The sequence below is a fragment of the Cimex lectularius genome, unplaced genomic scaffold, assembly GCF_000648675.2.
Source record: "Cimex lectularius strain Harlan isolate CLEC.00 unplaced genomic scaffold, Clec_2.1 scaffold408, whole genome shotgun sequence".
NCBI lineage: Eukaryota > Metazoa > Arthropoda > Insecta > Hemiptera > Cimicidae > Cimex > Cimex lectularius.
Genome location: NW_019393055.1, coordinates 191,967 through 314,004, shown reverse-complemented (window position 1 = coordinate 314,004; position 122,038 = coordinate 191,967). Strand labels below are relative to the sequence as shown.

At 33.0% G+C, this 122,038-nt stretch overlaps 11 protein-coding genes across 17 annotated transcripts; 6 read left to right on the top strand and 5 right to left on the bottom strand.

Annotated features, from left to right (window-relative positions):
- Positions 1 to 560: 560 nt before the first annotated feature.
- Positions 561 to 3,489, bottom strand: LOC106671052 (peroxisome biogenesis factor 2). Of its 2 annotated transcripts, none has more exons than XM_014401819.2 (7): positions 3,309 to 3,489; positions 2,971 to 3,048; positions 2,844 to 2,906; positions 2,604 to 2,783; positions 2,340 to 2,540; positions 1,085 to 1,291; positions 561 to 1,019 (listed from the first exon to the last, which is right to left on the bottom strand). In XM_014401819.2, exons 1-7 carry the CDS (start codon positions 3,354 to 3,356, stop codon positions 912 to 914), a joined length of 885 nt encoding a protein of 294 aa, XP_014257305.1. In that variant the 5' UTR covers positions 3,357 to 3,489; the 3' UTR covers positions 561 to 911. The 2 variants fall into 2 exon arrangements, with proteins under 2 accessions (XP_014257305.1, XP_014257306.1); XM_014401820.2 differs by having other exon boundaries at positions 2,340 to 2,522; positions 3,309 to 3,484.
- A 2,539-nt stretch (positions 3,490 to 6,028) lies between these two features.
- On the top strand, positions 6,029 to 10,411 carry LOC106671053 (chromatin modification-related protein MEAF6). The gene is made up of 4 exons (XM_014401821.2): positions 6,029 to 6,232; positions 6,309 to 6,512; positions 7,413 to 7,446; positions 9,993 to 10,411. Exons 1-4 carry the CDS (start codon positions 6,158 to 6,160, stop codon positions 10,223 to 10,225), a joined length of 546 nt encoding a protein of 181 aa, XP_014257307.1. The 5' UTR covers positions 6,029 to 6,157; the 3' UTR covers positions 10,226 to 10,411.
- Positions 10,412 to 11,007: 596 nt separating this feature from the next.
- On the bottom strand, positions 11,008 to 12,265 carry LOC106671054 (40S ribosomal protein S19-like). Its single transcript, XM_014401822.2, has 4 exons — positions 12,097 to 12,265; positions 11,895 to 11,965; positions 11,370 to 11,539; positions 11,008 to 11,307 (listed from the first exon to the last, which is right to left on the bottom strand). Exons 1-4 carry the CDS (start codon positions 12,109 to 12,111, stop codon positions 11,045 to 11,047), a joined length of 519 nt encoding a protein of 172 aa, XP_014257308.1. The 5' UTR covers positions 12,112 to 12,265; the 3' UTR covers positions 11,008 to 11,044.
- Positions 12,266 to 15,343: 3,078 nt separating this feature from the next.
- On the top strand, positions 15,344 to 21,338 carry LOC106671050 (acid phosphatase type 7-like). Of its 2 annotated transcripts, XM_014401814.2 has the most exons (11): positions 15,344 to 15,777; positions 15,929 to 16,065; positions 16,396 to 16,531; positions 16,594 to 16,788; positions 16,846 to 17,054; positions 17,138 to 17,235; positions 18,855 to 19,032; positions 19,086 to 19,228; positions 19,289 to 19,460; positions 19,520 to 19,657; positions 21,180 to 21,338. In XM_014401814.2, exons 3-11 carry the CDS (start codon positions 16,405 to 16,407, stop codon positions 21,240 to 21,242), a joined length of 1,323 nt encoding a protein of 440 aa, XP_014257300.1. In that variant the 5' UTR covers positions 15,344 to 15,777; positions 15,929 to 16,065; positions 16,396 to 16,404; the 3' UTR covers positions 21,243 to 21,338. The 2 variants fall into 2 exon arrangements, with proteins under 2 accessions (XP_014257300.1, XP_014257303.1); XM_014401817.2 differs by lacking the exon at positions 15,929 to 16,065 and having other exon boundaries at positions 15,363 to 15,777; positions 16,577 to 16,788.
- Positions 21,339 to 21,416: 78 nt separating this feature from the next.
- LOC106671051 (beta-1,3-galactosyltransferase 5) lies at positions 21,417 to 22,895 on the bottom strand. Its single transcript, XM_014401818.2, has one exon. It carries the CDS (start codon positions 22,507 to 22,509, stop codon positions 21,418 to 21,420), a length of 1,092 nt encoding a protein of 363 aa, XP_014257304.1. The 5' UTR covers positions 22,510 to 22,895; the 3' UTR covers position 21,417.
- Positions 22,896 to 26,386: 3,491 nt separating this feature from the next.
- LOC106671076 (probable 39S ribosomal protein L49, mitochondrial) lies at positions 26,387 to 27,300 on the bottom strand. The gene is made up of 3 exons (XM_014401883.1): positions 27,103 to 27,300; positions 26,795 to 26,975; positions 26,387 to 26,721 (listed from the first exon to the last, which is right to left on the bottom strand). Exons 1-3 carry the CDS (start codon positions 27,199 to 27,201, stop codon positions 26,447 to 26,449), a joined length of 555 nt encoding a protein of 184 aa, XP_014257369.1. The 5' UTR covers positions 27,202 to 27,300; the 3' UTR covers positions 26,387 to 26,446.
- A 2,935-nt stretch (positions 27,301 to 30,235) lies between these two features.
- On the top strand, positions 30,236 to 32,234 carry LOC106671034 (acid phosphatase type 7-like). Its single transcript, XM_014401794.2, has 9 exons — positions 30,236 to 30,493; positions 30,548 to 30,742; positions 30,839 to 31,047; positions 31,107 to 31,204; positions 31,264 to 31,441; positions 31,511 to 31,653; positions 31,704 to 31,875; positions 31,933 to 32,070; positions 32,136 to 32,234. The coding sequence occupies exons 1-9, from the start codon at positions 30,379 to 30,381 to the stop codon at positions 32,232 to 32,234; spliced, it is 1,347 nt and encodes a 448-aa protein (XP_014257280.1). The 5' UTR covers positions 30,236 to 30,378.
- A 4,602-nt stretch (positions 32,235 to 36,836) lies between these two features.
- Positions 36,837 to 40,246, top strand: LOC106671075 (acid phosphatase type 7-like). The gene is made up of 9 exons (XM_014401882.2): positions 36,837 to 37,001; positions 37,065 to 37,259; positions 38,648 to 38,856; positions 38,920 to 39,017; positions 39,181 to 39,358; positions 39,429 to 39,571; positions 39,639 to 39,810; positions 39,886 to 40,023; positions 40,087 to 40,246. The coding sequence occupies exons 1-9, from the start codon at positions 36,905 to 36,907 to the stop codon at positions 40,162 to 40,164; spliced, it is 1,308 nt and encodes a 435-aa protein (XP_014257368.1). The 5' UTR covers positions 36,837 to 36,904; the 3' UTR covers positions 40,165 to 40,246.
- A 4,125-nt stretch (positions 40,247 to 44,371) lies between these two features.
- On the top strand, positions 44,372 to 70,848 carry LOC106671046 (zinc finger matrin-type protein CG9776-like). Its single transcript, XM_014401806.2, has 11 exons — positions 44,372 to 45,157; positions 52,721 to 52,841; positions 52,915 to 53,037; positions 62,435 to 62,546; positions 62,964 to 63,026; positions 63,562 to 63,740; positions 63,814 to 63,942; positions 64,206 to 64,427; positions 64,527 to 64,626; positions 65,571 to 65,689; positions 68,156 to 70,848. Exons 1-11 carry the CDS (start codon positions 44,835 to 44,837, stop codon positions 70,667 to 70,669), a joined length of 4,005 nt encoding a protein of 1,334 aa, XP_014257292.1. The 5' UTR covers positions 44,372 to 44,834; the 3' UTR covers positions 70,670 to 70,848.
- Positions 70,849 to 72,680: 1,832 nt separating this feature from the next.
- On the bottom strand, positions 72,681 to 78,189 carry LOC106671061 (protein FAM177A1). 5 transcript variants are annotated; one of them, XM_014401854.2, is made up of 7 exons: positions 77,276 to 77,454; positions 77,089 to 77,178; positions 74,720 to 74,896; positions 74,247 to 74,411; positions 73,856 to 73,950; positions 73,032 to 73,091; positions 72,681 to 72,711 (listed from the first exon to the last, which is right to left on the bottom strand). In XM_014401854.2, exons 1-7 carry the CDS (start codon positions 77,318 to 77,320, stop codon positions 72,696 to 72,698), a joined length of 648 nt encoding a protein of 215 aa, XP_014257340.1. In that variant the 5' UTR covers positions 77,321 to 77,454; the 3' UTR covers positions 72,681 to 72,695. The 5 variants fall into 5 exon arrangements, with proteins under 5 accessions (XP_014257340.1, XP_014257339.1, XP_014257342.1 ...); XM_014401853.2 differs by having other exon boundaries at positions 77,264 to 77,347; XM_014401856.2 differs by lacking the exons at positions 77,089 to 77,178; positions 77,276 to 77,454 and adding an exon at positions 77,930 to 78,189.
- LOC106671060 (actin-related protein 10) lies at positions 77,454 to 83,215 on the top strand. The gene is made up of 8 exons (XM_014401852.2): positions 77,454 to 77,700; positions 77,764 to 77,916; positions 80,800 to 80,908; positions 80,973 to 81,148; positions 82,326 to 82,444; positions 82,510 to 82,721; positions 82,790 to 82,991; positions 83,046 to 83,215. The coding sequence occupies exons 1-8, from the start codon at positions 77,630 to 77,632 to the stop codon at positions 83,177 to 83,179; spliced, it is 1,176 nt and encodes a 391-aa protein (XP_014257338.1). The 5' UTR covers positions 77,454 to 77,629; the 3' UTR covers positions 83,180 to 83,215.
- Positions 83,216 to 122,038: the final 38,823 nt, after the last annotated feature.

Genomic DNA, 122,038 nt, shown 5'->3' with positions numbered 1-122,038 from the left:
ATCTTATATATATACATAAAACTATGGGGAGGGCGGTGTTGTGTTCCTCTTTACTAGATGATCATTGTACTAAGTCGAGTCGCTGCATGTTTTGAGCAATGTGTGTCTTGTTTTATGTGAGCGCTCAGCATCGGCCTAAAGCCAATAATGTCTAATCTTTTGTTTGTCAATATATATCCAAGTTTGCCTTAGTCAGTCTGTACGAGACATAACAGTTGTCTAATTGGAAAAAGTAACAAATCCATCTGATTCAAGTAAGATATTTTTCAGAAATGTGATATTATCTATTAGTCACTAGAAAATTGTTATAACTTATGCTTCGGTTATCAATTTTGCTGAAACAAAACATTAGATTCATTTATGATTGAATTTATAGATTAATATAGTTACGCTAAAAACTAAATTATATTTGATTTCCTAAAAAAATATCAATTATGCATAATTATATTTCAAATTGTAGCTCACACGAGTTTGGATCCAAAATTCTTAATGTATAAGCTATTTATTATTTAAACTTATGTTGCTGTGTAAACATACAGATTTAAATTAATGAAAAGTCATTATAAACAATTCCATATATTTCATATTTATCACAATATCACCACATATTAAATTGATTATAACAAAAACCTATTTGAGGGACATTGTTGCCTGCAATGGTTAAGACACATGGGCTCATCTCTGTAAAGGTCCCAGGTTCAAATCATTTTATTTTTCACAAATTTTTATTACTTATGCAATATCCATTTCATTTCATCGTTTAAGATGCTTTTAAATGTATATTTTGTGTCCCAAGATAAAAAACAAATTTGGACAATGTTATTTACTACATAGGTCAATGGTTGATTATGATTATGATTGATGCTACATTATCAATCTAGTAAGAAACAATATAATATTATTTACATTATTTACATAACATCATATGCTGCTGGTTTAACTTCAGTCATCAATGTCGAAGGTGGTGCTACAAACCCACAAGTCGGGCATTCAAAGTCTGGATCTGCCAGCCTATGTGCCTAAACCCTCAACAAATGAAATATACATTACATTTAAAAAATTACATATATATGAATAAACTTACACCAAGGCAATAATAACAGAAAATATGAGGACAACCTATAACATAAGGAAGGATGGGGAATAGTTCGCAAACAGGACATCTTGTGTCTTTTGTCAAGATGTATTGATGACTCTGAAGCTTTTTAGGCTTTGCCCCTCCCATTATTTTTCTAATAATTCGCTTCATGGAATGATAGTTCAAAAATGGCAACACAAGCATAAGCAATTCCTAAAAAATAAACTCATTTTAAAATCATTAAACTCTCTAATATCAATCAATATTCCTTGTGAGTTTTTATAAAAGACAAGGCCTTTTATTTTTAAACTACTTTATTGTAAAGCTAAATATGATTCCAAGGCTAATGTTTTATATAGAATCTGCTGGTGCTATTAGAATTTCAATAACTTTGCACATTAAGTAGACCTGGTGATCAACTTTTTTTTTAATTAATGCCCTTTTTACAAGGATTTTTTAAGTCCTTTCCACTCTAAAAAATGATACCAGAAACCAGTTAAACCATGTGGTTAAACAGGAGACAATTGAAAATTTAATTGAATAAAATATAAAAATTTAATTTGTATTGATTTCCATTTTTATACTTTATTCAATTAGATTTACAATGTTCTCTTTTTTTAACCAGTTTCTGATTAAATTGAAATTATTGAGTTCTGAAGGAAAACTTCTGATCTCCACAACAAATCAATAAATTTTTAAGTTTCTGATATATTTTTTATAATGGAAAGGCCTTTCAAAATGTGTGAAAATAATTGTACTAATTTATAAATTAATTAAAATTTATATTTAAAATTATTTTTTAAAAATTAAACCAAAAACTTGAAAATTTATCAATTCTTGTGCAGTTATGGGAGTTTTCTTCCAGAACTAAATAATTTAAATTTATCCTGTAAGTGGTTAAAAAAGGAAAAAATTGTAAATTTAATTGAATAAAATATAAACATTTAATTTGTGTTGATTTAAATCTTCATGTTTTAATAGATTAAAATTGCAATTTTCTCCTTTGTTTAACCAGTTGCATTAGTTTTTGGTATTGTTTTTCTGCAATGGCAAGTACATTGAAAATATGTGAAAAAACAGGGCATTACATTTTTTTTAACTTGAGCTTAACATACAAACTTATTAAAATTCTAACAGCATCAGCCGATTCTGCGAGAAAAATTACGTTTGTAACCCATAATTAGTTTTACAATAAAATAAGCAACATAAAAATAAAAGGCCATGTCTTTTATAAAAATTCACAAGGTATGTTTCATCTTACAATCAAGCCGTGCCAAAGAAGCTCTCTAATCATAAATGAATAACCGACACTTCTGTCTGAAGGCCTCAAAGTCGACACTGGATTTAATCTTAAGAGCCTCTCTAAAAATGTCATAGGTCCTCCTCCTCTTAAGAAAAAAACGAACGATATAATGTTGAGAATGTTAAGAGCCATCTCTATCCTCTTGATGATTAGACAACACTTAAATGTAAATATAAAAAAACTAATGCAATATTTACAATAAAATTTAATGTAAACCCTTACAGTTGAACCGACATCAGAACAGTTTAGCCAGTTCAAAATTGAAGACAATCTGTCTTTAATATAAGCAGAGCCAATTTTCAGTATTCCCAAAAGGCGGAGCCTTCCAATAGGAGTATGTTTATCATATTTCAAATGTAGCATACGCTGACCAAAAGTAGCAAATGTCTTTTCCACAGAGAGCTGTCAAAAAAGAAACTGTCAAATAAAATGAATTTTCTTTATTGATTTCTTCAATCATACCATCCACAAGGCGCTTTTTATAATAGCATTTATTTCAGGCTCAAATCTTGTTATTAATCCTGCCTGAAAAGGTTCGAAAATGAGTTTTTTTATAATCAATCATTTCAGAGGACAAAAGCAATCTTACAGGTAAATAGCTTATGACAGTTTGAACTTGTGCTTTCAATACATCGTAAATCCCTTTGTCCAGCTCATTAGCATCCCACTGAAAAATACAATTAGGGGTGAATCTTACTGAAAACTTGTCAGTCTTCTTAGAAGAGAAAAACAAACAAAAATCTGCTTTTTGTGTTTAAAATTTGTTATCAAGCTACAAAAGTAATTAAAAACATGCAAGTAATGACATTTACGTCATTGAGCCATTGTAAAATTAAAACAAAACAACGTTATTCCAGTTCTATATTCAATACATAGATACTTATTTTTAAAATGTTTCCAATCCAAAGAAATTAAAATTGAAATTACCACAGAAACTCTGGAAGGAGTCATTTCTTCTGGAACTTGAGTATTCATGGTCAAAGATAAACTGACCACCAGATGAAAATAAATAAAACGAACAATCAAAGAGTAAATTAAATCATAAACTAAAAAATTATTTAATAAATTTTAAATCTTGTGTTTGTTTGTTTCAAATCGAACGGTCTACAACGTTGTCAGGTTACTTGAATACGTTCTGCAATACGCAATAAGCAAGAGCAAGCAATGACGTACTAATAGACTAAAGTTGTGTAGTTTTCTTTAAAAAATAAATTAATTTTATTAAATCATATAAAAACAATTTTTAAATCACATTAACTAATACATATTTTAATATATGTTGTGTGTAGTTTTAGCGCAGGTCATCCCTCTTCTTTTTTTGCTGATCTCTTCGTTTTCTTCGAGAGTTTGATTCCTCCAAATTCATTTTTCTGATTCTGCAGCCAAGTTATGTTCACGTCCATCAGGCTTTGCGGTTATTATAAATGATATGATAAGCGCACAAACTGTGCACAAGGTATGCACTTAAAAGCAGGTTAGTATTCCTACTGCCCCAGATTACCCGATATTCCTCAGGGTAAAGGAGCTTCACCATTCGCGCTAATATATTACATTTACCACCAGACTTCATTAACACTGCCCCAGAGTATTCGACATTCCTTGAGGTAATTGAAAAAGGAGTCCCATAATTTACGCTAATAAATTACATACGACCCAGACATCTTTCATTCTACAGATTACTCGATATTCCTTGAGGCAATAGAAAAGGAGCCCTATTATTCACGCTAATGAGTTACATTCCACAACAGACTTCATTTATTTTGCCCAGGATTACTCGATATTCCTCGAGGTAATTGAAAAAGGAGCCCTATTATTCACTCTAATAAATGACATTCCACACCAGACTTCATTCAGTCTAACCCATAGTACAATTAATTACGGTTTTTAGTTGAGATAAAAAAGTCAATGGCACGAGCGGGATTTGAACCCACGATCTTCGGCTAGATATGCCGCTGCTCTACCACTTGAGCTATCGTGACCTCGATCCACTAACTTCCCATCTCAACCCCACCTTTTGAATTTTCCCTCCTTTTTGCCATTTTTCAAATGTCGTGTAATCGGATTGGATTCTCGACGACAAATGAAATGGCCACGGAGAGCTTTAGTGAAGTATACTTCATTTTAAATCATTAAATTCACTAATTTCGTGGTCCGCTTGACCAATTAATATATTACAATTAATTAAGGTTTTTAGTTGAGATAAAAAAGTCAATGACACGAGCGGGATTCGAACCCACGATCTTCGGCTAGATACGCCGCTGCTCTACCACTCGAGCTATTGTGACCTCGATCCACTCGGACACTAACTTCCCATCAATTACTTTCAGGAATATTAAATAGTATGGGTTAGATTCACTCGAAATTTCGTTTATGCGTAATATTTTTATTTAATCACTTTAGCACTTATGCAAACGTACATAATACTTAGCAAGTACAGTATTAAGCGAATTGTAAAAAAAATTCCTCATAAAGTCTACCTTTGTCTGTTTCTATTTATTATAGTTCTAATGGAGAAACGTACCTACTATTGAACTACATGTGAATCATGCTTCTGCGAGCTATATACGCTAGACCCACAGCGATAGTACTCCACTCAATATATTGCTTTCTATAATATTTTTAAAAAAATTAAACTACCTCAAGTATTGGATATTTTTTGAAGTCTCTACTTTTACAATAATAAATTACATACACTCGGAACATTGTGCAATTAAGAGCTGTTTCTCATTCATTGAAAATAGAAGAGGGCCTAAGGTGGACACCTGTAAAACTCCAGAATTAATGAAACTAACGTCACATCTTTTGAAGTTGAAATTGACAATTTGTGAGAGACGACTCAAACATGAAATAACAAAATTAACAATAGGTACAGCTGACATTAAATTTTTGGGAAAGCTTGCTTATCAAGAGACTATAATGACAATAAATACAATTTGAAAATGTTAGGACGGATGTCTTTTGTTTCTCTTCAGTAATGCTGTCAAACAACCAGATCTAAAGACTGTTTTGTAGTGGCTGAATAAGTTATTTACATATACAATGAAGTAATAGTTAACTTTATACAAATAAATGTAAAAATTATCCCCAATATCATTATGTATTATTCCATATTTGCTTAGAGCGGTTTTCGAACCCAAAATTTAAAAAAGTATTTGAAAATGTGGTAAAAAGAACAAAAATTTGAACGGTTGTACGTTGAGATGAGGGGATAGTGTACGGGGGTATGGAAGTCATGATAGCTCTAGTGGTTAGAGCAGCGGCGTATAAGCCAAAGGTCGTGGGTTCGAATCCCGCACGTGACACTAATTTTTCCTCTCAATCAAAAACCTTAGATAAAAAGAATAATTAATTGGAATAATTATGTATATTATTTGTTATAAATTTATTTAATTATTAAAAATTAATAATAGTAGGAAGTATGTAAATTTTGTAGAAGTTATATAAATTGCAATGTTGGCGAAACAAAAAATTAAGCTAAGTAAGATTATGTTAAGAATGTTAAGCAAACGTAATATTAAAATAGTTGGCTTGTTTAATATTTATATTTAATAATTTAAAGTTTGTAATTGTTACCTACTAGGCTATTGCGAGTTAGAGTAATTGGCAGGCAATACGTACTACGCTACTCGCTTGAACAGTAGAACGACCTCTACAGTCTACACCGAAAGCTAGTGTAACCTGACAACTGACTGTTACGACAAAAACAATTTTATTGTTAGACTTCAAGCAGAAAGACGTTGAGCATGAAAAAACGTTTTTGACTTTTAATCTGCACCATGTCTGGACAGGGGCCGACCATTGACACTAGGCAGGAGCTAGCCGAGCTTGTTAAAAGAAAGGCCGAAATAGCCGTAAGTCGGGCAAAAGACCTTAGGCAAATCTGCCCGCTTATTCCCTACAGTAAATTGTTTTTTTCCTTTTTAACAGGAAACCCTCGCCAACTTGGAAAGGCAGATCTATGCATTCGAAGGTAGCTACCTCGAAGACACTCAGCTCTATGGGAATATAATCAGGGGCTGGGACAGATACCTGGCTAGCAACAAGATACAGAACAGCAAGTCGGATAAGAAAAATCTCAAGTTCAAAGAAGCCGAAAGGCTCTTTTCAAAATCCTCAATTACCTCAATGGCTGTAAGCATTTTTTAATGTACATTAAAACACTTATTTGTTGGCTACAAATGCATAACAATTGGAATAATGTCAGTGACCTCTATGTAGATTATTGTTTTTTTGACAACTCATTCGATTTCATCGTAGGTATCTAAACTTAAATATTTTACTAATTATCTAATCATTAAACTATGAATCTTTTCCATGTTGTTTATAGGGTGGTGAAGCTATCATTTTGTCGTTACTGATCATTTTTGGCCTGCCTATCTTCAGTGACACAACACTGAATATGGCAAAATGAAACATGTCTGACATCAAACCAACAAGGATAAGTTGACCAAAAATGATCAGTAGTGGTAGTCTTGGTTTTTGGATTTGGATTTATATAAAACGAAATCCACACATGTACATACATACAAACAGGTGCCCAGTTGAGTCTGTTGGCTTCTTGTAGTCCCCGGGCAATTCCAGAATACCCTCCCTGGTGTTGGCAGTCTGGGGGCATAGCTCAGTCTTATTCGTCCTGCCACCGCGGTTGGGCTTCTGGTGCTATCAACAGCTAGGTCAATTCAGCACCAGTACTGTGAGTAGGAACTATCTTTTTCAAAAGGATTGGACACCACTCACTCCACCATTCATCATTTCTATTTGTACTCGCATTTATTCATAAATACATTCACTCCTATTTACATACCATTCATTCAATTAGGGTGATGTGAGTACTCGATATTCCTCCATCGACCGTTTACACATAACAACTAACCTAATTAAGGGTCGACAGGGTACTCAATATTCTGCCATTGATAGTCTAACTTCAAAACATGCAGAGACCATATAATATAAAGTTATTCTATTTATAATATAAAGTTTGAATCATTCTAAGTTTAGAAATTTATTAAATTAATATTTTTTATGTTTCAGGCTGTAAGTGGACTTGTTGATAATCAAGACAAAGGTGAGATGAACAATAAATAGATGGCTCTTTGGATATTTGTAGTATTTTTGTAAATGTGTTCTTATATTTTGTAATAAATATTTATTTTATAAGCATATTTTATTTTTATATTTTTATTTTCCACATTTTTTTACTATTTTGATTTTGCTTCGTAGAATTCACCTCCTGCAGTTTTTACTGTATCACTGAGTTGGCTTATTTGTATACCTTAAACCATTCCAAAGCATGCATTCAGATCAGATGTATTCAGTGTTATTTTTTTGTTTTTTCGTTTACTTACAATGAGAGAAGAATATAAGCACAACAATTTATTCTATTGGTTGTTTAAAGCAAAGGATACAAAAAAGTAAAATTACGGAATAAAGTTAAACTTTAGTCATTGTTTTGTGTAGATGATGTTTTATCATGTTAGCATGCATTTTCACAGTTAGTTATATTGAAAAGTAGCAAAGTGATCAGTATGATAAGAGAAAAATATAAAAATTCTCCAAAGAATTTTTTTCAAATTATAAGTTATTTTGCTAACAAGAAATTTTTTAATATCTACTGTATAAGGGAAAACTATTAAATATAGAAAATTGCTATTTTTGCAATAAGTATTGTTCTTAGAAAAACAGTTAACATTTTCTTGATCACCATGTAATAAAGACTTTTTATACTTTTATCTAAAATTCATCCTAAAAGAATTTTGTATGGATAGCATGAGCATAACAATATAAAACAGTTAAAATTTTCTTAATCACCATGTAATAAAGACTTTTTATACTTTAAATTCACTAATTTTGTGGTCCGCTTGACCAATTAAATCATTACAAATAATTAAGGTTTTTAGTTGAGATGAAAAAAAGTTAATGGCACGAGCGGGATTCAAACCCACGATCTTAAGCTAGATACGCCGCTGCTCTACCACTTGAGCTATCGTGACCTCGATCCACTCGGACATCAACTTCCTATCTCAACCTCATCTATCTATCTAGCCGAAGATCATGGGTTCGAATCCTGCTTGTGCCATTAACTTTTTTTCATCTCAACTAAAAAAGACTTTTAATACTTTCATCTAAAATTCATCCTTAAAAAATTTTGTATGGATAGCATGAGCATAACAATATAAACCAACAGTAAGGCTCAATTTTTACAAGAAACAAAGATTTAATTCTGAAAAACAAAAATTTTCCTATTTCTAACTTAACATAAAATAAAATTTAATAAGCCACTAGTCGAAATTTTTACAATGTTCATGCAGAAGTGTTTAAAAAAAAAATAATGTAACAAACAATGTGAAAGTTACATTATTATTGATAATAAATAATTATAAATGCATTACAATATTATAATTTTGTTGAATCGATATTATTAATTATTAGAAAAAAATTATCATTAAATAAAAAAAAATTATGCACATGCTTGATACTCAATACTGAGCTCTTAAGCTGTAATGTTAACTGATCGTTTTTCTTCCTTGCCCAACTCAACAACAATGAACAAAAAATTATTAAACATTATTACATGACAAATTTGCACTGACTTAAAATTTAACATTAATAATATAATTAACAGAGAAAATTGCAGTAATTTCAGATGAGGTAGAAATTACTTTTATTATTATTATTTATTAGAATAAAATTCAATGAAGCACATTTATTCACATCTACACATACTACTGCTTATTTTTAAATTTGAAAAGTTACATTGTCCACAAATACTTACAAAGAAAAAGAACAATTACAAGTTCTAGAATGATTTTTAAGAAACAAACAGAACTTGAAGGAAGAATTTAATTTCTTTATGCCTAAACAAAATTATTATTATTCTGGGGTAAATATAAAATTTTATTTTCCTCATTAGATATAAATCCATTAGAGTTATAATTATTTTTGCATTTACATACTATATTTTAGTAATTTTTGTTGTTTGTCTATGATATGTGTAGAACATGCAATTTAATGGATAATTCAGTTCTAAAACGCTATATATGAAAGAAAAGCTCTAGAAAATATTTTTAAAAATCTATTTGCTTACTATGACAAATGTAGAAGAAAAACTAGTAAGTTCTACTCTCTATTAAAACAAAGATTAAAAAACCAGGAAAAAAAAAGCTTTTTGTAGTTGATAATTTGATATGTAATAATTTAATGTTTAATATTTCAATGTTATCTACAATCATAAAAATCCGTCTACAGAAGAATTTAATATCAGAAGCTAAGTTATAAGTTTTAGAAAATTGCTGTTTAATTGCAACAAATAAAAGCTGAAAAAAAATCCTTAGACTGCTTGAAAGTTTATTAGTACTCTATCAGTATTCCGTTATTTGTAATGCAGATTCATTCGGGAAAGAAAATTATTTTTTTGATTAATATAATGTTGGTCATACATTAAATTTCAAGAAAACTAACAACAAATTGATTTTATATTAATACCATGCATTTTTTAATACATGATATTACATCAAACTTTAATGTAACAATACACTATATTGAACTGCCGCGATTAATAATAATTAGAAAAACCAAAACTGTCATTTGATCAAAACAAATTCAAAATTTTAGGCGAATTTAACAGCGAAAGCGAATCTCAGACTGGGAACAGTGGTAGCGAAGACAACGTTACGCTCACCGTCAAAGAGTCTGGCAAAAACCTATCATCGCACAACGGCATGAGTTACAACTACACGAACCACAATGGCGGGATAGACCGCCCGATTTCACCAAGCAAAGAGGTCAAATTGAACCGGCTCACAACATTTAAAAAACACCTAAGCAAGAAGATGAAGCAGCGATAGCAGTCGATTACAATCTCTGGCAGCATACTTTTTGAAACTATGATCTCAATCACTTTGTGTACAAATTCAATGAACTTGAAAATAAGTAATATAATTTTTCCCTCCTGTTTTCACGTAATACACAAATCCTGCTTTTTTTACATACATTGAAAAATTGATTTTTTAACATTTGAATTAACAGATGATAACAGATTAACCTTTTCTATTTAATTCAGATTATTGCTTTTTGTGCATAACAATTCTAAATATAAATTAACCTTTCAAAATTTACTGCAAAACTGATGTATTTTAATTATGATTACTGTATGTTTATATTTGTTTTTTTTAATAATATTCTAAGGAAAATTTTGTTATATTTATTAACTCCTAAAAATATAATTTATTTTCTTTAGTTTAGTAGTTTTTTTAACGAGGGTTCGCAACAGCAGAGGTGTCATATAAACCCTCAGGGTGCCAGTGTCCCCAAAAGCCCATTTGTAAGTATGTCAGGTTCGAATGCAGAACTGGAACCCGGTAACTTTATCTTAAGTGTTAAGCGCTGTGTCAACGACTAAACTGTTGCAAACACCGATGACCAATTTATTGCTCTTTAAACCTCACAAACGTGCATGATCCAAGTGGTTAATAACTTTCAAATTCTTAATAAGACTTCACAAAACTACTTTGATTATTGATTTAGAGAACATTAAAAGTTTTTTAATTATGCTTATTGTTACAGGGAATAAAAATATAGTAATTAATACAAAAAAAAGGAAAAATATTATTTAAAAAATAAAGACAAATAAGTTTTTTTGGAATTTTTATTTAAAGTAAAAATATTCAAGCTGAAGCCACAGTGGGCAATACAACAGTGCCACTTCCTGCTGCAGTGAGGCCAAGGTCGAGCATCTTCTCCTTCTTCTTTCGCTTGACTTGGGCAGCGATTCTATCGACATCTCTACGACCGTGGGAAGTTATCTTCCTACCTTCATCGCCAACTCTCTCGATGAGTTTCAAATCTTCAAGGGACTGAAGAGCTTTCCTGGCCACACTGCCGGAACTTCTGCAGTAATGAGAAGGGCAAACACCATTACGCTTACGGCCTGAAAAAAAAATCAGCAATTGAATGAACATATATCATTTCATACAAATGATTTAAACATACCGCCGAAGATTTTCGTGACAGCGCCAACTCCCACTGGTGAACGGATGTAAATATGGCGAAGGAGGGCCGAGCATCTCACGTAATACCAGTCACGGTCGTAAGGAGCAAGTTCCTTATGTTTGCCATTTTTGACAAGATCGACCCATTCGGGAACTTTCAACTTGCCAGATCTATCGACAAAATTAATAAAGAATGTAAATTAAAGCGTCAAAAAAAATATATATAGCATAATATTTAAAAAGAGAATATGACAGAATCAAGTCCAACTTTGAAGAACTCATGAAAAAAATTATGTTTTAAAATTATCTGCGAAATTGTGTACTTAGGTGCGATTTCGGTCAAAAGTTGAACTTTTTTCTGGTCATTTTTGTCAGCTTTTAGGCTAAAAGAAAAAATGCTTCTCACGCCGAGTGCCCTTCAAACTTACCCAAACAATTTTATAAAAACCTACTAAAAAGGCACAAAACATAACAGGTCAAAAACATTTAAAAAAATATATATTCTATAAAAACATCAAAAACTCACTTTTTAAGAAACTTGGCGAACTCCTTGACAAACTTATGTTGGTCAACGTCTTTCAACGTCACAGACGATCTCTACAAAGACAATTTTTTATAAAAACAATCAACTATCAAAAACAAACAATGCTTAAAATGATTAACAGACATTTAAAACAAACTAAATATTTGAAAAAAACAAAAGATAAGTGAAAAATATTCGGGCTAACCTTTACTGTCGACATCGTGTAGACGAAACGTGCACGGTAAAAGGAAACCTGACAACTCCCCGCCGTGCCTGACAACCTATGAGCACGGCCTGAACAATTAGTACGTACTAATCTTTTTGTTCCCTCGTCAATGCATTCAATATTTATTTACATTCCAACCTACATAAATAAATAGACAACAAATCTAAATTAGTGTAATTAAATTATTGGTAAATATGTTGAGTCGACATTGTATGTATTATTATGTAGGCCGTAAGAATTCATATCCAGTCTGCCTCGGGAGAATTTTAAATATTATGAAAGGATTTTGTTTTAACTTTAAACCACTATTTTTACAAATGAGATCAAAAATTCAAGAGTTTTAATAAAAATTATTTAATTATGATGGTTTGGAAGAAAATTCACTAAAACAACGATTAATCATTTAGTGATAGAGTAAAATTTAACAAACCATTTATTATATCACTAAATGATTTTCAAGTGTTTTTTAAGTTTCTTTCAAACCATTCTAATTAAATAATTGTCAATAAATCTCATCAAATTCTAATCTCATTTAATTTGGTTTACATTAAAATAAGTATGATGTAATTAATATAAGGATAAAAATCCATATATATATAAATAGTTACTTAAATTTTAATCTATCACTAAATGATTTTCCAGTGTTTTAGAGAATTTTCTTTCAAGCCATCATAATTAAATAATTTTCACTAAAATTCGTGAATTTCTAATGTCGTTTAATTCGATTTACATTAAAATAAGTATGTTGTAATTAATATAACAATAAAAATACATTAGTCAGTGCAATTTTGTCTTACTTTATTCCATTAAATTTTGTATCAACTAGTATTATTATTATTAATTATTGTTATTAATATTTTACTTTTAATTACTTCAACTAGCAAATTAATAGAAATAATAAAAGTGAGGTGAGTATATTGATTCACTTTTTTAAAATTATGGTTCTACTCACAGAATTAATTAAATCTGAACCATCATTTACAAAACGTCTAATTACTTCTCTTGTTATTATCACTATAAGTGGTATTTTGGTAATCATATAGTTAGCAACATAGCAATTATTATTAATATTGTAATTTATTTTAAAACTACTATGTTCACAATATAGAAGTATTTATTTGTAATTAAATATTTAAAAGACTAAATATTGTAAATTACTAATATTATATGTACTATTAAACACTAAAACAGATGTAAAACTTAAATTTTAAAAAATAAAAAATATTATATTTAGTAATAGTGTTTAGTATTTAATCAAAGTCATTCAAACTTGAATCAAAATTGTTGTTGACTTGTTGATAATAAAGACAAAAGTGAGATGAACAATTGGCTGGATAATATGACTCTGAAAATTTGTAGTATTTTTGTAAGTATATACTTGTAATAAATATTTGTTATTTATTTTTTATTTACACATGTTTGACTATTTTGCTTTTGCATTTTTGTTACCTAAGAAATGTGACTTTGAGTGAAGTACCTCCTACTGTTGTCGAGACAAGTCAGAGGGCACTTCCTACAAAGTCTCAATGGACTATAAAGAAGAGAAAGAACACAGGAGAGCATCAGATGCAATGATATGGTATACAGATGGCTCCAAAACAAACGAAGGAACCGGATCAGGCGTTTTCTGTATAAGCCCAAAACATGAGCAATCAAACTCATTAGGGAAGTACACTTCGGTCTTTCAAGCGGAAATACATGCCATCAATGCTTGTGCCTTGAAAAATCTTAAAAGATGTTACACTGACAAAAAAATCCTCATAAGATCAGATAGCCAAGCAGCTATTAAAGCATTAGCATGTAAAAGAATCACATTAGCCAGTGAATGCATCCAAAATCTCCAAACCCTGGAAAACACAACAACCTGATGATATCTTGGGTGCCAGGGAACAGGGGAATTTTGGGTAATGATAAAGCATACAGTCTGGCCAGAGGAGGATCTGCAAGACAATACATAGGCCCCAAAACTATACTTGGGATAACCAAAACAAATATAGAATCCTCCATCGCAGAATGGATCCAAACAAAACAAAAGGAGAAGTGGATAAACTCTAGTGGTGCTAGACATACTAAACTTATGATGAAACAACCTTCACCAAGACTGGCAAAAGCATTGCTGCAATTGGAGAGGGCCACACTCAGAGGAGTGGTTGGACTGCTAACCGGTCACTGGCATCTGAGAAAACATCTACAAAACATGGGTATATACAGCGATGATCCCATTTGCAGATTATGTAATGAGGAGGAGGAAACAGCCACTCATATCATCTTTGAAAACAAAGCAACAGCTCAACGGACAGTCAACATAACATACGAAAAAACTTAGGGAATGAACTTGTAGCAGCGACTCTCAATGACCTGATACTTCTAAGGAGAAGGATAGAGTCTATTGCACTGAACTAAGGAACTAGGAAGGTACAATAAACCAGAAGGCTGCAGTGCCTAGTATCCTTTTTATCATACCGTACCATACCATACTCATTTTATGGCTTCTATGTACTCTACTGGATCCAGATTTTAAAGGAACTGATTGCAAGAGAATGCCTATAGATTTCTCATTAGTCGAAACTCTCCACCCCATTCCACTCAATACCATGTGTCTTTTCACATTTTCCCTCAATTTTCTTTCACAATTTAAGTTTAGATAGTAAAATATAGGGAAGCGGTATTAACAGTGGTTTTGCAAAATTTGCATACTTTGTCTAAACACAAATATTCATGCAATGAATTTGAAATTTTTCAAAAATTTCCCATTTTAACATTGCTAAATATTTTCATTATTTTTTTTAATATAAAATAGAAGAACCTGGTACGATATGTCTATTTAAAAGAAAAATAAATAAATAAAAACAAAAATATCACCCTTATTATTGAGAATCAGGCAGAGGTCAAGAGATAATTTTTTATTGCATTTTTGGTGTGGAAAATTTTTCTTTCTGAGATTTGACACGTTATTCTTGAACTTTTTTGTTATTAGAAAATATTTGTTTACTTATCCTACAAAAGCAACAACCAGTACATTTACATCACAGTAGTAACCAGTGTCAAGTTGTCCCATGCTCTCACGAGGTACAATTTAATTTTGCATTTAAAAAATCTGTATATAATGGTTTTTTATATTTGTAACATAGTGTTATAGAATTTAGTTTGTTTTTTATGTTATGTATGTTTTTGGCTGATAGTCTTGAAAGAGGGTACAAGTATTGGATCTGAAATGCATATTGAAAAGAAAAAGTTAGGAAAAAAACTCGTGGGTCTGGGCGCAAGGCGCTCGGACAGTGACAACGTATCCTGACAAGGAACACTCAGCACAGAATAAAGCCGATCATGCTTATATCATGCACGATAGCCAGAGCGTAATACAGCGACGAAACAGTCATGCCTCTAAGCACGCTCGGCTTTAATCGGTTACTCTCGGCTCGAGCGTAACAGGACACCGATCGTAACGGGACAATGAGTCATACTTTTTTGCGAATGCCTCCTAGTGTTACCGATTTATAAGACGTTGTCACGTCAAAAAGGTTGAGCAGTTCATAAAGATTACAAAAGAATAAAAAGTCCTGGAAGAAAAAGGCTTATTCCACCACTGCAAGATGGTGAATGTGTAGCGGATGGTCAGGGAATATGTAGCAATAGTTACAATTCTAACTTGATTTTAAGGTAAAATAATATCATGTACATTTTTTTACTTTTAAGCAGAATAAGATGGTTAAATATTAATAAAAAGAAAAAAAGATATTTATTTATTAATCTTGACGTCATGATGACTCGTGAATGACTATTTTCTTGATAGATCTATTTTAAAACGCAGAATACTGGCATTACTGATATGGATATCTCTTATCGTGCAAAACAAAATCAGAATGTGTCCATAGCATTATCACATTTCCAGTTCATGTGTCGCAATTTTAAACATAAAAGAAGAAGGAATTTCTTTAAATTTTCTGGGTAAGCTATTTATAATTGTCGTGTAAAAAATGTTAAATATTTACCTTGGCTTTCAAATTTAAAAACAGTCTCTTAAAAAGTTATCTTTTTAAAATTATCTTTATTGTTTTATTTTATTGTAAAAAGGGGTTAGAGTCATTTAAAATTGATTGAAATAAAACAGTTATATTTGTATAGTTGAACGTGAATATATATATATATATATATTGGGTTGTCCGGAAAATAATGCAGGATTTTAAGTTTTCATTAAAAAAAATCTATATAAAATATTCTGTTTACGTTTACAGGATTACTCATTTGTATNATATATATTTTTTTTTTCAATTTCAGGCCTCAACTATGGGATTGAAAAGATTTTTCAAGTTACTTTACCTGGCTTCCTTCTTCGAAGAAATATTGTGCAAAGTTGTCAATTATCAGCCTATTTTATACTACGAACCTGAACAAGTTCACATCTCATTCGGAAGTACAAACAATCTTAAACATTTCTTTTATTCGATCTGTTTTAAAGAATTGTTTGCCCAACAGACAATATAGAAGACATTGTTGTAACATGGTCTACATTTACTGCCACTCCAGAATCTGTTGTGCAGTATGGCATTGGCGGTTTTACTAACCGTGCAGTTGGCTACTCTAGAAAATTTGTTGATGGAGGGCCGATGAAACATACTCAGTATATCCATCGTGTCACCCTGCCTGGGTTGATGCCGAAAACCAAATATTGTAATTTTTCAAGAATTTTTTGTTGATTAGAAGATTGCCTAATCAGATTTTTTACAGCGTATTATTGCGGAAGCAACTTGGGCTGGTCAGATGAGTTTTGGTTCATTACAGTTGACAATTCGACAAATTGGTCACCACATTTGGCTGTTTTTGGAGATATGGGCAATGTGAATGCAAGATCGCTTCCATATTTGCAAAAAGACACACACAATAATGTTTACGATGCTCTACTTCATGTTGGAGATTTTGCTTATGATATGAAATTTGTATGTCATCAACAAATTGGATAATTGAAATATATTTTACTTTAGAAATTGTATAAATAATTGATACCAAAATTAATTTGTAGGATGATGGGCAAGTAGGAGATGAATTTATGAAGCAGATTGAGCCAATAGCAGCATATCTACCATACATGGTCGCCCCTGGAAATCACGAAGAATCATAGTAATTTAATTTTTTCCTTTATGGTGCTACCGACAATAGAGTCATATCAGCCCTCAATGCTGTGTGTTTCACTCACTTATTCACACAAACAAACAACTATGTATATACAGAAATCGTGAGATGCGGTCTGGTGTGATGTAAGTTTCAGAAAAACATTTTCCTTATCGTGCCAACGTTTCGATCTTCATTGAGATCATCTTCGAGGTCAAAGTGTTTGTTTTCTGTAGGCACTCTCAACACGACACACAAGAATGGCACAATTACACAGAAAACAAACACTTTGACCTCGAAGATGATCTCAATAAAGATCGAAACGTTGGCACGATAAGGAAAATGTTTTTCTGAAACCTACATCACACTAGACTAGACCGCATCTCATGATTTCTGAATAATTATCGACTAACGGTCACTACTCACCACACATATATACATACAAACTACACAATAATTATATACAATAAATACAGACTAAAGATTAGAAAACAACCCCATTTCCCTTAAAAATAGGAATAGGGAGCCCAATAACCTATTCTCATGCCCAAGTGGTATCAATAACCTACTCCTCCCTATAAAGGGTCAAGGTCTGGCACTCCTGATGTGGGGTTCACCCTGAAATGATATGTCCTATACCTTAAATGGGTATGAACCTTTCCTTCCGTTCCAGACTATTGAAGGGCCATCGCTCAGTCGTGCTCTTGACATGCAAGTGCTTTTTAGATGATTTGACCCATTGATGTTGCCAATGTTCTTTTATTACATATTTCATGGTAGTTCAATCAGGAAAGCGAGAAATTCCAGCTTAAAGGCTGTCTGCATGTATATTTCCCTCCAGCCTGACATGTTCAGGTGTCCAGATGACTACCACCGTTTTTCTGAGCTCAAGAGCATGACAAAAGGGTCTGCTGAGAATTTGTCATTAATAGCCAAAATTATGCTCACGGAATCAGTACAGACTAGATAGGCTGAGCATTCTATATCTTGAATCATTGCAAGCACATGTCAGATCATACACTGTACACACTGCAGTACCGCTGAAGGCATAAGCCACGCCCTCATAGTTCTAGAGTTGTCTGTTTAGACGAGACGAATATTGACAAATCTTGACCTGAGTTCTAGGAACACAGCTCGGTAGATGTGCAGCAGTGTACATATTAGTCTGTAGTTTGATTGTCTCTAATCATCCTGGATTGCCAGACTAAAATTGTAATGATTCAAAGTCTAAGTCATTTCTAGACTCCAGATACTCTGAAAAGTAAGCCCATAAGGCATAAAAAATGCATTAAATGTGAAGCTATAAGAACCCAGTTGTTTTTGTTATCCATCAAAACATACAGTTATAGCTTTTTATTCTGAGTCCAGTGAGAATGTAACTACTATGTTTTTCATATTTTAATTGTTCTTGTAGTGTCTGCCTGAATCATGTTGGCAAATTCTGAAAGGAGATCTGTTTATATTTTCCTTATAACTTAATTAAGGCCAAACTTCTGAAAACAATTTATTAAATCGTATTCACAATCTTATACTTACTCAAAATAAATTTACAATAATAAATATGGAAATAATATATATTGATTAGCAGTTAATTTGGCAAGTTTCTTACATAAAAAAATTTATTCCAGCAATTTCAGCCATTATCGAGAAAGATTTTCCATGCCTGGTCCAAATGAGAATCTGTTTTACAGCTTTGATCTCGGTCCTGCCCATTTCATAAGTTTAAACACTGAGGCTTACTATTTTATTTATTACGGTATAAAAATCCCAATCAAACAGTATTTGTGGCTTCTTGAGGATTTGAAGGTACCTTCCTTGATTTTAGGTAGTATTTAGGTTTTTTAAGAATTAAATTTTAGAATGCGACAAAACCAGAAAACCGTGCAAAACGTCCTTGGATTATTACATACGGGCACCGTCCTATGTATTGCTCTGATGATGATAATGATGATTGCACAAAACATAGTTCAATGGTCCGTACCGGTTTCCCAATACTTAACTGGTAAAAAAATTGTCTGCAAGAGTTTTTAAATTTTTTAAAAATAATATGTTATTAAAATAGGTTTGGCTTGGAAGAAATGTTTTATAACTATACTGTTGATGTTGAGATATGGGCACATGAACATTCGTATGAACGCCTTTGGCCAGTGTACAATCATGAGGTGAAAAATGGCAGTTACAAAGAGCCTTACAAAAACCCTAAAGCCCCTGTCCACATCATCACAGGATCTGCAGTAATTACTACATTTATTATACTCATTTAATTTTCATTTATTTATTGGTTAATTTCCAGGGTTGCCAGGAAAATACCGACAAGTTTGTTAAAAACCCAATGCACTGGTCTGCATTTAGATCGAGTGACTATGGGTTCACAAGGTTGAAAATTTACAATAGAACGCATTTGCACATTCAACAAATCTCTGTGGATAAGGTAAGGGCTCCCTTTCGCACATATTTTTATTAACAAGCTGTAGTTGCAAATTTCAAATTTATTAAATCAAATAATAGGTTTTTTGCAAAACATTTTGTAAAAAACCAGTTGAACATCTGAGATGGTCAAAACTTTCAGTCAGAAAATGCTGTTATAAAATATACACTCAAAGACGGGGAAAAATGGAGTCACTCGTATTTTGCTGTTTATTTCAAACTATATTTTTATTGTTATATTGATTACAACATCCTTATTTTAATGTAAACCAATTAAACAGATCAAAAATTCATTATTTTCAATTAAAATTATTTTATTTTGATGGTTAATTCCATTCTTCAACAAGAGCTGTTTGAAGCTGTTCAATGCTTGTTACCGATGGTGAACAATGTGTAACCCATTTCTTTATCATGTCCCATAAGTGTTCTATAGGATTCATGTCAGGAGAATGGATTGGCCAATTCAGTGTGCTATCCTTCCTACCTCAAAGAAATGGGTGACAACTCGAACTACATGCAGTTGAACATTATCCCCACCAAGTCCTCACCAAATGGGAGCTCAATGTGCCTCAATGTGTCAAAGATGATAATCAGTTCAATATAGGCATGGAAGTTGATTCCACCCATACCACAACTGACTGTCTTGAAAAGGCTGTGACTCATTCATGGCACATGAGAAACATAACATTTTCCATGTCTTCTCCACACATGGTCCCGGTCATCTGATTTCCACAAACCAAATCAGCAATCATCTGTGAAGAGATCCCCCCATTGTTCAAGTGTCCAAACATTACGCTGATTTGCCAATAGTCGCCTTTCTACTTAATGCCACCTCTAGTAGTAGAGAACCTGATGCTAAAGACCAGGTTGTTCTTATGAAGGCTTCTGGTGACTGTTTTAGAGCTTGCCCATACATTACGGATTATTTGGAGTTACCTACCTATCAAGGGAGCTGTTAAATGATGGTTCTGTACTGTGGTAGAAGCAATAATTGATCATAATTAGCCGTCATACATCACAGTTGATCACTACCTCATCCGTACATCCACCACTTTGACACTTCCAGTGACCCTAAACCACTGCAGACCATCATGGATGGTAGAGCATGGCATCTTGGGTTAGTTAACAGACACTATGCTCGTTGTTGGGCAAAGCAACTGCCCACATGGGTTCTTCTAGACTTATAACTGCTTAAAAAAAATTGATAATTAATTTTTTATTCAAATTTAATGTTTTATCAAAGAAAACAATTAACTCACTTGGCAAGTTGGCTCTGGAAAGGATGAAATTGAACTTATTTTATTTATTTGTAATCTGAAGAGTGTAAAATACACTATATAAAGGTAAATAAGTTATTTAACAAGTAGTAACAACTATTAAGCTATATATCTAGTTATTATGTAAAACAAACAAATAAATAAAAGTTCGGTTTTTTGTCTTTGAGTGTATATATACTTACAATAAAATAGTCATATATTAGATTGTAAATCAATATGTGCTTTCATTAGTTTTTTTTTAATTTTCAGAATGGAGATGTGATTGATGATATTTGGATTATTAAAGATAGTCACGATCCTTATGAAAAATAATGAAAGTTCCTAGAAGAAATAAAATCACTCTAAAATGATATTATCTCACTAAAAAGTATCTTTTGTTTTGTAAATCAATGTGCATAGTAGGTAATTGCTGAACAACCAAAAATGTCATATAAGCTATATTTATTTAATTTAAAAAATATATAACATATTTATATTAAACATCTGTTTAAATTTGTACTTTTGTGTAAAACGGAATACCCTTTTGCAAAGGCATTCCATACTTCCTTTTAGCGACACACGTTTTTTCTATCCTTTTCTCCTCAGGAAGTTCCTGACAGTCTGTGTAGTAGCATTTTTTAGAATGTTCTTGAAATCTGACTTGTAACATGTTGTCTCCACCTGTGGGCGCAACGACAAATTCACACTTAACACCATGTCGTATACAACACTCAATCAGCTCCGGATGTGTTGTGAAGTATTTACTAATGTCGACAAACTTGTTTTCAAGCTCATTCGCTATAATCCCAGTAATGAATAAGTCATCGATCCAAAAATAAGGAATTTGATGGGCCATGAATACCAAACCCATCGCCGACTGTGGAGTTGTAACATACAACCAACCCGATAAAAACGAAGGGTACTGATCCCCTGAGTATTCTTCTTTAGTCACGTACCACTTGTTCGCTTTTATCCTAATAGGTCTCATCCCTTTGAGTAAATAACCCATGAGATCAGTCGAAGTTTGAAAATTGTCTTTTATTATGTTAACTAGTTCGTACATGTTCACCAGAATATCATCATCCATTTTAATTATGTATTTTTTCGCAGTGCAGTACATCACAGCCCATTTCAGTCCCATTATGTGTTTATACGTAAGATTTCTATAAGATTCATAAAAATTTCCTTGCAGCAAGTCGCCATATCTATCATTTTCATTTATTAGAGCCATTTGCGACACATCAGTCTGGTATTGCTTTAACTTACCTAGCAAAAACACTCGGACAATTCCCAATTTTTCCAGTTCCTCTTGTGGATACGCTCTTCTTAGTGCACTTCTTGTTTCAACATTGGCTGCAAATGAAGTGACAATCTGTACAATATGTGTTTTATCATTTTCACATATTAGTCTGTTATTGATTATGTAGTTGAAGCCCTTCAAGTCCAACAGTTTATCATCCTTCCATAAATTTAACGTTTCATTGAATGTTAAAGCGTGCAAGAGTGTACCAGTCGGCAAGGTATCGAACTCAAAGTTTTGGAAGACAATAAATAAAACAGTAAGAAATAATGAAATCCAAAGGTACTTTATGTAACTCATCTCTACGAAATTTCATGTTGCAGTGGGGTAAGTATTTTTGTTCAAATAACTAACACAAATTGTTGAATCATATCACCCAACACCAGTGTAATAAACTGTTTTATAAGCACTTAAGCAGTGACTTTCTATTACAAAATAGGAAAGGTGGGGATGGCCCATAAACCCGGCCAACAACCTTTCTCCATCTTTGTAAAAGTGGGAGTGACTTTAATGCCCTACCACATCCCAACTCCCATTTTCAAGCTTGATTCATTTCAATAAACATGGTGACTAATAAATCAATATTTCTGTGCTGTTTTTGTCTTTACGGCACACAAGGCACAAACTGAAAACAATTGTGAAACTTATCTGCTTTTGAAACTACAGAAGATAGGACATGTATTGGAAAGAAAAACTCATAAGAAATTAAAATTTAAAAACAAACATGAAATATCATTTTACAAATTCAAAGAGGACTTAACACTAGAAAAAATATTTATCATTTCAACTTTATTTGATGTTTTTCTTAATAAGAAATATACAATGATTTTGATGTCATGTTTTATACTTAGTGTGTTTATGTATAATTCCCTTTTTTACTTTTTAGACTAAACAAAAGTTCATACAAAAGAATTTAAAGAATGGTGGTGAACAGGGGTGTCAGTTGTCACCACTTCTTTTTGTGTACAATATGTATGGCGGAAGGTGGAGTCATTGCTGGTAGAAAGATTGGATGTATTGTTGATAGTATTGTTTTATTAGCGGACCCAAGAATCTTACAAAGAGATATTAAATAAGTCGGTTACATACGCTGAATTGTAGAACTTAACAATTAATCAATTGAAATATAAAATAATGATCCCGAAATGGGAAATTAAGCAGAAAAGAGTTTTGGATCATGAATTTTTTTTTATATATTTATTTTATTTATTGCTATCTGTACATAATATACATTGAGCAAATAGTTAGTTATAAACTAGTCCGACAGACCTGTCAGACCAGAAGGCAGTGAGGAGAGAAACTAACTTTTATTTAATTGGGGGGGGGGGGAGTAAAAGTTAATTTGGTGGGTTAGATAGAAGGTCACGAGGCCATCGTCGTTTTAAACGGCGTGGAGGATTGTAAGGGTGAGATGTTGAGGAAAGAGTTAGGGCTAAAGGGTTAGGATGGAGGGAGAGTTTAGAGTGAAAAGTGAAGAAGCGTGTATGGATAAGATCTTTCACGAAAGGGATTTTAAGATCTTTATGGATCGTTTGATTTGTGACGTAGAAGGGAGCATTGAGGATACGGCGGAGAACTTTAGATTGAAAAGACTGAATTCGTTGGATATTGGATGATTTGGCCGAGCCCCACAGCTCGATTCCGTAGGTCTAAATAGGTCTGATGAGTGTTTTGTAAGCGGTTAGTTTGTTATGTATGCTTAGTTTTGATTTTGGTCCAAGAAGGTGTCTGAGTAGTCCATATCTTTTGTTAAGTTCTTGCCGTTTTAATCGTGTATGTGGATTCCAAGTAAGTCTACTATCTAAGTAAAGCCCAAGGATCATCATCATGAATAAAGTAAAAAATTGACATTTAACATCCTATAAATATTTGGGAATCATCTTAACATCACAGCTGTCATTAAAACATTTTGAGAAAAAACAGTATGGCAAAATTTGCTATCCATTCAACAATTTTACCCACTCATTGGAAGTAATGCCATCCCACTGTCTGCAAAGTTTCGTGTGCTTGGTTCTGTCATGCGCTCTATCATGTGCTATGTGGCACAAGTATGGGGTTTCATTAGAGTTGATGAAGTGGAAACATTTAATAAATTATTGATTAAAATGTTGTTTTCACTGTCCAAAAATACATCTTACATAGATACAGAGAACATATACATAGAAAACTTACATAGAATTGTTAGTTTTGTTTACATTAAAATTACATCTAAGGTACGTTTAAAAGGGCTTATGTTTTCCTGAAAGACACTACCCAAAATTTTGGCTAATGAAATTGTTAAACAAAATAAAGCTGGGGTGGTTTCAATAAAAAAATATTGTAGAAAAATACTTGTAAAAAAAATTATAATTTGTGTTTGCATTGGAAGAACCCCAAAATTCCAGTCCAGGAAAGTCAGGTTTTAAGATTCTATTATACAAGAGTGTAACAAACATGAACTGGACTCATTTAAAAAAGAAATTCTAACTTTATTTTTTTTTAAAGTAAATAAATACATTATTTTTCTATATATTCTACTGACCTAAAAATATATTTTTCTCATCGGATTGGAAATTTTTTTATTGCATCATCATAAAAATTCTTGGGTCGTTCTCAGTCATTGGAGCACAAATGGTTCCATCCCTTCGTTATCATGTCAAAATGCTAGCCTTCAAGGGCTTCTAACAAGAGGAAAGTCAGGACTATAGTGTGGATGTTCTAACATTTCACATCCTATTACATCCAATTTTTGTCTCATGGCATTAGCTATATGGGATCTGGCATTGTTCTGCAGACGAATGACACTTCTGGCTGACTGATTCTTCCTTTTTCTTAGAAATGACAATTATACAGCATCCAATAATTCACAATAATTTTGCATATTTACTGTGCATTGATCATGGATAAAGTCGACATGATCATAGATCTCAATCCTGACCTTTTTACACGTTTCACAAAATTTTTTGCGCCAAGCAAAGATACAGGTTCTTGACAGGGTATTGTCCTCGTACCTTGCCTTTAATTGCCCCAAAATTTCGGTTGGGTTCACCCCTTTGGTCAAAAACTTGATAATAATCTGTTGCTCCATGGAGACATGCCCTTTTTATCTCATGGTTTCTATTGAATTAAAGGGACTGGGGAGAGTTGCGGTTGGTTCAGCCAGTCCCCAATGGTACAATGTTCAAGCCCATCAACCCCTTTCAGGTCTACACCCCTTTGACATTTTTAAGAAAATCAGTCCCATTTATATTTGATACACCATTGTAATTATGGTGTGGTACCCTCCCATATGATGTATGGTGTTAATTCTTCTTCTAATGGTTCCATGTAAATCAGACGCCACTGCGATACCCAACCTTACATTTTTACAAACAAAAGTTTAAAATTCTTCTTAAATTTTAAGCTAAATGGGATTGATGATATATATACATACAGACAGTACATCTTACATGTACATACGTACAGAACAATACAACATAATTGAGCTTATGGCTTCTTGCTACAAGACACAAGTCACCCACTTCGGGTTTTGGGCATCTAGGGTCAGACATTGGTCATAGGTTATTTCAGCACCCAATGCAGTTTTTAATCCTAGATAGATAGATATATTCTTAAATTTCCAACCCTAACCGTTCAAGTAGGGCTTTTTAAATGAAGCTAATATGTAATATGTATATATTACATATATGTCCTTTTATTGTCACCCACATCGTGTAGGTTTTGCCAAAAATATAGAATGAAAGAATGATATTTCCTCCAAAAAGCAGAATAGTGATGTCAATGCCTGCTTCTTTTATGAGATATTTTAGTAATTGAATGTACCTTTCTCCTTTTTCTGCCATTATTTCAATGCTAATGAAACATACCACAAAAAAATTCCCAACAAAATTTGGAAAAATGTGTAAAACACAATATGTAAAAAGAGCTAGTAATTGTCATTGTCTTCATTTTGAATTGAACCACACTCTATATAGCTCAAAGGTATATCATGTGACATATTAAACCACCTTTTCCGCATTCTTTAATCATTATAAATTTATTATTAAATTAACTTGATACTTTTAACATGTACACAATTAAAAAACAAAATCACCTGGAAGGTTAAGTGAAAACTAAATTTTTACGACATGTATAAAATAATCACCAACAATGTAAAATCATACAGGCAATACAGATTATATTAAAATAAAAGGCAATGCAAAAGTTAAGACAAAAATTTATTTAAAATAACTACCAATTATATCCACAATTAAACCATTTAAAATCCTTTCTCAGATAACCAATTCTTGATATTGTTTACATGGTCTCCTCTGATCACAAGTTTACCCCCAACTTCATCGACCCTTATACCAATCTTATACTTTCTGAGCGAGGTTAAATAATTCCTTAGTTCCTTTTCTAAGAGCCAAATGTCACCTGCAATATGATGAATGTGTGTCAATCTTCTTGTGTTCCTATGTGAAAAGTGAAGATAAACGGGTATCATGTGATTCTTCGACCTCCTGATGTAGTAGGGAAATTTCATTGCTGATTCTAACACAGAAGTTATTTTGATTAAGATCAAAAGTTAAATTGAATAACCTGAACAACGGATAAAATTCATTACCGCTCTGCGGCTTCCAGCCTGATGGGTAGGCGTCTTTCTTCACCACCTCTGGAATAAATTTTAAAGGCAGAGCTCGAACGACATACTTCCACTCGTTTTCATCCTTGCTTACTTCATAATCGATGGTCTTGCTTGGATCGTAATCTCTCTCGGGTTTTATGACAGCAATGTTACGAGAAAGCTGAAACAATTATATCCTTCAATAAAGTATACATTTTTTTCTGGGCAGTTTACTTAAATTCTATAACATGGTATAAAGTAATGGAATATGTATTTTTTTAATATGTAAAGAATAATATAAAACTCACCACTAGTGGTTTGCTGGAGACTTTGTCTGCATTTAAAATGTATTTATGAGCATTGAAAATATTGTTAATTATTGGATTTAATCTACTCCTGAGAGCCATTTTAATGTTTTTCTAATTATATTAGTATTAAAACAAACACATCCTCCGGTAGACAACGTTCTAAATCAACGCGATAACCAGAAAATAAATAGACTAAAACCTCTTTGGGAAGAACTGAGGTCTTGTGTTGAACAAAACCGCCCAATTTTAAAAATAAAGTCGAACAAATTATTTTTGGTCCTCCTTGTCTAACTATTGTAACAATCAAAGTCTTGATCATATTTCTCAGCAGAAAGAAGTTTTTATTAATTTTATTTAGTGTGGTTTATATAATTTAAAAACCAGTTGATGGCCTGTAGCAATCTAAAATAATACCACATCTAACACTTTACAAATGAACTAGGAGACATCTAACAAATATTGTGAATATCTCTGATATTAATTTTAAAAAAATGTGACACATACAAAGAGCACATACAGAAAATATACATCATACTCAGACTCAAATAAACACATAAACCTGTCAAAAAAAATTGGTTAAAGTCATGAGGAGCGGTAAAGAATAAAGTATTTTAGAAAACCACCTTTTTTATTTTTTTGCCAATGTTTCTATTTCTATTCAGGCCATCATCAGGGTATGGGATGCAATACCACCCTGTCACAATCCTTTAAAAACAGCAGAATACAAATTCACATTTCACAACAATTTCACACAAAACCAATATGACACCCACAACAATAGAACCACACTTTATGTGAGGATGAAATACTTGGTTCAAAATTTATATTTACATCAATATTGTATTTTCCCCCCTTGAATATATGTTTTGTAATTCATCCAGGCCCTGAAGATGACCCAAATAAAGGTTGAAACGCATCAAAAAATTAAAAAGGTTTCTTTTCAAAAATACTTCATTCTTGACCGCTCCTCACATCTTTAAGAAACTATCAAATAATTTATAAATAAACACATATTTAAATAAATAAAAGATACTAAAAAACACATTCTCTTGAAATGTACATATACATCCAGACAAAAGAACAAATAGATGTTTAATTGAAAAAGGAGAAATATAATTAAATTTAGTTTCTATTTATATGGATTTTTTAAATTTTAGGTTTTGATTGATACAATCAATCTTTTTACAATTTTGTGTATTGTGACCATTATTGTTCTATTGTACAATCTCCCTGATTGTCTAGCGCCCTCCATTAAGCTTGAGTCTTTTTACCAGATCCCAAAGATTTGTTAAGGGCTTCCATGTATACCCATCAAGCCATAGCTTTTCTTCTACCAGGACTAGGAATCTCAACCTGCATAATTCTTATAGCATAGATACTAATAATTATTAATAAAAAGATACTAAAAGAAGAGACAATATTAAAGACTAATCATATTCACAATACTTAAAAAAATAACAAATATACCCTAAACGAATAAATATATTCCAAGAACACAAATATTCTGCAGTAAACTCGTACTTCTGAAATATACATATACATACATACAAAATAAAAATAGGTGTTTATTTAAATCATGCTAAAAAATATAAATATAATCCGTGTACATATTAGAGTCATAATTGACTGTATTATTTTAATTAGTTCTACTTTTTACTTGAGGTCTTGATTGTAATAATTATAAAATTAATTAAGATAAATATAATTAAATTTGATTTCTATTTGTGGATACTTTTAATAATCGTGGTCCACTTGACCAAATAAATTGTTTTCAATTAATTAAGGTTTTGGTTGAGATAAAAGTCAGGGTCACAAGCGGGATTCGAACCCACGACCTTCAGCCAAATACGCCACTGCTATTTAAGTTTTATTTTAGGTTTTGGTAGTCAGCCTCTTTACAATCTTGTGCTCAGCGACCATTATTGGTATAATTCTGCAATTTCCATCATTGTCTTTTGTTCTTCATTAAGTTTAAGGCTTTTTAGCAGTTAGCAAAGCTTCATTTAGGGCTTCTGTGCATTTCCTCTCTTAGGAGTAATAATCTCAGCTTGCAAAAACCTTCATACCAACAGAGCACATGTTCTACATTTTCTCCTCCTTTGCAATATCTGCATAAGCTTGTTTTTGCTGCTCTAAGTCTATAAAAATTCTTCTGGAGTCTAGAGTGTTCGGTTAGATGTCATACTGTCATTCTGGTCCTAACACATTCTAGGTTTAAGAGGGGAACCCACAAGAAGGGACGCTGCCACCCTCACCAAGTGCCTCTGATTATTGCTCTAAGAGGAGCCTCTTTACAAAAATTTACCAACGTAGTCCAATCCTAGCCAATAATGCACTCTAAAAAAAACCTGCTAGACACACCTTCTATCCTCTTACAGCAGCAATTGCCGAGCAAGTCACCAAGAAATGAAACAAATCCTCACCAACAAACACTCCATGCAAAGTTCACAGTTAATGTCCTGCTTTTTGAAGTGTTTATAATTAAGTTTAACATCTCTATACATCATTAAGTAGACAAAAAATGTAAAATAAAAATATTGTGGCACAGTCGCTGAAAAATAGCCTTTCATAAAGTAGTGAGAGTGTTAATATAATATCTAAATAAGTCAACAAATATTAATAAAAATAAACTTTTATTCAGTAAAAAATGGAATTTCTGTGTTAACATTCTAAGAATAATTTAAAAAAAAATTAATTTTCCTTAAAATTTAAAGAAATTAGTTGGTTGAGGTTTTCAATACACCATTGAGCTAAATGATTATTTTTTAAAAGACTGACTTAATAATTTATTGTTTTAACAATATTTTGAATAATAATTTAAGTTTATGTCGGCATTATTAAATAAATCAATAAATAAAATTGAAAATCATTTTTGTTTTCATAATATTTGCATGAAATTTTTTATCTTCAATTATTTTTTGCCATTACTTGGTAAAAGAAACTTTCAGTATTGTATTATTCCAAATACAATTAAGTGTGTTATTTCTTTGACTCATTCATAGTTTTTTAAATTATTTATTTTATATGTTTACATTTTCATAAATACTTTTCATTTCGATACCAGTATATTGGTACATCCAACTTCTAGAATCATTGAAAATAAATAAGTTATATAAAGGAAATGGAGGTTTTAAGATAGGAAATATTCAAAGATAAAAGCTATCAATTAAATCAAGTTTCAAACTTTCTCTGTTTGCTATTGATATGTCCTATATATCTACAATTTGTTGAATATTCCACTTCAATAGTCTATAGTGAAACTGTCTCAAGCCAAATATGAAATATTTTCTTCTTGTTTTAATGCAACTTTTGTTCTTAAATGTTAATTGCATACATCGTGCTGGTCATATTCGTTACCATCAACCTGAACAGATTCATATTGCTTTTGGAGGTAATACTGTATATTTCAGAACATATATGATATACATTGTTTTGTCTGTTTTAGATAGTGTTTCGGAAATACTGATCACTTGGTCAACAATCACTTCGACACCAAACTCGATAGTGGAATATGGCGTAAATGATCTTAATGAGAGAGCAGAAGGTTCGGCAAAACGTTTTGTTGATGGAGGACCAGAAGCAAGGGCCCAGTATATTCATAGAGTTAAATTAACAAACCTTAGACCTTTAACAAAGTACCGTAAGTAAAATTTCACATGACTACACAATTTAAAAATAAATAATGCACCATTAATATTGAAAATTTCATTGTAATTTTCTGCATTTTTGTTTTCAGTATATCATTGTGGGAGCCATTATGGCTGGTCAGAAGAATTTTGGTTTAAGACCGTTGATAATGAGACAAATTGGAGTCCTCGCCTTGCTGTTTATGGAGATATGGGAAATATCAATGCCAGGTCTCTACCACGCCTTCAAGAAGAAACACAGCACAATAAGTACGATGCTATAATCCACGTTGGCGATCTTGCTTATGATATGAGAGACGTATGACCAGAGATGTTTGTTACATTGCTGTATGACATGTTCATTTTTTTAAATATCAGGATAATGGAAGAATGGGTGACCAATTCATGAGACAGCTCCAGCCGATTGCTGCTTATGTTCCTTATATGGTGTGCCCTGGCAATCATGAAGAAGCTTAGTTAATAATTCAAAAAAAAAAAAAATTAAATGATATTTATTAAAAATAAATCATTTCAGCAATTTCAGCCACTTCAGAGAAAGGTTTTCTATGCCTGGTCAAAATGATAATTTATATTATAGTTTCAACTTAGGACCTATACACTTTATAAGCCTGACCACTGAGACGTATTACTACATTGAGTATGGTTTGAGAACACTTGTTAATCAATATCAGTGGCTGTTAAATGATTTAAAGGTCTTAAAATTCCGTTTCCATTAATTAATTGTTTTAAATAATATTATTGTCTTTTTTTATTTCTTACAGGAAGCCAATCTGCCAGAAAATAGAGCTAAAAGACCTTGGATTATTACATATGGTCACAAACCGATGTATTGTTCTGACAGAGTAGTTGATGATTGTAAAGAGAAGGACAATCGAGTCAGAAAAGGAATTCCACTTACTAAATGGTATGTTAAATCTTAAAAAAAAAAAAAAAAATGTACATAATTTTTTATAGGTTTGGACTTGAAAATTTATTTTATAAATACGGCGTTGATCTTCATTTCTCTGGGCATCGTCATTCTTATGAAAGGATGTACCCAGTTTATGATTACATAGTAAAAAAAGGTTCAAAGAAAAAACCATATTACAATCCAGAAGCTCCTGTACATATTATAACTGGTTCTGCGGTAATAAGTTATTCTAATAATCTTTATTTGACAAACTAAGTTATTATTATTTTACAGGGGTGTCAAGAAAGCATGTCAAATTTCACAGACGTGCCACCTCCATGGTCAGCATTCAGAAGTTCAAATTACGGATTTACGGTTCTTGAAGTATATAATTCTTCACACCTACATGTACAACAGATAGCTGTAGATTTTGTATGTTATAAATAATTAATATTGACTAATGTTTATCTTGTTCTAATTTCATAATTTTTTTCTAGGGAGATTATGGAGAAGTTATTGATGATGTTTGGATTGTAAAAACAAAACACCAATATAATAAAAATTATACACCAAATAAAACAATAATGTTCCAGTAGATTTAATATGAATTTAATATTTGGAATATAAAATAATAAATGAAGATGTATTATACAATATTATGATAATTTCCAACCTTATGCCGAGCTGTAAACATAATTATACTCTAAAATACTAACTTTTGGCAAAAAATAAATTATTAAGCATAAAAATTCATATAAGAAAGAATTTTAACTTGTTTTTAAGAAAACTTGTAAGACAAAGTGCAAAAAAGTTTATCTGAGATATGATATCTGACATATTTAAACAACATTTAATCTTTTCTATCTGCAAATAGTAATAAAACAGACCTTTCAACTTTCTCAGATACATTACAATCTTGGGGAGATACTGGAAGTTAAGCAGACAGCACATGTGTATATCACAAAGCAATAAAGAAAATACAAGAGCATAATTTTAAAGAAAATGAAAATGTTGAAGACTAGGAAAACTGAAAACAATACCCCAGCAGTAATCCCATCACTTCTTCTGGTGAGACTGAAAGTAAATGCACTCCTTGATCATCAGATCGAAGATATTTTTGAATTTCAAAACCGAACACCCTGGAAAATCCCCAATCAGAGAACTGAATTTGTACAATAGTTCAAAAGATAACTTTTGCATCAAATTATAAACGTTGGGTTTGCCATTCGCCAAAACAAGGAATGCTCTTTCTTGAACATGAGCTGCTACAAAATGCAAGACTAAGTTAACTTGCCGATTCTTACAAGTCTACATCATCATTTTTCTCGATAACAGGATTAACAAAAAGATTGTGAATACCCCTACAGTTTCCAAACCTGTCTACAAAAATGTGTACTGAATTTACATGTAAGAGAAAGCAGAAATAGATAAAATTAAACACAAAATGTGCTGATTCTGCAAAACAAGTAGAAGAAATCATGAAATGTTTTCTATAAAACTTTGGAGCAACATTCAACCACAAAATAAAATATTTTGGTACTTACAAAATAGTCATGGAGGAAATAACATGCCGGAAAAAACTAAATAGATAAATGAGGAATTACTGGTATGACATAAGTACTAAACGACACATTATCTGCAAAGGAATGAAGAAATGGCTGAAATATTATTTCTTTGGCAACATAGAAAATCATTCTGGTTCTTTAAATAAAATCACTGTAGTGAAATCTTAAGAGTTTTACAAGGGGGCATCCATCGGTGGCAGCAACGATTAAGGTATGGCTATGGTATCCATCACTGTAAGATAAGGGCTCAGGTTCATATTCAACAGACCTGAATTCAAACCCAACATTCTTACAAATGGGCTTTTCTCAAAAGCTACCTCAATGGTTCATATAACCTCATAATTGAAATATCCAGTGATTAGAATACATAGTAATTCAGTTATTTTAAGAAGTTGATATTTGAGTTTTAAGAAATATTGATAAAAAATAAATAAACTGGCACAAATGATTGTGTACATTGTTTTTTGAAATGCTGTGATGTTCTATCCTCTGTTATTTAAAAATTTGTTTTTCTTCTGCTTGTCAAAAAAACTTTTTTTTCTCTATTTACTTCAGTTTAGAGGCCATGGTGTAAAATTACTGACTAATTTGTATGTTAAAATCATTTGACCTCATCTACTCTTCCTCAGTGGTCACATCATATGTAACATCATCACATTTTTAATTTTCTTTAAATTAAGTTATTAAAAATAAGAAGAAGCATTCCATATCACAAAATATTAATATTTTCTTTACAAATCTTATACTTCAGTTTAGTTTTTAAAAAGTCAGCTAAAACAAGTAACTTATGATTCTTCCAATACAAGAGCATTTTTATGCTTTATTGTTGCTTTACAAAGCTAACTACTACCAAAGTCTATACAAATAATATTTTTAAAAAAAACATAGGTTAAAATAGCTTGTAATTATCTTGGAGATCATTGCGATAAAAGAAATACGCTGAGATAAAACATCAAGGATACATGCAGTTTAAACAATCTGTTTATATTAAAATCAATAAACATCATGATTCTTTCTTAAATTAGTGGTCATTTACAATTAGAAATTTCAGTGTAATAGCTCGGACTTTAGAGAGAAATAAATTTGCGAGGAGGAGGTCTGTAAAGCTTCAACAATGCATTAAATTTTCAAATGCATAAGAGCCTGGCTATTATTATTCAAACTAAAACCCTAACACAGAATATGTCTTTTTTAATTAGTTTACTTTTCTTCTAAAGATGAAAAATGGAACTGCTTATTTGGTTTATCAATTTGTATTTTATTTGTACTCTAATCTCCGTTCCAATAGATAAATAGAGCAATCAATTCTCGGGTATATCTAATCATTCACATTTGAATACTGTTATCAATTTTTTTTCAAACTTGATTTTTTGTGTGGGAATTTTTTGTCTTTGAAACGAAAACTTCATATTTAAAAGTTATATTTAAATGTTCTATTTAATCAAGAATTTTATTTATAAAGTATTAAAAAATCATGTTTATTATAAAATTCTGTCCACATTCAGGCTGGCAGAGCATTGTGTTGTTGATTTTATTACTTAACTTTAATTTAATCTAATTGAAAGTTGAACTCAAAAGAATCACTTTTGTTAAGTTTATAGTTAGGAGCATTCAAGTAAGCCAAAGACAAAAGGGGCACGACCAAAAGACAAAATCTATAATGGTTCAGGATAAGCAGAATATCTGAAGTGAACAAATCAATGAGGTCACCAGAAAAACATAAATAAGGATCAGCAAGAGTAGGTACTCTCTACAACTTGCTAAGAAAGAAATCTATTCTTGTTCAATAATAAATGAAACCTAATTTTATTTTTATTATTTAAATCTATTTCGTGTGTTGGAATTCTTGTAAGTATTCCGAATTGCACCTTTTAAGAGATTTTCATCACCAGAACTTTAAATGTCTCATTTTAAAATTATCGGGTTGTCCGGAAAATAATGCAGGATTTTAAGTTTTCATTAAAAAAAATCTATATAAAATATTCTGTTTACGTTTACAGGATTACTCATTTGTATGAATGTCAACACTTATTAATCCTCTTCCAAATGATATTGTTTGTTTACCTCTGTAGCATTCCGCTACTTGGAAATAATTCAGTCATCCTTATAATGTCAAAGCGAGAATTTCGTACGATTTTCTTTTACGAGTTTAAACTCGGCCGAAGCGGAGCCCAAACGGCTAGAAACATTAACCAAGTCTGGGGCGAGGGTTGTGTTAATGAGTGCACTGTGCAAAGGTGGTTTAAAAAATTTCGGGAGGGAGATTTCAGCCTTGAAGATGAAGAAGGTCGTGGAAGGCCTTCCTCTCTTAATGATGATGTTCTGCGATCAGTGGTGGAAGAAAACCCCAAAACAACTGTTCGAGAACTTGCAGAGCAACTCAAAGTCAGTAAAACGACCGTCGCTGACCACCTCAAGGCGATTGGAAAAGTGAAAAAACTCGAAAATTGGGTTCCACACTCATTAAACGATCGCCAAAAAAATCAGCGCTTTGATGTTTGTGCATCACTTCTTTGTCGAAACAAAAATGACCCATTTCTGGCCAGAATTGTTACATGTGACGAAAAGTGGATTCTCTACGATAACACTAGACGTTCTGGACAGTGGCTCGACAAAGGAGAAGCTCCAATACATTTTCCAAAGCCCCCAACTCATCAAAAAAAGGTAATGGTTACGGTATGGTGGGCTTCATTTGGTTTAATACACTACAGCTTCTTTCTTAAATCCTGGCGAAACCATCAATGCTGAATCATACTGTAACCAAATTAATACCATGCATCAGAAATTGGCAGTAATGAAGCCCTCTTTGGTCAATCGGAAAGGGCCCATTTTGTTGCATGACAACGCTCGACCACATGTGTCACGTGTAACGTCACAAAAATTATTGGAGCTTGGCTATGAAACTTTGCCTCACCCACCCTACTCTCCGGACCTCTCGCCTACTGACTACCATTTTTTTAGACACCTGGACCACTACTTACAACACATAATATTCAAAAATCAAACGGAACTGGAAAATGCATTTATTGACTTTATCAATTCTAAAAATTCTGAATTCTACTCAGACGGAATTAATAAGTTACCAACACGTTGGGAGAAATGTATTGAGAGTATGGGAAATTATTTTGATTAAAGAACATTGCTTTAAAGTAACTAGTTTCTTTTTTTTTTGTTTAATACCAAAATCCTGCATTATTTTCCGGACAACCCAATAATATATAAAATGGTTTTTAATTATGTGTATCACCATAAAAACCAAAGCTCATTGTTATTTCCAAACAAATAAAATTAAACCCAAATAAATTGCTAAAGCTTAAGTCGTGAGATTTCCTCATACCAAATTTGTAATTTGTCATAACCAATCATTGTAGTCTGACAGACCAAATCAAGCAATAATAGGCAGACTAAAATGTTCAGTAACATATACATTTGCTACCCTCAAATACTTATAAATTTAAAAAGTAAAAAGAATTTTACATTTGTTTCAAAATAATAAAACAAGTGTAAGACTTGATAAAAAAATAAAGTATTAAAATTATTTGTTTATTGTTTTTTTATTGATTGATTGAATTAAGTTGTCAAGATAATTTATCTCTTAAAATATAAATCATTCTTCAAGAACCTTGAGTTTACTCTAGATTTGTTCTTTGCCAAGATTATTTAAACAATTAATTCATTGTGGAGTCTTGTTGCAGTTAAAAATGAAAATGATTTATTTCATTTTATTGCAACTGTTTCTGTTTGTCAACTGCAATCACCCTCATTATCAGCCTGAGCAAATACATATTGCATATGGGGGTAATTGGTGATAAGATCTAGAATTTTAATTATTTTTATATAAAATATTTTTTTATAACAAAGAAACCCCCCTGGAAATACTGATCACCTGGTCGACATTCACGCCAACACCAAATTCAGTTGTCGAATATGGTGTCCTTGATCTTACGGAAAGTGCCAAAGGATCAGCAAAACGGTTTGTGGATGGAGGTCATGAAGCAAGGGTCCAGTACATACATAGAGTTAGATTGACAAATCTCAGACCTAGAAGTAGATATAGTAAGTATAATTTCATGTAGTTGTATAATTCTATAAAAAATATATTATAGAATATTAAAACGACATTATATTTATTATAGCACAAATTAGCTACAGCTATTACAATGCAATATAATATAATTACCCAAGAAAAATATACTTTTTATTTTATTTAATATTCTTTTTTTAATTGAATTTTTTAAAATTTAAGTATTACATAATTTTTGTTTATTATCATATATCATACAATATAAGAATAATGTACATGCCTTATACTTTGCTTTTGAATTTGTTAATTTGGTGCTTAAATGTTCATAATAATTACTCAGTGGCCCCTCTCATCCTGCTTTTATTATAAAGACATGCTTAGTTATTAGACATGAGTTGGAGTGGTAGGGGTGCATGGATACATTGGGCTGAAGGGCAACAAACATGCAGATGAGGCAGCAAAAGCTGGGATGTCTTGCCCTCCAGACAGAACCACTGAAATATGACCTGTTGACACTGCATGACCAGTAAAAATTCATTGAAAGAACATTGGCAGCTTCTATGGGCTGGATCGGATTGTCTGAGAAGCTCTTGTGTGTCAGGAGCATGATTGAGTGATGGCCTACTGAAATCAGGAAAATGAAATCTGAAATGCAAGGAAGGAATCGTGCTCACTCGTTTGAGGATAGGTCAAGTCACTGATTGTCTCATGGACTCCTGCTTTTGGGGCAGACATTGCGCAGGTGTTGCTCAATATCTCAAAAACTTGAATTTCATTAATGTGAGAATGGTGCTGAATTGTTAAACCAAGCTGAACATGTTAGGTGCTCAAAAAGAAAATCTCTCTGTACAGGGACCCAGCACAAAAAGTAGAGGAAAATGAAAAAGTCGATGTCCTTGCAATTGAAGAAGAATAATTTTGTGGTACAGGGATCTATATAATCAACGAGCATCTTAGAAACAAAGAAGCGAAAGTGAGAAAACAGTGGAAGTACGTAATGAACTATTCAAAAACCTCCTGACAAGATTTGGAGAGAAAGAAACTACAGAATACATCAAAGGAACTAAGAAGAGAATCCAAATCCTAATAATATTCTTAGCAAAGCAGTGTGGATTCAGCTCATGAGAAAGATTGGCATGAACCAATAGCGTACGTGGCAAAGAGTCAGAGGAGACCTCCATTGCACCAGATGTAGTATCACACTTATTTGCAGGAAAAAAAAAATGCTTTGAGACAATGTAACTACAGAAAAAATAAAACTGTTAAATTCTTTGATTCATTATTGTACAGTAAGTACATGAGAAAGGATACAATAGCCCTCAAAGGGTGCAGTATTCAAAATTCCGCTGAATTTACATCTGCAGCTATGTTTTCTTACATTTTTAAAATGATTTAGTATTGCCAATGGGTTTTGTTACAGTGTATCATTGTGGAAGTGATTATGGGTGGTCTGAAATGTTCTGGTTTTGGACTGTTAGCAACGAGTCTGATTGGATCCCTCGTCTGGCCATCTATGGTGACATGGGCAATATCAATGCCAGGTCACTTCCTATACTTCAAGAAGAGATCCAGCGAAACATGTACGATGCTGTAATTCATGTTGGAGATATGGCCTATGATATGAATGATGTATGTAAAGTCTTGATTTTTTCTGTTACAAATCTTTATCATATAATTTGACTGTTGATGCAGAACAATGGAAGGGTGGGGGATGAATTTATGAGACAGCTACAGCCGATTGCGTCTTATGTACCTTACATGGTCTGCCCTGGTAATCATGAAGAGGCTTAGTAAGTATACAAATTTTTTTTGTAATTTGGCCATATCTGATCATTTTGGACGGCTTATCCTTGCTGGAATGGTCTGTCAGATATATATATAACTTCATAGAAGGCCACAGACCACAGGAGGAAATACTGGAAAAAACTTGATTTCTTTTTGTTTGGAATTCAGCAATTTCAGCCACTTCAGAGAACGTTTCTCTATGCCTGGTCAAAGTGAAAATTTGTACTACAGTTTTAATTTGGGTCCAATCCATTTTGTTAGTTTAAACACTGAGGCTTATTACTTTGTAAAATATGGAATGAAACTTCTTGTTAAACAATATGAGTGGCTAGTGAATGACTTAAAGGTACTCCTGTATTTCTTTTGTAGCAATTTTGCTTAAATATATTTTATATTTATTTTTTATTTAAAAATAGGAAGCTAATCTACCAGAAAATAGAAATAAACGACCATGGATTATTGCATATGGACATAAACCAATGTACTGTTCAGACAATGTGGTTGATGATTGCAAAAATAAGAATAATCGTGTAAGAACAGGTCTTCCTATCTCTAAATGGTACATTCTCGACATAAAAAATTAAACATTTAATAACAATACACTAACACTATTAATTTTTTCAAAGGTTTGGTCTTGAAGATTTATTATATGAAAATAATGTTGATGTTGCATTCTGGGGGCATTTACACTCATATGAAAGGCTTTATCCTCTATATAATTACACTGTGAGAAAGGGTCCTAAGAAGAACCCGTATCACAATCCTGAAGCCCCTATTCACATAATTACTGGCTCTGCTGTAAAATTAACTTTTTAAAATTTATATTGAATGTTTATGTACTGCTAGTTTCTACTGGAAAAAAATGAATTACAGGGCTGCCAGGAAAACACAGTTAACTTTACGCAAGTACCACCGCCATGGTCAGCATTTAGGAGTTCCGACTATGGGTTCACAATCTTGGACGTTTTTAACACATCCCATCTCCATTTACAGCAAATATCAGTGGAGAAAGTAAGACAGTAATTATAGCCATTTGTGTTTTCAATTTGTTTAATTTTCTTGCTTGATTTTTAGGGAAAAGATAGAAGTGTCATTGATGATATTTGGATTGTAAAAGAAAAACATAATTTTCATCAAAATTATAATAATTAAATTGATGGCTCAAATTTTCAATATTTTTGAAGAGTGATATTTTTTATTATCTGGCCTTTAAATAAAATTACTGATGAGTATTATTTTCATTTCATTTAATACTGACACATTTGTTAAACTATAATGGAAAAACATTACCAAAATTTTATCATGGCTTTTGTAAAACTTGAGATTGTAATATTTAAATTTGTACTATCTGACCAACTAGTCAAAAAAGGGGCAGCCCTCTCACCCATAGGACCAGAACCACAGCTAGGTGCACCGAGTGAGTGCATGCTTAAATTGGTACTGGAAAAATGGCTTGAAAAAGAAAAACTCAACCACTGGTTTGAGGAAATGGTATAGTATGGTAATGAGGATACTGCCCTCTTAACTAACATCTGCACAGGATTGATGGAGCAGAGACAGAAACATGCCCACTTTGATGAACCAGTCATAGGCAAATATCCTTTGTGAACGTGAAGCATTAGCTTAGTTACGGTACATCCTCTTTGGTAGGGCAAGTCTCACACCAAAAGAGGTATGCAAACAGGCCTCAAGGAAAGTGCTTAGTTTTAAAGAAAAAGCACACTTTCCAAGGCTATAATTTAACAGGTTTCACAAGCTCTACTTAGGTCGCAGAGGAGGAAATGATTGTCATTTAGGAGTTATTAACAGCAATTAAAAAAAGATCTAGAGTGTATTAAATCTAAATATTTCTGTATAAAAACTATCTATTAAAATTGAATCAAACTAAACTTCAAAACTGAGGATACCACTTAATCCTCACTGGAAAAAATAAATGTCAAAATCAGAGAAATATCAAATTAATTATGTTTTTAATGTTTGAACAACTTTCAGAAGCAGAAAGGTTAATGAGTTAACAAACAAAAATAGATTCTATAAATCTAGAAATATATTCCATTTTTGATTGTGATAATTCTGTTGTAAGTCTCAGGATAAGTAAAAAGGCCTGAAGGAAAGCTTCTACTTATTCTGCAAGCAGAAAGGTTAATGAATGTAGAGTATTGAAATTAGCTATCTTTGAAATTATAATTTTTTTGCAAAGTAAGATAAATAATTTAGGAAAAAATCTAAAAGAAATATCAAACAGGCAATCAAACTCTATAAGGTGTTGTCTCTTTACTGTATTTGTTTTATTATTATTTTTTTTTTAATTACAGGGGCATTCGATAGCTAGGTCATTTCAGCCCCGAGCACATGTGAAATATAACAATACACATTTCGTCTAATAACATCATTAGCAGTAAATTTTTAGATATTAAATATTTAAATTATTTTTATTGTTTTTTACCCGTAAGTAAATAACATCAAAATTGGGTAATTAACATTATTGGAGCACATGTTGCAATGCTTTCTCTTGCTGTGTCTATCTACAAACACAAATTTTTGTGCCACTTCATTTAGGGATTCATGTAAATTTCATAAAATGATTTTTTTGTTTTATTATTTTGTTAATTATTAGCTCAATTTTATAGTAATTAATATTAACAATTGTGTTACAAATTAAACAAACAACAATACAAATTACTATAATTTGTGTACAAGTTGAAATGGTCATTTGCCGGGCTCATCTTCACTCACTGATTTATATGTCACATGCATTTGGCCTTGGGTCAGGGGGAATTTTTAACAATAATGTATTATTTTAAACTATCATTAAAAATTTAAGTTTGGGTGATAAGATCTTTAGAGGTCACACAGAGAAAAAAAAACAACTTTTTGGGCTGTGCCAAGCTTTGGTGGTTTATTTCACCATCATCAGGGCCTATTTATTAAAAAACCTAATTTAACACAAGTACATAAAAATAATTGAAGAATATGTCTGTATTATAAGGAAATAAATGAGACAGAAAAATCTGTCACTCAGAAAATCATATAATTTAAAATATTATATAAATAACTAATCTTAATTCATCTAAAATAAAATTTACAATAAAGTACATTTCAGTTATTTTCTGTAAAACTACAGTGTTTATTGCTCAACAAATAATTGTATTTCTAAACAGATTTTTTAGTCAAATAATGATGCAAGCATAGTTGTAGGAACTTGGAATAACTGGATCAACAACTTTATTGTTTCTATTGAAGATTTCATTAATTTATCTCTTCATTAAGGAAGGAAAAATCAAACTTTTTTTCTAGGTTGAAAATATGAAAGAGGGCAACTGATTATTGTTGTAAGCAAATGTAAGAGGAAAAGTAAAGAATGAAAGAAAGAAGTATGAACAATGAATTTGGTGGCCCAATTTATTTTTATTTTTTAAGTAATCAAAAATATTTCAAATTTTCAATAATCATCAAATATGCAAGAACTGAATAAAATTTGAACCATTGTACCATGACAGTATGATTGGTATACATATCTGATTGCAATGGTCATAAAAGCTAGCAATAAGAATATGCAATTTCATACAAATCCGGTCTCTACATGTAAAACATTTAAATTAAAGAATTGTATGTCAAAAGTTCAAGTTGTTTGCAACTTGTTTGCCAAGGAACATTTGGTTTGTAGCCTTGCTGATTACTGAATACTAATTTATATAAGACCAACTTGGCACATGGATGTACATACATATGCACGAATGCAGAGCTGAGTCTATCACTGCTCATAATCATTTTCTGCATTTCCAGCTTTTGTAATTTACAATAAATTTGAGAATCATTCACCCTGGGTATTGGCAGTCCGAGGTCAGACCTTGGTCTTATCTGTCCAGCCACCGAGAGTGGTGTCCAGGGTAGCCCAACAATTAGGTCATTTCAGCCTCCAATGCAATCAGTTCCTAAATCCATTCACACTCTCACTCACTCTAAAATACATTCTTACTTATTTGCATACCATTCACTCAGTTAGGGTGGTGGGAGTACTTGATATTCCTCGATCTCCATCTACACATATTACATCATTAATCTAAATGATGGTCTATGAGACCAATATTCTTCCATCAGCCCTCTCATACTAATAAATACATTCAGTCTCAACATAAAAACACAAGATGAGATATCTATAAAGTATTAATTAAGTATAAAGCCCTGTTTTCTCTAAAAATTGGAATAGGGGACCCAGATAAGATAATCACCGCCATGGTCAAGCATAATTTTCACATTGGGCGGCATTACTACATACTCTTTATATAAAGCCAATTCAATTAAGTAGAACACATCGAGCAACCTTTCTCCACATGTCAGACACTTACCTAGGCTTTGGCCCAAAAGTAAGTGTCCCTGTGTCAACCTCGCATGGCCTATTGTTAATCAGGTGATGATGACCTCTCTTCTACAAGTCAGATCCTTTGAGGGCTATTGTCAGTGATCTTGATATATGAGAGATTCTCTGCCATGTTTTATTGCATTTTTAGCATCAGAGGACTGAATTGCGTTCCAAGGGTGAAGACATCCTGGCCTTAGCTGCCTTTCCATTACCCTCCATGGTCTGTACAATGTATGTACTGTTTTGCTGAGTTGTCCAGTTTATTGTTTTGTAGCAGTCCGGTGGAACACTGATGCTAAGTGTTCTTTGTGTGAGGTGTGAAATATATAAAATAAAAAAGACCATCCCTAAAAAAGACTCAGTGTAGTACAATCATTTGTACCTGTTTGGGTATACGGAAGCTTGTCAACACCCTAGGTACCGATGGTGCAACATCCATTCATAATTAATGTAAACTGTCTTCCTTTTCATTTTTGTATAATAGTTTGTAAGCAGCTATATAATAAAGGATGGTAGTTTGTTTTTAATCTTAATAATTCACAATAATTATGAATGGATGTTGCAACATCGGTACCTTTGTCTTTGTGCTTTCTTCAGTGAGCTATGAATATATATACATTTTTACAATGATTTTTTTTATATTAATTTTTGTCAATAGCACAATTTTATGCTAATTAATTTAGTGTTATTATCGGTGCAATGAATTTGAGTATTATTAAAATTACATATATATCTTTATTTGAACAAGCAAATTTCGAAATTTTTCGGAAGGGCGCCTTCAAAAATTTTTATTTGTATTTATTGTTTCTACTGTCATTTTTCACCTTTTGGCACTTGATCCTTTTTGTCAAATCGATAGTGGTGAATTTTTAATTATTTTAAAATATTAATTAAAGAATTATTTTAAAACATAGTCATCATAATTCTTATGTTTTTAGAAATTATGTAATATCGAAATGGCAGTAGAGAATTTCAAAAAAATTACAAGGCTTATTTATAAAGTAACCGGTTATTTATAAAGTAATCCATTTTAGTACCGTTTAACGAGATATAACTGTTGTTTTAATATAGCCGTCAGTGATCGTGAGATTATTTTTTATAATAGCTTGCGGCTTTTAGACGAGTAAGAGCAATTTCAGACTGTTTCGCCAAATCGCCATATTTTTGTTTTCTGAGCAACACTGTCGACGGCCTGAACGTGATCGAGTCGGTGGGTACTGTTCTTAGAGTAAGTCTCACCCGAAGTTTCAAACTCGTAAAAACGAAGTAAAAGTCGAGAAGTGTTGTTTAAGTCTGTAAGAGTCGAGAAGGAAGTACGTCAGCCATTTAGTTTCCGCCGTCACGCCGTTGATACGTTCTCACATTCCAGTCCGTCCGCCCCGGTCGGCGCCATTTACGCGTTGTCCGTCAAATCATGTGAAAACGTTTCCCCTCTTGGATCGAATATTCGACGAAGGACATGATCGAGCCGAACGAACGATTCGAGCCCCCTTCGAGGGCCGGCTGGGAGAACAGCAGGAAGTTCAGGTACAGCCCCGGCTCGGCGGAAGACGAGAAGGAAAATGACTCGACCTATGCTAAGGAGAACCGGTCCGAAGGAGTTGAAAACTCAGCAGACGGCGAATACGCGAGAGATAAGAAGCGGAGGCGGAGCAGATCTTCTTCCAACGACAGCCGATCTTCGTCCTCAAGCTCAAGGAGCAGCTCCGGCTCCTCCAACTCCAGCTCCTCCAGAGGAAGGAGGCGCTCCAAGAGCCGTTCAAACTCCAGAGACTACACTAGGTAAATTTTTACTTTTTTTTAAATTAACAACAATTTCCCCACAGGTTCAGATTAAAAAAACAATCAACTAATATAATTATTAACATATCTATTTATATTCTCAAGTACATACACGGGCAGGCAAAAAATTCCACCCACTTGTAATATAACTTGATTTGTATATATTTTTATAAATTAATCAGTTTCACATTTTTTAATGTTTAATAATTGTGTCTTTGTGTAAAAAAGGAAAAAAATGCTAAGGAAAATAAAAAAAAAGATAAAATTTGCTTAATTTGCTTATTACATTTTTAATTAACATTCCAATATTGCGTATTTCTTCCTCTTGCCTTAATTATATCTCGAAGACGCCTCGGCATATTTTCTACCACTCTGGAGGTTAGCCCATTCTTCACGAAGAAACCATTCAAGATTGTGGAGTGTATCAGGAAGTGATGGACTTGCCCTTATTCGTCTTTTGAGGTTATCCCATAAATGTTTGATGGGTTTCAAGTCTGGAGAACGGGCTGGCCAGGCTAACACACTGATGTTATGCTGTTGTTGTTGTGTGTGTATGTTTGTACTATGCGAGTGACAAGTGGATGGGCATTATCGTGCATTAGAATAGGATTGTCGCCGATTTCATTGAGGATAGGCAACACATGTTCCAAAAAAATTCATCCACATAGCGAGTGGCCATCAAAAACACTCCATGAACAACAACTAAAGCATGGACCTCACATGACCGCACTTGACCTGCACCGCGTGACGTCCAACAGTCGGCTGACTTGCGGTGACGGTGATGGAGGACCCACTTGTCCGTACCGTGTTGGACAACACTCAGTAGTTTAGTAGCTTAAAAGCTACATCATTCAAAGCTCACATTGTTTCGTTGAGAAAAAAGTTAAGCAGTTTTAAAAATATTGAATTAGGGATGATAGCACTTGTTTTTCCTATATAGGGCACTCTCAACAAGACACGCAAGAATGCACAATTACGCAGAAAACAAACAACACTTTGAGCCTTGAAGATGATCTCAATAAAGATCGAAACGTTGGCACGATAAAGAAACTGTTTTTCTGAAACTTAAGACACACCATCTCACGATTTCTGAATAATAATCTGTGTGTTCTGGTCAATTCAGGTCCTCTTAGGGGGCCATCAGACCATACTGATTTAATCTTCGAGTGTCAGAAACTTGGACACCTCGAATGTCTTGGAGCTGATGAATCACTTGAACAACGGTATGCGCTGGTTGTGGTTCTGTTACCCTAGAGCGTCTAGAACCTATGGTAGGACCAGTTTCTCAAAAACGTCTTAACACCATCTCGCAGTTTTTCATAGAGAACTCCGATGTTAATGGCCGCACAACTGATGAACGTCCATCATCAATAAGTGCCACTCCACACGCAACATCCTTAGCACTAAGTGGCATTTTTAAGTTTAAAAATTGAAATTTAGGGATTTGTCTTTATTGTATATATTGTAACATATAAAATTGAGGGATGTCGCTATGAAAACAAACATTACATTGACATACTTAACAAATTCTTGCTTTTTCAGCATTATGTTAGGATGTAAAAGATTTCATCATTTAATTCACTTTTCCATATGAGCCTGGGAACCCAGGCAACTATTAACTTTTTAATTTTCCTAATAGGATAAAATGAGTCCTTAGAGTACTTCTTTTAAATGGTGTTACTGTTTGATTGTCTGTGTGAGTTCTGTTTTCAATGATTAGTCTAATGTCTTATATTAATCCTCTAAAAAAATAAATGTCTGTATTTTAATACTTTTTCCAAAATTCAAAATAGTGGGACAAAACTCATCTCTTGCTTTCATTATTTATTTTAACTTGCTTCAACATGGTCAGATTGTCACATTTCACTTATTTTGATGGCTGAAAATGTTAATGAAATTAGAAATGGTGATAAACAAGCTTTTTTATGGCTTGATTCTTTATTTTTAGACTGTTGATTTGAGCTGACACATGAGGGAACTGTTCTTGTCGAATTGTCGTTTGTTCCATCATATTGTTTATAACTGTCTTTGATCTGTGTATTCTTAACTCTGTTTAGTCTGTCAAGCAATATATACAGTAGTAGTTGGTTAAATACAAAAGTAAACTAACATATTACAAATCCAAAATAATTTTTGCCGTAACTCATTTTATATTTTTAATACTGAATAATAAATATTTTAAAAAGTTCAAATAATGCATCAATAGTTGATAAATACAGAATGTGTCCAACTCATATCTTTGAAAAATTGAGATTTTACTATAGTAAATTCATGAAATCACAGATTTTCTGCCTTCTACTGAAAACTCTTTGTTTATAAAATGGCACATGGTTATTAATGATCTAATTATATTGTTCTTGTCTTTATTTTTGTCATCCTTCTTTTTTTATGGATTGTGTAATTTTTGTTATTTATAACTAATTTTATTATTAAATTAATCCATATTTGCTTAATGGTCATAATTAACCATATTAATTATTTCAATTCATTATTATTTTGACGCAAGTTCACTAGTTTTCGTGATCCACTTGACCAATTAATAACTTTCAATTATTAAGGTTTTTAGTTGAGATAAAAAAAATCATTGTCACGAGCGGGATTCGAATCCACGTCCTTCGGTTGGATACGCCGCTACTCTACCACTTGAGCTATCATGACTTTGATCCACTCGGACACTAATTTCCCATCTCAACTCCACCTTTGAATTTTCCCTCCTTTTTGCCATTTTTCAAATGTCGTTTAATCTATTTGATTCTTGGCAACAAATGAAATGGCCACGGAGAGCTTTAGTGAAGTAATCCTTAAATAGTTATCACAGGATGTTGATAGATGTGTGATATGATTTGATTTGAATTCTCTTCCAAATTATTATTGTTTTATTTTTACGAATTTTGTAAGTTTTCAAAGGGTTATTTATGAATGAAATTTCGTTATTACCTGCATCTAAAATCAAGTCTGTGTGAGTCATGAAATTATACCCCAGAAGCATAGGGATTGGCATGTCTCCTATAATTTGGAATTTTATTGGCCAGGATAAATTTTTAAATTTAATTTTAATTGTGCCTTGGTTTTGTATTGTAAGTGCAGTCCCTGCAATTGAAACTTATTTTTGTCATCAGCCAAGCTCAAGGTTTTAATTAATTTCCTGCCGAGAAGTTTTGCGCATTTTTGGGAAATGGCATTGAGCTGCCGGAATCTAATAGGGCTGGAAGCTCAACTCTTCCGACTTTGACTATAATAAATGGCAATCTTATGGCATGATGTGGGATTGCTTCATCTTGAGGAACTGCGTTGGCTATTAGTTTTTTAAAATTTTGTGCGGGGGGGGAAGCGGTTTATGTGTATTTTCCGGATGATTGGTGGTGATAATTTGTTGAAGTTTTACTATATTTTCATTCAGTGTCGGAAAAGCCTGCTTGTCAAATTGTACAAATTTTTTATTTTTATTGTTTTGATAATTTAGATTTCTTGTACAGCTTTCCTTTCTATTGAGATTTCCAAAGTTGGGATTTCTTCGATTATCCCTTTGGCTATGGTTATAACTTTTCGAGTTTCCGTTTATACGTTTCCGTTACGCTTGTTTGAAAAGGTGGTGAGTGGTTGATGAATTTTTTTTTTTTTTAAACGAGGGTTTGCAACAGCAGAGGTTATATCAACCCTCAGAGTGCCGGTGTTTTTGAAAAAAGCCCATTTGTAAGTATGTCAGGTTCGAGTGCAGGGCCGCTGGATTCGAACCCGGGACCTTTCCTTTACAGTGATGAGCGCCGTGTCAACGCCTAAACTGTTGTGGCCACCGACGCCCCCCTAGGTGTATAGTGTGCGTGATATGTATAAGGTCGTGGCCAAATTTGGAAATTTCTGTTAGTAAATTATGGTTTGTTGGGCTGAAAATGTTGTGACATGTGAAAATTTGGCACATTGTTTACAGTATGCATGTTTTGTGCAATTGAGAGCGAATTTTCATTTAGTCTTATTTCGACTTCTTTCACCTTGTTGTGTAATTGGACGTATGTATTAATATTATCAAGGTATCCTAGTAACAATAAATATTTTGGATGAATAGATGTTTTTAAATTTTGAATATTTGCATGTTCATTGTATTCCCCAAATAGTTTCAACATGATTATTTGCCTGTCTATGTATTCATGCTAATTTTCATTTAATTTCTGTGGATAGAAAAGATAGTCCATCTTAGTTTTTAAATATTGTTTTTGAGACATGCCATAGTTGAGCAACGACAGTGGCGAACATGTCAAAACTAATCTTCGGATGTGACAGCGCATTGTAAAAAAAATTAGCACAAGTAGGATTTATTTCTTTTTCCGCTAAAATTAATAAAATGGATTGGAATTGGGGGGAGGGATTGTGTACCTATTATAGAGTCACTATGAGAAAAGGTTTTTTGTCTGTGTTTCTCTACAATTTGTGTTAACAATTCATGGTGCTGCTCATTCATGATGTCGGATAAACCTTTTTTAACATAAAAAACAAGGGATTCCAAGATGTGGAGAAAATGATCCATGAGGATGTTCTGATGGCTGCGTCCATTTCCAACTGCTCAATTTTTTTGTGACAGACTTAAGTTCTTTCGTTGGATTTTTGTCATTTTCAAATAGATTTAAAAATGAAAATGATTAGACACAACCACAGTTTATGTAACACAATTAAACACAATTTAATTTTTGAAAGAGAATTTTTTTATATTTTATTTATCTGCCCTTTTATTGATTAATTGACCCAGCATGCATTAACAAATATCGGAAAAATCAGGATAATAGGAAATACAAGTTGGAAGGAATATTTAAGTTGAGATTTGGGATGGAAATGAAAGAACCTGCTCATTCGTGTAGAAATGGATCCAATTTTAATTTATTATCTTTTACACTGTCGTTATTAAGAGGTCAATTTTAAATTGATCAACTATTGAGTACGTGGTTCGCTCTGCTACCAATTTTAACTAAATCATTTTAACTTATTAAATTCATAGTTTTCGTGGTCCACTTGACCAATTAATAACTTTCAATTAATTAAGGTTTTTAGTTGAGTTAAAAGTCACGACGTCTCAAGTGGTAGAGCAGCGGTGTATCTAGCCGAAGGTCGTGGGTTCGAGTCTTGATGATTGGCGAAACATGGTTGAGTTTCAGCTTGTCTAATCCCAATTTTTTAATGTTAATTGAGAATTTTGGCTGTTGATTCTTGCTTAATCCGAGCTTAATGTTACTAATAATTGTCGGATGCCCAGAAGTTTTAGAAGAGTGGTACACTTTACTGCCGTTGATGTTCAGTAGAAATATTCCTTTCTGTCATTTTACTGCAGTCCCATCCTGGCGGCTTATGTTAATAAATTCTTCAGTAGGAAATACAGTCAAATACTGGTTAAGCTCAGGTATCCAAGTCAGGTGATTGTCGGTTACGACGAGTTCTGTGTATGTACAGTTCGAGGATCACAAGAATGAAGTGAGGCCTTGTTGCACAGGTTGTCCTTATGGTTGATTTTTGGTATGAACATAGATATTTCAATTTAGTTTGTTTACAATTATTATTTAAACATGATATCTATATTATGAATATACATTTTGGGTTTAAGAAAATAGTTAACATTAGGTATAATAGTTATGAATTTAGATTCATGTTGCCTAGGTACTGATAGTAATTTGTAAAGATTATAATCGTTGTTAGTGACCAAAGGCAGACGTAATAAAATTTTGTTCATAATGAACTTCGCAAATAACTTTTATTAAATAATATATTTTCTACTTTTGGTTTAAACGGTAGTCTATTATAAAATTTAGTGATTTCCTGAATTTCAGTTAACAATTCTTGAGAAGATATAATGCTGGGGTGAAGTTTTTGTAGCTTGCAAAATATTATGGAGTTTTCTAAATCTTGTACAACATTCAGCAACATTTGATATGTAAGTTGTAATTGAATAATAGAATCGCTTAGTTTTTCTAATTCGACAAAATCACTTAACTTGTCGTTTATTGTTAAAATTTTAGTTTTTAATTCGATAGTTTTCATTTATTATTATTCATTGTTTTGTTAAATTCGTCTATAATTTTTACATTAAATGAGTAGTGTGATTCTATCTGGTTCTTAATGTTTTCTTGGTATTTTCATAAATGTTCTAACTTTTCACTGTTTAAAGCATCAAGATTACCAGTTAACATTTTTAAAATAGATCCTACACCATTAAATAAACCTCTTTTTATTCTAGCATTATTCTTATTTTTTACAAAAACTGTTTCTAACTTTTCTGCAATTACATGTTTAGTATGATTAATTAATTTTAAAGTATTTACAATATGTCTTGTTTTACTACTATTAACAGTTATATAATCTACATTTTTACTATTTAACAAAATATTATTGGAATAGATAATCTTAGATACATGGTTATAAAATTCTTCTACATAGTCTAATTGATTAAACAATTCTCTAAAACTAAAATAGTGAATAAAAGTATGTTCTGAAATTTCCAATTTTGCCAAACCAAAGTTTACAGGAATTATACCAATGCCGTTTGTAATATCAACTATGTTGATTTTCCTCTGGTTGTGGTCCAGAAGAGGAGTGGGAAGAACCTGTTTACCATCATTAGAATCTTTATCAACTAGGTTTTTATCGCAATGTAGATTATTTACTGCACTAAGATACATATCATCAATATAATTTAATTTAAGTAAATTTTTATCAATCTTAAANTATCCTTATGTTTTGAGAAATATTATTTGTTTTGTTTCACTCATTCAGGGTCTTGGGAATGTTTTGTAGCCAACTTATAACATCAGTTTGCTTTTTGTGTCATGTTAATATAAAAATCTGAGAATAACCAATTGATAATTCTTGATGTTAGGGAGAAGTTTTGTTTTTAGTCAATGTTTTGCTCAGTAAACATTAAATTTGACACTTCATGATAAGGACTTCTAGGCGATGAGCTGGTAATTTGATGGTCTGTTCTATTTTCACTAGTTCTATCTGGACCGATAAAAAAAAAAAAGATTATGGGCAGAAAAAAGTGAAGGAGGTAATCAAGCCATTATACAATTTTTATTACTTTATGTTGTTGTTATTTAAATAAAAAAAGAGGGAAAACTACATAAATTAAAATTTAAATAAACAAATATTCAAGATAACTTAATTCAAGAAAACTTGCGAACCTATCACAAAACTTGTGCACTATCTAGATTTTTTTTTAAATATAGGACAGACATCTCATCCTTTGATGAGACCAAAAAAACAACATTACATAAATTTTGATATTTGTCTGTAGCAAAGCTATCGCCTTGAACATATGGTCTCAAAATGACAATTAATTAAACATTCAAAATTTTTTGACCCAAAATTCTCAGTTATATCCTCAATCTTCCCTTATAGCATAATGTCCTATTCTCATTGTATCCTACTAATGTAGTTTGTCATTTATTATCATCAACCCTTCCTGATAATTGTTTATGATTGTTGAAGTGAAAGTGGGCAAAAGTCATTGTTTTATGTTTTACTATTAGGTTTTTGTTTTGTTGAATTTTATCAATTTTATTGATTTTCTTTTTTTGTTTATAGAAAACAAGATACTTCAGAATACACAGACAGTAGGAATGTCAGTCAGCAAGGCGGCTGGTACACCCAACAAGGTTTTCAGCAAGCAGACCAACAGGTTGCGTACCCGATGCAATATTCAGATGTAAGAAATGCTTATATTTTCCTTTTTTTTATATTTCAAATTGATTGTAATGGAATTTCCACAATTTCAATAGACGTCCTACCCTCAGAATTACAATTCCCAGGGCTTCAGAGGGCCCTACAATCCATACCAAGGGTATGATCAATCAAACTATTACCAGGAGCAAAATTTCCAGCAGCCTCCACCGATGACTCATGTAAGAGCAAAACATCCTTTAAAATATAAGCTGATAATTTTGGAATTGATACAAGATATTCTTCTAAATTAATTGAATCTGTTTTTTATAGTTCAGTGTAGGCCAGTTAAAATTACAACCAATTAATATTATTAACCTTATTAATTTGAAAGATAATTAAAATCAATTGACACTGCTATAATAACAGATTTTTAGTATAATTAATTTACAATTTACTGTTAACAGCAGTATGCTGCTGAAGGTAAGGAGAATAATTTTTTTGCCATTTTTCTTGTGCATTAATTCATCATTGGAGCTGCAACTTATTTTAAACGAAAATATGCCAACACAGAAGAACCCCTGTTCTTCCTTTTAATTATATACCTCCAAATATTATATTTGACTCATTCTGTTGTGCATATTGGTAGAATTGCTTTTACAATTTGTGTTTCTTACAATAATTGTTCCAATACATCGCAATTTTATCCCGTTAGAGATTGTCACACAATTGTAACAGATATATTTTCACATGTTTTCTATCTGAGGATAGGGATTTGTGTTTTTACTGGTATTTTAATTCTTCTAGACTCGATGACTGTGACACTCAACAGGTTGTTGGATGTTAAGCCCTCCTTTTAAATAGGAATGACTTACAAAATAATTACTTAATTATGAGAACATGTGGCTCATAGGAACAGATTTGAGGAAAATTATAAGTTTTTGTAAGGGTTTTTGGTTCACCCTAAGTGTTGGTGGGAGGGGCTTAACAGCAATTATTAGCATACCTCCCAATCCGTTTCCAGAAATTTGAATGTAAGGGTTCTTTACTTAAAGATGAATTGAAGGAGTTAATTTAGTAAAAAAAAAATTATGAACAATCAATAGTATAATTGTACTTGTACATGAAATTGTGGTGTTACATTTACAATTAAATTCTTAAACATAAACAATTGGCTAGGGGAATATTAAACTTAACAAAGTAAATTAAACACAATATTATTAAAAGCTAAAACAGTAGTTTTTTTTAATGTTTACTCAGCTGATGTTTTGAGGTAGGTAGCAAATCTTCATTTATTCGAATGGTTCAGATCGATGTAACCATTTGGTGGTCATCAGATGGTCGGAGATCAAGTGATGTGCGTGATGCCTTAGCTGAGGTTGTCAATTTTTTCTAATAGGTCTTCACTTCACGACAGATGGTTGGTTAATAGGTTAGGGAACAGAACGAAAACAGCGTACGTGCGCACAGTTCAATTGTTCAATTAACACTGGCACTGCCTACAATAGAAAAAACGGGCCTACTTGATATTGTTTGGCTGAAGGGCCAACCGTATTTTAATGCCAGTTATATTAATTTTATGATTGTTTTAACATATGTTAAAAATAAATATATAAACAAAACGGAATAAAATAATAATTACATTTAAATAAATCTAATATTAACAAGTACATTTTTTAGTTTTTAAAACTATTTATTCCGGTGTAAACATACCGCCCACCAAATTTTGACTCGTCAAAATTTCTCCTCTTCAAATGGTAACAAGAGTTATACCACGCACCTACCCATATTCTAAATCAATGGCAGTTCCTTACCAAATTTAATTACCGGTACTTTGGTTTTACTTCATGATCCCACCATAGCGCCGATGTTTTGGCCTGTAGGACAGGTATAGGATGTTTTCCCAGTGAAGGATCAGATTGGGTGAGTTGCAAAGATAAAAACCAGTGATGGCGAATATCTCCAACCATTATCTCGATCGTCACCGGTAATTAAATTTGGTGTTCGTTTTTTCCATTTTCCTCGTTGTTGTAAACGATTGAGATAATCTAACCTCCATCGTTTCCAAATATTTATACATTTTTGCAGGAACTGCCATCGATTTAGAATATGGGTAGGTGCGTGGTATAACTCGCTGTGGAATGGAAATGACAGGGGCCCCTATTAGAAAATGGCCCTGTGTAAACATGTCGAAACTGTCTAGATCGGAGGACATAGGGTAAAGCGGATGAGAATTCAAGATGGCTTCGGCTTGAGAGGTTAAGGTGGTCAGCTCTTCAAATGTCAAGGAATGCCCATTTAATACTCGAGTGATGTGGTACTTTTAAGACTTCACTCCATCTTCCCAAACGCAAATAGGTCAGTACAATTACTGGTCCATTTGCACAATTTGAAACCACCTCGTTTTAATAATTCAATGAGTTCACGCTGTAATTTTTTAGCAGCAACAATTGTATCTGCTTCAGTTAAGGCATCGTCTATATACATGCCATACCGAAGAGTATTCACAGCATTGGGAAATTCAGCACCTTTGTCAACAGCGAGCTGCTTGAGAACTCGCAGGGCAAGAAATGGTGCAGATGACAAACCAAAAGGCAAGCGATTTAATTCATATTCCGTTACTGCTCGTTAGGGTCGGCTCTATATAGAAAATGTTGGAAAGTACGATCATGTGGAGACCTTACAATCTGTAGGTACATCTGCGTGATATCAGCAGTCACTGCGATCTGGAATGTGCGAAAATGAAGTAGTATATTTTTTACATCATGTTGTAATTTCGGGCCAGTCAATAACTTGTCGTTTAAATACAAATGGCTGGTAGAAAAAGAAGCATCGAATACTATGTGAAGCTTGGTCGATGTGCTGTCCTTGATCACTCCATGATGTGGGAGAAAATATTAGCCTGGCAGCGATGCATGAGAGATAGTAGCCTTTTGACAAATATTCTCGCATTACAGTATCGTAATTTTCTTTTAAGCTAGGCTCCTTTCCGAATTGATGTTCTAATTTGTGAAAACGGACAAGAGCACCCTGCTTTGATTCGCCTAATATCACTGGGTTTTCCTTGAAGGGCAAAGATACAACATATCTCCCAGAATCATCCCTCGTATGGGTCTTCGCAAAAAGATCTTCACATTGTAATTCGAGAGGATTGGCATGAAAAGTTGAATCTACTTCCTCGATCTCCCAGAAGGTCCGCAAATGAATTCTACTTGTCTCCTTCACTAACAAGGAACATGCAGTGTTTGACGACACTTCACAAATTCTTCCCATTAAAACTATCCTAAAAATAGTGTTAAGGGCTGTCGGGAATCCACCAGGTAAATTCATGGAATTACGACAACATCTCTCCGAATAGATCGGCCCCAAGAAGAAATTCAATTGGACCGGGTTCGTAGAACTTAGGGTCGGCGAGGTTAAATCCAAGGTGTTGCTGCACAACTTTAGGTAAATGGCAAGATGGCAGTTGATCAGTGATTTTATCTAAAACGATAGCAGTTACGCAAAGTCAAGGTGCATCGTTCTTACTCGGTGCTGAAATGCATTTTAAGGCCAAATTGCCTCCTGCGATTGACTGCTCACCCAGCCCGACTAATCGTTGAGGATTCGGTTTAGTTGGCAAACACAGCCAACGGGCACACTCGGTTGTTAAAAATGACGGTTGTGATCCACATTCAATGAGTATATGTATTGGCTGCAAATTTCCTTTGCCATCCTGTATACGAGCAACAGTGGTCCCAAAAATAACACTTGGCTCTCCAGTTGTTGCCGATAGGACCGGTGTTTGATCGTCAAAGCGTGAAACATCCACAGTAGGGTTTAATTGGTTGGTATGAAGGGCTCCAACGGCAGGATGCGAAAAATGTATACTTGGTGGCTCAGGTTTGTGGCATTTTCAGCATTCGACAAGTGTAAAAGAAGGGAATGATGTTTTTTGCCACAATGCCGACAAGAGTATGTGGACTGACATTTTATTCAAGAATGACCGGTAGAAAAACAATTTAAACAGCGATTTAATGTCTTTATTCGCTTGAAACGATCCGAAGGGCTAATTGCACGAAACTGGTTACACTCAAAGATTTTGTGGTTTTCTTGACAAATAGGGCATGCCTTCAAATTAGAGGATACTCCCAGGGGCAGCAGGACACGTTTAGGGTGTGATGTTGGTTTCACGGATTGATTCGGTATTAGTGAGGTTAATGCATTTGTTTGAAGTTGCAGAATTTGTTGTTGAATAAATTTAGAGAAACTATTGAAATATAGGATTACTTCTTTTGGTCCAAAATCTGCTTCAAAATGCTCTTTGGATTTGGTATCAGTAGTCTAAGTGAAAATGTGAAAAGTATAAAGCCTGCTGGGTCTTCCAGGTTAAGTAAAATTGCTAAAGGCTTGAGCTGATTGTAGAACGGTGGAGGAAAATCTCTCAAGAGACGTTTGATCATGTTGCACCAATGGTGGAAAGTTAAAAATTTTAACTTAATAATTTGTTGCCAGTATCCTTTCATTGTCAAATATTTTAGTTAAGCTGTTCCAAGCTTGATGATATTCTGAAGCAATTAATGGAATTGACGATATGGCTTGGAAGGCAGATCCAGATAGGGATGATTTTAAATAATGAAACTGTCTAATGTCATCTATGTCAAAGTTAAGTATTAGTGAAAGAAATGTATCTCTGAAGGAAGGCCAACAGTTTATATCACCATTGAAATTGGGAAGCTTTATCGTGGGTAGTTTTGTTTCGTTAGAAGTTGTTCTCTCTTAATACCTTTCTCTGGTGTCCTTCTTTAATTGATCCAACTCGGCTATTTCTAATCCCAAATATTTTCTTATCTTCTGGGCTTTAGACATCATATTGAGGAACCGTTCAAAAGTGGTATCAATCATAGATATGCGATCCTTGTTTGCCTAAACGCTTGTCTGATGTCTTCCTCGACGACAAAGAAAGCCTTTCGGTTTCCGTGATGTTCCTCAGACAAATCACATAATTCGTTAGTATGGCATTCAAAATCTATCTGCAGGGTTTCGGTTTTTAACATTTTTATTTTTAAAAGGATTGAACTCCACACTCACCCCACCATTTATAATTTATTTTTATTTTTATGGTAATGGATGAAAAGGTAAATAGAAAATCTCTCCTAACTTAATTTATTTTATTTTTTTATTTTTTAATTTTTTAATGAGGGTTCGCAATAGCAGAGGTCATATAAACCCTCAGGGTGCCAGTGTTTTTTAAATTATTTTTTATTTTTTAAAAAATTTTTTTGTTTATTTCTGCTGGATTCCAACCCGGGACCTCACCTTACAGTGATGAGCGCCGTGTCAACGCCCAAACTGTTGCGGCCACCGACGCCCACAAACTTAATCATGAAAGAAAATAAAACTGGAGGACCAAAATAAATAGGTAGCTGGTTCAAATCCAGCCCGTGTGGACCAAAAATGTTGGGGGGGGGGGAGGGGCTTTACGGCAATTATTAGCATACCTCCCTATACATTTCCAGAAGTATGAATGTAAGGGTGTTTTACTTGAAGGTGAATTGGAGGAGATAATTTAGTAAAAAAAAAATTATGATCAACCAATACTATAATTGTACTTGTTCATGAAATTGTGGTGTTGTTACATTTACAATTAAATTCTTAAACATAAACAATTGGCCAGGGAAATATTAAACTTAACAAAGTAAATTAAACACAATATTATTAAAAGCTAAAACAGAAGTTTTTTTAATGTTTACTCAGCTGATGTTTTGAAGTAGGAAGCAAATCTTCATTTATTCGAACTGGTTCAGATTGAGGTAGCCACTCAGTGGTTATCAGGTGGTCGGGGATCAAGTGATGTGCGTGATGCCTTCACTGAGGTTGTCAATTTTTTCTAATAGGTCTTTACTTCGCGACAGATGGTTAATAGGTTAGGGAACGGAACGAAAACATCGTATGTGTTCACAGTTCAAATGTCCAATAAACACTGCCACTGCCTCCAAGCGAAAAAAACGGGCCTACTTGATATTATTTGTCTGTAGGGCCAACCGTATTTTAATGCCAGTTATATTAATTTTATGATTATTTTAATATATGTTGAAAATAAATATATAAACAAAACGGAATAAAGTAATAATTACATTTAAATAAATCTAATATTAAACAAGTACATTTTTTAGTTCTTAAAACTATTTATTCTGGCGCAAACACCAAGTTGGAACTATTCTAACTGTGATAACTACACTACTGTAAAATAATTATAAACATACAATTTCGAGAAGGAATATGATCATAAATAGTAAATTCCAAGAGAAAAGATGGGATTGTAAGGCGTGACTAATTTTCAAGACCGAGTGGCTAAGGATGAAGCGCCAAAACACTTCGTGAAACCAAATCTGCACCCAAAAATGGTTATGGTGATTATTTGGTGGTGTACTGCTGGTTGTTCACTATAATTTCCTGAATTATGGTGAAACTCACATCAGAGAAATATTGCCAAGAAATAGACAAAATTTATAGGAAACTGCAACATCAGTCCATTGGTAAACTATCGGGTTGTCCGGAAAATAATGCAGGATTTTAAGTTTTCATTAAAAAAAATCTATATAAAATATTCTGTTTACGTTTACAGGATTACTCATTTGTANTATTTTGATTAAAGAACATTGCTTTAAAGTAACTAGTTTCTTTTTTTTTGTTTAATACCAAAATCCTGCATTATTTTCCGGACAACCCAATATAAGGGGCCGATTCTTCTTCACGATAAAGCCAGGCCACATGTCACAATGCCAACCTTGTGGAAACTTAAGGATTTAGGATATGGAACCTTACCACACCATCCATATTCACTTGACTACAGCCTTCCATTTTTTTACTCATTTTGATAACTTCTTAAGGGATAAAATTTTTAGAGAACACAGTGAAGCGGAAAATGCCTTCTAAGACTTTATAGGGTTGAAATAAAGATTTTTATGTCAGCAGAATAAAAGCACTTATATACGTTGGGAAAGATAGAAAGGTTGTGATAAAAAAATGTTGAATTTTCTTTATTTTATAAAAATTAAAAATAGTTTTGTCAACCTTTTCAAAACCTGCATTATTTTGCAGTAGTCCAATATTATTTAAATTTATTTCAATTTAATTTATTTATTATTTAAAATTATTGAATCAGTTCAGTCATTAGAAAAATGATGTTAAAATTTAATTCACAAAATCTGTTTATTACTGTAATTTTTTTCTCGTTTTCTTTTGTATTTAATCAGTGAAGGTTGTAATTATTGAACTGATATGACAGATCAATTTATTTTCATTGTAGCATCTGTAACCAATGGAGTACATGGCGCTGAATATGTAGCTGGCCAGAGCTTCAGAAGTGCTACAATGATAAATAATTTTAAAGTTGTAAGAGTTCTATAATTACAACCATACATTGATGAAATTCTCTTAATTTTTTATTTTGATTATTTTGAGTAGCTTTCTTTGATAAATTAAAACAAAAATTATCAATTTATTTATGTTGATATTTCATATGAAGAAAGAACAAAACACCACTTCAGCCTAATATACACTTCTTAACCCACACTGAAAACCTACGATGTGAGTTTAAGAAAGTATATCGCTTGTTATGCTATAGATAATACGTATTGGTAAACAATCTGAGAGACTTGTCTAGATAATGTGACTTGTAAAAAGTATTCCAAACTTCTTTTCAAAAGAGATTACACAGCAAAAACTCTTCTTATTGATTCACTTAGTTATATTTTAAAAACCAAACAAAATGTTTATGAAGAAACAGTAGGAAGGGGACGTTTTATTTAGTGTAAAATTGATCATTAATACCTATTTTTTTATTTATATTTATTAGTTCCATTTAATTATTTTCATTTAGCTCCAGACAAATACTTTCATTACATTGAAAAACATGCGATTAAATATTTAAAATATTAAAATATGATATTAATTATTACTGCAAAAATCTGAGTCTTTTGACAACCGGCTGCATAATTATTTCTGACAAAGTTGCAACAAAAATCCGCATTTTATTTATGCTTAAATAAATTTAAACATAACGAACAAATACCTTTATTCCTCAAAATATGGGTCGTTGTTTTCAATAACCTTAAGACATCTTTGTACTAATTTAAAAGTGAAAAACTTGGGTGGCCACAATTGTTAAGGTGTTGACACACTCATCCCTTCATCCCTGCAAGGTTAAGGCCGCTGGATTTGAAGGCTTACTAACAGATCCCCCCCCCCAAAAAAAAAAAAAAAAAAAAAAAACCTGGCTTCCTGAGGGTCCATATACCTCGTAGCTAAAATACTCTTGTTAAAAATAAATAAATAACAAAAACTTTGAAGTATTGAGTTGTTTTGCCTTGTAACAAGTGGGCCATACACAGAATTAAAGTGGTAACCTGGAGGAGTGAGATATGGGTTGTAAGCTACACGTGGGAAAAATCTTTACATTCCAGAATTCTGGTTTGGTTTAATTATTGTAGTTGTCTTTGATGTGTTCGGTTTACATGATGAGAATATTTTTTCAGTTTACTAAAATAACAGCTTCAACCTTCTCAAATCTAATCTTAAAAGTTAGAATTAATCAATATAAATCGTTAGATCAACATGCTCAAGGGCATGAATGGTTTATCTAGGCTTAACTCATAACTTGATGTTAAGATTGTTGAATTGATATAATTTTAATCATTCAATGGCAATTATTTGGAAAAAACTGTATCCTTCTGAGGCATTGATTTGTGAGGAATGTTTTGTGCAGGTGTGTCTGTCTAAAGTACTTCTAATTCCTGGAAGTTTCTTGCAATCTTGATGTTTTTGTCTGATGATCAGCTTGCCTGGCTGCTGTCCAAACATCAGTTTATTTTATTTACGCATTTCCAATATGACATGAATTTTCACTCATTTTTCAAAATGTTTGTATAAAAAAGCTACTTGTCATCTTTCAATACCCATTTATTAAAAAAGATAAAAATGTTTAATAACGCGGGCTTAAAAGTAAATATTTACTTCTAATCTACACCTTTAAATAGATGTCTAATTAAAGCTGCATTGAGTACATATTTACAAATTGTAAGATGGATGAACCGAGTGTATTCGTTCCAATTGTTCTTATCCATGACTTTTATTATAATTGGTATTAATTTTATTGAGATAATATTGATATTGAATTCAGTATATTTGTATGGAGACTTTTTTAAATTTATAAAATTATTTTATAACCTCGAAATTTTCCTACTTGAAAAGATAAGTTATTTTTAGCTAACATGCTTAAAATTCCTTGAGTATGGTATATCGGCGAATTCTATTAAAAATGAATGCAGTATTACAAAACTATTAGTCCAAGCAAATTAAATGTTTCTTTAGATTCCTCTCCCTATCCCCTAAAAAAAACCCCCAAAAAAAACCAGTTCTGAAACTTATTTCAAGTGCCTTTTGTGTGTATCCGATCTCACACGTCCTTAGAAGCCCAACTAATGTTTACACATGTGTGTATTCCTCATACAGTGTCAACAGGACTCGGATATTGGGGGTTTCTATGTTGAATCGATGCAGTAAGTTTTTTATTAATTTCTCTCCAGATTAATAATAGAGTTGTTAGATTTTCAGAAATCTGGGTTAAAATATTTTCTTTTGTGTTATTCTCTTTAGGAGTACACCATGGGTGGTCCTGCAATACAAGGAGCCAGCTGGGATAGCAATGTGGTCTACCCAGACATGACACAGCCACCACCCCTCAGTGTCATGCCTACATCAACTACAGGTAAAATTAAAATGATTCCTTATCTCTCCTCAAGCCTCCTTGCTTTAGTCATTTTTCGAAATATTAGTCAATCCCTTTTGAACATAATGGAATGTCCATTTTTGAGAGGTAAAAAGCCATTTTAGCACATTTACATCTTTACTCGTTTTCTTTAACAGTGAGCAATCCGATTCTGTACTTAAGAAGATGCTATGTTTAGTTCATATTTTGGACAAAAAATTGATTAAGGTAAGAACATACGGATGGTTTTGAAGCTCCTGTTTGAACAGAACATAGTTCACCTTCTGTATGTCGCTTAAACGAAGAATTGCCCTTGACGACTCATCAAAATTGGGGAAAAAACCATCAATTTTTCTAAATTAGGTTTATGTTGATGTCAATTCATTTAATATATATTCCTTTTTTTGTTTTATCAAGCGTCTTCAGACCATCTTCCTTCTGCCCATGGGGACAAAAAGACTGAAGAAGCTAAAAAAGAAGGTAATTATATTATGTTTCATTTGTCTCTTTGAAAGAAGTTGAAGAACAAATTTTAAACCTTTGTCGATGCTTATCTCAAGTTTGTAATAATAAAGATATATGCTATCTGATAGATTACCAGACATCTTTGTTCAAATTAAAAAAAAAAGCTTGGCTCTTTTCAACAATTTACACTCCAACTTGTTAATTGAGCAGTTCACTCAATAAAGTCAGTCATTTTTATATTTTCAAACCCAAGATTAATTTTGCGATTTAAACAATTTTAAATATAAAGTCTCCATCATATTTGCCATGCTTGCAGTTCTGGGTTTAAATCCCAGCGAGCCCATGGCTTTTTAATTGATTGTAATGTGAAAAATGTATTGTAAAGTAGTTTCACCCTTCATCCGCGACACCAGACCGGCATTTGGATGTTAAGCCTTTCTAAAGAAAAAAATGTTACACCTTTAAATTAATTATAAAGAGAGTACATGGATTTTTTTCAATTAAAATTTGTATGTTAATACTATAATTTACTTCTTTTTCCCTTCTGCAGCTGTTGAGCAAGAACTGATTCAACAGAAACGGACATTGGCCAAGCAAAGAGAAGAATACATTAGAAAGAAGGTATCACTCACTAGAGAGTTGAGCAGATTAAAGGATCAAAAGCGAGAGCTTATTCAGGAAAACTCCAAAGACAACGAAAGAATCCTGAGAGAAAATGCTAAGCTCAGGGTAAGAATTTTTAATTTTTTTACCTTTTTTGTTGTCAGTTGTTTTTAATCAACTTGTTTCTTTGTGTTTAAAGGGTGAAATTCAGACTAAGCTCAAGTCAATTGATAGTGTTATCGAAATGCTGTCAGGCATTATTGGTGACAAAGGAAATCTCTCTGAAGTTGTTGCTGATATGTTTAAGAAGGAAAAGAAATCCGAGAAGGTAAGCTGAAATTTGTTTCCTTTAAAAAGCTAGGATATTAGCAATGCCTTTCCAAGTAAACGTTGTTGAGACACTTAATTAAATAGAAATTTTAGCATATAATAAATACAAAAAATGTAAAAATATTTATTACACTGACAACCTCAGTGCTCACCATGAAGAAAGTATAAAAAAAAAAAAAGTCGGCAGGTATAATAAAACTATCTCTCCGAATGCGAAGGGAGTTATGTATTCAATTCGAAAATGCCCCGTTTGTTTTATAGAAGAAACGTGGCGAAACGCCTCCTCCGGCTCCAAAGTACAAAGATCAAGAAAAGGAAAAATTACAGTCGACATCGCCGACACCCAACGACAAGTTGGACAGCTATAATTTGGTCCACTACGATCCTGAGTTACACTGGTGTTCAGAATGCAATGTATTTCCACGCACGGTCATTGATTATTTAAATCATTTACATTCCGAAGAACACAAACTTGCAAGAAGTGTAAGTGAAATTCTTACTTTAAGTAATAATGTACATAAATATACTAAATTTTTAAATTAATAAATTTTAATGTTAAATTATCAATTTTTTTTCTACCAGAAAATCAAGGTGGAGGACATGCCATGGCATGTGGACTATCCTAGAGAACCAACACCGCTGTTTATAAAGGATGTACCATATAAAAGGATACCCATAAGAGGTAAAGAACTAAAAGTGCATGTTTAAAATGAGTAAGTTCGTTTTAAATTTTATTAAATACATTTGCTTTGTATCATCTCGGGTAAAATTTATTAATTGCAATATTAACAAAACCGTAGGGGCGCGGGGGGCCTAACAGGCTCATCACTGTAAGGTAAAGGTCCACCTCGGGTTCAAATCTAGCAATCCTGAATTTGAACCCTATATACTTACAAATGTGCTTTTTCAAAAACACTGACAGCCCAGAGGTTCATATAACCTGTTGTGCAAACCTTCATATTAAAAAAAACAACTTTGAGTTGATTTCAAAGTATGTATTTAATATTACTTAATTTTTTTAATGGAAATTTGTTGCGTACATGTTCATAACTAACAAATTTTGATCTACTGATCTATTTACAAAGTAAGTATTTGACGTGTTTCCATATTTTATGTACATTAGAAAAAAAAAAAAAAATAAAACAGGTTGGTATTAAAATTACTTAAATTGAAATCTGTGAATTTTATGCATATATTTCAAACAATTATCTTTTTATACCCTTTTAGCAAGGTTCAGATTTTATTTTAAGTATGGCTTTCAGCAGAGCAAGAAGGAGGATGTGAAGATTGCATTGAATCCCATCAAAATATTATTTTAATTGATTTTGTTATATACCTCTGTTTGTTATTTTGAAAATATGTACATTGTAATAGTTTGTAGACAAAACCATTTTATCTCATAAATTTTACAAAATGTAAAACCTGTCAGTTATTTTATTTCAAGATAAAAACAAAAACAAAAACAATCAATATCTTTTCTCATTAACAAATGTATACTTTTTTTCATACCTTGTATAAATATCCTTTGTAAACGTTTAAAATCACAATCTTGGTAAATATGATGATGAGGTACTATTTTCCTTTAGGTTATAAGTATTACATTATTACGTTTTTATTTTTTTACAGGTGTGCAGTTCCTTGTCCCTTCAAGTGCTTGGTACTGTTCTCTGTGTAAGGAGTGGCTTGGAGATATGATCCTTGCTACAAAGCATCTGAAAACAAGTGTTCATGCTAAAAAGTATGGTGTAAGTATTTTTTTTCTTCAATATTATTACATTTATCGCATGTGAGTCAGTGTTGTCTGCGGGGTGATGAACCAGAAATTCGGTCGTTAAAAATCATGAAAATGTACAAACCCAACACATTTAATAACTAAACCATTTAATACTAACAAAAACTCATGAACACAAATAAACAACAGTTCTATTTACACCATTCAAAACATTACAAATTAAAAAATAATGACTGACTAGATCAGTTGAAAAAACCTAAGCTTAAAGCCAGAAACATACTTACCCGATGCTACCCGACGCAAATCCAAACTCCGATTTTCCATAAGGTTGCATTACCCCCGTGCACATCTACCCGATGCTACCCGACGCAAATCCAAACTCCGATTTTCCATAAGGTTGCATTATCCCTGTGCACAGCTACCCGATGCTATGCCACGCTAACCTACCCGACGCTCTGCGATCCCCACTGTCCAGATTTTCGTCGGGTCACATCGAGTACAGTCGAAGACAAAAGAACCAGACACTCATATTTTTATTCAAACTACATGTATTATTGTCGTTATAGTAATTACAACATACTTATTTTCATATAAACCAAATTAACTGTGATTAAAAATTAATTAGTTTTTAATTAAAAAAATAATTTTAATGGTTTGGTAGAAAATTAATCAAAACACCGGAATACGATTTTTTGATATAATGAATTTTACTAACAATTTATTGTATTCGCTTAGGCGGTACATATACTAAAATTGGAACAATTTATTACACGGTTTTGCTCATAAACTATAATTAACAATTTATTTCATAGTTTTGCTTGTAAAATTACACCATTTTGTAATGTCGGGTAGCATCAGAACAGGACACTCATATTTTCTGTAGTTTAATTCAAACTAAGTACATGCAATTTTGTCGTTATATTAATGACATGTTATTTTAATGTAAACCAAATTAAACGAGATCAAAAATGCATAAGTTTTTATAAACATTGTTTAATTATGATGGTTAGGAGTAACTTTATTTAAAACAATTAATAGTTATTCAGATATCGTGAGATGCGGTCGGGTGTGATGTAGGTTTCAGAAAAAACATTTTCTTTATCGTGCCAACGTTTCGATCTTTTATTGAGATCATCTTCAGGGCCTGGGATTTACAAACAATGTTTACATTTAACAAANCCAGGCCCTGAAGATGATCTCAATAAAAGATCGAAGCGTTGGCACGATAAAGAAAATGTTTTTCTGAAACCTACATCACACCCGACCGCATCTCACGATATCTGAATAACTATTGTTTTAAATAAAGTTAAATAAAGTCTAATCTCTACATAAAACAATTAAGTTTAACAAACAATTTATTAGATGGTTGTGCTCATAAAATTTAACTAACAATTTATTACATGGTTGCACGTTTTGCTCAAAATAGTGCATTAAGAACAAAAGATGCGTTGCGATTGTGGTAGTGATTATTGTGATAAACACTGTGGACTGTACGCGATGTATGCTTGCGTCGGATAGATGTGCACACCCCACCAAAACGTGACAAGGCGTCGGGTAGCATCGGGTAGCGTCGCATGGCGTAGTATCGGGTAAGTGTGTTCCCGGCTTAAAGCTGGGAAATCACCTGATGCTTCTCATTTTGGTAGGGTGTGCAGCACATCTGCCCCACAAGCATATGCCACAGACGTCAGTCACAGGAATCAGCGTGTATTATAATCACAATGCCTCTTTTGTGCTTAATTGCATTATTATGAACAAAGCCATGTAATAAATGGTAAGTTAAATTTTATAAGCAAAACCATGTAATAAATTGTTAGTTAATTCATTCTATCCATAAATGATATTCCTGTGTTTTGAAAAATTTTCTGCCTAACCATCATAAGTAAATCATTTTTATAAAAACTCATGAATTTTTTATCTTGTTTCATTTGATTTACATTAAAATAAGCATGTTGTAATTAATATAACGACAAAAATATATATAGTTTGGAATAAACTGCAAAATATGTGAGTATCCGGTTCTTTTGTCTTCGGTTGTACTCGTCCCTACCTGACAAAAACAGGACAGTTGGGAACTGGTTGAATTGCATTCCAAAGAGTAGAGCAATGTTGTGTGGTTGGGCAGATTTGCATGGGGATAATACAATCCAATGGAGAATTGGATGTTCGATTTGTGTTGTGTGGTTTCAAGTCATTGTGATGCGTTGGGTGTGTTCCAAAATGACAAACAAAGAAAATATCCCTACTTCTGCTACCTTATGACATAAATTCAACTTCACAGGAATTATACACACTGAAAAGAAATAAAATGATCATAACAGCCAAACAGGTTCATTTTTTTAGAAACCTAAGATTTATATTGCTATAATTACATGTTCTTATAATATATAATATTATTGCAAGCAATTGTCAAATAGTTAAGACAAATATTTTACTTTAAAACACTTGTTTAATTGTTATCATTTATTTTTACTTTTAGGAGTTCACATCCCAAAATCCACATTGGGAAGTGGATTGGTTAACTGAACGTACAAGGTCGTATGAAAGAAGTTCTGATGAGAAGACTCGCAACAGAGAAGACACAGGCAAAATTGAACCACAACAGCAACAACTACAACAACCACAGCCTCCTTTAAATATGGCCTCATTGGGCAACCAGTTATTGGCAATACTGGCTCAGAATTCAAAATTTGGACCTCCTCCACCGCCGCCGCCACCACCTCCACCTTTAATTGAAAACAACAAAAAGAATTCGTCCTCAGGCTCGTCAGTCGATTCTGAAGAAGAAAAGCTGCACAAGGAAAAGAAAAAGAAGAAAAAATCAAAAAAGAAGAAAAAATCAGACAAATCTCCCAAGACAAAGAGCAAAAGCAAAAGTTACTCCCCTGGTGTTAATAAAAGGGTTGATGCTGCACTGCAAGAGTATAGCACAGGTCTCTATGATGATATGGAAATTTCCAGTGATCATTCAAAATTAAATAAAGAAGATCGAACCAAAGGGAATTCTATAGGGTATTATTACAATGATTTCCAAGTTCCTAATGATAAAGCTGATGTAGTTGAAAGGGCTAGACATGATCAAGATGACAAAAGACAGTTCAAGGCTAAAAATTACTCTGAAGAAGATGATACTGCTGAATATAAATTTATTGATAGTGATTCTGAAAACGCCAAGAATCAGAGAATGAATCAAATAGATCCAGATCAAATTAAACGAGCGTTTCAAGAGACAAAAATTATATTGAATACAGACCTTCCTTTTGAATACAAGGAAGTGCCTAAAACTCGCATGAAGGAAGAAGTCCTAGAAGAAAAATCGCCAGTAAGGACTTCCAAATTTCAACAGGACTCAGATTCTGAGTCTCAGGATAAAAACTTGGAACAAAAAAGGTCACCGCCAGAAACAAAATACAGCAAAAAAGAAAGAAAAAAAGAATCCAAAAGGGATCGTTATGAAAGCAAAGGTTATAAAGAGAAAGATTATAAAAGAGACAAGGATAAATATGAAAAATCCAGAGATAGAGATAGGGAACGTGATAGAGATCGAGAAAGAGATCGTGATCGTGAACGTGATAGAGAACGTGACCGTGATCGTGAATCTCGGGAACGGAAGTCGAAAGAAAAACGAAGTGAGAGGGAAAGGGAAAAAGATGTTAAAAGGCCACCACCAAGAAGAACCCCTGAGAAAAGGAAAAGGAAAGAGGATGAAGATAATTCAGAGACAACTTTTGAAAAACGGACAGCTGAAAGTGCTGCTAAGAAAAAAGACGGCAAGAAGACTTCTTTCACTATTCCTAAGACTAAATTACCTTTTATTGGAAGGATGCCCATCCTTAAGAAAAAGCCTGAGCCAAAACCTGAAGAGCCAGAGGAAAAGAAAGAAAGATCTCCAACAGCTGAAGAAATAAAGAAAAAGAAACAACAAGAGCAAATAATGGCACGTGTTCAAAAACTGCAAGATCAACAACAGCTGCAGCAACAACAGGCATATCAGATGATGTACCAGTTAGCTGGTCAAGCCTATGCTTTGCAGGCCTTAGATTCTGGTGAATATTACGAAGAAATGTATGGACCAGCGTTGCCCCCTACTTCACTCATAGTAAAACAGCCCCAGCTTGTTATTCAACCCACCCAGGTAGTAGTGCCGTCATCTCAGCCTGAAATAGTAGGTAAGGAGATCCTTTTCAAACCAAAAACTGGCGATGACAACTTATTAGAACAGGATATGGAAATCGAAGAGGAGCATCCTCCGAAAGACGAACTCCACAAAGATTTCAAAGATGCTTTGGATCTACTTTTCCCTGAAAATGGGAAACAGAGAGAAATCAAACCTCCTAAGGTTGAAGTTAAAGAACCCGAACCACCTCCAGGCACAGTACCATACGATGTAGCTGTAATGGCGGGCAATATGGGCTATGATATTTCTATGTACACAGAACAAGGTCAACAACAGCAATACCAACAAATGGCTTATTACATGCAGCAACAAGCTGCCGCTTACATGGCTCAAATGGGATATGATCCAAACACTCAGAGTTATGTCATCGATCCTGCTTATTTGCAGCAGGCGACATCTGCAGAAGTAGGGTCTATACCAACACTTGAAGGAGTTCCACCTCCTTCAAAACAGGATGAACCTTTGGAAATCGATGTAACCAAGTTACCACCGTCAGCACAAGAGATACAGAAGAAGAAAAACCCACCATCTCAGAGGATGAGACGCCATCTGAAAAAGCTCGCAATGAAAAGAGCTCAAGAGGGTGGTGAACAAGGTGAGGATGAAAGTCAGGACAAAGACGAAGACTACGATGATGATAACGATAATGAAGATGGCGAAGAAGAAGATAACACCAAAGATCAAGAAGATGGTAAAGAGAAAGAAGGTAATGATAATAAAAAAGATGAAAAGAAACAGTTTGTACCCCAAGAAATGTCAGACCTCGCCCTGCTTGGAATCGAAGAAGGCGACACAGGAGCCCAGAGTTTTGGATGAATCAAAGACACTATTGTAAAGTAAATTTTGTATAAAATTTGTTTTAATTTTCTGTTTTGCCATGTGTTGTGCACTGATTTAAATGCTAAAAATATAATAAAAAATAATAAATAAATAAACCGCAGGATGTTATATCTGTATAGATGATTAAAATGAGTATTAAATGTATTTTACTTTTATGTTGTCCAGAGTTCATATTAGTTTAATTGAAATGTGAGATAAATAATTAGAATTGTGATATTGTCATTTTATCTGTTCGACTGTAATGGTTTGCACGAATGTAGAATGTATGTAATGTACAGTGGTACAATGAAAAACGTGATTTCACCTGACAGTTCATAATTCCCAGTTCTATTCTTACAAAAGTTAATGTAAACATTTTTTTTTTGTGTCATGTCATAGTGTAGCATTTTATATGGCACTAGTTTTTTAAAATATTACAAACATTGAAATATTATTATTTACATAAGATAGAACTCTATTTGAAATATATAAATAATTGTTAATTTAAAGTGTTATGTTACCGCGTTTTTAAAACAATTTTTTTTTTGCAGTTCTTGTACCTTAATTGTTAAATACAAATTTCCAGTTTCTTTAGTAAGTAATTATTAATAAAAGTCTGATGTGAGAAAAAAAGAGAATTGGAGAAATTATGCAAGTTTTAATAGTTTTCTGATATTTTTTAATTTTGGTTTTGGATGGGGTACAAAAAAATAAATAAATAAAACACTTAAGAATTTGTTTTTATTTTATTCATAATTAATAAGTTACCCCTTTTCACAACCCCCACATTAACATAGAAGCAAGTACAATATAAATTATCTATGAGTACAGCAGATGTATCTTTGCTATTTGTAAATTGACACAATTTAGGCTGAAGAATCCCTGAGAGAAAATTTTCAAAATGTGTATATCTTAGAAATGAGTAAAGTTTAAATAACAATTACAAAATTAAAACATTCTACAATAAATTGATTATTAATTATCCAATTATGTATAAAAACCAGGAAATTACATTTTTTAATACAACCAGAGAGGCGCCTGTTCACCATATTAATCTTCCCTCGTTGGTCAACAAAATAATGGAAGAAAAAACTTCGAAAATTGGAGACAATTAAGCTACATGTCTATCATGTGAATCCCTTATCCCACAATTTAAAAAAATGTTACAATGAAAAATCCTTTTCCATCATTAGCCCAGAGAACAATGTTTTATTTACTTCCAAATCTTGCTCTATTTTTTAAAGCATTTTTTTAATCACATACATCATACACTTTATTATTAAATTGTTTTTAGAATGTATTTTTACCCTTAAAACAATACAAAAATTGCATTAAAAAAGTATTTACACAAACATTTAGTTTTAAAAGTTTATTGCTTAAACTTTCAGAGGTAGATTAAACAAAATCATGTTAAATGGGTTTAATAGTAAAATTGTTTTTTCACTTGTATTTAGACCTTATTTAACCATTTTTAAAAATGGTGTACCTTTAAAACAATTGTTTAAATTTGGGAAAAACATATTCAAATCTTATACATTGTGTTTTAACAATTAATTACGGTTGTTAGTTGAGATAAAAAAGTCAGTGTCACGAGTGGGATTCGAACCCAAGATCTTCGGCTAGATACGCCGCTGCTCGACCACTTGAGCCATCGTGACTTCGATCCTCTTGGACACTAACTCTCCATTCTTATCTCAACCAAGAACTTACACGTTAAGAATAATTAATTGAAAGATGTAACTTTGTCAATTGACCACTAAAACGTAATTGAATGAATTTTATAAGTAAAAAGAAGTATCACTTCACTAAACAGCTCCCCATGGCCACTTCATAGGTTACTGAGAATCCAATCTGATTACACGACATTTGAAAATGGCAAAAAGAGGGAAGGTTCGAACAGTTGTAGGTTGAGATGGAGAGCTAGTGTCTGTGAGGATTGACGTCACAATAGCTCAAGTGGTAGAGTAGCGGCGTATTTAGCTGAAGGTTGTAGGTTCGAATCCCGCTCGTGACACTGACTTTTTTATCTCAACCAAGACCTTACATGGAAAGAAAAATTGAAAGATGTAACTTGGTCAATTGACCACTAAAACATAAATGAATTATTATTTTATTAAAATGTTTGTTTTAATAAATGATAAATTCAGCAAAAGCATACACAGCCTATAAGAAATACAGAAAATAAAGTTCAAAAGAGATGCTGGCATTAATAAAAAAAAAAAATAATAATAAAAAAAATAAAAAATAAAGTACATGTAAAAAAAGGGATTTACAATTTTTACAAGCCTAATTAAGTTTAACAATGTATAAAGTGTAGATGAACTGTTTATACAACCTAATACATTTTTTCTTAACTTACACTTTGCACGACTTTTTAATGTCATGCGACCATCTAGAAACAGGACACTCTGAGGGTGATCTAAAAAAAAAGGCAAATAAATAACACGTTAAAATAGTTATATTTATTGCTATACAAAATTGCACAAAAGTGTTTAAGAAACGTGCGGCAAATAAATAAAATTATCCAATATGCACTTTATGATGACAAAATAAACGCAAAATGGTAATATACTTAAGAAATACAGGTAGAATAAATTAAAGTGAATAATTGGTAAATTATAATTACAAATTGAGGTAAGTAGAATTAAATAGGATTTAAAAGAAAAAGTTTACATTACAGGTAAAAATAATATAAGAAGCTCCTTTTTCTTGGTCAAATGAAAAGAAAGAAAGCCTTAATGAATGCTCACTGCCTGACATTTCAGCATGATCAGATCAAACAACTCCTGCACTAACTGCTATGAAAATAAAAGATAAATAAATAAAAAAGTATTTGAGTTGGTCTTGTTTTGTATCACAGTTTTGTGTACTATCTGCTCACTGTCTTTTTTACTTTGTTTTTATTTTCATTCTTTATTTCATTATGAATAATTCTTATTGTCATTTTTAAGGCCTTTTTTAGAAGGTTGTTTTATCATTTGACATCAAACAATCTACCTTCTAAAGTGGTCTAAAAAGACATAATACAGACAATCATTAAAAAAAAAAAGTTTTATCATTTTTTGTTAATATTAGTATAAATTAATCAGTTTTATCTCAGTACAGGCCGAATAAATAGTGCTAAGTTTGATCTTTGATTGTATGGCAACAAAATGTTTATTTGTTTTGTCAGGTTGTCAGTACCTTTCAGCTGAGCGAAATTGTTCAGAAGAAATAACATTGGTGTCCTGTTGAATCCATCCTCCTAATTCTAAATCGTCCTTCTTTTTCTCATTTTCCTATAAGAGAGAGAGAGAAAGATTATTTATGTATATATAAAAGTGAATGTTTGTACGTGTGTTAATCGTAAAAATGCAAATTACTGAATTGATTTTGATGAAACTTTTACAGTTTGTTTTTATTAGTGCTGGGTGAGTCGATAGACTATAAAATGGGAATATCACAAATAATGAGCTTCAGAATTGATAAAAAAGAGAACATTTTTCATAAATTCATTTCATTTTATCTCCTTGGGTAACATCAGGTTATAAAGCTAGTCGAAAATAAAGTAAAAAATATTGATTTATACACTCACCTCAGCTTGCATTCTTTTAAAATGCTCGATTTCGTATTCATACTTTGGCGATGTGATTCCAAAAAAGCTTGCCAGGTACTCGCCGACAAAGTCACACATCGCAAGGGTTTTATTGCCAACGAAGACTGTCTGGTAGATAAACCATGGCATCCATGTCAATGTGGCCTGAAATAAAAGTGCAAAGTTACTTTGACAAGATCTACTTTTTTATGAAAACTCTGAATGCATTATATATATTGAACACAAGAGGTTTTGGTATAACTTTCATGTAGGATATCTTATTTACAGACAAAAAGCAATATTTATTTACATTTTAGAATTGAAGAATTAATTAAAACGCCTTACATCAACAATAATTTAGTTATTATTTAAAATATTTGTATGGAACTGATTGGAAAATATTAATCAGACAACCCATCCTAGTACGAGGGAGAGTAAACAATAGCAATCAATTGTTTAAGTAATTTACTAACAGGATTGACTGATGAGACTTGGCTCCCTGACTTCTTCTGACTGCAGGGCTCAACATCGTCTTCCTCATCAGTGCTAAACTCCTCAAGGGTACCGTCGCTGAAGTGCAACACACGCTTTGGCTGTTTTCTCCCCGGTTGAAACTCTGCTCCTTGTTCAAGTGGGGTATTATTTAGAGGCTGAAAAATTAATAAATTAAGTAATTATAAAAATAAACAAAATACAAACATGTTCTAAGGATAATACACTACTCAAAATTTGAAACATACCACCTACAAAATAATCACGACTACCCCAGGATTTTTTAGGTATTTTATTCAATTACCAGAAGGTTTGTTAGTTAGGACAGAGGTGATTTGAAATAATGTAATCGATATATTGTTTATTAAATAATTAAATGAATACAAGTAACAAAAGAAAGAAAAATGAGCTTTTTAGGTTGAATTGATTAATAATTGTTAGATTAAAAATCTGCCTTCTGTAGTCCATAAATTTGATTCTGATAAAACTGTTTAACTGTTCAAATAATAAAGTTCAGAACCATTTGGCCCAACTTTAAAAATCTATGCTGCTCTATCAGGGCTTCAGTTTTTTAAGTCATACAGCCCCACAAACTATTGTTAATAATAATCAAGTGAAAATTTTGCTTTTAAATATAAGGACTAGTTGGAACAATATTCACTTTTGGTCATAAGATTATAATATCTATAAATATCTATTATAGCTGTATCACTAAGAAGAATGCAATATCCACTCCTTCATTACAAAAAAGTTAAGGACTGATGGAACAGCTATTGAATTGAAATACACTAAAGTTGCAAACAAGAAAGTTTTTTTCTTGGGGGAGGGGGGAGTGCCTAGTACCCATGTCTCTAGTATTGGAACAGTGATACCATTACCAGCAGTACAGAACTGAAACCTGGGAAACGAGTATAGCTTAAACCAGGGGAAGTAAAATTAACAACTGTAATAAAAATAATACATATTAATGTATGATTAATCCAAAAATATTTAACAGTAAACAAATAAAAAATACTCATTACTGACTTAAGCTATTTCTGCCGGTACCTCCTGCTGAAAAATGTTATTATTGAATATTATGTTATAAAAATGGATGAAATGTAAAAAAAATGTATTTAAAGAAAACACACCACAAATACAATCACCAAACAACATACACACATTCACACACATATACACTAATCAAATCTGTCACAAACAATTACATCACACACCCACATACACACACAATCGTTTATTGATGTGCAATTGGCTTGTTAATAATAATAATAATGTGATAAATATATTTAAAATTAAATTTAATTAAAAAATTCAATTAATAATTCTTTTATGTAAGGTCTTGGTTGAGATGAAAAAGTTAGTGTCACAAGCGGGATTTGAACCCTTGAACTTCGGCTCAATACGCCACTGCCCTAACCACTTGAGCCACTGTGACTTCGATCCACCAACGCCTCATCTGAACCTACAACCTTTTGAAAAAGATGTAAAATATAAATGATTGTAGGTTGAGATCTTACATAAAAGGATAATTAATTGAAATAATTAATGTGAACAATTATACCACAAAACATAAATGGGTTATGTATAGAGATTAGTGACCGTTAATCGATAGTTATTCAGATATCGCGAGATGCGGTCGGGACTGCATCTCACGATATCTGAATAACTATAAATGGGTTAATTAAAAAAATGAACAAAACTATTATTTATTAATATTCCTTACTATTCATTTATTATTACGATTCAACCAGACTTTTATAATAACTTTAAAATGTTTGAACCAATTGGAATTGAGATAAATTATTTTTTTTAAAGCTTTTATTTGCATGATTTTATTATCCAAAGTATCACATAGTTTTACAGAGTCCATTTCCCTCTTCTTATACTGTCCAAATTTACGAGACAAGGCTATGCATCCTCTTTAGCGGCAAAGGACATTTGTAATAATAAATAAATATTTTGTTGAACGACTGGACAAAGGCTCTCCATTGCAGCTTTGACTTGCAACATGCAAATCAGTAGATTGCATTGTTTAGTGTACGCACTGCTAGTTGACCTAGTGTGTGCAGCTGCAGCCAAACCTGACTAAACTATAGCCCATATAATTTAGTCTGACAGTTTGGTCTGTAATGTGTGTAGTGTAATGGCATTGTCAGCAGCGTACTAGACAAACACAATAAAGAAAAACAAACACAACGAAATAAAACTCACCTACACTGGGTCTGCATATTATCACCATTTTTACAGATAAGAACAAACTTTCAGGGTATTTTTCTGAATTAAAATAAATTTTGGATGTCTACAGCTACAATCTGTCACAAGTATTATTGTTTAAATAGTGAACAATTACCATTGATGTGGGTGGACCAACGTCCTTCGTCGACGTCTCGGAAGGGCTTACTACGTTCATTTTAGAAAAAAGCCCCTTAGGCTTTTTCAACTGGAAAAAGCTGAACTTCAGTTTTGCTCTTGAAGAATCGAGTTTGAGCCAATATGCTAAACTTAACGAAATGAGGTTTGTTTACCTTTGCACGTACCTGACAACCTGACCTAAATATCAGAGGTGAAGAATGACTCACCATAACCGTTCTCACAAAGAAGAAGGGGAGGGAGTTCGAGTGTTTGATTTCTTTATAAAGTTCGATAAAAAAATTAATTATACTTGATTGTATTGCTGCAGAAAAAAATATTTTTGTTTGTTTAGTACAGTTGAATCGAAAAGAAAATTGTGGATGGTGAAATGTTGACTTTGGTCGAATTCCGCGCGGTGGTTCTTCGTATCATATCTAACCTTCCTCTTGATTGTCGTGGATTTAAAGTTAGAGACTAGACAGTAGATTCATACTTCACTCATCCAGATTCCAGTGTTCTCCAGACTCTATTCTCCTCAGATGGCCATGTACGAAGGTTACTCATCCGATAAACCGGCCGTCGTTTTAGACATCGGAGCACGATACACAAAGTCCGTTTAACTATTATTTTTTTATAAAATAAAAATAATTCATTGTGTCTTTCATATTGCCAGGTGCGGTTTTGTCGGCGAGTTCACCCCTCGAAGTATCATCCCGACGGAGGTGAAGTGTCCGACGACAGGTCTAGTCCGGAAGGTGGACGATTACAAGGACGAAGCCGACCTCTACGCTCTTTTGGTGGCTTTTATACACAAAATTTATTTCAGGTATTGGTCTCACCTGGTATTCGTGCCCGTGCATAGCAGTCGGTCGTCACACTCCACTTGAAGCCAAGGACACAATCGTCCTATTGGGCGAATAGTGCTAATTGCTGCCTTCCACATAGCACAAATTGAACTTAAACAGAGAGAAAAAAAACGCGATATTAATTTGTGTTGGCTGATAAGAAGTGAATTTCCTGGTAAAAACCAAAGTGGTTCTTGGGAAGATTCATTGACAACACAAACTCAATCAAACATTGGCGTTCAGCAAAGTTTTTCTGTTTGCAAAAAAAAAAAAAAAATTCAATTAAATGATTACATTATGTCACATGAGTTTTTATGTTTAACTCGAGTACCAGAGGCTCTATCACCTCACTTTCACGTATTCTCTACTAAAATTTGGAATTTATCCAAAAAGTTTTTCACCTTTAGAAAGACAAGTCAATTAAGTGATTAAAATATATCATGCGAATATCTTAAAATAATAAGGCAGTCAATTAGAGTAAAAATGGTTTATGTTTAACTTGAGCACCAGAAGCTCTGTCGCCTCACTTTCACATACTCTCTGCTAAAAATTGAAATTTATCCACAAAGTTTTTCTCCTTTAGAAAGACAAGTCAATTAATTGATTGAAATATATCATGCTAATATCTTAAATAATAAGGCAATCAATTAGAGTAAAAATGGTTTATGTTTAACTCAAGCACCAGAGGCTCTATCGCCTCACTTTCATGTACTCTGCTGAAAATTGGAATGTATCCAAAAAGTTTTTCTCCTATTAGAATGAAAAGTCAATTAATTGATTCAAATTTATCATGTGAATATCTTCAATAATAAGGCAGTCAATTAGAGTAAAAACGGTTTTTGTTTTAACTTGAGTACCAGATGCTCACTTTCATATACTCTCGGTTAAAAATTGGAATTTATCCAAACATTTCATTATATTTAGTGGCCTATTGACCAAATTACTTCTTTCACTTAATTAATCTTTTTATGTAAGGTTTTGGTTGAAATGAAAAAGCTAGTGTCACGAGCAGGATTCGAACCCACGACCTTCGGCTCAATACGCTGCTGCTCCAACCACTTGAGCTATCGTGACTTCGATCCACTCGGACACCAACTCCCCTTCTCAACCTACAACCATTATTCATGTGAATATCTTAGATAATAAGGCAGTCAATTAGGGTAAAAACAGTCCATGTTTAACTCGAGCACCAGAGGCTCTATAGCCTCACTTTCACGTATTCTCTGCTAAAAATTGGAATTTATCCAATTTTTTTTCTCTTTTTTGAAAGAAAAGTCAATTAATTGATTAAAATATTTCATGTGAATATCTTAGGCCTGGTTCACACACAGGTGAAAGGTATGAGAGGTGCACATGCGATAATGGTGTGAGATACAAAACAAAAAGTATCGAGGGTACTCTCCTGGTGACTAGATTTAGTCACTCCCCTCTATTTCTTCTCGATCCTCTCCTAAGTGGTTTAAAGGCCTAGATATTTGATTGTGTCATATTTTTATAATGGCCGAGTTAGAAGCTGTAGCTCTTTGGCATTTAATTAGATGAAAAACAAGTAAAAGTAGAGTAATGTGGGTTCACTCATATTTCGCCACGCATTTTCTTTTTTAACTTTATCCACATAATTGTGATAACTGTTGTGCCAAAGCATGGGATATGTTTGAACTAATAAATTTTTTTGTTGATATCAAAAATGTCACTTCTTTTTTAAAAGTTAAAAAAAGACGTATGAAAACAAGAGTCGGATGAAGTGGTCTGTTTGATACAGTATGAACCGTGTGAATGACATGCTGCGCAATGTCCCAATGCCTTCATACAAAAAAATTATCAAATAACCAAACATCCCAAGTGAAATCAGTATCTCATACCGGTCGTCTGCCAGTCTCCCTGTCTGAATGTCTGTATTTGTCCCTAAGTTACATCAGTCTCATTGATAACAATCTCTCATACCAATTACCTCTGGGTGAACTGGACCTTAGATACTTAGACACTCATAGCAAAAACAGTTTATGTTTAACTCGAGCACCAGAGGCTCGGGGGTGACATTTCTTCATGCTTTCTGTATGGAGCCAAGGAATTGCATCCTTCAATTAGTTAGGACAAATCATACACCCATTCTCTGCATGCTGGACCCATAACAGGCTTTGGCCCAAAAGGAAGAACCTTGCAATGTTTATATCCTAGTTCAAACAGAGCAAATGCCCCTCTTATGCAGAGGTGAAACAAGTTCTTTGTGGCAGCCTTAAATTTTCTTGAATTGTTCCAACATTGGCTAATCACAAACGTTATTTGGAATTATAAATAACTACAAAAGTCTTTACATTACCCAGTATTTTTTAAAACTTGATTCAGATTCTTCTCTGACAAGATAATGTACCAGGCTGGGAAATTCTGTATGTGAGAGGTCACTAACTTGTACATCATCTACCAAATATAACTTTTTGTTTGCTCTGTCAGATTTCATTAGTTTTGTTTATGTTGTTATGACTATGATGCAACAAAAACTATTTAAAATAAATTTTTACCACAATACTGTCATTTTAGAACAATGACTGGTAATGAAATCCTTGGATAACATTTCTTAGATATGGTCTCTAAGACATCTTCAAAATTAAATTAACACATTTTAATATGTATGTATAAGTCAGTAATGGCTGTGCACAAATAAATTTATTCTAAAATTGTCTAATGTTTAAATTTCAATTAACACATTTTTTAAAATTAATAAAATGTTTTCTCTTGGCCATAGTGCAATAATAAACTAATTATTAACCCACTATCTCTGGGATAAAATAGCACAGGGCAAATAGCCACAGTTTTGAATATTTAGTAAATAAATTAATTTTCAGCTTTATTTTAATTTTTTTCAGAAATCTTCTTGGAACTCCAAAAGATCGTCATGTTGTTATTGTAGAATCTCTTTTAACACCAACCATATTCAGAGACACGTTAGCAAAAGTTCTTTTCTGTCACTATGAGGTGTGTTGAAATCGCCATACAAAATATATAACCTTTTCCACCAATCTTTTTTTTGTCTATGCAGGTCGCATCTGTTCTATTTGTTCCTTCTCATTTAGTAGTTTTATGCAGCTTAGGGGTAAGAACTGCACTTGTTGTAGATGTAGGATACAAGGAAGCGCAAGTGATTCCTGTCTATGAAGGCGTCTTGGTACTGTCAGCTTGGGAAGCACAGCCGTTAGGGGCACAATCTGTAGAAAAGTAGGTTTGAAAATACATATAAAATATTAGTATTTAAAATAGTTTTATGATTACTCTAGATGTCTGTGGCGTTATGAATCTGTAGTTTGGTCATTTCCGAACATTATAGTGCCTAGCCTAACTATTTTCTTTATTAGAAATATTGACAACTTTTTCACTCACGAACACTCTAGATCAAGGTATGGTCTTAAAGAAGAAAGTGAATTCAGTTGTTCCTGTCAAGCTTTCAACCTATTTTAATGCCATCATTGGGCAAAACAATATTTAAGGTTTTTACAGGTGATCTCAAATTTCCTTGAAGACCTACTCACTCCTTACAGTAACATTGTTATAGTCCTTGGCAATGTTGGGACTAAGTTAGTCTTCAAGGAAATTTGAGATCACCTGTAAAAACCTTAAATGTGTCAATTTACAGTCATATTTAATATTGTTTTGCCGTGGTGATGACTTAAAAATAGGTCGAAAGCTTGGCAGTAACAACTGAATTAGCTTCGCTATGTTAGTCCTCAAGCATTTCGTTTTATAATGAAATAAATCAGAACTGAACAAAAAAATTACACAAACCCTACATTGAAGATGATGAAATGCCAAAGTGCATCTCATAGACCAACACAGCAAGAAATAGACCAGACTGATCAGAAATGACCAATTTAAATTTAAAAAAATATTCATAATGTATTTTAATATAAAAATTATATTTGTTGTTACGCCTGCAATAGTGCTTAAATGTTTTGGTGAAAAAATCATGTAGTTGGGATGTTACCGTCATGTTTACCAATGAGGATTTGTCCAAAATCATTGGTAAAACCAATCTACAGGTTCATCACCCCACAGACCATGCACCCACCATCAATCATGTTTTATATATTTTATATACATAAAAAATAAAACATTAAACATCAAAACATTTTTGCCTTAAAATCGTGCTATAATTGGATTTCAATTCATGCCCTAAATATGTTTAATTCTAAAAAGCATTTGTCCAATATATTTTTTTATTGGCTTCATATTGTTAATCCATTTTATGTTTTTCTATTTCTTATTAAACAGTTTTAACATTATCTATCTATTTTTGGTCTATTGATTGAGGATCAAAACTGCTTTATAATTTTTGAGGCATAATAATTTTTTAAATATATTGTTAACTCACTCTTTAAGAAATTTTTATCATTGTTAGGAGGCTTAGACATAATTTGCTTGAGGCTCATAAAGAAATTAAAAATGCATCAGGTGATGCAAGCAAGTCAAATGAAGACATTTACAATCTGCCAGAAAGTGTAATTGAAGATATCAAAGGTAAAAATTTGTTTTTACAAAATCTACAAAACAGAAGAACATTGTGTTATTTGTTTTCTATGCAGTTCGAGGATGTTTTGCCACGACTTATGAAAGGGGTGAGATGTTTAGGGATGGAGTCACCCCAAAACAGCCTCCATGCCTTGATTACCGTCTTGGAGGCAATCAAGTTTTAAAAGTACCTGGTTGGGTGCGAGAATCTGCTTTTGAAGTCATTTTCGAAAAAGACAACGACCAATCGTCATTACCTAACCTTATACTAGATGCTATACTCAAAGTATTACATTTTACATTTGTACTTTGTACACAGTTACGATCATTGCTTATTTATTGTTTGTATTGTAGTGCAGCCTGGATTGTCGAAAACCGCTGGCTGAAAATATCTTTCTTGTCGGTGGTACTGTGATGGCACCTGGTTTCAAATCGAGACTTCTCCGAGAACTAAAAGAATTACTTAAGTCGCCATTGTACAACACACGGTTGGCCCTCATCAAGTTTAAAATTCACACAGGTCTCGCCCAAGAGAATTATGCCTGCTGGCTCGGAGGTGTGTTTATGTATTTATAAGTATATTCAAATGTCAAATTCATTTTCTTTGAAGGTGCCTTGTTTGGAGCAACTGACATGATTTCACTGCGAGGATTTACCAAAGCTAATTACCACAAGTTAAAAACTGTACCGGACTGGTCAAATCTTTCAACCAACACATTGTTTCTTTCTAAGCTAACAATATAACACAATTGAAAATTAAAGGACTATATATGTACTATATTATTTTGTATTTATTTAACATTTTCTAACTAACAAAAACAGTAAAAATAATAAAAGTTTTTATTGCATATTTATTTTGTGTTAAATATTTAGTAAAATCTCTAGTTAAATATTTATTTCTACTGCCTCCTACCACGCCAGAAACCCTAACACCTATCGCTCCAGAAACGCTAACGCCGCCTACCAGTAGATGAAACTTAAAAATCCGATAAGAATACATACTTTTTCCAGATTTTTGGGACTTTTAATATTTCGTTAGGCAAAGAAAGGATTTATACATATTTTGATCAATTTTGGATCCGATTGGTAAACGAGATCAAGTAGAACTAGTTGAATGTTTTCCCCATTCCCCAAATCGAGTTGAAACTCGAAAAACTGGTAAAATTACATACTTTTTCGACATTTACTTTTGACATCCAAGTTATGTAATCCGTTATAATAAAAGTCCAAAAAAAAACTTTATTTATAATAACGAATACAATTTTATACAACAAGTATACCGGCCAACAACTAGCATAACACTGCGTCTAGCATAAGACTAAGAGTAAGACTTAATAGAAGACTAACGGAAGACTGTCGGCCCTAGCGCCTGAGCCCTATTTATATGGAAGTGAAGTTTGCTGACTCAGATGCTGTGGATTCTGGAAGACGGTACCATAACTCCTCCATCCTTATGTTCGAAGCTCCTGCGAGATCAGACAAGAGAGTCCGGGGTAGACACTTGTTTGGTCCTCTTGAGTTGTCTGGGTCTCTGCTCCAGGTCGATGAAGAGTTCTCTTGCGAAGACAACGGAGGTACATAAGCAGGAATAGAACCAAAAGGAGAGCGCCACTCACGAAGTAGTAGTATTTCTCAAGAGAAGTGGAAGGGACGTCCTCTAGGTACTCCAGCGGTTTCATTGCTATATTGAATTTGTGCAGATCTTCAAAAGATATGTTTAGGTCTGAGTGAGCAAATACTTGTGCGCTAAGACTCATGACTTTGGAGTTTTTATACATAGGAATTACTTTATTATCCAAAATGGTTTCATTCTCATCTAAATTAATTAAGCTAGTGTTGGCTAAAAATACAGTATCATTACAGTTATGTTTATTTACCACTATTTTGTTAACCTTAAAAGTTAAATAATAATCTACGAAAGGTATATATTTTATAAAAGGTAAACTAGAAGTGTATACTGCCTTACAGTCTATTAGATTAACATTATTAACAATTTGCAAAATACACTTGTCACTAACAAGAGTCTTATTATGGCAGTACAGGTAGTCCTTGATTTCCTCGCATGTAACTGTAAATAACTCATCGTTCACTCTAAGGATTAAAGGAGGGTGCGCATAAATTGTTGAGACCAGATTATCTCTTTCTATAGGATAGGACAGAAGGAAATATGTTTCAGGAGAATAACTATGTAAAGGAACATTAATGAAGTAATATATATTATTGTCTTTGATTGAACAATGTACTTTACTTAGTTGCCAAAGTGCTGTAAGGTCTGAGGTCAAAAAAGTTACGTTTCTATTTGTTTGAAGTGATTCCAGATCATTATGAGTTAAGATACTTGAATGCAATATATTTATTTTACAATATTTGATAGAAGTCTCCACATCTCTGATTTTGTTTGCTATGAGTACTAAGTTAAGAAATATTGAATTGAGTTGGTTGATTTCGATCTGATTAACAACTGGGCTGGATAAAAATTGTTTCATTTTTTTATTGTTTGATTGTATTATTAATATGTCATGATTAAATTCTTCTATTAATTTTTTATTTAATGCCAATTGGTTTTCGACATTATGTTCTAAATGAAATGCGTTTCTTTCGATACCATTTATGATTTTATCGTACTTTTCTTTATCGTCAGAATCCATATTTCCTGTTAGCCAGGATATGGCCTTACCTAGACCGTTAATGAGACCTCGTTTGACTCTAATTCTATGATGGTTAGTAATTATATGGTCTAATTTATTACGACTATAGAGATAATATTTGTGTAAAGATTTCACTGAACTGGTTTGGTTTAGTTTATAAGAGACGTTTATAATGTTATGAAGATTTTGTAATTCTGAATCTAATAATTCTAGATTGGTAATATGAATGAACGTATAGTATTTATCTACAACAAGCGTCTTAGTGATTTTAAAAGATGTTATGCCAGGTCCTTGGGTCATGTCATTAATTTGAATAGGGCTGACTGGACTCGCCAGTGTAAAAATTACTATGCTGACTAGGCTCACCACCGGGGTCAGGAGGGAAGTTTTTTGTGATGCCTCTCTCATCTGAAACAGGCAGAGTATTAGTTGTATTTTTCCTAGGCCTTTTTATCAAACTAGGGTGTATTTTAAAAGATTTTTTATTAACTGTAGCTAGTTTTGTTAATTTTGAGTAATTTCCTCTTTTATATTTGGGTTTGGCTTTCCCGAATTGTTTATCGCGTATATATATTTCGCCTTCTGGGATATCAACAGTTTCTCTATTTCTATTTAATTTATTTGTTCGATCTTCTTTTTCTTTTTCAATAATTCTTTTGATGGCCCGAGACAGTAGTTCCTTATCATCATGATATTCTTTTACCCGTTGTTCTAGAATCAAATCGTCTGAAGGGCTATTATTCGACTGAACCCCAAAAGTTATTTCGTTAGGTGTCATTTGTAAATTTGACATTAATGAATTGTTAAAAGCTATTAAGGAAAGTCGGAGGATTTTAGGTGTTGGATAATTTTTGTCTCGTTTTATGACGTTCATTATCTCAGTGAGCGTAGAATGTGCCCTGTTGATAAGTCCGTTGGAGTCAGAATGGTTCGGGGTGGTGAAATGGGTGTTTATATTATTGTATTTCAAAAAGTTTTCGACTAGCCTGTTTTTAAATTCCGTACCGTTGTCGAACTGTATTATTTTAGGGCAAGGGAATAGGCTGAGATAATCTTCAAGGGATCCTATTATTTCGTTTGCTGTCGATACTTTAATTATGTTGGCATAAAGTTTTTTCGAAAAACAGTCTATAAGGGTAAAAATTAGTTTCCCATCAAAATGAAATATGTCTCCTTGAAGTTTTTCGAAGGGTTTAGATGGAGTTGGAGTGATTTCGTAGACCTGCCGTATTGGTCTACGATCGTACTTAACTTCTTGACAGAGAGAACAATTATTAATAATTCCAGTTATACTCTCTAGCATTTTTGGCCAATAGTAGCGCTTAGACAGGCTTCTATACGTTTCATGAATGCGTCGGTGAGCGGTTTTGCCTATGTGCCAGTTAAGTGTAATTTCTTCTTGCTCCGAAGGGTCGATTACATCAAGTTTTTTTGTAAAATATCGTTTTATTTTAACAGAAGGAAATGTTTCTCTTATAATGTTGGACAAGTGGTTGAATATTTGATCATAAATTTGTATGTCAATAGAATTATCTATCTGAGGTGAGCTGAGGATTCCGTATGTTCGATTAGGTTGTAGATATTCAAGGCAGTTTTCTTCTAAGTCTTTTGAATATGGGTATCTAGTGTACCAGTTGTACCTAGTCTTGTTGAAAGGTCTTTCAATGGGAACTTTAGAATCAGGATTTCCACGAGTTATTGTAATTTGGTATTTCTCTACATTGACACCTTTACTCTTATCCTCAATGATTATAATTTGACTATTTGAGGATTCTTGTGAATGTTGTGTCGCTAGACTTGCATTGTCATCTTCTTCGGGGATATGAAATTCTCTGGCTAAATCTTCTATCATATCACTATTATTTTCTGGTGAGGGTCTGGATAAGAATTCGTCAATTATTTCATCGTTTTCGCTGATAGCATAGCAGTCTAGGTGATTTGGTGGGTTACGGGATAAGGCATCCGCTACGTAATTAGTTTTGCCTTGGACATACTTTATTTCATATTCAAAGTCACATAGTAGACACTTCCAGCGAATATTTTGCGTTCGGCTCTTTCATATTGTGAGGCCATTGTAGGGGCTTGTGGTCGGTTTGTATTTATTCGGATGGATTTTCGATTTATCCAAATTGAAGTCTCGGTTGCGAGTTAGCGACATTGGCCTATTGCTACTTCAAACTGATTCCCTGTATCAACCTTCATAAAATTTGGTCCAAATATCCAGAAACAATTTATGAATCTAAGGAAATATCAAAGTAAAAAAAAAATTTGATAAGTGTATTTTTTTTTTGATTTATCCAAATTGAAGCCTCGGTTGCGAGTTAGCGACATTGGCCTATTGCTACTTCAAACAGATTCCCTGTATGAAACTTCATAAAAATTGGTTAAAATATCCAGAAACATTTCATAAAACTAAGGAAATATCAATAGTATAAAAAAACATTTGAAAAGTATATTTATTTTCGATTTATCCCAATTGAAGCCTCGGTTGGGAGTTAGCGACTTTGGCCTGTTGTTACTTCCAATTGATTCCCTGTATCAATCTTCATCAAATTTGTTCAAAATATCCACAAAGAATTTATGAAACTAATGAAATATGAAAAGTCTAAAAAAACATGGGAAAAGTATTTTATTTTCCAATTTATCTCAATTGAAGCCTCGGTTGCGAGTTAGCGACTTTGGCCTGTTATTACTTCCAATTGATTCCCTGTATCAATCTTCATAAAATTTGTTCAAAATATCCACAAAGAATTTATGAAACTAATGAAATATCAAAAATCTAAAACAACATTTGAAAAGTATATTTATTTTCGATTTAACCGAATTGAAGCCTCGGTTGCGAGTTAGCGACAATGGCCAATTGCTACTTCAAACTGATTACCTGTATCAACCTTCATTCGGGACAAATGGTCACGATTTATGAATTTTAGCCCTTCGCGGTCCCTGTTCGGGCGCCAGTTATGTAATCCGTTATAATAAAAGTCCAAAAAAAAAACTTTATTTATAATAACGAATACAATTTTATACAACAAGTATACCGGCCAACAACTAGCATAACACTGCGTCTAGCATAAGACTAAGAGTAAGACAATAGAAGACTAACGGAAGACTGTCGGCCCTAGCGCCTGAGCCCTATTTATATGGAAGTGAAGTTTGCTGACTCAGATGCTGTGGATTCTGGAAGACGGTACCATAACTTCGATATTTGATTAATCTCGGTTGATGTAAACCATTTCTAAAAAGTTACGTTTATGTTTGTTTTGTTCTTTGTGTAATATTTTTGGATTGTTGAAGTCGAAATTGTGTTTGTGTTCAAAATGGTGGGTAGCGAGTGCTGTAGGATTTTGCTTGGGTTTTTTGCAATCAGAGATATGTTGCTTTACCCTCTTATCCAGATATTGGGATGTAAGACCGATGTAAGTTGCCGGACATTTAAACAATTGATTTTGTAGATTACGTCAGATCTATTTGTTATTGGTGTGGGATTTTTAATTTTGGAAAAAAGTGTTTGAATTGTTTTATAATTTTTGAAAGCTCTTTTAAAGTTATCGGACTAGAGAAATGTGTTTAATTTATGTGATAGGCCGTGAATGAATGGCGTGGAGATATATGTGGGTTTGTTTGTATTTGATAGATTTGATGTAGCATTATTAGTACTAGTGGATGGTGTTAGTGTTGAGTTGTAGTTGTTGATTATTCTGTTGATTATGTGTTTAGGGTAGTGATTGTGGACGAATCGACCGTCGAGATATCAGCAATTTGTTGGGGATTAGGGATGCGATCACAAAGAAGTGTGTATTGTAACTTCTACGCGTAGAGCTAGTTTACAAAAAGATATTTCAGATATTTGTGGCCTCCATTTCTGGGCCTTCGTCCCCCGGTATAGTATACGTTTCCTGCGTCTTTCAAATTCCGGTTTGGAGGCGGTAACGGTCAATAGACGCAAAAACTACGCTAACTCTTTATATTTGCAAAAATTACTGAATCGGTTATAGTTGTAAGACTCCCAATACATTATAGTCGGGAAAACTACAGAATTGATTTTTCTGATGTAAAGGTATGAAGATACAAAATTCGCCGTTGTATAGAAAAGTGCTCCAAGTGAACTTTTATTTAGTGTACAAAGATAACTATAAAAACCGATTTTGTTTTACAGGTATGGGTACATAAAAATTATAAATTATGAAAAATATTAATTGTCGGCCCTTTTTCGGGATTGGATCGGATAAAAACCGTAAAGACTTTTTCGTTTTAACACACTCTTTATTTCCAGTACATAAGCATTTTACACATATTATAACCTCTCTAAAAGTGACCAACGGATTTAAAAACGTCACAGTCGACGTACCCTTGGCGCAACATTCAAATTTATTCTCCTACACAAACATTGTTTTATCGAACTCAGTCAGTTTAAATTAAATGGTTAAGTATTTAATGGTTCACGGTTAACTAGTGTACAAAGAAGACTGTAAAAACCGATTTTGTTTTATAGGTATGTATACATGAACAATTATAAATGTAAAATATTAATAAACATTGTTTTATTGTACTCTGCCATTTAAATTAAGTGGTTAGGGTAAATTATGACTGCTAAATATATATGGGTTAATATAATAATTAAAGAAGTAATTATTTCGTTAACAGCTCCTCGTTGCTGCTTCATAAGTCGCTGAGAATCGAATGCTGATTATGTAACATTTGAAATTATTGCAAAAAAAGAGAAAAATCAAGGATGTAGGTTGAGATGAGGAGTTGGTGTCTGATTGGATCAAATATACAACAGCTCAAGTGGTCAGAACAGCGGTGTATACTAACTTTTTCATCTCAACCAAGACCTTCGACATAAAGTATTCATCGATATTCTTACTAAACCCAATTAATTATAAATTTTTTTTAAAGTCCTACTGATATCATTGCTATGTCATCTGCAAACATTGCAATTTTTACTACATCTATTTTTGGAAAACCACTGGTGTGTAATAAGTAAATCAGTGGACCTAATATGCTACCTTGTGGCACTCCTGCATATATTTTTTTAAATTCTGACTATTGATCTTATTGTTTGACTCTAAAATGTTGGTCAGTTAGTTTGGAACTGATATTATCTACACACTGCTTTAGCAGTATCAGTCCTTCATGCCAGTCCTTGTCAAAAGTTTGTGAGACATCAAGGAAGTTAGCAGAAGAAATTTGTTTTTCAGTTAATTTGTTCTATTGTTGAATCTCTTTTACGGAATCCAAATTGGTGGTCAGTGATGATTTGCTTTTTTTCTAAAATGGGTTCTTTTTAGTTAAAACTTTTCGAAAAGTTAGAGAATGTTGGTAGTGGTGATATTGGCGTGCACAATTTGACCTTGATTGCCACTTTTTGTTTTTTTAATTATAATTACTTCTGCAAATTTCTAGATGCTGGGGACATATTTCAGTCTGATTGCAGCATTAAATAGGTATATTTGTTTAACTATCCCCTTTTCAGCAATTTTTTTTAATATTACTCCAGTGCTAAGGTCATATCCTGGAGTCTTTTTAGCAGGTAAATTTTTAATATATTGTGGCATTTCTTTAGGTGTAACTAGCTTTATATTTTCTTCTTGTGGAGTGGTAGTTACTTCAAGTAAGCTGCCATTGATGTTTTCATTTGGTTTGAAAATTCTAGCAAATTGTCATGTACTTATTTTTAAACTTTCTTTTTGGACCATATTGTTAAGAATGTTTTTGCCTGCTTGGGGTCTCTTGATTGTTGCCATTTTTCTTTTCTGATTCACCAGTTATTTAATTTCCTTCAGGTAGTTGAAGCTTATTGTTCCATGCGTAGTGTGTCTAGTATTACACTATGCTGCAGTCTGAATGATGAAGGTGAAAACTTTTTCAGAATACTATATTTAATAGGAAATTAGATCTAATAAATTAATAAGACTAACCTGGCCTAATAGAAAGATTTAACAACAGACCCTTACTGAAAAATGCAAACAAACCAAAACAGTGAAGATAGGCAGTCAAAAAAGAAAAAAAATCTACTGTGTAAATTTTCTTTTGGGCTTGAACATAGGTACTACTGTAATGAATGATTATCTAGAATCTAGAACAATAGAAGCATTTAATAACAAACCTTTTACTGAACAAAAGCTTGAGCTTTATTGGACTTTATTGCAAAAATCACTAAGCCACTTTTTGGTTCTGCCATGATCAGGCTAATTTTTTTTGTTTTCTATTTAATAGAAAAGTAGATCCATTAGATTAATTCTTTTGGGCTTGAACATAGGTACTCCTGTAATGAATGATTATCCTTATTGTGCATATGATCCAAGCCAATTATTATGAACGTGTAATTACCCATTAAAAAACAGTTCCAATTTTATAGGACTTTATTGAAAGAATCATTCAAACCATGTACTTTTTATTTTTGTCATAATCCAGATATTTTATAGAGAAGTAGATCTAATAGATGAATCTAGAACAATAGAAACATTTAATAACAAACCTTTTACTGAACGAAAGCTTGAGCTTTATTGGACTTTATTGCAAAAATCACTAAGCCACTTTTTGGTTCTGCTATGATCAGGCTAATTTTTGTTTGTTTTCTATTTAATAGAGAAGTAGATCCATTAGATTAATAAACTAATCCAGGATGATTGATGGTATGGCTAGTATATGGTATGATGCTGAACAGCATCTGACAAACCAAATCAGGAATCCCCAAAGCGACTAAAAAATGATGCACCATGTAACTTTTCTTTCTCTGATAATTGAGCTGAAATACATGGACTGTAATGAAAAGATTATCCTTATTGCACATGAGACTTAAGGAAATTATCATGAAGATAATAGTTTAAGCTTTATTTTGAAACAAAAAAAAATCAGGAGAGAGTAGGCTAGTATGAGTCATATTAAGACTCATAAGCTGAAAGCGGAAATAAGTCGATTTTTTTGTATCTCCCACGGGAGAATCTCGATGGGGGAAAGATATTTACGCCAAGTTTACGGAAGTAAACCGAGTGGGCGAATAAATAATTAAAAAGAGGATGAATCTTGGCAGTCGGAGCTCGGTCCGGATTGAACCTGGGACTCAAGAGATAGCGTTGTAGTCGTTTTAGGTCTCCCTCCTTGCTTTTTCGGTTCAGTCTTGAACCAGTTCTGGTCTGTCGAAGAACTGCCCAGAAGAGGCAGCTCTCACCAAAGCCCAGTACAGCAGTGTTTTCGTTGTTTTTGTTCCAATGTGTTGTGATTTTTCTTTTGAACAATTATAACAAAAAGAAATAAGTGTTCTGTGTTTTTTCTCAACGGCCGGAAACGATCCTGGAGGAAGGAGAAATTCGACCGTCACTCGGTCCTTAAGGTACGTCTTTCCATCTTTCGACCCACACACTTGCAGATGTATTTCGTTGACCTTACATTCCTCGTGGGAGGATTAGGTTATAAATTTTAAAAAGTAATTTAAACAAACTCATATAAAACGTTATAATTAATATAAATTCACTAATTGCGTTTTTTTAAATAAAAATACATATATAAAAAAACAAATAAATGATCTGTCTTAAAATAGTTGAAATCGTATTATTTAAACAACTAAATGGATTATCTCAATAAAGAATTTATTTACTAAATCTTGCTTTTAAACCTCACTTGCTTAGTTATATTATTTTATAAAATAAATTTGGTCTTAATTTCACATTTAGTTTAACATTTTTCATGTTTCTAATACAAATATTAAATATTTATTGTTTCGTTACACCTGTTCAATAGTTATACAATCATCTTGAATCGATTGGAACTTACCGCTGCGATGTTGATGTTTAAGTAAAAAAAAAAAAATCTTAAAACAAGACTAAATTTGTTATTTATTTAGAAATCGTGAGATGCGGTCTGGTGTGATGTAGGTTTCAGAAAAACATTTTCTTTATCGTACCAACGTTTCGATCTTTATTGAGATCATCTTCAGGGCCTGGGATTTACAAACATTGTTTACATATAACAATTACATTTTGGATGTGGAAAAGTGAATTTATACAATACAAAATATATTTTTTATATATTCAATCAAAGTATTTCTATTATCAAAGTATTCTTGTTTGTAAATCCCAGGCCCTGAAGATGATCTCAATAAAGATCGAAACGTTGGCACGATAAAGAAAAAGTTTTTCTGAAACCTACATCACACCAGACCGCATCTCACGATTTCTAAATAAATATCGATTAACGGTCACCAATCACCACATACTAAATTTGTTGTTTATTTTTGAAATTTTGACTCCCCCAAGAAGATTATTTTTGTAAAAATTTTTTGCCTATAAACGTTGAACATTACTGTCAATAAAGTGGTGCCCTTTTTTTCCATTTCCAGTGTGAATTTTTATCAATTTTCATCTTCCTATGAAGTTGAAGGAAAATGTCACTGATGTTTTTTGGTGCTAGTTAACCCAAACTTGGCTGACTTCTATCTTCTTGTCACAATCCACATGTCTTACACTAACCAGGAAGATATGGAACAAAATACATTAAAAAATATTCAGTAATTAATTGAAATAATTAATATTTATGAACGCTAAACATATATGAATTTAAAAATATATTTGTATATCGTCCAATTACTTCTTATTTCGCTGTGAAGAAGACCAGCTTAAATTCCTATTTTATAAGATTTTTAAAAGTTCTTTTTAAAAAATTGTTTATCTATCTTGAAAGGATTTATAGAAATTTTAAGGATCTTATGCCATCTATACGTTTGAAACGAACCTCTTGCAAAGTAGATATAATAATTTAAAAAAATGGTGCACTGTTTTATATTCTTTGGGTGTAATTTTGGTAACTGTCAGTCAACCCGTATTTGCAAAATTGGCTTTCTTCCTCTATCTTTTTATCTCATCTTTTTTATCATTTTCCCATCTTGTTATCCGTCAAATGTCTTACTTTAGCCAAGAAGATCTGGTACAAAATTTATTAAAAAATATATTTATTATCATTTAATTACTTTAGATTTACATATGAAGAAGATTTATCTAGCTCATATTACATAGGGTTAAATATTTTTAAATTATAATTTGTATACATACATTTTCTAATTGTTCATCAATCTTGAATTGATTTATATAAATTATATAATCTGGTAAAATAATTATATTATCTATCTATCTAATTATATAATCTGAATCTAATGTCTGGTATCAGTTTAAAAAGAACCTCTTGGGAAATTATATTATTTTAAAAAAATGGTGTCTTCGTATTCTTTTGGTGTACTTGGGATAGCTGACAGTCAACGCAAACTTGACTTTTTTCTCTTTTGTTATCTCCCACATGTCTTACACAAACCAAGAATATCTGGCAAAAAATAACATATTTATTTGTGTCTTTTGAAAAAACAAAACAATATTTTTAATAATGAATACACAATACGGTTTAGTTGGTAACAAAATTAACTAATGTAAATCGGAGTTATTCAAATGGTCTCTTCCCACATGCAAAATTGTCAACGGTATAATTGCTTAAACAATGTTGGCGCACCTTGTTTTCCAAAAAAGATTCTCTTTATAACATTCAGGAAAGTACAGCTTTGGAAAAGGTACAATTACAAAATTCCACCGTTGAAATTGGCAGTAGTTGTGGCCAAAATACGAACGATTATGTTCATTTGTTTGGGTTCCTCTGTATTTCTCCAGGCTTGTTCGTTTGTTCATAAATTTGTACATGTGGATTTGAGGCATTTTCTAATCCTAATTCTTGTACTGTACAAAATCAAAAATTAAAATTAATGAAGTTTAAAATTGAGCTTTTTGGGACTGTTTTATTTTTTAAGTGTTTTTATTGTACTTTTGTACAAAAAATTTTTTAAAAACAATTCTAATAGAGTAACTCTATATTATAATTCCAGCTTCTATCGACCTGAAATAATTAAACTTCCTTGTCATCAGTGGACAAAGTAAGGCTTTAAATAGGATTTGTTATAAAAACATTGATACTTCCCAATTTATATAATGCCAAACAATTCTATTTGTTAATGTGTGGTGATTAGTGTCCGTTTGTCGATGATTATTCAGAAATCGTGAGATGCGGTCTGGTGTGATGTAGGTTTCAGAAAAACTTTTTCTTTATCGTGCCAACTTTTCGATCTTTTTAAATTGACTAGTTTCGTGGTCCGCTTGACCAATTAATATCCACGACATTCGGCTAAATACGCCGCTGCGCTAACCACTTGAGCTATCGTGACTTCGATCCACTCGGACACCAACTCCTCATCTCAACCTACAACCTTTCGAAGTTTCCTTCTTTTTGCCATTTTTTGGTGTCCGAGAGGATCGAAGTCACGATAGCTCAAATGGTAGAGCAGCGGCGGATTTATCGAAGGTCATGGATTCAAATCCCGCTCGTAGCACTAGCTTTTTCAATTCAACCAAACCAAACAAAACAAGATTAAGTAATTGAAAGAAGTAATTTGGTCAATAGAACACTAAATATAATTAATAAATAAGACGTTTCATCCATCCTTAAATAGTTCCAGCAATCAGCGGGCTCAAGGGAAAGGTCTTTCATCAAATTGATGGCTTCTGTTCAGGAGCCAATTCTTACACCATTTCCTCTTCGGTTTTTTGCTTTTAGTATATAAACAAACAGCAGCGTAGCACAAGAGATCGTCATCCATTTTGAGAAGGTAATTCACTAGATGACGTTCGGAGTGACTGGCTGTGGAGCGGTCGTAAATGCCTCCTCAAATTTCGGACACTCCAAATGGAGCTATAAGGCTTGGTGCGATTTGGAGCGATCGTGAATGGCCACCTTAACGTGGCTTTCAGTTTTTTCTTTTTCACTTTGTAACTATCTCTCAGTTATTTCATGTTAAAAATTGTCAGCAAAATCATTATGGACAGTATAAACATTCATGCTTTATTTATTTAATATTTGGTAAACTTCACCAATTTTGTTTTGTTTAACGTTGGTGTGAGATTTCATGTACTTCCTTTGAGTTCTTTTGATCACTCCCATTGAACTCAAATTAGGTATCTTTTAAGTTTTTTGTTGTACGTTTGGTAGATGACAGTCATCTAAACTTGGCTTTCAGCTTTTTTATTTTCATGTGTAACTATCTTTCACGTTAATAATTGACAGCAGAATTATTATTGCAATACAAACCTTCACGCCTTATTTATTTATTTATTTTTATAAACTGTACCAATTTTTGTTTAACGCTGGTGGAAAACTTTTTTGATTATTTTTCATACTTCTGTCATTTGTTTTTGTTAATTTACAAAACCTGTACAATTGTTTTCAATGTTCATGTTTAAATTGTTAAAAATTGTGCGTGTAAAGTTAAAGGAAACAATCTTTCTTTTGTTTTACCTGCTACAATCATTTAATAAATAAATAGAATATTTTCTATTGTATTTAAGCATTATATATATATATGTATATACAAGAGATGGACATTTTGTTTTTCTCTGATATTTACATAGGTATATTACAGTAAATTATCAATACCAAAAATATCTACAATACAATAGCATATATACAATAGATTATTAGTATTATTAATATGCACAAATTTATCTAATTGTATATGTAATTATTATTATTTACCACTTAATATTTATAAATATACTACTGCATACTTGTTTAGGGTTATAGTAAATAAGCTTATATGTTTTCTCTTTTGAAAAATGTCACCTCATCACCTGTCACTTATAAAATCATTATTTTATGATTTTACGTCTAATACTATTTATTCAACGCTTGGACCATGATAGGGTTGTAGCTTAGTTAATTACCGACCACTTTTTCCAAAGGGCATCCAATTTTTCACGAAGAGCAACTTGACCCTGTTTGTTCAGAGGTGGCAAACGTATCCATCGTGGGAGAAACACAAGGGATAAGTTAATTTAGGAATTCTTACTTCCCGTTGAATATGCGCAGGCGAACTTGGAATATATATACGGGAATAAATGTAGACAATTTACTGTAGCCTAGGGCAAATTTTTCAATATAAAACATGGTCGTATATCCTTTTCGACAGAACTGATCGATTGTCATTGTTTCCAATCCGCGTGAGAGCATTGGACAAATAGCATCAGTTAGAATATTGAGTTTTTTCCTTAAGGAACAAGACATTTTTTGTTTGACGGGACGCAGAGATAAGACCGATGAATAACTGAATAATCAATATCAATGTAATCTAGATGCGATGTTTTTATATAAATAAACAGAATAATGTTTCCCTATTGTTTATAAAATTGAAATACTATCAGTGATAGTCGAAAAGCCATTAAACTATAGAAAAAAAGTTGATTATAAATTGACTATTTCGGATTGATTATGTTGGCAGCGGTTTGACCAGATATTGTCCTCATAGCCCTCCTAAATCGACGTTCTGTTAACTAAACTGATTTATTCATTAATTTATTATACATTTATTACATAGGGTAAATTATGGGTTTTTATACATTCAAAGTAAAGGTTAAAAAAATTCGGACGCTGGTATTTGGTTATTTATTTCAAACTATATGTGTTATACTAATTACAACATCTTATGTTAAATAAAAAATTATGGGATACATTCAAAGTATAGGTTAAAAAAAATGTGTGGTGATTAGTGACCGTTAATCGATATTTATTTAGAAATCGTGACATGGCGGTCTGGTGTGATGAAGGTTTCAGAAAAACATTTTCTTTATCGTTAAAAAATTTATTTCAAACTATATGTGTGTATTTTTATCGTCATATTAATTACAACGTACTTACTTACCATAAAGTAAACTAAAGTTAACGATGTCAGAAATTCTTGAGTGTTATTAAAAAATATCTAATTATTATGGTTTTAAAGAAAATTCACCAAAATACTGGAAAATCATTTAGAGATGGATTAAAATTGAACAAACAATTTATTCTAGCACTAAATGATTTTCCTCGTTTTGGTGAATTTTGTTTCAAACCATCTTAATTACATAATTTTTATTAAAACTCATGAATTTCTGATATAGTTTAATTTGGTTTACTTTATGGTGAGGACGTTGTAATTAATATGACGATAAAAATACACACATATAGTTTGAAATAAATAACCAAACACCAGTGTCCGGATTTTTTTAACCTTTACTTTGAATGTATCCCATAATTTTTTATTTAACATAAGATGTTGTAATTAGTATAACAATAAAAATACATATTTATTTAGAAATCGTGAGATGCGGTCTGGTGTGATGTAGGTTTCAGAAAAACATTTTCTTTATCGTGCCAACGTCTCGATCTTTATTGAGATCATCTTCAGGGCCTGGGATTTACAAACAAGAATACTTTGATAATAGAAATACTTTGATTGAATATATAAAAAATATATTTTGCATTGTATAAATTCACTTTTCCACATCCAAAATGTAATTGTTATATGTAAACAATGTTTGTAAATCCCAAGCCCTGAAGATGATATAAATAAAGATCGAAATGTTGGCACGATAAAGAAAATGTTTTTCTGAAACCTATATCACACCAGACCGCATCTCACGATTTCTAAATAAATATCGATTAACGGTCACTAATCATCACAAATGAAAATACATATAGCTTGAAATAAACAACAAAATACAAGTGTCCGGTTTTTTGTCTTTGAATATACTTTTAGTTAAGAATTTGGTTAAAGTAAATGGCTCATTTTCAATAAAAATGTTTTGTACATCGAAAAATATGGTTTTTTATCCTAGAACCCATCCGAAACTAGTTGTTCGTACTGGGGAAGATGTTCACAGACTATTTATTTATTTATTTTTTATGTATTAACTGGGGTTTTGAGGAATCAAACTAGACAGATAGATAAAGATGAATCCTCACTATCACAATTCTTTGAACCCATAACATGTTACATAAAACTAAAAGAACTTGTTAGACAATATAGTTAGGTAGTTTCCGATTATTTTGGTCTGGCAGATGTGTTTAGGCCGTCTTCAGCGTTGGATTTGTGGTTGTGATTTCTTGTGGGATAAAGTGGTCGGTCAGGGATATAAGCAGAGTGAATAAACAACAGACTCACGACTTAAGACTGCGAGAAGACGAAATGTCCGACAGACCAAAATGATCGGATACGTCTACAGGTTTATCAACCCGCAGATCTCAAGACGAAATATCACGGTTTTATACAATGCCCTAGTTGGTTGCTTGTCGAGGGAATTAACATATTTTCAATGTTCTTAAATTTGTACTAAATTATTAAGGATAGAGGAAATCCGATCGATTTTTATTCTGCAAATGACAGTTTGAATTTTAAGGCGCAATATTTATTTTAAAGATATTGCGAAACATGTCGAGAAATGATTTCTTTTTGCGATAAAACGTTATATCAGCTTTAACCCATTAAATCTTTTTTTAAAAGGACGTTTTATTTTGATTGTTGTTAGATCCCGAGATGATAAATGTGACTAGTTTTAATTCGGGCGACATCGAGAAAAAGAAAAGGGACAAATAAATCAAAAAAGCCGGAAACGACTACCAGTGGGGCCTGAAGAAATATACTTATCTAAACTACTACCTATTCTCGTTTAAGCCAAAATGGAAGGATTGATGTACTCGTTTGTAACGGTTGTAATGAAAACGGCTATTCTATGAAACACCGGTATTTAAATATATAGAAATAATATTTTTTTAAACAGGGTGGAATATAGTTCTATAAATAATCGGCCAAACTCATAAAATGTCGAAAGTCTAGGAATAGATTTCATGCTCTCACTTAAAATGCGACGTTAACATTTCAGTTGCTTGCAGCTGGCTCAGTTTGTAAGTCGTAAAAATTAGTTTATCCCGCTTCAGAAAATTTTTAGGGCTTTGGATGCCAGTGGCAGCGTGCATTTTCAATAAATGTGTTTTCATTCATATTAACTTTAACAAAATATCGTTCTACTCGAAAATAGTAAAATATTATTAAATACATCAGCAAACGCTCAATGTTTTGCTTTAAACACCTGATGTTTTTAGACGGACTATGTTAAATGACACACAATTGTGCTTTTGTGTTTCTTTGTCGGCCACTTTCCATTCCAAAATTGCTCGTACTTTAAACAAAGATTGTAGTGGATTAGTTCTCGTGGACAAGTGGGGATTTTTCAATCGAAGGCCGTCTCAAATGAGTCACGCCCGTGTGCTTGCTTCAAAGCATATGACTTGCAAAGCCGGAATTTCGCATATCAAGCAGAAAAGAGGAAAGAAAACACCGCGAGAGATTCCTTCGGGTTTATCGAAGCGTTAAATCGTTGTGGAAAATTACAAGTCTCTTGATAGTGTCAATATTTACCTTGTTTTCTAGTGTAAAACAGTAGTCGAGTTGCGTTTGTTCGCTAAGTTTGGCGGTTTTTTAGTTGCTAAATAATAAAAAAGATAATGGTTGAGAATAAAATCTTCTCTTTTATTACACATAAATTCTACCCTGACATTTCTTAAAAATATTCAAAAGGGGTTTCATGAATACCCTAGTTATAGTTCGGTAGTTGATTGTATAGAATATTTGCTACAGAATAAGCCTTCAACAATTTTGTCCTATTTATTTTGATTAGTTTTCCTTTTTATTGCCATTTTCGCGTCATCGATTTCTCGTTACTGGATGGTATGCATGTGCCCTTATTATTTTTTAAATTGTACAACAAACCTGCATTGTGTTATTGGAATCATGAACATTCAATAATGAACATCATTTAAGCTAAAGAAATGCAAGAAGCCGCAAAGGCTGCTCTATTTCTAAAAAGAAAAAACGGTTGCTTGAAAGGTAGTGGAACAACGAACCTTCTAACAAGGGACCTTCTTCTGAAGATAACGATTGTATCTGATGGGTCTCAAAGGATATCCTTTACTATGGACTGCTTTTTTAAAAAATAAATTCAGCTATCACGGATAAACGCGTTGTGAAATGAAGACGTTTTTCATCCTTTACAGTTATTTCCGTCTTTGTTCCGTAGGCGTCATATTTCGTTTGTGATGTGGCCGCTGAATTTTTTTTTGCGAAACTTTAGACTCCCGTTTTGCTGTGGTCTGTGGTTCTTAGATACGATTTGCGAGGCCTGATAAGCGTTATTTGAAGGGTGTGTTAATTATCATAGTATAAAAACTACTGAATCATTGAAAACAATGTTTAAAAAATTTTACTCAGAGTTCAACATTGTGAAGTTTGATGGATAAAAAATTGATCCACAGTTAGAAATTAACCTATCCATTAATCATAACAAAATCAAAGTGTGAAAATTTGGCGTTAGGTGCACATTTGACAGGTTTTTCAAATTAAAAAGAGCTAATTTAATTTTCAAAATGGTGAATTTGATTTGAAAAAAAAAAGAGTTTACGAGAGTAAAAGAGTTATTTGTAAAAAATTTAATTTGCACAAGAGTGCATTTGATTTGTAAAAGAGTTAGTTTAATATGCAAAAGGGTGAACTTGATTTGCAAAGCAGTGCATTCAGATTAGTTATTCAGATATCGTGAGATGCGGTCGGGTGTGATGTAGGTTTCAGAAAAACATTTTCTTTATCGTGCCAACGTTTCGATCTTTTATTGAGCCCTGAAGATGATCTCAATAAAAGATGGAAACGTTGGCACGATAAAGAAAATGTTTTTCTGAAACCTACATCACACCCGACCGCATCTCACGATATCTGAATAACTATCGATTAACGGTCACTAATCTCTACACATTCAGATTAGTAAAATGTAAAATTTAATTTGAAAACCTTGCATTATAAATCCCAATAAAAACCCAACCTAAAAAAGGGCCTTGTTCTAAACCTCCTCCCAAAAAATTAGCCTTTCAATGTAGTATCTACCCTGTGGCCATGTCCGTTCTTTTTTCTACCATGTAGGAAAGTCAGTTCTTTTTTTGTCCATAACTGAGAGAACTCAAAAGAAAATATAAAAGTTCCAGATTACATCCTAAAACCGTCATCCTATTAAAGTAGTGATATTTCATCGTGGCCAACTTCACTTCTACTTTTATGAGCAACATTGTTCTTTTATTTCCATTGCTTAACAATTGGCCAGTTTCTGAATGAGCAATGAGGAGTCTGGCACTTTTTTTCATTTATTCTGATTATTCTCTACCTTCCCTTCGGTCTTTATGTTTTCATCCTCATTCAGAAACTGGCCAGCTATTAAGCAATGTAAATAAACCATTTTAGTTACCTATGCTACAAACAAATGATTTATATTAGTAGATATTAATTTTGATGGTGAGGATAAGAAGACAAAATTATGGGAAACGACGCCTTTCAGGGATGAACATCACCTTGGAGACTTGGAGTCTCCGGAACGGGAGAGGAGTCTGACAGATTGCTTTTTGAGTAAACCCCACTAAGTTTCTATCTTCAGTGTAAGGTTGATGATGTAAAGCACTAGCTTGCGTTGATGTCGTTTTATGCTCCAACCAGCAAAGACAATCCGAATACGGAAAACCGGTTTAAAATTTTCGTCTGTTGCATAAACAAGGTGAGTGAAGGAAGGTCTGGGGGGTCGTGAACGAGCCCAAACCGGCATTCCGTGGCGTTCCACCCCTTTCACTCAGATAAGACCACTCTTGTTTTTTCTTTTGTTTTCTTCGTAACTTATTTTAAACCAAGGTCCCCTCAGAACAGTGTTAAAAGTTCAGAAATTACTGTACAAATTGCACATTTAACCGTTTAGGACTTTCTCCAGAGTTTGACTCATTCGTTATACAATAAAGGATTTAATGATTGAAAGTACAAAAGTTTAAATGTCCTGCCAAAAAACCTAATTTTTTTATTTACATAATACGGTATTGACTGAGAGTACACCATTAATTATTAAAAAAATAAAAATATATGACTCATGTAATTGAGATTAAAAATCAAAACAACCATAACTTTCTATACAAGCTGAAAGTGTAGTTAAAGATTTATCATAATTATAAACGAATTAACGTTTCAATTTAAATAACGATGCCATTTGATAATTAAAAACAGATGGTGTCTTTAACCTCTTTTTTAAATAACATAAAACCGAAAATTTTTAATAAAATTTCAGGTTTATTTCAAAATTATAATTCTTTAAAAATCAATTTTTTAGTAGATTTAAAAAAAAACCAACAATGAAAGTACAGACCGAGCATTTAAGACGAATAATAAAGATTTATGCAGAGACTCTGACATATCTGAGTTGATTGAAAATTCCTTTACTGAACTAAAACAAGAACTTGAGGAGAGCAATTTACAAAAGAGTGGATGACGATTCGTAGCTGTCGATGGTATAAGAATAAGGGTAAATAAACATTGCCTTTTGAAAACGGGCACATTATTCCCTTACCGAGATCAATCAAAAATAAAAAGCATGTATTAATGTAAAAACGTTGACTCTTTATGCTTCATATATGCAATATTAACTAAACTTGCAACCTCAAATCCACAAAGAAAGGAAACATACAAATTTATAGCATCCATATTGTTTTGATTCTATAACTTTTCCCGTTATTTTATCACATATAAAATAATTGAACGGATAAATAATATGTCAATTAATGTGTTTGGTCTTACTTCTACAAATCGTATTTTTCCTCTTAAAGTTACAAAAACCCAACTTCATATCATAATGATTTATTACATATATCTAATGATCAGGGTACAACACACTACGTTTATATAAAAGATCTTGAAAAATTAGTTAGAAAACAATTAAGTGCATTGACTAGAAAATGCTTAGTGTGTAAAAGGTGTTTTACACATTATCAAGAATGTCACCGGGTCTCTGCAGCAGAAAAAATGGTGAAACATAAGATTTTTTTGTGATAACAAAGGAGCTCTGAGAGCAGACTTACCGTATAAAAAACCGTTCATAAAGTTTGAAAACATTGATCGATATAGTTATTCAGATATCGTGAGATGCGGTCGGGAGTGATGTAGGTTTCAGAAAAACATTTTCTTTATCGTGCCAACGTTTCGATCTTTTATTGANTATTAGAGATTGGTTGTACTAAACTATTAATCATCAAGTCCGAACCTATACATGCACGGTCATGCACATACGGGACGTGGACTCAATGTACATGAATGCCCCCTTCCCCCAATACACTGTTAAACATGCTTTTGCAAGTCCATTGCATCACTGGCTTCATTCGAGTATATGCATTTGAGCTTTCAGTCAGTGTAGACGTATATTGAGAGCATTGAGCATTTATCTTAAAAGATTACTTTAGTTTTTTTTTTCTAAATTTTTTCCTAAAAGATATTTTTTCCGTTCTTTCAACAGTTTTCATCATTAATTTATTTTTTTTCTATTTTTTCAACGATGGATTCAAGTTTGTGTTGTTTATTTTGTGGAAAAATATTATCTAGGCCGGACAGTAAAAAAAGGCATGAACGAATTTGTAAATTTAAACATCACATACATTCTAGTAAGAAAGAAAGAAATATTTCAGCTAATTTTTTTTTAAATGCAAGTCTTGTTCCCCTCAATTTACTCGTAACGATAATTGTAAAAGACATGAGAAATTTTGTACAACTACCTACGATTTACTACAAGAAATATCATACGAGTCGGCAGTTGACGGCAGCATTTGTTTTCACTTATGTTCTCTATGTAAAAATGATCCTTGTTTGTGAAACACAGATTCAAATTGTAAAAATGAATCCCTTTGTTATAAATGTGGTATCCTTTTAGCACAAAATTTAGTAGACTTGTATAAATGTGACTCTGTCGCATCTACTAGCTCTCAACAACAAGGATGTAGGGATGATTTTATTGAAAATTCTATGGATCTAGAGGAGGTAATTCCATTGATATGTAGTCGATGTGGGCAATCATTTCTCACCCCTGAAGACAGGGAAATACATGAAAATAACAACTGTACTCTTCGACATCAAGTTGGCTTATGTTCCAAATGTGGTAGTGTTTTTTCAAATTACCATAATTTACAAAGACACGAAGAAAACTGTAGTCGACTACAAATTCCATTGAGAAAAGTTGAACCAAAGAAAAAATAAGTCTTAGCCCTTCCTTCTAACATTGATGAATATGAAACCGCATACGAAGGTCGCATTAAATCTTTTTTTCTTCGCTCTGAAAACAATTTTGATTTAACCTCTTTTTTAAATAACGTAAAACCGAATATTTTAAATAAAATTATAATTCTTTAAAATCGATTTTTTAGTAGAATGTTTTTTTAAAAACCAACATAATGAAAGTACAGACCGAGCATTTAAGACGAAGAATAAAGCTATATACAGAGACTCTGACATAGATGAGTTCTTAGAAAATTCCTTTACTGAACTAAAACAAGAACTTGAAGAGAGCAATTTGCAAAAGAGTGGATGGCGATTCGTAGCTGTCGATGGTATAAGAATAAGGGTAAATAAACATTGCCCTTTGAAAACGGGAACATTCATAGTGATATATATGAAAATTCAAATCAATCGATAAATATATCATTATCTGAAGAAGTAAATTTTCAAAATGCTACAGTTTGTTATTTATGTGATAAACAATTTATGGCCTTCGATGAAAAAGAGCGGGACCACTGTCATTTAACAGGAAACTTTAGAGATGCTGCACACAGATCTTGCAACCTTAAAGTAAAAAAAAAAAAAAAAAAAACAAATTTCTTACATGTAATAATCCACAATTTAAGTGGATATGATAGTAACTTTATTATTAGACTCCTCACTATGAGGAAAAATTTATTACTTTTAGTAGACGCGTTAATTTTGCGTTTTGCAATAAGATTCCTTGATACTTTTAATTTTTTTCCAGAAGTCTTTCGTCGCTTGCACAAATTTTATCATCCTTAGAGAACGGCACACTATTTTTTAACGAGGATAATTTAAGGTTGATTACGAGAAAGGGTGTATTTCCTTACGAATATATAACGTCTTGGGAGAAGTTGGATGAAACCGAACTTCCTAGCAAAGAATGTTTTTACAGTAGACTAACAGGAAAACATATTTCAGATGAAGATTACACACGTGCAAAGAAATGTGGAAAGCATTTAATTGCAAAACTATTGGAGAGTATAGTGACATTTACTTAAAAATTGATGTAGTCTTACTGACGGATATTTTTGAAAATTTTCTAAATTTAACCCTTCGAACGAAATTAGATCCATCATATTATTTCACTCTTCCCGGCCTCAGTTGGGATGTGATGTCAAAACATACGAACATAGAATTAGCTCTTCTAACCGACTACCACCAGATTTTAATGATTGAAAAAGGCATAAGGGGTGGTATTTGTCAAGTGTCAAACAGATACAGTGAAGCAAATAACTGCTGCATGAAAGAATATGACAGCTCTAAAGACTCCACGTTTATCACATACTTAGACTGTAACAATTTATATGGGTATGCCATGGCAAAACCACTTCCCTTTAGTGACTTTCACAACTTTGTGATACAACTGAAGACAGTGAATACGGTTACATATTAGATGTTGATTTACATTATCCAAAACATTTACACGATAGACACAACGATTTGCCCTTTTTTCCCGAATGCTACCCTGTAAAACAACGTTCTACAAAATTAATTAATCATTTATATGATAGAAAAAATTATGTAGTGCACTACATGCACATAAAACAAGCTATCGAACATGGAGTTCAATTGACGAGAATAAATCGAACGTTAAAATTTCGTCAAAAACGTTGGTTGAAAGAATATGTGGAGTACAACACGATGTTAAGACAGCAAGCACCGAATGATTTCGAAGCTGACCAGTATAAATTATTAAATAATGCTGTATACGGAAAATAATGGAGAACGTTAGAAAACGAATGAATATGGAATTGGTTACGGATGGTACTAAATTAGAAAAACTGATTGCAAATCCGGATTTTTTAGATAGAACAATATATAAAGAAAATTTAGTAGCCGTCCACCGAAAAAGAAAATGTTTAACATTTAATAAACCAATTTATGTTGGAATGAGTATCTTAGATATTTCAGAATCCGTAATGTACGACTTCCACTATAGAACAATGTTACCTACATACGGTCTCCAGAGATTGACATTGTTATATACAGATACTGATTCATTTTTGTACTCAATTAAGACAAGTGATTTCTATAAAGATATTTTCTATATCAAAACATTTCGTCAACTCCCTTTTTTTAATCAAAATTAGCATTNCCTCCAGGTCCACCTCCACCTCCACCACCACCTCCTCCTGCGGTAGAACATATACATTTTATCTACTTCTGCCGACCCAACCCTGCAGAAGGGACAAGCGGGGAAGAGCCTTTGTCAAGGCTCTACGTGAAAATCTACGGTATTGCAAACCCCACCGTAGACGGAAACGTGTCGCCTCCCTTCTTGAAAAACGATCCCGTGCTTGCACGGTGGACCGATATGGCCCTAAGGCTAGGCGCGGTCTTAAAAGATCCTCATGTCCTTCTCAGGACCTTGAGCAAGATTGGAAAAGAATGTCCTAGTTGATCGAAGTCACGATAGCTCAAGTAGTTAGAGCAGCGGCGTATTTAGCCGAAGGTCGTGGGTTCGAATCCCGTTGGGATATTAAAGAACACAAAAAATATTGACAACGTCTCAGGGGACCGAAGTCACGATAGCTCGAGCGGATGGAACAGCGTCGTATTGAGCCGAAGGTGGTATGAACCACCCGCTCTGGACACTAATTTTTAACCCAATCACACTTTACATAAAAAATATAATGTTGAGAGTAAACACGGATTTAGGTCCTCGAAGTCTTGGTAGTTTTCCACGTCTTCTGCTAAGTTGTCTAAGTTTTGTGTAGGATTCCACTTCTTACTGTGTAAGTACTAAGTATTAGACTTGAATGGAACTATGTATATCCTTGTTGTTGTTATACTCAGTTTTGTCGTCCGCTTTTTGCACTATTCTTCTGTAAGCCCAAGGAATTCTTGGATAATGGTTGGATAAGAATGAAAATAAAAGAAGACACTTTTGAGTTGATAAACAAAATAAACTTTACTCGCGTGAACAACTATAACTTATATTACCTAGTTACGTATAACCATAATAACGTTCACAACTGGACTGAAGAATTCTTTCTCAGTCACGTTCTGTATTAACAAGTTGGGAATTGCCGTCACTTGATGCAACAATGCGGTATTAAATCCTTCTCAAAAGCTCTTTTGACGAACCAGGAAATGATTTTGCAATAAATTAAGACGAAAGAAACGCTGGTATTTGCGCTAAGACGAAGAATCGAATAACATCTAACGAAGAGATTCGCTGCTTTCTAATTTTCGAAGGGGCAATTTCACGATTTTTGATTGAGACCACGATTGGCTTAGACGCAAAAATCACCCTGTTAGCCGTATGATGATGACTGAGGCGGGAAATCATTAAACAGGCACGCTTGTCAACATTTCGATAATCAGTGGCTCGTTAACTATGTTTTTTCACTATGCCATCAAATTGAGCAATAATGTGCTTTAAACTTTTTTTTTGTGTATCGTTTGAAGAAGAAATTAACAATAATTACATGGTAATGTATAATATTTGTGTTTTCAATGTTAGAAGTATCGACCACATTTTCGAACACTCACGAACACTCTGGATCAAAGTATAAACGTGAAGAAAAAAGGAAATTCAATTGTTACTTCCAAGCCCTATTTTAATTTCGCATTATGAAAAACATTCAATTTGTTTAACAATCAATATAACTATATATGCTGTATTGTTGTCCTTTTTAGATGATCCGGCTAAATTTATCTTGAACCAATGACGCTATAAAAAAAAGTAGTGTTTAATATTTTTTAGTCTAGTTTCAAATTTTTACCATTTTTGGAGAAAAATTACACAGGGCACCTCAGGCCCAGTCAACTTCAAAATTTCAAATACGTCCCTGTGTGTTCTGACACATCATTTTCAAGGATGTTTTACGCTGAAAATGATGGTGCAATCGGGTTTTAAATTGGTCAATTTCACAGAAAATATTTTTAAATTTGATTTATGGAAGGATTTTAACATTTGAAAAAGGCCAAATCAAGTCCTATGCTTGTACTTCAACTGAATGTAAAAAAATCAATTCTAAAAGGCTAACTAAGAGAAAAAATTAAGTAATTTTGGTTGAACATTTTTGTAAACTTCATTTACTTATACTTAAAACTTATACATCAACAACTGTATATGCATTATAGAGGGTGTACTTTTTAGATGATCAGGCTAAATTTCTTTTGAACCAATTACGCTATAAAAATTGTAACTCTCAACACGACACGCAAGAATGGCACAATTACACAGAAGACAAACACTTTGAGCCCTGAAGATGATCTCAATAAAGATCGAAACGTTGGCACGATAAACAAATGAACAACACAAACGTGTTTTTCTGAAACCTACATCACACCAGACCGCACCTCACGATTTCTGAATAATTATAAAAATAGTGTTTAATTCGATAAGGTTTCGTGGTCCTATTGACGATTAAATTATTTTCAATTAATTAATCTTTAAGTAAGGTAGTGGTTGAGATAAAACAATCAGTGCCACGAGCGGAAGTGATGATAGCTCAAGTATAAGAGCAGTGGCGTAGTTAGCCGAAGGTCGTAGGTTCGAATCCGCAATATATGTTATAAATATATTAATTGTATAGTGTTTAATGTTTTTTAGTAGTTTCAAATGTTGACCTTTTTGGAGAAAAATCATACAGGGTACCTCAGGCCCAGTCAACTCGAAAATTTCAAATTCGACCCTATACGTCCTGAGACACGTTCAAGAAAAGTTAGACACCTGTTATTATCAGAGTCCCGAAGTCTCTGGCCAAGATGAAAGCGATAAGGCTTAAAATTGAAAGTCCGGTGTCTCAAATTTTATTTTTTGCAAAACCTAAAACCCTTCCAACATTTCGGATGTTGGATTTTCAAATTTGGATTTTCGCGAATATACAGTAAAATATTCAGCTCCTCGTTGCCATTAAACTGACGGTTTTTTGGTGATTGAACAGCAACTGATCCGTGTCTCCTCATATTGCGGGCAACACGAAAACATTTTGATGTTTCCCTCTGGGGCTGTCAGCAAATTTCTGGGAGTACGACGATTGCAGGACGCACAATACCTCTACTATCAATAAAGCTTAAAAAATTTAAATTTTAAAATAAAAATTTGCTCTTTTGTCCATTTTAAATGGACTACATAATGTAATGAATAGGTACTATTGTTAAATTTATTAACTTCCACAAATTAAAATGTTCTCTCATAAATTGAGTTCGACAAACTATGACAATTAATGTTTACTTTATTGAAGAAGCAAATTATTGACATTAAAAACGAAACAAAGAAAATGTGTTGTTGAAAACTTTTTGTCATAACTTAGTAATTTTGTGACCAATTTAAAATCCAATTGCACCATTATTTTCACCGCAAAATATCCTTTAAATTGGTGTGTCAGGGTATTGTGTAACTAGGCCTGAGGTACCCTGTATGATTTTTCTCCTCAAAAGGGAAAAAATTTGAAATTAGACTAAAAAATATTGAACACGTATTTTTTAAAACTTGTAAATTTTTTTTGCGTCATTGGTTCAAGAGAAATTCAGCCGAGCCATCTAAAAAGGACACCCTGTATACATATCGTGTGTTAAAATTTATATCAGGCTTTTAAATCGGAAAAAATGTAAAAAATAATCATAAATACCACTTTCGTTTTTTATGTAATCACGATTTTATATTATGTTTACAAATTTATTTGTAAAGCCTAATTTCACTTTTAAAATCTTGAACTTTTTAGCCTCCAGGCCTGCTTAAACTAAACAAATAACTTGACGTTAAGTTTCCAAGCATAATCGACGTAAACGTTTTCTGTAAATGTTGTGTTTTAAATGGGCTTCGCTTGAATTGATTCGCTCGACCCGAGGCTATCGAATAAATTCTCCAGCCCGGAGTCGAAATCGATTCCGTGTCCACGTCCGTTCACGTAAAGGTGTCGAAAATCATCACGGACCGCCCCCGGCCCTACAAAAATCACTGGTACTTTCTACGTATCGATTCCCTTAAGCCAATTCGGCATAAATCGACTTTTGGCCCGAAATCCTATACAGGGTTAATCGAAGACGGTGATTTCAAAATAAAACGAAACTCGGCAAATTTTCTAACCGAGCATGGACGAGTAATCAGCCGAAAAATGTTGAAGATGGACGTTCTGGTCGGTTGTCAAATTCATATTAATCATAACTATTTTCCAACGAGTTTGTTTAATCACGACCTTTTTTTATCTAACTTTAATTATTAAAGTTAAAAGTTGATCGACCTTCAATGATTCAATTTCTTGCATGTACCTCAAAAATAAGGAAAGGGTTGGGAAATTTAACTGTAATTCTTGAGGAAGACCGTACAGATGGCGAATAAAGAACTCACAACGGCGGAACTTGAACTTAACTGAGTACATTTTTCTTCATTCGGTCTTGTCCTGTATTTTCTGTACCAGTCATCAAAAAGCTAAAGGTGTATTAGGGTGTTGGAGATAGCTTGGATAAAATTCGACTTAGAGGGCAATTAGCTTGGATAAAATTCGACTTAAAGAGCAATTAGCTTGGATAAAATTCGACTTAGAGGACGAAATTGCTGTATCGTCCACGTAGGTGGTGATGATGGTTTTAGGGTGTACAGAGAGGTCCGATGTATAAATGATACAAAAGATGGACCGACATCCCTTGTGAAATGCCAGCTTGTATCTGACATCCGATAAATCGTTGCCGCACTCACCCTAAAGCGGTCGGTTATGTAGGATTCAGGATAAGGTAAGGAGTGTGCAGGTAGCGTTTATGTTGTTTTGCACGGATCCCAGACCCAATTAAAAGCCTCTGCATCTAGGAACGGACCCAACAAATTGTACCTTAGCTGGAGAGTACCGGCCAACCGGAGCCGGAGATAGAGTGCCTTCTATATCTCTCCGGGGGTGGTGAAAGGTATAGCCGAGAGGCTATGCTGGAAACCACAAAATTGTCTTTTTTAAGGCACATGTATGGATGTGCCTTCTTCAGGGCACTTCTGAACTTGGCTAGTATTGCACTACCTCGCTAGCCAAGGGATGTGACAAGTCCATGCATGTAAAATCTTCCTGGTGTTCTTTCGGGGGCACCAGGCGTCTGAGAAGTCCCCTTGGGGATATGTCCGGACGTAAAAGATCCTCATGGGTTTCACCGCTCATGAGTAAAGGTGGTAAAAGCCTGTGCATCTAGGAACGGACCCAAAAAATACTCTTTATTCCCTAGAACTGACGAGATATTATCGACACTCTGATTATTTGTTGTATCGTGCAAATATGAGTACGGAAGCCGAATTGAAAGGAATGATTTTACGAATTAATGAAAATGAGCGCTTTAAAAGAAGTCTTTCAGAAATTTTGGTCATTGAAGAAAGAAGACTGATAGGTCTGTAACAGGGATAAATTTGTTTTGGAAGTTTGTGAGCTTTAAGACAGTTTTCTAGCTCGATATTTGGCGTTTAATAGGGAACGGATATGGTATGGAAAATTGTCGTTAGGTATAAGTTTAGGAATTTAATTAAATATGCTTGACAGGCCTGGCACAACCGGCACGAATTAGTGCTGGAATTCAATTTCTAATGGATCTTTGTTTTTCTTTTATCTTCAATGTTTACTTTAATTGTTTTTTTTTATTACTTACTTCTTCTTCTATCTTACTTTTTCTTTTGTAAAAAAGGCGCTATCACTTCTTTATTTTATCCAGCGACCTCTGGCAGAAGGATTTTTTTCCATGCTGTATAATACTTCGTTTTTCTTATTTTAATTGTGTTTAATTGTTATGTACTATATAAATAATAAATTCTCTAGTTTTCGTGGTCCGCTTGACCAATTAATACCTTTCAGTTAATTAAGGTTTTTAGTTGAGATAAAAAAGTCAGTGTCACGAGCGGGATTCGAACCCACGATCTTCGGCTAGATACGCCACTGCTCTACCACTTGAGCTATCGTGAACTCGATCAACTCGGCCACTTTTTTATCTCAACTAAAAACCTCAAGTGGTAGAGCAGAGAATCAAATAGATTACATGACATTTGAAAAACGGCAAAAAGGAGGGAAAATTAAGTGGGGTTGAGATAAGAAGTTAGTGACCGAGTGGATCGAGGTAACGATATCTCAAGTGGTAGAGCAGCGGCGTATCTAGCCGAAGATCGTGGGTTCGAATCCCGCTCGTGCCATTGACTTTTTTATCTCAACTAACAATCTTAATTAATTCTAATATATTAATTGATCAAGCGGACCACGAAATTAGTGAATTTAATTATTTACCTTTAATAATCTGTAATATTATTTCTAATTTTTATGATTTGTAAAATTGTAACCTAAATCGCAATTTATTAGTTAGTACAATATTATGAACATTATTTCAACTTCAGTAATAAGAATAATAATAGTTATATAATAACATGTAATATGTATGTGGAACATGTCAGCAAATAAATGAATTAAAAAAAGATGTCTAATTTTGACCAAACTTTTTTTAAAGTTATGAGTTATTTTTATTATTACTATTTATTTAAGAATATCTTATTTTCATTATTTGTAATTTAAATTAAACAAATTGAAATGCGACCATTAATTATTTCAATTTTTTGGCTAGAAGATCGTCGGTTCGAATCCCGCTCGTGACACTGACTTTTTTATCTCAACTAAAAACCTTAATTAATTGAAACAATATATTATTATAATTATTATTATTAAACAATTTATGCATTATAATTACACAATTAAATAATTTAACAAATTATTGCGGCTCTATAGCAAAAAAAACTTGTAGACAATGGAGAAGTTTTAATTTTTTTGGCATTTTTCATAAATCCAAATGAAGTGGTGAATTTTCAAATGAAAATATAGGCCATTATTAAAAACGATGACATACTCAACTGAATGGAAGTCGTCGCCAAAATCGAAAAATACCAGTACAGGCCCTATTGCTTATGCTGTTTATGCTATGAAGCCATAGGATTTATATGAACCAACAACTTGTCTGGTACATTTTATTACTAAATTATAATGAAAGAATCTAAATATCTACGATAAAGTTGTTTATTTATGTCATTTATTAAATAGTTGTGTTTCGACAATTTTATGGATATGTAAATTGTGGTTGTAAAATAAAGAGCTTTATAAATTGTATAACTTCGTAGAGTTAACATTTTTTTGACAAGTTGGAAAGAATCCAGAAAAGGAGATGTTTGGAAATTTTAGCGCTTTCAGTTATTTCCCCGAGTCCAAAGTTGAAAGGAACAAATGTGATCGCCATAATCGTTCGAGCCATAAACCCACAGTTTATGTAAGGATGATCATTTCGTAAAACTGTTTAATAAGACGGATAATTAGCCGAGATCCTTTAACGAACGCAAGTAACGATTATTGTCGGACCAAAAGTAAAACACGCCGGGTAATTTATGTCGATGATGTTATGCATGGATCGGGTCAAATGTCGAAGTTTGCGTTCCATAACCAGGCTTTATGGTTGCCACATTGCCGGCAACATCCGCAGTTTCAAAATAAAAAATTATATACGTGATAACGCACAGGCCGACAAGGACTCCGACGATTTCCTGGTTGGATCATGCGGGTAGAACCGATGCGTCCTGAAAATAACAAAAAAGAATGATTTTGGGGATCCTATCTGTCAGGTGGCGAAATTTTTCAATCGGTAAGGTCAAAAGGTTAAAACGCGTAAATATCAGAAACGCCATTGCTCTTCAGAACAACTGATATTTTAAAGTGGCGGTGGAATAAAAATTAAATAAAAGCAAGTCTGCAGGGTCATTAAAAGATTGGACGTTTGATGATAATGATAATGCTTAAAATTTTCAATCTTTACCCACACCACGTCACTTTACCGAACTTTTAATGTTGGATAGTGATAACAAAAGAAGATTGATAGCATGTTAACAGAGTATAAAATAACCATCCTTCTACTCGGACACCCTGGCCACTAAGGACAACTAGCTCTTCAGTTGTACAGTCTAGAGCCATTTGGTAACCAAATCAGGCCTACCAGGGCAACGGAGACGCCAATTGTCATGAATCGCCAAGAAAATTTCGATAAGGACGCCTATTGGCCTAGAAACTTTTTGCGGCAACAAATTGTCAAAACGTAGACCCATGTGACAGTAGATTAATAAATCCTCGGTTCAACGGGAATTTATTCCAGGACGGTGGCGTAGGTAAAAATTCATCGTCTACTAAACCTAGGACGTCGACTAAACTGCAGACTCCGGTACGTAAAGACTCCGAGCCGCAGAAACAATCCTGGGTAGGTATTGCCCGGAAGAAGAAGAAACAGCGGCAATTTCTGTTTGTGGGACCAATGGGACCCCGGAAGATGAAAAAACAAGATCTGAAGGATACACGCACGGCCCTTGTTTTTGTTCTACGCCTACTTGATTCTATTTCTATTCCGTAGAGCTAACAGTCCACTGTGTCTCGACTGTTGAGTTGATGACAGTGTCCAACACAGATTATTCAACTGCCACCTCCTTGAGAGTGTGAGGGAACCACTAAAGCTCCTCTTCCGCCACACTTGGCCACCGACCCTCAACGAACTTGTTAAAGAAAAGAGGACGTTTGAGGTCCTCAAGCCTGTTAGCCGAGCTCTAGTGGATAAAGTACCTGATAAGTTTTTTCTTACTTTCTTTTTTCTTCCTTTTCTTCCTATGATAAGTTACTTGTTAGATCTTAGCGTTTCCGTGAACTTTTAATTCCGGGCTGGTTACTCCATGTACCCATAATTGTTATTTATTTATTAAAATATTGTATTTATTAGAAAGTGTATTCAAAAGGATTAACCAGCAAGGGGGAGACCTATTAGATTAGATAAATTAATAATAAGAAAAAATTTTTCCTTCTTTCAGGGCAAGGTCGAAGGAAGACGTTAAGCACAATAAGATCCCCTAAACTTGCATCCCATTTGAATTAGTTTAGTGGCCGTGGTCTGCCGGTATGGGGTCTCCCTTAGGTACGGCGGGGAGGTGGATGGGGGAAAAAAAAGGCCCTTGTTTTTTCACCTTCCAGGAGTAGGTATCTCCCAGCCGGGGTCCATTGGGCCATCGCACCAACAGAGGTTGCCGCTGTTTCTTCTTGAGGGTTGAGATGGAGAGTTGGTGTCCGAAGACACGACAGCTTAAGTGGTAGAGCAGCGGCCTATTTAGCCGAGGTCGTGGGTTCGAATCCCGCTCGCGACACTGACTTTTTTTATCTCAACCAACTCCTTTCACAAAAAGAATAATTAATTGAAAGAAGTAACTTGGTCAATTGACCACTAAAACATAAATGGATTAATAGGAATAAAGACATATTTTCTGACAGAAAATTGGCAGACCAAGGAGATTGGTGGAAAGGAGTAGGTATCTCAGGTACAACTGGTCATTGATAGTACTCTCAATATTTAGATTTGACTTGGATTATGTTCACGGTCATAAATTCGATAAAAAGGTTTAAATACTCAAATTTTATTTTACAGTGGCTGAGTGCAGATTTGGAATGGTAGCACCCGATGATGTGGATGATGATGATCAACAATTAAGGACCAAACTGATTAAGTATCAAATTAAAGAACATGTGTTGAGTTTTGCTTAAAAGAGTTTGAATTAAGCTTTTTAACTTCAATAAACAGCACAATTTCCCCGTATTTGACTAAATTATGTCCATACGTAAGATCATTTTTGATGGTTTCGGCAGTTTTATCCTTTATTATGTCCAGTGCGAGTTCAATACGGTTGTGTTTGCACAGCGGAGAGCAATGGAACCGTAAAATTGACAATATCAAGTGGGCCAACATGTTGCCTTCCGCGCTCACAAAGGATCTCCCATCTCAGGACCTTTCCGTTGTGCACAGTTGCGTACCTTGGCTAACGCGTGTTGGAAACTAGTGAATCAAATCGGTTTCCCAATTCTTCAATTTCTTCTGTCCTTGTTTCGGGGCGATACTGTCCATTGGAGCTTTTATGCAACGCATTATCCATCCAGGAATACAGCCATTGCTTTCGTTTGACTGAGTTTTCTTTATTTGCCGTTGGACAAAGACCCTTGCTTTTTTTTTCGAACGGTTAAACGGAAAATCGAGTTAACTCTAGACGTGAGGTAATAAAAAAAAGAATATTTTGAAAAGGATGTGACGAACTGGAAAATAAACATCATAAACTCTTGAAAACTGTATTGTTTTAATATCCAAACCAAAAAACAAAATCTTTTGAGTGTTCATAGTACACAACCGGTGATTTGGTAGACAGAGGAATGATAGAAAATGAATAATTACCAAAGAAATCTCAATTGAGTGGCGTTTTTCTTCAAAGAAATAAATATTTAAACAATTTTCGGTTTGAAAATACACAAAATGGCTGAAGGGATTTTGTAAGCTTTTATATGGATTTAATTAAATTATTTCCTCACTGATGACGCAAAGACTAAATCCATTTGGCTAATATCAAAACTCGCGAGTAGGCCGAGCGCTGGCTCACAATTTAGTTTTGTTTAACTTGTGAAATAATTTTTAGTGCGTCCGTGCGTGTATAAATTAATCCAAAAAATAACAAAGATAATAAAGAAATTAGTATTATTACACCAGAAGGACAATGAATAGGCAGACATCATCAGACTGCTGTCAATTTGATGATTCTCTAGAATTTTAGAATTAGCAGCACTTGCACATTGCTTCAATCTACCTTTATCTTTCTGAAACTTACTCCGATATTTTTAATAATATTTTATTATTACATAATGGTACTGAATAGCTTTATATATATTTGTCTTTATACACAGGGTGCCTGGCTATAAGTGTCGAAAATTTCATGTGTTTCTACTCATCATATGCAATAAAAAACTTCCTATAAAACCCTGTCCAAATATGAAGGGTAAAGAAGTAATTTCAGGTTTTGGGTGTTTTTTAATTTTTCGACTTAGGTCCACCAATTTGCTTATAAACTTCAGAATTACTGACTGGAAGAAAATCTGGTTTGAGCCATCTGAAAGAACGTTAAATTGAAAACCTATTTACATTTCAAAATTGTTATTCTGCCTGAAAAATTCAGAAAAAAATGTGTGATGTTTAGTGACCAAATGAGGAAAAATTCGAACGGTTGTAGGTTGAGATAGTGCAGCGGCGTATTTAGCCGCAGGTCGTGGGTTCGAATCCCGCTCGTGACACTGACTTTTTATCTCAACCGAGACCTCACATAAAAAAAATAATTAATTGAAAAAATTATTATTATATATATTTGCCACTTAGATTTACTTAAAAAATGAAACCACCATGAAACGTAATTTTTCCCATCTTGGAAGGTTTTTATAATGACGGAAATTTTTGACTCTGATCGGGAAATTAGTGATCATTCATAATATCGGTTCAGAGGATCCTGACGCTTAAGAAGTCGCACGCTTTGAGTTAACGCTCCTGTCAGACTTTTCAAAAAAAAAATTAGTCCTAAATTAAAAGGTCGCTGACCCTGTTATCAACACACGTCTAATAAAACCATCCTCGTACGGAAGAGAAATCGTATAAACATTCGAAACCCCTCCCATTTTGGCTCCGGTGGACAGGAGAAAAAAAAATGATATACGTCGAATCGAAATCCTCGAAAAATGAAAAAACGTGAAAGATTGTTTAGACAAATTGCTCAGTTTGCAGATTGCCTTTTGAATGGAAACATAAAACACTGTTACGAAACTGGATTCCTCCAGGCACGGTGCAGCACCAAAGGCAACTTCCTACACGTTACTCTCTTGTTCCAATTCAAATATTTTGATGTAAACATTGAACACAAATGTGGGTTGGTTGTGATTCGTGCCACCATCATTGATATTGTCAATATGTCATGTGCTGGGTGCTAAAGGGGATATGAAATATTTCTGTACTTTTAAATTATTATTTTGATAATAATTATTTATATATTTTGCATAAAACTTCCTACCAATAGAGGATATGTTCTGACTCATTGAACATAAAAAACTTTCGAATTAAACTTGTACGAGACATCATCGTTTGGGGACCTTTCTTTCTAGGCAAGATACATTCGATTAATATTTAGCTCGCACTCAAAAAGGCCTTTTTTGACTTTATCCTACTGTGGTGGTTCTCTTCTATAGGAAAGGACTCGATCTGGGCTTTCACGTTTTACCGGATTTCTGCTGAAAATGTTGTTACTTTTTTTCCACCAGGTCTGTCCATATAAATGTTATCTCCCGTTTTCTTGTTTTCTGGAGGAATCCAGGACCTGGGTATATCTGTATACTATTCCGTTGGATTTTTCTTCTATTTTTTTGGTATGATTTTTAAATGCTCGAAAAAACAACTGAACACAATAACTCTGAGCAGCAATAAGCCGCGAGCAATGCACAAAGTGAGAAACTAGTTTGGATTATGGCTTGGAAGGTTTGGTACTTAGACCATGACGGGAAAATAAGAGAGGCACTTGCATGCGGCGCAACTTTCCACCAGAGATTTCAACTATTTTTATCGCATATTTGGCACTTAGACCGACTTAGGGATGTTTGTCTTGTTACATAGAACATTTTGAATAAAAAAAATCAATTTTTCGCACTTAGACCAGTGGTTCCCAAACTTTTTGACCCAAGGACCCTTTTTTAAAGTCAAAAATTGCCCACGGACCCCCAAGTGAAAAAGTCACATAAATGCATAATATAAAAATTACAAATTAAAAAAAAAAGTTTTGTTGAAGAAGTATTTTGGAAATTATAAATTATAAATATATATAAATTACAATATTAATTACTTTTGTTTAATATAAAATATAAAAAAATTAATGTCTTGGACGAAATGATGAGATGTTATGAGTGTATAATTTCTAATCGGTTTCTTTGTTTTGTGATGAGCTTCATAACGGCACTGAATCCACGTTCTACCAAATAGAAAGACGGGAAAGCAGTCAACAACTTCTGTACAATAACCCATAATGCAGGATATAAAATTGGGATCTGTTTTTGTAACCAGAATTTGTGGTATCCTTGTTCAAACATTGGTTTAAGTTCCTCATTTTTGGATATTTCAATAAGCTGCTCCTCCATTAGTATTGATTCATCTATGTTTGGGATTTGAGTTTGTCCAGGAGCAAAAGGGTTCAACACTCAGTCAGGAATATCCAAGAATATCTTCAAATCTTTGGTTCAGGTCTGTATGAAGAGACGTTAAGTGTTGACAGTAAGCAAGAAAATCTTCATCTCTAATTTGCAATTTCAAAAGATTTGGAAACTGAGAGTATTTCCCTCTTCCCAAGTTTTGTTTGTAAAGAAAAAGTTTTGCAACAAACGCAGATAGTAAGCTTTCAGTTTTGATTAAATTTAATTGGTCATCTTGTAGTTTCAAATAAGTTTCGTTAAATTTGGCAAATAAATCAGACATATAGACTGTCATTTTTTGAGTTTATTAAATTGTGTCGCAAATCATTGTCTTTGGTTTCCAGGAATTCCAACACTGAATCAAAGAGTGCACACAATCGATTTAAAATGCACTTTTAGATAACCAACTTCTGTTTTATATTATATTATTTTATATTATTATTTATATTAAACCTTGTGCGGACCCCCTGATGTTGTTCAGAGACCCCCAAATAATTTTTAATTTTCCACGGACCCCCTGGGGTTCCGTAGGGACCACTTTGGGAACCCTTATGGATTTTCACTCTTCAATTATGAACTTGATAGTTGTCTGCTATGGCAAAAATCATACGGCCGGCTAAAAGACTTGAACGCATCAAGAAAGTATGGTCCGGTCGGTAAATAGACTTCGTTTTTCTCGTTTTTTTTGTTTAGGATTAAAAAAAAATTAACATTAACATATAAGGGGTGGTGAATAAATACAACACAATTTTATTAATTACGTAGAAATTATTTTCATTATGATTATTAAGTTATCATTAACAAAAACAAGAGGAAAATGTTGATAGTCTAAAATCTAAAATTTTTATGTTGTCATTTATATACAATAAATAGATTTGAGTAAATAATCTATTAAATACAAAAGTGATACATTGCTCTGACAATAAAGACATTGGTTCGAAATGTAATAAAATTGGTCAACATGAGGGCAAATATTTTATAACTAAATTAACTAAAACTAACTAAAAACAAGAGGAAAATGATGATAATCTAAAATCGTGGATAATAAACTATTAAATATAAATGTGATACATTGTTCTGACAATAAAGTTCGCAATGTAATAAAATTGGTCAACATGAGGACAAATATTTTATAACTATTTGTTGTCATGTCTGCTATGGCAAAAGTCATACGGCCAAAAGACTTGAACGCATCAAGAAAGTATGATTCGGTCGGTAAATAGACTTCGTTCTATTCGATGTTTATGATTTTAAAAAATCAACACAATTTTATTAACTACGTAGCAATTATTTTCATTATGATTATTAAGTTATTATTTTAAAAAAAGATGATAATCTAAAATAATGTTATATTCTCATTTATATACAATAAATAGATTCGAAATAGTAAACTATTAAATAAAAATGTCATACATTGTTCTTACAATAAAGACAATGGTTTGAAATGTGAAATGTAATTAAATTGGTCAACATGGGAGAAATATTTTATTTTACAATAAAAATACATGAAATTATGCCCTCATAAACAGTATTTGACTCAGTTAGAATACGAAGCAAAAACTATTTCTAAAAAAAAGAAACCTGCAATAACACAAGTTTGTTAATTAAGTAAATAATATTTTTAGTATTATTACGTTATTGTTATTACATTATAGAAAAATCATAGGGAAATGATGTTAATCTCTAAAGTAAGCATGATTTCTTACCATTTACATAATTAAATGATAATTAGGTTCGAAATGATAAAGTTGTAATATAAATTTAACATGATATTTTTACTAAAATGTAAATGTTAACAAGGTAATAAAGATGTGGACATGGAACAAAATCTTGATTGTATAGATAGCTTGAAATGGGATTTTCTTGGTTCAATCATAAGTGGTTATTAAAGGTTAATTTGAGTCGGACCGAATGTACATGAAGATTATTGCCTCCGAGGAAGTTCGTGGGAGCGAGA

Excerpts from the sequence above, each read along its gene's own strand:
- LOC106671052 (XM_014401819.2), bottom strand. The coding sequence starts at position 3,356 with ATGAATACTCAAGTTCCAGAAGAAATGACTCCTTCCAGAGTTTCTGTG. Across the intron at positions 2,907-2,970 it reads CTGTCATAAGCTATTTACCT|GCAGGATTAATAACAAGATT; the intron begins GTAAGATTGCTT and ends GAACCTTTTCAG. Across the intron at positions 2,784-2,843 it reads TAAAAAGCGCCTTGTGGATG|CTCTCTGTGGAAAAGACATT; the intron begins GTATGATTGAAG and ends CTTTTTTGACAG.
- LOC106671053 (XM_014401821.2), top strand. The coding sequence starts at position 6,158 with ATGTCTGGACAGGGGCCGACCATTGACACTAGGCAGGAGCTAGCCGAG. Across the intron at positions 6,233-6,308 it reads AAAGAAAGGCCGAAATAGCC|GAAACCCTCGCCAACTTGGA; the intron begins GTAAGTCGGGCA and ends CCTTTTTAACAG. Across the intron at positions 6,513-7,412 it reads CCTCAATTACCTCAATGGCT|GCTGTAAGTGGACTTGTTGA; the intron begins GTAAGCATTTTT and ends TTTATGTTTCAG.
- LOC106671054 (XM_014401822.2), bottom strand. Across the intron at positions 11,540-11,894 it reads TTCGCCAAGTTTCTTAAAAA|ATCTGGCAAGTTGAAAGTTC; the intron begins GTGAGTTTTTGA and ends TTTTGTCGATAG. Across the intron at positions 11,308-11,369 it reads TGTCACGAAAATCTTCGGCG|GCCGTAAGCGTAATGGTGTT; the intron begins GTATGTTTAAAT and ends TTTTTTTTTCAG.
- LOC106671050 (XM_014401814.2), top strand. The coding sequence starts at position 16,405 with ATGGGATTGAAAAGATTTTTCAAGTTACTTTACCTGGCTTCCTTCTTC. Across the intron at positions 19,033-19,085 it reads GGCTTCTTGAGGATTTGAAG|AATGCGACAAAACCAGAAAA; the intron begins GTACCTTCCTTG and ends ATTAAATTTTAG. Across the intron at positions 19,461-19,519 it reads ACATCATCACAGGATCTGCA|GGTTGCCAGGAAAATACCGA; the intron begins GTAATTACTACA and ends GTTAATTTCCAG.
- LOC106671051 (XM_014401818.2), bottom strand. The coding sequence starts at position 22,509 with ATGAGTTACATAAAGTACCTTTGGATTTCATTATTTCTTACTGTTTTA.
- LOC106671076 (XM_014401883.1), bottom strand. The coding sequence starts at position 27,201 with ATGGCTCTCAGGAGTAGATTAAATCCAATAATTAACAATATTTTCAAT. Across the intron at positions 26,976-27,102 it reads TCTCCAGCAAACCACTAGTG|CTTTCTCGTAACATTGCTGT; the intron begins GTGAGTTTTATA and ends TAATTGTTTCAG. Across the intron at positions 26,722-26,794 it reads AGGCTGGAAGCCGCAGAGCG|AATCAGCAATGAAATTTCCC; the intron begins GTAATGAATTTT and ends CTTCTGTGTTAG.
- LOC106671034 (XM_014401794.2), top strand. The coding sequence starts at position 30,379 with ATGAAATATTTTCTTCTTGTTTTAATGCAACTTTTGTTCTTAAATGTT. Across the intron at positions 31,654-31,703 it reads GGAATTCCACTTACTAAATG|GTTTGGACTTGAAAATTTAT; the intron begins GTATGTTAAATC and ends AATTTTTTATAG. Across the intron at positions 32,071-32,135 it reads AACAGATAGCTGTAGATTTT|GGAGATTATGGAGAAGTTAT; the intron begins GTATGTTATAAA and ends ATTTTTTTCTAG.
- LOC106671075 (XM_014401882.2), top strand. The coding sequence starts at position 36,905 with ATGAAAATGATTTATTTCATTTTATTGCAACTGTTTCTGTTTGTCAAC. Across the intron at positions 39,572-39,638 it reads GGTCTTCCTATCTCTAAATG|GTTTGGTCTTGAAGATTTAT; the intron begins GTACATTCTCGA and ends ATTTTTTCAAAG. Across the intron at positions 39,811-39,885 it reads ACATAATTACTGGCTCTGCT|GGCTGCCAGGAAAACACAGT; the intron begins GTAAAATTAACT and ends AATGAATTACAG.
- LOC106671046 (XM_014401806.2), top strand. The coding sequence starts at position 44,835 with ATGATCGAGCCGAACGAACGATTCGAGCCCCCTTCGAGGGCCGGCTGG. Across the intron at positions 53,038-62,434 it reads AGCCTCCACCGATGACTCAT|GAGTACACCATGGGTGGTCC; the intron begins GTAAGAGCAAAA and ends TATTCTCTTTAG. Across the intron at positions 62,547-62,963 it reads CATGCCTACATCAACTACAG|CGTCTTCAGACCATCTTCCT; the intron begins GTAAAATTAAAA and ends TGTTTTATCAAG.
- LOC106671061 (XM_014401853.2), bottom strand. The coding sequence starts at position 77,320 with ATGGTGAGTCATTCTTCACCTCTGATATTTAGGTCAGGTTGTCAGGTA. Across the intron at positions 77,179-77,263 it reads GTTGTCAGGTACGTGCAAAG|TTGAAAAAGCCTAAGGGGCT; the intron begins GTAAACAAACCT and ends AGCTTTTTCCAG. Across the intron at positions 73,092-73,855 it reads CAATTTCGCTCAGCTGAAAG|ATCACCCTCAGAGTGTCCTG; the intron begins GTACTGACAACC and ends CTTTTTTTTTAG.
- LOC106671060 (XM_014401852.2), top strand. The coding sequence starts at position 77,630 with ATGGCCATGTACGAAGGTTACTCATCCGATAAACCGGCCGTCGTTTTA. Across the intron at positions 81,149-82,325 it reads GGGGCACAATCTGTAGAAAA|GAGGCTTAGACATAATTTGC; the intron begins GTAGGTTTGAAA and ends TATCATTGTTAG. Across the intron at positions 82,992-83,045 it reads TTATGCCTGCTGGCTCGGAG|GTGCCTTGTTTGGAGCAACT; the intron begins GTGTGTTTATGT and ends TTTTCTTTGAAG.